This window comes from Notolepis coatsorum, assembly GCF_963971535.1.
Source record: "Notolepis coatsorum genome assembly, chromosome: 4".
NCBI lineage: Eukaryota > Metazoa > Chordata > Actinopteri > Aulopiformes > Paralepididae > Notolepis > Notolepis coatsorum.
The window spans coordinates 120,143,349-120,287,527 of record NC_140168.1 but is presented as its reverse complement, the minus strand read 5'-3'; the positions used below and the strand labels follow the sequence as shown (position 1 = coordinate 120,287,527).

The 144,179-nt window shown below is 45.3% G+C and overlaps 1 protein-coding gene across 1 annotated transcript; it reads left to right on the top strand.

Moving 5' to 3' along the window:
- Window positions 1-37,143: 37,143 nt before the first annotated feature.
- aldh8a1 (aldehyde dehydrogenase 8 family, member A1) lies at window positions 37,144-106,125 on the top strand (the record flags this gene model as incomplete). The annotated part of the gene is made up of 7 exons (XM_084313529.1): window positions 37,144-37,290; window positions 47,394-47,541; window positions 55,296-55,451; window positions 63,889-64,038; window positions 64,325-64,581; window positions 93,202-93,363; window positions 105,673-106,125. 7 exons carry the CDS (start codon window positions 37,144-37,146, stop codon window positions 106,123-106,125), a joined length of 1,473 nt encoding a protein of 490 aa, XP_084169655.1.
- Window positions 106,126-144,179: the final 38,054 nt, after the last annotated feature.

Below are 144,179 nucleotides of genomic sequence, written 5' to 3'. Positions count from 1 at the left end.
CTTACATGCTAACGCGATAGGAATATGCCATTATAACAGTATAGCATTGTGGCTAGCAGCTAACGTTAGCTCACGTTAGCCAGCCAGCACCAAACTGATGATATCATGAGCTATCAGTAGCTAGATAACATTAGACAACGCCTCATGCATTAAACAAAGGTGAATAGATGAGTGGGCCATTTTGTTTAATGCTTGTTAAGATTGAAAGAGGAGCTCTGAGCTAACAGGGTCTGGTAGCTAACGTTAGCTCACGTTAGCCAGCTGCTCATGCAATCCTTAATGCTAGCAGAATGAATGGATGTAAACTTTATTTAACAGATTGCAGAATGGGTACAATACAATAGGGCTCAATACAAACAATTATTAAGGGAATGCAGACTGTTGTAGCTTGGACTGTGGTCCTTATAACAATAACTTGACAACACATGGTAGCTGCAGCTATTTGGGACAGCTGTCGTAACCGGACGTTGGTGAGGGCACGCAGATGTCGGTATCTACTGCGCATGGGCGTTGAGCAACAACGGCTCCGCGCAGATTACACGACACGTTGTCGGCGAGTTTTGACGAGTATCCAAAACGAAAACACCTTTTCAGCGTTCCCACTAGGGCAACGCGTTTTCCTGCCAAAACGGCATTTCTATTTAACTGGGACAGCAAACGTATTCATTCAGCAACAAAACGAAAACAAAAACGCCTAGTCTAACCATGGCCGAGAAGAAGAAGCTTGAAAAAAAGGAAACGCTTTAAAAATGTTGGCAATATCTGTCCTGCTGCGTCCACCTGGTAAGACACTGTGTGGTCTAGAAATGTTGTTGTTCGTTTGTTGTTTTTTTAACTGGAAGTAAGAAAAAGGTTTCTTGGTTGTGGTACATTGAGCTCCATAAGTATTCAGTCAGCTGTTTGATGTTTTGGCTCCATATGCATATAACTTTCTATAATGATGTGCATACTGTCAGCTTAAATTTGTATTTAATCACAGTCATATTGAATGGACAACTAAAGAAAAAAAAGTTGTTTGTGCATAGCCCACTATTTCAGGGTGCCAAAATTATTTGAAAAAATTCGAATTGATTGTAGTCAAACATATTAGCTGAGATTGCGTCTAAAAGTATGAAAGCCATAAACATCTCCAGACTCTTTATTATACTATACGTTTTTCTTCACAGCCTCTTTGCAGATTTCAGATTGCAGAATGGGTACAATACAGTACAGCTCAATACACACAATTGTTAAGGGGATGCAGACCAGAGAAAGACTTTCGTCTTGTTTACATCAGGGTCCCCCATTTTCAATTCATCATAACATATAATGACATACATGACATACAGGTAGACAGTACTGTTACATCTAGACATTTATGACATACCAGATCTACAAATATACAGTACTGTTTGTGATACAAAAAGAGTAAAAAAAGAAAAAAGAAAAAAGAAGAGAGTATATACATTTGACGAAGAAACTATACATTGTAGGAGGTGGGGTGGTGAGGGGGTGGATAGGTGGGGTGGGGTGGGGGGGGACTGTACATTGGAGGTGGTTGGGTGGGTGGGTAGGAGGGGGGGGGGTAACTGTACATTGGATTATCGACGTAACCTTACTTGGTCCAAGAAGAGGGTCTCGTGTATTACTGGGTTAGGACATTTACTGTACATTGGAGGGGGTTGGGTTAGGATATTTACAGGGGCCAGTTTCGAATTGCAGTCTCCCGTAGGTGCTCCTTGAGAGTGGTTTTAAAAGTGGGTAGTGATTCACATTCCTTTACAGCTGTGGGTAGGGCGTTCCACATTGATGTGGCATAATTGCGAAACGTGTTTAGTCCCTTGTTTGAGCCGAATCTGGGTTTAACATGATTTGTGGAGCTCCCTCTGGTGTTGTGGTCGTGGTATTCACTGACCTTTGGGAAGTATTTTGACATGTACATGGGTACCTTAGTCGTGTAGTGTATCTTGTAGACCAGGCCCATTGCAAGTTGCTGTACTCTGTTGTCTACTCTAAGCCATCCTAGGTTGTCAAAGTGGGCAGGGGTGAGGTGGGTTCTAGGAGTAAGGTCAAGCAGTAGTTTGACCAGTTTGTTTTGTGATGTTTGTAATTTAGTTTTTAGCGCCTTTGAGGTGCTTTGGTACCATGAGGTGCAAGCATAGTCGTAGTACCCTTGAATGAGTGCTCCTGCCAGAGTCTTCAGGGTATTCTTGTTTACCAGAGAGGAGATCCGGTACAAGAATCTAGTTCGTTAGTTGACTTTTTCTATTACATTGGATGCCATTTTGTCACAGGAAAGATTTGCCTCTATGATGGAACCTAGGTATGTAATTTCATCTTTCCTTGTGACAATATTGTCACCCACTGTAACTGAGAAGCCATCGGCCTTGCTGAGTTTGTTATTTGAACCGAAGAGAATGGACTCTGTTTTGCCCATGTGTAATGATAGTTTGTTATCAGCGAGCCATATGCAGATTTTGCCTAGTTCCGAGCTGAGGGTTTTTTCAACCTGTAACTTGTTCTTGTCAGCAGGGCTGAGTCGTCGCAAACAGGAACAAGTTGCAGTCACAAGCTGACGACATGTCATTTGCATAATTTAGGAACAGTAGCGGTCCTAGTATGCTTCCTTGTGGAACACCACAGCTCACTGTGAGGGGGGGGGGGGATAGGGTACCGTTTACCTTCACCATCTGTTCTCTCCCCTCCAGGTAGGATTGCATTGTTAGACTTGATATACTGTAAAATAAGACTATATAGCTGTAGATTTAAATGGTCGGAAGAAGCAAGATCATCTGTACTGGTCGGTCGACAGTTTAAGGTTTTCCAGTACATGGTCCATCGTTTCCCATCTTCTGGTCTCCAATTCGAATCCTCACTCTTCTAACGAGCCCATCCTTGTCCATCACAGTCTCGACAACCTTAGACAATTTCCACTCATTACGAGGCAGATCACAAGACTTCTCCATGACAATGTCACTGACTTTGAGATTTCTTCTTGGGGTGTGCCAGCGCTGTCTAAGAGCGATGTTGGCGAGGTACTCTTTTTTCCATCTACTCCAGAACTGTTCTGCTAAATACTGAACATGACGCCATCTTTTCTTGCCATAAATATCCTCTCTGCTGAAATCCCCTGGAGGAGGTAGAGCTTTGGCAGACTTCATGGTCAGCAGATGATTGGGCGTGAGAGGCTCAGGACTCAGAGGATCGTTGAGGTTGGTAACAGTCAGTGGGCGACTGTTGACGATTGCCATAGCTTCGTAGAGAAAGGCCCGTAGAGAGGCATCATTGAGTCTTCCAGAGGACAGAGCCAGAGTGGACCGTAGCACGCTTCTCACTGTTCTAATCTGTCTCTCCCACACGCCTCCCACATGACTAGAGTGGGGAGTGTTCATGCTGAAGTCGCATTGCCTTTCGGCGAGGAATGTGGCCAGCCGGTCTGTGTTTACTTGCCTCCTTGAGTTCATTCTTGGCTCCAACAAAGTTAGTTCCACAATTTGACTTGATTTCATGAACAGATCCACGTATTGCAATGAAAGATCGAAGGCCATTGATGAGTGCATCTGTAGAACTGTCGTCTAACATCTCAATATGAATTGCACGGGAGCTGAAGCAAGTAAAGAGAAGGCCGTATCTTTTATTTTCCTTTCTTCCTTGTTTTGTAAGAAATGGGCCAAAGCAGTCCATACCGCAGAAGGAAAAGGGGGGAGATGGCTCTAAACGTTCCGGGGGGTAGATGGGCCATCCGTTGTTCTTCTGTAGGTTTCCGGAGCCTTCTACAGCTCACACATTTCTGAATGTAAGATGCTACTGCTCTGTTGATTCCTGGAATCCAGTAGTCGTTGGACCGGACTTCATTGATGGTGAGACCCTTGCCTTGATGCTTCGTTCTTTCGTGATGATGAACGATTATCATTTCAGTAATGTGATGATCTTTAGGAATGATGACCGGGTGCTTGACGAAGTGAGGAAGAGTGGAGTTGCGCAGTCTTCCTCCCACCCTGAGTATACCATCTTCATCGAGGTAAGCATCAAGAGAGTGCAGGGGATTGTTAGATGGCAGAGGAGTGCCTTTGCTCAGCAGCGTCAGCTCTTCGTTATAAACTGATCTCTGCAGGCCTTTGATTATGTGGCATTCAGCTCCTTCTCTTTCTGTCACAGTGCTGAGATTTATTCTTGTGGACGTGTCTCTGAATGCGTGCGATAGCTCGAGTAGTGAGTGACCAAGAAGAAAACTTAGACAAGTGATCAACTATAGTGCTTTGCTCCTTGGTCGTTGTGCTAAGTGCGAAAGCACTTCTGACTTCTGGATCTAGTTAGCTCTGGAGCATCATCTGCAGGCAGCTCCATTTCTTTGTTCCACAAGAACTTGGGTCCAGTGAACCAGTTGGATATCAGCAGCTCGCTGGGCGTCAAGCCCCTGGACGCATGGTCAGCAGGGTTGTCACTTGTTGGGACGCATCTCCATTGTTGAGGGTCTGAGCTGAGATGAATCCGTTGGACACGGTTAGAGACAAAGGTGTGGAATCATCTTGCTTCATTCCTTATGTATCCCAAGACTACTTTCGAATCAGTCCAGAAGAACTCCTCAGCACCAGGAGAGCCAAATTCCTCTTTGAGCAGGCTGCTCATTTTCACAGAGATAACCGTGGCTGTCAGTTCCAATCTTGGAATAGTTGTGACCTTGGTCGGCGAGACACGCATTTTTCCGATAACCAGGGCGCAGTGGACACCTCCTTTCTCATTTTTAAGTCTCAAGTACGAACATTGACAATACCCTTTAGTACTGGCATCTGAGAAATGATGCAGCTCCACCTTTGAGACTTTTCCAAATCCAGCAGGTGAGTAGGTATGAGATATGGTGACATTTTCCAACTGTGCTAGTTCAGCTTTCCATTTCTCCCATTTTGGACGAAGCTCTTCTGGGAGAGGGTCGTCCCAGCCTGTTCCACGCCTGCACATCTCCTGGAGAATCATCTTCCCTTTGAGCAGGACCGGTGCCACAAACTCGAGGGGGTCGTACAGGGAGGCTACTGTTGACACGATGCCACGGCGTGTAGGAGGCTGTTCTTTAAGGTTGACGTTGAGACAGAAGTTGTCAGACTCCGTGTCCCATTGAATCCCGAGAGCTCTTTCAAGTGGCAGCTCATCAAAGGTGAGGCGCATGCACTTTACGTTGGTTGCTCGTTCAGAGAGTGGGATACTCTCGAGGACATCTGTTGTTTGACACAAACTTATGTAGACAGAGGCCACCTGTGGCACAGAGTTTGCGTGCTTTTTTGGCTAACTGAATTGCACTCTCAGTGTTTTAAACACTTGTGACCCCGTCGTCCACGTAAAAGTCTCTCATGACGAATCGTGATCCATGCAGGTAGGTGTGTGCTAAGCTAAGTGCTTTAGTCCGTAGTTGGCACACCCTGGCGAGGAGGCCGCAACGAACAGATGCACCTTCATGCGGAACTCCCTGGGCGGTGAGTTCAGGTCTCCTTGCTTCCACCAGAGAAAGCGCAAGTAGTCTCGATCAGCTTCCTGGACGTGAAATTGATGGAAAAGATTTTCAACGTCGCACATCAGAGCAACTGGGTGCTGGCGAAAGCGGATGAGCACTCCACTCAAGTTGTTCAACATGTCGGGCCCAGAAAGGAGGTGGTCATTGAGGCTTGTTCCTTTGTATCTTGCTGAGCAGTCAAACACAATGCGAAGTTTGTCAGGTTTCTTTGCGTGAAAGACGCCGTAATGGGGAATGTACCACATTTCGCCTTCTCTCCCACCATCTTCGACTGGTTCTGCGTCTCCCTTTCCGATAACCTCTTCCATGAACTTGACGTATTTCTTCTTGTACCCTTCGTCGCGCTGCAGTTTCCTTTGAAGGTGATTAAGGCGTATCAGAGTTCTTATTGTTGGGGAGGCTGGGTCTGTTTTTGAAGGGCAGGGGCATTTCGTAATGGCCTTGTTTGGTTTTCCGTATTCCTTCATCCATCATTTTCAGAAACGTGATGTCATCTTGAGACACTGTTTTTCCGTCTTCACTGCCGTCCTTAAAGTCTGACTCTAGAATGCGGATAACATCGGCCGATGTGGCCGGGGGTAGCTCTTTAGCTGTGGTTCTGTGGCACATGCGACTGGTGCTCAACGAATCCTGGCTTTGAGCTGAGGGCCCCACGATACTCCACCCTAGATCTGTCCGTACAGCGTATGGTTCCTCATCAGCTCCGAGGATGACTTGCCTTTGAGCCATGGCTCTCGAGCAGTTATAACCTATGAGAAGACCCACTTCGCAGTCTTTTAGTGTTTGGATTTCGTCTGCTATTCCTGCTAGATGACTCCATTTCTTAGCCGTCTTACAAGTGGGGATGTGTGCACGGTTTACGGGTATGCAGTCCTTAGTGTAGGCCACTGGAAGATCGACTTGAGTGGCAGAGCTATATTCTCTTACACGAAGGCCGCAGACTCTCTCACTTGTGAGAATTGTGTCCTTTCCGCTCATGGTTGTCAGCTTCAGTTTAACTGGATGCTTGTCTGCATTAAGACCGTCACTCACCTCTTGGTCGATAAATGTAGTATTGCTTTGAGTGTCGAGAAGAGCGTAGACAAGTCTCTCCATTGTTGGGTTACTTTTGGAGGAAACCCATACTGGTAGAATCATTGATGTGCTGGATGAGCCTCCAACTGCTACACTGAGGGATCTTGCCCCAGGGTCTTGATCTGATTCTGTATCAGGTGCAGGCCTTTCTTCTCTTTGATAGTTGTTATCGTGGAGGGCTGTAGGATGTTTTCTCTTGCAGGTGTCACAGGAGTGACGATGGCGACAGTCTTTCGCATTGTGTCCTGGCTTTAGACATCCATAGCATAGTCTCTTCTCCTTTATGAAGTTGCGTTGCTCATCCAGTGACATGGAGCTGGTGTCCATCATCTTCACACTGAATGCATGGAGCCTTAGTCCTAAACTTCCGGTTCTCATTGTCAGTGTTTGCTTGAGTGGCAAGAACGCTGGCTTTGTTTCTCTTAGAGTCTCTGACATTTCCTTTATCGGCGCTAGTGGCTGATGAGTGTAGAGCTTGGAAAGACGTGATTGGATTGCAGGCAATCTCCGCTTCAGTTGACATGAATTTTGTGAAGTCCTTGAAAGTTGGAAATTCTTGACCTTCATTCAAGCGTTTTGTGACTTGACGGTTCCACTGGGCGGCTGCCCAGTCTGGCAGTTTGTAAATGAGCTTTCGGTTCTCCTCACAGTCGTTGAGTATGTCAAGACCCTTGACATGAGGAATGGCATACCGACAGGCGTTGAGAAAATCAGAGAAACTCCTGAGTCCCTCTGCATCCTTAGGCTGAATCCTCGGCCAGTTGGATAGCTTCTCTCTGAATGATCTCTGAATGGCAAATGGCTGGCCAAAGCGATGATTCAGCTTATCCCAGGCATCTTTGTAGGCTTCCTTGTCGTTACGATAGAACGTGCCATCTAGAGCCTGGCGTGCCGGGCCACCAACGTACTTCTTCAGGTAGTAGAGTTTTTCAGCTGGGGTTGTTGCTCTTTGGTCGATGAGTGAGGTAAACGTTGTTTTCCATTCGATGAACTGTATAGGATCACCATTGAAAATGAATGGCTCTGGTGCAGGAAGCCTACTCAAGGCTATGCTGTCATGGAAGACCTGTGCGAGAGAAGTGATGTCAGAATGAGAGGTTGGTGCAGCATGAGATGGAAAGAGTGTGGCAGCAGGTGGGTTCCTCGTCTCTGCATTGCTTTCATTGATGTGTTCGGCAGCTTCATGTCTGATCTGATCGTCGTAGACCTTTAGTTTGGCTTGGGCTGCGAACACTTCCTTCTTGGCCTGCAGTCGCTCCAACTCACGCCTTTGTACCTCCAGAGCCTTTCGTTGTTGTTCCTCTAGTTCGCGTATAGCTTCCCTTTGTTTTTCCTCTACTTGCATCATCTGATAGGTGGCTTCCTTTTCGGCTAGTTCAGCCGCTGCCTCCACACGCTTCGTTATTATAGACGAGCCTTGTGCAGACCTGCTGCTCTGCGTTAATGAGGAGACGTCAGAGGCAGATCCATAGACCGACTTTGCGTTGTCATGGCGACGCAGTTCATGAAGTCGGCTCCTTTCCCATTGGACATTGAAATCATCTTCTGTACCTATGGTTCTATCATGAGCGATGTTGACTAATTTCCTGGTTACTGTCTCGCACGTATCCACTCGTCGTCTTATGTCATTGGGAGGCGCGGCGGAACCTCTGATTTCGACATACATCATACAAACGTCCGTCTTAGGCCTATTTAGTTTGTCGATGAGAGTCCAGAGCTCCTCCTCTGACATGTATGTTTTCATCTCATCTCTTGCCTTGCAAATGTCGAGCTTCCATTTTTCATACAGGTACAGCAGTCTTTTCTCCCCTTTGCATGCTTCTTCCTCTTGGTGCGCACGCATCCTTTCTGTTGGGCGCGGTGTACGGTGGGAACGTCGGAGACCTCAGTTACTGTTAGGTCATCCTCTTCCTCAGGGATATCAGTGGGACCTTTTTCCTCTTCACTAGCTTCCTTCTGTGGGTTTTCAGACTCTTCCAACCCTAGGCCTACCTCTGTATGATGCTCTTCTCCTAAGCATTTGACCTCATCTGGGGAGCTAGTTTCCTTACTATATAACTATCCTTTCCCTTCTAAGGATGCCATGATGAGCTAATTATTGCACCTTTCAACGTTAGAATAAAGTGAATGTGGTTGCGCCTTCATACAGAGCAGCATAGACATGGACAGAGAAATAGCACAGCATACACTTTGAATGGTAAATTAGGGCAAATAACCAGCATTGAATGTGTTATCTATGGGCATTTACATCAGTGTTCATGCCAAAGCAATGACTAGAATACACACAATAACAAAGGAAGCTCTACATGAAGTGTGCATTTTTTTAAACAAAAAAGGTAATTAATTATCAGGTCTATAGTAAGGTAATGAAACGGTTCCTTCTCTTAACAACTCAAGTGAGTGTGAAGTTCAGTACAGGGTCCGGGAGACGAATATCCGATGTTCCACTTCACCATAGAGCTCTTACTGTAGCATCCCTGGGAGAGTGATGGATGGACTCCTTTACTGGTGTTTCATGAATGTTTATTTTCAGTTCACAACGTAAGAGCTGAAGTGAAAAGATAAAGAAAGACAAAGAAAAGATACTCAGATATATACATTATATACAGATATACATTAGATATACATAAATGCCACATTCACATTGTTCAATAAAGCTAACATAACACTTGACACAAATGGCTTCCAATAACAGTGACATAGCCAAATACATATATGAATACAAATATAAAATAAACAGCCCATATCACTAAATAGGACAATTTGACATCCCGTACCTTGTCCTCTCTCTCCAACAGGGGGCTTAACCATAAACCATTATGAAAGTCTTCTTTCCGGATCTATAAGCAAACAAAACTCTTAAAATGCTGGTACTCTGGACCTTATTAAATGTGTAGGCAAGCTAGCAATTAGCAATGACCAAGCTAGCAAGAAAATAACGTATTCCTCACAGTAACAGGAATAACTTTAAGTTGTCAAAAACACAAACAAAAGTGAGTTCAAACCAAATATTAAAGCCATAGAAAGTGCACAGCATGTTACCTTGTAAACAATTCCCAAATAGCAAAAGAATAACGAAGATATTCACGGAGATCTCTCTTTCCTTTTAGCCGTAACCTAAACCTTCTTCTTCTTCTTCTTCTTCTTCTTCTTCTTCTTCTTCTTCTTCTTCTTCTTCTTCTTCTTCTTCTTCTTCTTCTTCTTCTTCTGCTTCTGCTTCTGCTTCTGCTTCTTCTTCTTCTTCTTCTTCTTCTTCTTCTTCTTCTTCTTCTTCTTCTTCTTCTTCTTCTTCTTCTTCTTCTTCTTCTTCTTCTTCTTCTTCTTCTTCTTCTTCTTCTTCTTCTTCTTCTTCTTCTTCTTCTTCTTCTTCTTCAATGGGTTTAATGGCAAATCGCGACCACAAAAGGTGCATACCACCTACTGTACAATCCATTTTACAATGTCTTCTTCTTCTTCTTTGGAATTAATGTCGGGTCGCAATCACAAAAAAGGTGCCTACCGCCCAGTGGCGTCGCGTGGGTAAAATAACAGGGGGTGCCAAAAAAAGAATTGTATAAAAAAAAGAAGAAAAAAAATATGTTATTAATATTTTTTTTATTTCTTTTTTATTTTATATTTAAGCCAAGTAGTCACCATGTACAGTATGGCACGGCGACCAGTCAAACCAAGCAGTCAACATGTACAGTATGGCTCGGCGGCCAGTCAAACCAAGCAGTCAACATGTACAGTATGGCTCGGCGGCCAGTCAAACCAAGCAGTCAACATGTACAGTATGGCTCGGCGGCCAGTCAAACCAAGCAGTCAACATGTACAGTATGGCTCGGCGGCCACTGCCAGTCAAACCAAGCAGTCAACATGTACAGTATGGCTCAGCGGCGTTACTACTATGAACAAAACAAAGCCAAGAGAACAGTTTTGACTCTTCAAATAAAGTGACTATATTTATTTTTCCAAATAAATATAATTTGAGTCAATCACAAAATTCACAATCCGTCAATGTCATTAACAATGTGTTTCCCTGAACAATGAGTGAACTAAAAACCAACAGGTATTGTGCTTTGTCAGCAGATAAAACATTTGACGCGAGAGGAGACTGTTGTGGTCTTGGTCCATGAAACAACTATTACTTGGCATTTATAGGACAGCACGCCTCAAAAAGAATGAAATAAACCAAACAAACATCACAGGTACATTATGTCTAAATTAAGCTGGCTACTATGGAGGAATAAGTGACTGCGTATTCGAGCCCCTGGCCCCAAATGTACAGTCTCCTCACCACTGGATGTATATTTCTCTCCCACCCACCCACCCCCTCCTAATGTACAGTCTCCTCCCCATCATATGTATATACTCTGTCAGGATCTATGAGTAACAGTACTGTATATTTGGATACCGCATATGTCACAAATGTATCAGTACTAAATACCCATTCTGCAATCTGTTAAATAAAGTTTTCATTCATTAATTAATTTGCTGTCTCGTTATAACACAAACAGCTCACGTTAGTCACCATGAACCATGACCAGCTTACGTTAGTTAGCATCCAAGCTAGCCTGATAACGTTAGTAGTTAGTTAGCATCCAAGCTAGAAACTGCTAGGCTGCTTACCTGGCCAATAATGTGGTCCTACTCCTGGACAGATAGATTTGTTAAATCATAATATCCACAGTGGTGTGCTGTGCTGGTCCTCAGTAAATGTCCCGCCGGCGAAAAATAAGTTGCTAATAAAGTGCTAAATGTTTGATACACTAATAGAGGATTCGAACGTGCCCCCTCTGTTAATAAACTTTTCTTTTTTTATCCATTTTTTCTCCCATTTTCTATTTTTCTCCCATCCCAATTTCGTATCATCCAATTCAACCCTCCCCTGTCTCGAACGCTGTTTCTTGCCTCCCACAATCCGGCTGCAATGTGGACTAAGTCATACATAGCACGAGTCCCCTCCGATACTCGAGGTAACAGCAGTCGCATCTTTCCACCTGCGCGGCGCGATCTTTCAGCGTCAGGGGTCTGCGCTTTGGAGGGGCGCCGCCCCCATCGCTTCCTGATTCTACTGCGCAGGCGCACCAACCGACCTGTAGGAGTCGCTGTCCACAACGCCCGATCCCCACCCATCAGTTTCCCACCCCCTAATACTGCCAATGTGTATTAGTACGGACGACCAGCTAAACTGAAAGCAATGTGGAGCGCTGGGCTCGAACAAGGGGACCCAGCGTCTCCAGTATTCGTGGTGAGCGCCTTGCCCACTGCACCACGTAGCCGCCCTGTTAATAAACTTTCCAATCAATCAATCAATCAATCAATCCCGCGAGGGGATGACGTTCAGACGTTGTCACATTAGGTGGACGTCAGGTGGAAACCCCGCCTCCAGGGCGGCAAATTTGAAGATGCTAGAGTACTTTGCTGTCAGACGGACCCGTGTTAAGGTGTGGGAACCGCTTTATTAAGCTCAAATCTTATTGGCTAATAATTGGTTTTGGACTCCACAACCATGAATCACATGGTGGAAGCTAGAGAAAGACACCTCGCTTCTGCTCTCTATTCTGGCTGAGCTGCAGTGAGCACAGAATGACTGCATCAGTGAGTCTGACAGTGTTAGAGAGAGTGAACAGGAGAAGAGGGAGAACCCTAACCTAAACCTTCATCTCATCCGTCGAGCTAAGCTCATGCTTGAGGTAGCTGCTTCCGGTTTGGCGGTGCTTCAAAATAAAAGTTCCCTATCACACACAAACCGAATGACGCTACCTAGAGGGTCGTTTACAGAAAGTGTTACAAAGGGTCAGATTAAACCGAATATATATATTTATTGCCTGAGATCCCATGTATAATATTTGTATATCGTTTGATATCCCTTGTATATCCTTTGTACATATACACGGAATATCCCTTTACCTGGTACAGGACAGACCATAATATTCGTTCTCCTATTGGAAGCGATCCCCTAGGCGCCAGTGACTTACCCCCTAGAGCTGACTTGAAAGCTACCGACATGACTTGTCTTAACATGCCCGCTTCTGCCCATGAATACGGCTACCGAAAGCAGAGCGGCACTATTTGTCCACCGTACGTATAAATATGACCAGCGAATACAGAACTCCCTTTTCAGTTCGCCTTCAGTTCAGTCTGGTTCAGCTACCAAGTAAAGCCTCACCCACTACGCAACGTGTGGTGCAGAGTAGGGCTCGTATTGCCTCAAATAGAGTCGTGTTATCCTAGTACGTTTGTTTAACGTATCGTTCGCTCCTTACTAGTAAAAGCCTTCATTACGAGTCAAAGACCACGTGAAGTGGGTAATTGTGTGTCTACATAAGAGCACTTATTGCCGCGTGCTAATAAGGATAGTAACGTCAAGTTCAACCGTGGACCACCGCGCACCACGGAGGATACCTACACCGGACCAGCAGAGCCACTTTCCGGCAAGGATTATTATTCTTCATTGCTTTGACCAAGCTGCTGGAGCGGAGAACCGTCTACCCCACTGCTGTGGGATCTACACCTGCCCGTGATGACATCACTCGAGCCCGTCTCTGTCGTACCAGAGGCTCCACGGCTTTCACCTGCGCGGCGCGCACATTGAGAGTACAGAGGCTGCCTTTCCCCGCTGCTCCAGGGAGTAAGATCGCCTCCGTGGACCCATTGACTTTCATAGAGCATTGCCTCCCCCTGCTGGCTTACAACCGGTAGTACACCCCCCTTCCCAGAATATCCCTAGATCTAATTCCTAATATTCAGTATTGACTTGCCTACGTACATTCTTTGCCTTATAAGCGCAACTAAGTAATGTAAGGTAATACTATTTGATGTAATAAATATTCTAAATTAGTATTTGTGTGGAAACCGTTTCATTGTGGAAGTGTTGTCATCTAATATACTTGTGTACAGTAAGGCCAGTAATGTACATACACGGTAGTAGTTTAATGATACTAATACTTCATTAATACAGTCAGGGAATTGTACCCCTCAGTTACAGAAAGGGTTAACCTTCTGTATTGTCACAGTGCAAGGGTTAACCATTAGGTAGTGTGGTAGTGAAAGGGTTAACGTTCTGTAGTGTGGTTGTGAAAGGGTTAAACATTTGTCGTGTGGGAGTGAAAGGGTTAACCCTTTGTCGTGTGGGAGTGAAAGGGTTAATGAAATACACGCTGTGTGTGTTGTGTAGGTGCTGCTCCACTACCAGACGGTCAGTGAGCCGGCCACCATCAGGAAGCTGGTCAGTGTTCTGCACAAGAGCAGTGGAGAGGTGCTCAAGAAGAGGCCCAAGTGAGTTCCCTCTCAGTCTGACTCTGAGGTCGTCACGCAGCAAAACACACCACATGGTCTTAAAATCCTCCCCAAATGTATTTGTTTTGTTTTGTTTAACCTCTTAAGCCCTACAGCCATATTTTCAGAAAATTCGCCCTAAAAGTACATACCCAAGTAAATGGAAGATTTCTCCACTTCTACAAGGTCCATTTTTGTTATTATTATTATTATTATTATTATTATTATTATTATTATTATTATTATTATTATTATTATTATTATTATTATTATTATTATTATTATTATTATTATTATTATTATTATTATTATTATTATTATTATTATTATTATTATTATTATTATTATTATTATTATTATTATTATATCTTTTACATTTTTTTTTAATCTTTGACAGTGAATAACACCATGCTAACCTTGACCAGGTGTGTAAAATTGCCACTGAGCTCATTCAGCACCTTCTTGAGATCAAGTGTACAAAATATTTAAGCAAATGAATAAAGGGCAGATGATTTACAGGATGATTTGTAGATGCAGTACTGAATTTTGCCATCCGAACACATGCTATTTGAAATATGAATATAGAATATAGAATATCAGGCCTATAAATTACCTTATTATGGCCAAGTCATACATCTATGGATCGGGTCAAATCTCCCCTTTCCAATGACAGAGTTAATTGGAAATGCGGTGTCCATGAGAGGTAGAGGATAGCGGTTCTTGATGGAAACGTCGTTTAATCCCCTATAATCAATGCACGGCCGCTGGCTACCATCCTTTTTATCCACAAAAAAAAAACAGCGCCCGCAGGGGATGTAGACGGATGTATGTGCCCCGCAGCCAGTGCTTCCTGAATATAGGTGTTCATAGACAGTGTCTCAGGGCGAGAGAGAGAAAACATGCGACCGCGGGGCGGAGTGGTACCAGGTAGAAGATCTATGGTACATGAATGACGGCACAATTTCTTCGCGTCTATATCCGGCGGTTTCCAATGGAATGCATGGATAATTCTATAAACTCATATTTCGCTAATAACAGGGTAATAGTAGAAAGACATAAATATAGGCAATAAAAATAGATCTGAATATAAAAATATGAGAAGAATAAACAGTGTAAACAAAGGTTCAGATGAGGGACTATATGCTGTTATATTATGTTACAATAAATATAGGCAATAAAGAATTTGAATCAGAATATATACTATGAGTAAGAGTACAAGTATAGATGGTATACACAAGGTGCCCTAACTGGCATGATGTATGTCATATGTTGTAGTAGATGCAGGTTTTGAGTCAGACACACCTAAGGCCCTCCCATAGTCGAGCGGAACGTACGCTGCGTGGACTCTTTGAGCTTTCATAGTCGAGCGTACCTCCGCGTACCAATTTCCTACATGTCTCGTGCCAGTTTACACAATTCTTCCCACGCTGTTTAGACTTCTGTCATGTTGTCGTCATCCGAAATAAAGAGTCTAGGTTATCTCCGTTTCCAATATTTCGAGTGTTCAGAGTAAAATGCAGATCGGTGTCACATTAAATGCAGGTCGATGTCAACGCCGAGCAGCGTTTTGTGTGACACCAAGTGAGCGGACGTCCACAGGGTTCGAAAATTGGAGCTTCGCACTTGGAGTCAGCTGTGAGTGCGCTTTGAGTCCGCGCGGACCTCCGTGGAGTCCGGTCCGCATATGTTCCGCTCGACTATGGGAGGGCCTTTAGTGGTCGGTCAGACATTCCTAATAGTTCTGGAGTTCTGCAGCCGTTAGTTCTCCAGCTGTTGCCAGCAGTCCATGCCCACGGTTGTGGAGCCTGATGGCCGCTGGCAGGAAGGAGTGCCGGGGTGGTTAGTGGAGCGTTGTGCTGTATGATAACAATAACAATACATTTGAATCTAATGTAAATTCCCTGTGTGGTCCAGGTGTTTGGGGAAAGGCATGAACGCCATGGTGGAGATCCAGACGCAGAGGCCGGTGTCTCTGGAGCTCTACAAGGACTTCAAGGAGCTGGGCCGCTTCATGCTCCGCTACGTGGGCTCCACCATCGCCGCAGGGGTGGTCATAGAGGTAAGATGGACCCCCGGGTAGTTGGTTAGTCTGGTGCTTCCTAAAAGTTGTCAGTCCCGGTGCACTGGGAAATATTTCAATTAAAATTGGACTGGTAAGAAATGTTTTCAGAGCGGCCAGGGACCACTCGTTAGCATGAAGCTAAAGGTTAGGGACCACTCGTTACTTAGCATGAAGCTAAAGCTTAGGGACCACTCGTTAGCATGAAGCTAAAGGTTAGAGACCACTCGTTACTTAGCATGAAGCTAAAGCTTAGGGACCACTCGTTAACATGAAGCTAAAGGTTAGGGACCACTCGTTAGCAGGAAGCTAAAGGTTAAGCCCCGAATATACTCGAGAAGTCGGCGCGCATATCTGCGCGGTCACAAAATTTAACAGGCGCGCGTATACGGTGTGGACCAGAGCGTTGCAGAAAATTACGCAAATTACGTCACACGTACCAATGCGCATCTGCAGACGCGGGAAGTATATTCAGGCCTTTAGGGACCACTTGTTAGCATGAAGCTAAAGGTTAGGGACCACTCGTTAGCATGAAGCTAAAGGTTAGGGACCACTCGTTAGCATGAAGCTAAAGGCTGTTTTTTTGCCGCAACAGATCAAAGAATGAAGACCGTTGACCTGCAGTCGGAGCCGGTCACGACGGAGACTGCATGTGGCTGCTGAAAGAAAGAAAAAGTGCAATTCTTCAAGAGACTTTTTTGTCATCCATGGACTGACAGCTTCTCATCCATCCATTTCTCCATCCAGTGCAGTAGCTGTATCTTAAATAGCCTGACTAACACTAACTGCAACACATCGACGATGCAATGAAATAAGCCCACAACATGTCTGCCAACTAGTCCTGCCACCATCCAGACCAACGTTCCGATGTGACACATAGCACCCCCCCGGCTGTCTCCTGTCGTCACACCATCCAACCAACCCCACACAGAATCTGCCTGTTCCTTCCGTCAGTGGAACCCCATTACTCTTGAATTCTCCTGCGTTGAACCATACCCAGACGAATCCTGCTGAGTGTTAAATTAAATTAATTAGTGGCTCAAACGATCAAAGCTGAGATGCATTCTGAAACATGAACGCAAATAGACGGGTATTTCTCCACTAATAACATCATGTACAAATACCAATCTGGTTTCAGGAGGTCCCACTCCACAGACACCTGCCTGCTGTTCCTCACAGATTACATCAGGAAAGAGGTAGACAAGGGAAAGTTCTGTGGAATGGTAATGTTAGACCTCCAGAAGGCATTTGATTCAGTGGATCACAACATCCTGTTAATGAAGCTTAGGGCTCTAGGCTTTAATGAGGCAGCTCAGAAATTGATTGGTTCCTACCTAACAGGGAGACAACAGGTGGTAGATATAAACGGAGTACTCTCCAGTCCTCGGACAGTAGAGTGCGGGGTCCCACAAGGGAGTGTTTTGGGTCCGCTCCTCTTTCTACTGTATATAAATGACCTGAAAGCAGTTTGCTCATGTGACCTTTTTTTATATGCAGATGACTCCGCCCTACTAGTGTCTCACAAAGACAAAAAAGTGGTTGAGCAGACATTGAGTGCAGAACTAGAGAAGGTTAGCGACTGGCTAGGCCACAACAAGCTGTCCCTCCACGTGGGGAAGACTGAGTCAATTTTATTCGGGTCAAAGGTCAGGCTCAGAAAATCGCCAGGTTTTAACATTAGAATAGGAGATACTGTTCTCACAGACAAAACATCTGTGAAATATCTCGGTTGCGTCCTGGAAAACAGCTTATCAGGGGAAAGCATGGCTCACCAAGCACTTACAAAGATAAATAACAGGACTAGATACCTAGCCAGAATCTCGAATTTTTTAGATCAGTCAGCGATGAAGATTCTTGCTGGAGCTCTCATACAGTGTCACTATGACTATGCGTGTGGCTCCTGGTACAACAGTGCCCCCAAAAGTCAGAAAATAAAACTACAGACATCACAAAACAAGCTAATCAGGGTAATACTAAGGCTACCTGCTCGAACCAACCTTGACCCATCTCACTTTGAGGTCATGAGATGGCTTAAGGTGGAAGACAGAGTAAACCAGATAGGGATGTGCCTAGTTCACAGAATAGTGCATGGGGTAGTGCCAGTGTACTTTAACAATTACTTCAACAGAATCAGAGACACCCATGCTTACCAAACAAGGCGCAGCTCAACTGACTTTGTGCCAGTCAGATTCAGGAGCTGTATGGGGAAGGAGTCATTTTTATATTCAGCAGCTGTCTATTGGAACAGTCTGCCCAGTGAACTGAAAACCATAGACAGTGCCGTTAGATTCAAGTCCAGCCTGAAGACATGGCTCAAAAGGGACTATACCTAGACACTTAGCTTAAGGCACCCTTGCATGTTGTATGAGTCTGTATGTATATAAATGTTAAATGGTATATGTGATGTGTTGTGATGTCACGTTTTGTATGATGCATGTGTTAAGCATCACATTCCCCCACCCCCCTACAAGGACCACAATGGAAATAAGCTCTGAGCTTTTTTGTGTTACATCCTTGGCAGTATATCCCGACTGTGCTCTTCTGTCACATGTTTATTTTTTATATTGTCAAATAAAGTCATTCATTCATTCATCCCTGTTCAGGTCATTTGCATACAAAACAACGCCTCCAGAGCTCCTCATAAGGCAACTAATGATGCAGCCGTGCAATAGCCCAATGCGGAAACGCTTTGCGACCGATCAAAATGAGATTAGATTAATGTATTGTCATCATATATAGTACAGCTCGTGGTGCACCTGCTGCTGTGTGCGCGCACACACACACACGCGCGTGCGCACAGCAGCAGGTGCACCAAGAGCTGTACGAGAGGGAGGCTTTGTCACAGGTACTCTTCCGCCCTTCTTCCGGTGTCGAATCACTATGCAATACACAAGAAAGAGCCTGGGTGACGAACCTATGCAACTGGGGGCTCTGCGCCTGTCAGACGCAGAGAGACAGAGGCGGATCGAGCAGAAGCGTTGTTTCCGCTGCGGTCGTACTGGACATTGCTTCAGTAGCTGTGCTGGATTGTCGGGAAACAGGGGGGCTCGCTAGACTTGGGGGGAGTTATAGCAGGTGGGCATTTGACCTCTGTCACTGATGATGTCACTGTTGGGTGGTGGAATTCTCTCAAGAAGACCAGGGCATTAATTGATTCGGGGGCAGCGGGTAATTTGATTCACGTGGGATTAGTACACGAGTGGGGGGTCCCTCTAGAAATGCTGGAGGTACCTATCTCGGTACAGTCATTGGACGGTCAACCACTGGGTAGTGGGCTCATTACCCAGCGCACGGCGCAGCTGCGTCTCCAGGTGGCCGGGAGTGAATGGGAATGGTTACAATTTTATGTTGTCATGTCTCCCCATTCTGCCATTGTTTTAGGTAATCCGTGGCTAGCAGAGCATAACCCTTGTATTAATTGGGCTACGGGTGAACTTTCTATGGGGAGCGGCGTTAAGTCGGTTTCCGGCGAGGGTTCACCCGCCCCTTTTTCTTCTTCTCTTTTGTCTCCCTTGTCTCTCTCCAGGATGGTGGTAAGCATTGCAGACTCTGTCACATCTCCTAATCCCGATTTAGCAGGCGTTCCTGAGATTTATTGGGACCTGGCGGAGGTTTTTAGTAAAACTTGTGCGAAAGCACTACCGCCTCATAGATCTTACGACTTAATTAATTAATCTTCTTCCTGGTACCTCTCCATCCCGTGGGCGTATGTTTTCTCTCTCTCGCCCTGAGACAGTGTCCATGAATACTTATATTCAGGAGGCACTGGCCACGGGGCATATTCGTCCGTCCACATCCCCTGCAGGCCCTGTTTTATTTTTGTAGCAAAAAAGGATGGTAGACAGCGGCCGTGCATCGATTATAGGGGGTTGAACAACGTTTCCATCAATAACCGTTACCCCTTACCTCTCATGGACACCGCCTTTGAGTGTCTACATGGGGTGCAGGTCTTCTCTAAACTTGATTTACGTAATGCCTACAACCTGGTCAGGATTAGAGAGGGAAACGAGTGGAAAACTGCTTTTAATACACCCAACGGGCATTATGAGTACTTAGTTATGCCCTTCGGTTTAGCTAATGCTCCGGCAGTTTTCCAAGCCCTAGTTAATGACGTGCTGCAGGATTTAATCGGGGTGTCAGTTTTTGTGTACTTAGACGACATCCTAATTTGTTCCCGCAATATGGTGCAACACCAACAGCACGTTCGTCAGGTGCTCCAGCGTCTCCTCCACCATCAGCTGTTTGTGAAGGCAGAGAAGTGTGTGTTTCACACCAACACCGTTTCTTTCCTGGGGTTTGTATTGACGAAGGGCGATCTTCGCATAGATCCGGCCAAGGTGAGTGCTGTACTGGACTGGCCACGCCCTTCGTCGCTCAAGGAGTTACAACGTTTTTTGGGCTTTGCAAATTTTTACAGGCGTTTTATTCGCAATTTTAGCGCCTTAGCCACTCCTCTGACAGCTCTCACTAAGGCCTCTCTCCCTGGCTTTGAATGGTCGCCTCGGGCAGAGTCAGCCTTTCGCGACCTCAAACGTCGGTTTACCTCCGCCCCTGTACTGATCCGCCACGATTCGGAGGCTCCGTTTATTGTGGAGGTGGATGCTTCCGATATCGCTGTGGGGGCGGGGGTGATCTCTCAGAGATGCTTAAAGGACGGGAAAGTGCATCTTGCGCTTTATTTTCGCGCCGGCTGTCTTCGGCCGAGTGCAACTACGACGTGGGTAATCGGGAGTTGTTGGCAATCAAATTGGCACTGGAGGAATGGAGACATTGGTTGGAGGGGGTGGCACACCCTTTCATTGTTTGGACTGATCATAAGAACTTGGCTTACATCCAGGGGGCTAAACGCCTTAACGCTCGCCAGGCCAGGTGGGCGTTATTCTTCACTCAATTTCGATTTTCCATCTCATACCGGCCCGGTTCCAAGAACGTCAAGCCAGACGCTCTGTCACGCCAGTTTGACCCCCCGGACCGGGAGGAGAAGCCCCATCCTATTATTCCACAGGCCCTTATTTTGGCTCCTGTGTCATGGGGCATAGATAGGGTGGTAAGATCGGCTCTGGCACGGGAGCCCGATCCCGGTGGGGGTCCTCCGGGGGGATGTATGTGCCCAAGGCTGCGCGTTCGCGACTGCTGCAGTGGGCACATACCTCCTCCCTCACCGGCCACCCTGGGGCCACCAGAACCCTGGAGTTTATCCGTAGGAGGTTCTGATGGCCTACAGAGGAGGGGGATACGCGTTCCTTTGTGGCAGCCTGTCCGGTGTGAGCGCGTAGTAAGACCTCTCGCCGTGCACCGGCGGGTCTCCTCCGCCCGCTTCCTATTCCCAAACGTCCCTGGTTGCACATATCCCTGGATTTTATTTCTGGCCTTCCCCGGTCAGATGGGTTCACTACCATTTTGGTGGTAGTGGATCGCTTCTCTAAGGCGGCCCACTTCATTCCCCTTCCCAAACTTCCCTTGGCTCGAGACACGGCTGAGCTGGTGGTGCAGCACGTTTTTCGGGTCCACAGGCTTCCAGTGGATATTGTGTCTGACCGGGGCCCTCAGTTCGCCTCCAGGTTTTGGAAGGCATTTGCCTCCAGCCTCGGCGCCTCCATCAGCCTGTCGTCTGGGTTCCACCCGCAGTCCAACGGGCAGACGGAGGATTGACTAAGGCGCTGAAATTGCGAATAAAACGCCTGTAAAAATGTGCAAAGCCCAAAAAACGTTGTAATTCCTTGAGCAACAAAGGGTGTGGCCAGTCCAAGACTGCACTCACCTTGGCTGGATCCATGCGAAGATCACCCTTCGTCAACACAAAGCTAGGAAGGATACGGTGTCAGTGTGAAACACACACTTTTCTGCCTTAACAAATAGCTGATGCTTGAGGAGACGTTGTAGCACCTCACGAACATGCATTTGGTGCTGCACCATATCGCGAGAAAAAATTAGGATGTCATCTAAGTACACAAACAATTAAATCCTGCAGCACGTCGTTGACCAGGGCTTGGAAAACTGCCGGAGCATTAGCTAAACCAAATGGCATGACAATACTCATAATGCCAGTTGGGCGTGTTAAATGCAGTCTTCCACTTGTCCCCCTCCCTAATCCTGACCAAATTGTATGCATTACGTAAGTCAAGTTTAGAGAAGACCTGTGCCCCCTGTAAACACTCAAATGCGGTGTCCATGAGAGGTAGAGGATAGCGGTTCTTGATGGAAACGTCGTTTAATCCCCTATAATCAATGCACGGCCGCTGGCTACCATCCTTTTTATCCACAAAAAAAAAACAGCGCCCGCAGGGGATGTAGACGGATGTATGTGCCCCGCAGCCAGTGCTTCCTGAATATAGGTGTTCATAGACAGTGTCTCAGGGCGAGAGAGAGAAAACATGCGACCGCGGGGCGGAGTGGTACCAGGTAGAAGATCTATGGTACAGTCGTAGGGCCTATGAGGTGGCAGTGCTTTGGCACGCGACTTACTAAAAACCTCTGCCAGATCCCAGTAAATTTTGCGGACCCCCGTTAAATCGGAATTAGGAAGTACTGTAGGCTCAGCAACGCCAACCGCCATCCTGGAGAAAGACAAGGGGAGAGAAGAAAACAGAGTGGGTGAACTTTCATTGGAACTCGGCACAACACTCCTATCCAAAGAAAGTACACCCGTAGACCAGTTAATGGCAGGGTTGTTAGCTGCCAGCCAGGGATGGCCTAAAACAATGGGTGAATGGGGAGAAATAACAACAACAAAGAAATACAATAATTCCCACTCACCCCCAGCCACCTGCAGACGCAGCAGCGCTGTGCGCTGGGTGATGAGCCCATCACCCAGAGGTTGACTGTCCAGGGATTGCACAGGAATGGGGTTCTCTAAGGTCTCTAAAGGCACCCCCCACTCCTGTTCTAACCCCACATGCATTAGGTTGCCTGCAGCCCCCGAGTCCACTAACGCCCGAGCCTGCTGTAGATAATCCCCCCACCCAAACGTGACATCAAAAAAGGTGCATGACTCATCAGTGACAGAGGAGAATAACTCACCCGCTAGAACCCCTCCCCAGACTAGCGAGCCCTCCTGTTTCTCGATACCGCAGGACAATTATTGAGACGATGACCAGTGCGCCCACAGTGAAAACAACGTTTTTGTTCGATGCGCCTCTGCCTCTCTGTGTCTGAGAGACGCATAGCCCCCAGTTGCATAGGCTCATCCCCCAAAGTATCCTGTGAAAAATGAAATGAATTGTCGTCACCGTGAGGAGGGTGCGAGAGTACCTGAAATGAAGCCTCCCTCTCGATTGTCCAGACGAATCGCCAGGTTGATAATTCCCTCCAGCTGCTCGGGGAGCTCACGTGACGCCATCTCGTCCTGCATACGCTCGGAGAGCCCCTGTAGAAACAACACGCAACACGATACTTCTTCCCAGGCCGCCTCTCGGGCTACAATGCGGAAGTCGATGGCGTAGTCCGCCACAGAACGACCGCCCTGTCGGCAGGCGGTGAGGCGTCCACCTGCCTCATAGATGGAAATTACCCGGGAGGTATCGAACACACGTCGCAACCCCCGGGTAAAGGCAGCCGCGCTGTGGTAGACCGCCGACCGAACTTCCCACTCCGCAGTAGCCCAAGAAAGAGCACGCCCTGTAAGCAGAGTGATTATATATGCTACCTTGGATAGTTCGGTAGTGAACATGAGCGGTTGTAATTCAAAGATTAATGAGCATTGTGTAACAAACTCTCGACAACCTACAGGGGCTCCCCCGTAGCGTTCTGGTGGTGGCAGGCGTGGTTCACGAACCTCTTGATGGATAGCAGGATGTAGCGTCCCCTCCTCCCTGACGTGACGTGCTGTTCCAGCCACCGCGTCAGCTGCTGTTACGGTGGCGCCCTGGATATCCCGTCCTGGGTATCAATGGACAGCGCTCCTAAGCGAGTTCATTCGGATCCTACTTCTCCTTGACGAGTGGTGACGACGCCCAGCTGCCTTCTCTGCACCTCCAGCTCCTGAAATTCGTCCATGGAACTCATGTTTGTTGGTCGGTTCTTCTGTTAGGAATCCAGGTAAGAATGTTGAGTTCAAGTATGGCATGGAAGAATGGAGACGGAGAGGGTGCTGCTCTTCTCGAATATGTGTTCATTTATTATCAGAAACACTTTGAGCGATAACAATACTTTACAAGGTAAAGCAAGTAGTAGTAATAAGGAAGGATACTTAGATAAACAACTTAAAGAACAAGAGAGAAAAGGGCGGTGAGAGATCCGATTTCTTGACCTTAAGCAAATGTAGCAGGGTGGATTATCCCTGCTTCGTGGGAACTGTGGTGTGCGGTCAATAGGTAGCGAGACACAGTAGCACTCTGGCCAGCTGCACCTCCGTCTTTGGGGTCCGGAGCGTCAACTGGAGGCTGGCAGTGGGGATGTATGAGGCCCAGGATTTACAAACCTGGTCCGGTACTCTGGTCTTCCTCCCTCTCTCTGGAGCAGTCAGCAGTACTCCCCAACACACCCTCACCCTCCACGATTGTCTCGTTTGCCCTCCCACACCTAATGACCGGATGGTAGAGAAATAACTTGGTTCCTCCCGCAAGCAGTACCCTCCCTTAGTGACACCAGAAACCTTACAATAGAAATGGAAGGTAGAATAGGAAGGGGTTAAGGTTAAATATATTACCCGCATCAAAGGGTTAAGGTTAGGGTTAGGAATAATAAAAGACACGCACACAGTGCTCCCGTTCTGGATGAATGTATTGTAACTCAGCCTAGTTACAACAATGCTACGTCTGGTGATTACTGCACCATGGGTATCCATACAATAATTACACTGGCATGAATCAATGGCATGAATCAATGGCATGAATCAATTATCGTATTACACCCAGGCACCAAGTGCTCTCAGGTACCCAGACTAAACGCTGCCCACGTCTGGGCGGAACACAGTATTTACCTTCTCTAAGGAATTACACTCATACTGTCCCCGGTTGAGAATATGGGGAAGGAAGGGGGAGCATAGGGAAGAGAATAAAGGGATTCACTGAACGGGAATTATTTATGAAATACACGCCTTATCACGCTCAAAGAAAAGGAATGAAATAAAAGAGTGAGCCCACAAAATACCTATAAAGTCCTATCTTAATGCCGGCATATATTGTTCGGGGTACCCCTATGAACTGGTAGTAGCAACGTTACTTTCGCCCGCGGGCTGCACCACACTGTGTACTGTATATGGAATCGGGAGCATCAATGCTCATTTGTACTCATCCGAAATGGCCGCCTCGCCACTCCACTGTTGTCCGGGAGGCAAGATGGTGTCGAACGCTCTCGCGAGGATGTCAGCAGGCGGAGCTAGGCAGAGAGGCAGCGCCGGCTGAGAGCATGTACTGAGTGATGGCGACCCCTGTTGGATGGGCGGAACTCCCGTCGGCCGCAGGCAGCCTGGTGCAGATCTGAGTGAAGTCCTCCGGGGCAGGCTGAACGCAGGCAGCCGGTCGCAGGTTTGGTCGAAGTCAGCCGGAGCAGACTGGTTGTTGGCCCACGTTCGTCCTGGGGCGCGTGCTCTATACCGCACACTGTAGCTACTATAACTCGGTACTTAAAGACTTGGATAATTGTTTAACCGCACGTTACCTATACCGCACACTGTAACTGCTATAACTCGATTGCTAGTGCCTGGCTCTGCACTCATTGTTCATATAATACCGCTGGTACTGCTAGGATATCGTGTCCACTAGCCAGTACTCGTTATCACCCGTTGTCCTCTTACGGGGCCCCCTGGCATAACGTCAGCAACAGGGCTATCCAGAGCCCTGTTAGCTGCAACTACTTGTTGTCAAGTTCACTGCCGAAGAGAGCGACTTCCGCTGGACTCCTCCCTTTATCATCTCCCAGCTCTCTCCGCCACTCTCTGCCTGCTACTGCCCCCTGCAGGTCCCGCCTGCCAGTCACAAGGGGAGACGCATTGTAGAATATGAATCAGTACTGTCATTTATAATCCGTATTCCAATGCTCTTCGGAAGGGGACGTTTGTGTCATTGCTCGTGTGAATCAATGACACTAGTTAGAATGTCTTTGTGTACAAAAAGGGATATAAACACAGTCAGCAGTTCTGAATAATATACCATATTTTCCAGACTGCTACATTTCCCCCCACTTTGAACTTGCTAAGTCCTCTGCAAGTTAACAACAAAACACACGCATGCATGACAACGGTCCTGAGACCAACAGTTTCACACATCGGTTGACAAAAACAGTTTTACACACTCCTTCAGGAGTTGGACACACTGTTCCGCGAACACGCTCTTGAGCACATAGTCCTGACGATACCGAGCGGGTAGCCGACCTCTGGTGCTCCTCTGGGGCCGAGCGGGCTACACTCTGGGGGGTTCCACCTCCCCCGCCTCCGACTCCGTGTCGGATTCTTCAGTGTCCGTCGGCGGGTCATGGACCACGGCCTCGCCCTCCGCGGCCATCGGTGGACCGCCCGCGGCCTCCTCTGCAACTCCGTCTCCGCCTTCCTCCCCGTCTCCTCCCGACGGGGTCGACTCCAGCGTTCGCTGCCTCTTCCGGGGCGTCCCGCACGGGCCTGGGGTGGTTACACGCCCTAGGATGCGGTTCTCGGCGGCACCCGAAAGCATCTCCACTGTCTGACTCGGACGAGCTCCGCAGCGCCACAAGAGTCTGTCGAGGGGCCCTCACCCTTGCTTCTGGGTCGGAGGCTGGAAACGGACAGGTCTTGAGCTGGTCTCGATGCACGGTCCTCTCAGGGCCCCCTGCTTCGGGCCTGACCGTGAACAGGGGCGTCCCTTCGTGGCTCTGCTTAACCACCACATATGACGTAGGCTCCCACTTGTCTTGTATCTTATTACGGCCCCGGATTCGGTGGTCGCGTATCAGGACCCGGTCTCCGGCCCGCAGGAGTGCACCTCTGCTCTTCCTGTCGTAAATCCTCTTGCGTCGATGGGACGCCTGCTTCGCCGTGGCCTCAGCGGCCTTTAGTCGCTCATGGTGACTCTGCACCCACTCGTCTAGGTCCGCCGCCCCCTCCTCAATGACGTCTCTGCCCCCCAGGACATCCCGGGGCATCCGAGTGTCCCTCCCGAAGAGCAGGTAGAAGGGGGAGTACCCCGTGGAGGAGTGCACATGGCAATTGTACGTGAGTACCAACTCGGGTAGGTGCTCTTTCCAGTCTCGCTTCTTCTCTGCGGGCAGACTCCGCAGCATGTCGTGCATCGTCCGATTGAACCTCTCGCATTGCCCATTCCCCTGGGGATGGTACGGCGTGGTGCGGCTCTTGGAGATTCCGTACAGTCGGCAGAGTTCCTTGATGACGCTCGACTCGAAATTACGCCCTTGGTCGGCATGGAGTCGGGCAGGGCAACCATAGTACACGAACCAATGCTTGATGATGGCGGCGGCGGTGGTCTTCGCCGTCTGATCTTTGGTCGGTACGGCAATAGTGAATCTGGTGAACATGTCGGTCAGCACCAGTACGTTCTCATAGCCACCCACTGATCTCTCCAACACGGTAAAGTCCATAGCAAGGACCTCCATGGGGGCTGTCACGTTGGTGCAGGTCATCAGGGCCTGAGCTTTAGGAAACACGTCCCGGGCTAATGCGCATCGCTTGCATTGCTGCACCCATTTCTTCACCTCTTCTGCCATCCCGATCCAGTAATAACTTCGCCTCATCAGGTCCACTGTCCCTTGCCCTCCGTAGTGTCCTCCATCTTCGTGTTGGGTCTCGTAGATCCTCCGTCGCAGGGCCGTGGGCACCACCAGCTGCAGAACCTCCTCCCCGTCCTGGGGGTCACTGACTCGTCGAAACAGTACTTGTTGGTGCAGACGGAACCGCTCCCACTGCCTGTATAACTTGCGGAGTCTCGGGTCTCCCTCCTTTAACTGTACATTGGTGGGGGGAACTCCCCGGGTCACTGCCCGCCACACCGGGCCCAACTCGGGATCGTCCGCCTGTAGCTGCCGCATTTCCGCCCAGTCATACCCGCTGTTCTTTTTCTGTGTTGCTATCCGACAAGCACTGGCGCTCGGGACTTCCCATGTCTCGGTCGGTCTCTCGGGGCCTAGCAGGGCCCGTACCTCTTCCGCTGGGACCAGGACGTAGCCATCGCGGGCGACTGAGGCGGGGGCGTACAAGGAGGCGGTCCGTTCCGGTAGACCCTGACGGGTGTGAGTGCCGGTCGCGGGTATGGTTAGGAAGTCTTTTTCGGTATCTTCTACCTCAGGTTCGGTCCGCATCGGCATGCGAGACAGGGCGTCTGCGTTCTGGTTGAGTCGGCCAGGCTTGTACTGGACCATGAAGTCGTACTCTGCGAGCTGAGCGTTCCAACGCTGCTCCACTGCTCCCAGGTTGGCCGTACCTAGGTGTTTCAGTGGGTTATGGTCGGTGATCACGGTGAACTGGGCGTACATCAAGAGGTCTCGGAACTTCTCAGTGACTGCCCACTTCAGGGCGAGGAGTTCCAGCTTGAACGCGCTATAGTTCTGGTCATTCCTTTCGGACCCCCGTAGACCTCGGCTCGCAAAGGCGATGACTCGCTCCACGCCCTCTTGCTTCTGGCTTAGTACTGCTCCCAGTCCCAAATAGCTCCCGTCAGTGGTCACTATGAAGGGGAGTTGGAGATCGGGGTAGGCCAGCACCGGAGGCGTCAAGAGGCACTCTCGCAGATGATCGAAGGCCGTTTGACACTGCAGAGTCCACTTGAAGGCCTCGGGCCGGCCTTTAGCGAACCCTTCTTTTCTTTTCCCATCAGGGCATGCAGGGGCTGGGCCACTTGGGCGAAGCGGGGCACGAACCGCCGATAATAGGACAGGAACCCGATAACCTGCCTCACCTCCTTCGCAGAGCGTGGCGCTGGCCAGTCCTCCAACGCCTTCACCTTGTCGGTGTCGACCTGTACGCCGGTCGCGGAGACAATGTGCCCCAGGAATTTGACCTCGGTCTTCAGAAGGAAGCACTTTCGGGGCTTGAGTTTGAGCCCATGTTCCCGCAGTCGTCCAAACACCAGGTCTAACTTCTGGCAATGGCTCTCGAAGTCCCGGGCAAACACCAAGATGTCGTCCAAGTAGACGAGTAGGACGTCGAAGGCCAGGTCTCCCAGCACGGCGGTCATCAACCGCTGGAAGGTTGCGGGTGCGTTACACAAGCCGAAGGGCATGCGGGTCCACTGATAGAGGCCGAAGGGCGTCGTGACGGCTGTTTTCTCTTGATCCTCTTCTTTCACCGCCACTTGGAAGTAGCCAGCGGTGAGGTCGAGTGAGGAGAAGATCTTGGCCTGCCCCAAGGCGTCTAGGGACTCCTCAATGCGAGGTAGGGGGTAGGCATCTCGGTGCGTCACGTTATTGAGGCGGCGGTAGTCACAGCAGAACCGCACGGAGCCGTCTTTCTTTATGACGATCACGGCCGGTGACGCCCACGGGCTGCAGCTCTCTACTAGCACCCCCTGGTCCACCAGGTCTTGTACGTGCCGCTTCACCTCCTGAAACACGTGAGGCGGTATTCGGCGATGCCGTTGCTTGACCGGGGACGCGTTGCCGGTGGGGACGTAGTGAGTGACCGTGGTAGTGTAACCGTAGTCTCCGTCGTCCACGGAGAACACCGCCTTGTGTTTCTCCAGCACTTGATTTAGTCGGCTCACTTGGGCCGGCGTGAGATCTTGCAGATTCGCGGGAAGTGTCTTCTGAAGTGACTCTCGTTCATGGTAGTGACTTCGGCGCCTGTATCGAAGAGGCAGCGGGTCTCGACCCCGTCGATCTGGACGTCTAGGGTGAGGCACTCCCCGTGCATGTCCTGCATCCCCCTGCCTTCTGTAGCCGAGTCGGTGACTCCGGCTGTGACGGCGTCCACTGTTTTTCGTGACCCGGGTCGGTATCCTGTCGGGCCCGGAGCTTCGGGGGCGGGGTTAGTGGCTATGCCTGGCCCGCGGACTGAGCGGGGACACTCCCTGCTGATGTGGCCCGGCTGATTGCAGGCGTAGCAGATCAGCCTGCCTTCATCTCGGCGGGGTGGTTCCCGTGTGGCGGCGGTCGCGTCGTCCCGGCGGCGCCGCCCAGTGGCACCTCTCCGGGGCGCGTCACGTTCCTGTTGGAAGGCCCGGAATAGTTGCTCTTGGCGCGCACCTAGCTGTTCCTGTCCGGCCTTGAGCTGCTGAATAGCTTCTTGCAGTGCGTCGACGTTCGGTGAGGCCTCTCGTCTCTCCGCGGCTGCGGCGTGTACTAAGCCCCGGGAGGAGCTCTTGTCGGAGGGGAGGACCAGCTCGTCCTCCGACCAATCGATCGCCGCCTTCAGGACTTGAGGGAACGGCCGCGTCCCGTCCTCTCTCATGTACTTCCGCATTTCTCTCCTCAGGGCCTCGTCTCTGAGGCCGACTACAAACCGTTCTTGTAGCAGGGCAGCGGCGTCAGCAACCTGCGTAGGCGCCCGACGTCGCAGGCGACGGATCCTCTCTTGCAGGTCATAGGCGAATTGGCGTACGGTCTCGCCGGCGGCCTGTCTTCGGTCGAAGAACTCCCCCAGTCGAACGCTGACCAGGACCTTGTCCCCATAGGTTTCTTCGAGGAGTGCGAACAAGCCTTCCGTGTCTGGGATGGTTCCCTCTGTCCGGAAGCGTACCATCTGCTTCGCTTCGCCTTTAAGGTGAAGCTGTACGACCTCCGCTTGTTCTTCCGCGGGCACTCGACTGGCACGGAGATGGGTCTTCATGGCCTGGATCCAGTCTTCCACAGGCAGTTCCTCTCTCTCCTTTTCACCCCCGAATTCGCTGCACTTCCGCTCTCGTTGGACGTACACCACCGGGAGGGGCGCTGGAGGGAGCTGGAGGATCATGGCTTGCGCTGCTGCAAGCGACTCCTGGCGCCGGGCCCTTTCCAATTGTTCGTGTTGGTGATCCAGGACGCCCGCCTGGTCTTGGAGTTGACCCTTTAGGGACTCCACTTCGGCGGTCAAGGTCCGCACCGTCTCGGCTTCCCTCTCTTCCTCTTTGAGCGGGACCGGCGAGTCATCTCTTTGCTGCACCCGGGACGGCCCGGCTTTGACCTCCGGCTTCGGGGCGTCATTGTCCGACATCTCAGGCCTCTGGGTCGTCACTTACAAGGGAGTGGAGTAGGATGTTGATCCTGTTCGTGACGCCAAATGTAGCAGGGTGGATTATCCCTGCTTCGTGGGAACTGTGGTGTGCGGTCAATAGGTAGCGAGACACAGTAGCACTCTGGCCAGCTGCACCTCCGTCTTTGGGGTCCGGAGCGTCAACTGGAGGCTGGCAGTGGGGATGTATGAGGCCCAGGATTTACAAACCTGGTCCGGTACTCTGGTCTTCCTCCCTCTCTCTGGAGCAGTCAGCAGTACTCCCCAACACACCCTCACCCTCCACGATTGTCTCTTTTGCCCTCCCACACCTAATGACCGGATGGTAGAGAAATAACTTGGTTCCCCCCGCAAGCAGTACCCTCCCTTAGTGACACCAGAAACGGAAGGTAGAATAGGAAGGGGTTAAGGTTAAATATATTACCCGCATCAAAGGGTTAAGGTTAGGGTTAGGAATAATAAAAGACACGCACACAGTGCTCCCGTTCTGGATGAATGTATTGTAACTCAGCCTAGTTACAACAATGCTACGTCTGGTGATTACTGCACCATGGGTATCCATACAATAATTACACTGGCATGAATCAATGGCATGAATCAATGGCATGAATCAATTATCGTATTACACCCAGGCACCAAGTGCTCTCAGGTACCCAGACTAAACGCTGCCCACGTCTGGGCGGAACACAGTATTTACCTTCTCTAAGGAATTACACTCATACTGTCCCCGGTTGAGAATATGGGGAAGGAAGGGGGAGCATAGGGAAGAGAATAAAGGGATTCACTGAACGGGAATTATTTATGAAATACACGCCTTATCATGCTCAAAGAAAAGGAATGAAATAAAAGAGTGAGCCCACAAAATACCTATAAAGTCCTATCTTAATGCCGGCATATATTGTTCGGGGTACCCCTATGAACTGGTAGTAGCAACGTTACTTTCGCCCGCGGGCTGCACCACACTGTGTACTGTATATGGAATCGGGAGCATCAATGCTCATTTGTACTCATCCGAAATGGCCGCCTCGCCACTCCACTGTTGTCCGGGAGGCAAGATGGCGTCGAACGCTCTTGCGAGGATGTCAGCAGGCGGAGCTAGGCAGAGAGGCAGCGCCGGCTGAGAGCATGTACTGAGTGATGGCGACCCCTGTTGGATGGGCGGAACTCCCGTCGGCCGCAGGCAGCCTGGTGCAGATCTGAGTGAAGTCCTCCGGGGCAGGCTGAACGCAGGCAGCCGGTCGCAGGTCTGGTCGAAGTCAGCCGGAGCAGACTGGTTGTTGGCCCACGTTCGTCCTGGGGCGCGCGCTCTATACCGCACACTGTAGCTACTATAACTCGGTACTTAAAGACTTGGATAATTGTTTAACCGCACGTTACCTATACCGCACACTGTAACTGCTATAACTCGATTGCTAGTGCCTGGCTCTGCACTCATTGTTCATATAATACCGCTGGTACTGCTAGGATATCGTGTCCACTAGCCAGTACTCGCTATCACCCGTTGTCCTCTTACGGGGCCCCCTGGCATAACGTCAGCAACAGGGCTATCCAGAGCCCCGTTAGCTGCGACTACTCGTTGTCAAGTTCACTGCCGAAGAGAGCGACTTCCGCTGGACTCCTCCCTTTATCATCTCCCAGCTCTCTCCGCCACTCTCTGCCTGCTACTGCCCCCTGCAGGTCCCGCCTGCCAGTCACAAGGGGAGACGCATTGTAGAATATGAATCAGTACTGTCATTTATAATCCGTATTCCAATGCTCTTCGGAAGGGGACGTTTGTGTCATTGCTCGTGTGAATCAATGACACTAGTTAGAATGTCTTTGTGTACAAAAAGGGATATAAACACAGTCAGCAGTTCTGAATAATATACCATATTTTCCAGACTGCTACACAAAGATAACTTAAATCATGATAACGGGCGAGATATCCGACTTCTGCCCGTGGACGGCTGTTCCCAGTAACACTGCTGAAGAACCGACAGAAAGAGAGGGGCAAAGTATTACTATAAAGGCCTCAATACAGCCAGCAGACCCAATCAGCACCAGTGACACAGATACAGGCAGGTGACAACAATCAAGGTAATTACAGAGACAGCACCAGTGGCGGCTCGCCACTAGGGGCGCTCGGGCGCCGCCCCCCCTGGTTAAATGAGAGAAGAACAAGAAAAATCTTTTTTTGTTTTTTGTTTTATAGCCCTATAAATAATATAAACATGTTTAAAATGAATAATATTTACTCATTTTAAGTATGTTTGTGTTTCCAATGCACAATATAACGTTAATATATCAAATAAAAAATACTTGTTTTCCTGAACAGGAAGTGACTCACTCCTGCCGCATTTCTCCTGCCGTATTTCTCAGCCCGGGCTAGACGCAATAGCGCTCTGAGTGCGCGTCACTGTTTCATTGCTGTATCCGTCGCAGCCAATCAGTGCGTAGCGCGCTGTGCGTTGAAATATGATGTTTATGATGGAAGCCGGGCGCGATTTGAAGCGGTCTAAGCAGCAGCGTCTATACTTTTTTTCCGTAGCCGCATTTTTTTCCGTAGCCGCATTTCGCGGAGACGCTCTCTCTGATTGGCCAACGCCAGTTTCTAGGTTTCTAGGTTGGTTTCTAGGTTGGTAGACTGTGTTGTTGTGATGCAGCTATTTGTCTTAGAGCGTGACGGCAAGTTCTTTCGACGGTTAAGCTTAGGCACTCTTTCAAAGTTGGTTAAGGTTAGAGTTTGTCTTAGAGCAGGGGTCAGCAACCTTTTTGACATGGAGTGCCTATTTGAAATATAGTTGTAACTAGTGTGCCTCAACAATATTCCATGCATCGTATTTTTTTTCTCTCTCATAATCAGGTCTTTTTAATGATAATTCTTACATTATTACATCATTATTGTTATTGTTATTATTAACAATATTATTATGATGGTTGTATCAACCCTAAATCTGAGTTGGGGGGGGGGAATGCAATGCAGACAAACAGCTGCATACAGTGCGACCATTTCACTCACATTTGCCCATTCATTTTTGGACACATCACACACCATCGGTGTGTGTACTGTACGTATGCTGTCATAGCTCCACCTACAGGCCTAATGGAGAACTGTAAAAAAATAAATAATAATAAGTTACCCAAACTTAAAAATATTGAGTTCAGTTACTGTGCTCCGTTTTCAATCCATAATAAGTTAACAGAAAAATAAGTACACAACCACATTATTTCAACCTAATAAAACTATGTTTATTGTCATTGTTTTAAGAACACAAGTTGACTTGGTAATACTCACATTTTGAGTAAGAAAAATGGCTTTTAACATGTGCAATGTTCAATGAAATAATAGAAAAATAAATAATAAAATGTGTTGATTAAGCACTGGTCACAATGGTGACCGTAATAATGTTTTTGTTATAAGGCTCTGCAAATGTTACTGAATGATGTAGCAATGTATTTCCAGCTAAATTGAAATAATAAACAAATAAAGGGTCTCAATTAAATATGTGTACTATTGTCACATGACACAGCTCAGAACACAGCTTCATCTAACGAGAGAGAGAGAGAGAGAGAGAGAGAGAGAGAGAGAGAGAGAGAGAGAGAGAGAGAGAGAGAGAGAGAGAGAGAGAGAGAGAGAGAGAGAGAGAGAGAGAGAGAGAGAGGTTCAGCACCACATGCACAGTGGACAGCTCCCCTAGCCCTACACATACTGCGTAATAATAATAATAATATATGCGCGATTGTGCGTATGCTCTATTATGCGTAGAGCCCTGCATATGCACGTTCAAGTTCAAGTTAACATGCAAACCGATGTATAGGAAAATAAACAGCAGCCTACCTGTCGTGTCAGTGAGATCGCTGGCCCTGTTTTGCCTGGCTGAGCTCCGTTATTTGGGGGGTGTAATTAGTCACTTTAAGCTGGACACATGCTTCGGAGTGGTCGGTTGTCAATCGACTCCGGGAGGGGTTGAGCACGTACTTCATGTACTTCTCTTTATTTGGCAAGCCTTCAAACAAAACATCTGAGGTACAGATAAAAGCCTCCTTAATATAAGTCGCCATCCGTGAATGGCTTTCCACGTTTTGCAATGCAATGAGCAATGCGATAGCTTGCTTCAGTTGCGTGTTTTTTAGCGCTTGTGAACACTTTGAGGGTGCCGGCACGTTTAATGGATTCTGCCTTATCCGCCTGATCCTTGAAACTTGTTTTATGCTTAGTCTCGAAATGGCGTTTCACAGATGATGTTTGGCAAACTACATTTTCCAAACAGAAAGAACACATAGCACGGTCCTTCTGACGGTCCACAAACCCGTAATCGTCTGTCCACGAGGGCTGAATGTGCAAATTTGCTTTGATTTCTTAGCGGGGGTTGCCATCATGACACTGCACAGAATGCAACCTCAGCACTGTGTGTTACCTGGCGCGAGTGAAGCGGGAGGCCGGCCTACAGCGGAGCACCATGGGAACAGCTGATTGCTGTCATATAGGGTGTGCAGAACAGTCGACTTACAAAAAAGAACCTGTGGGAGGATTTCAACAAGAGATATGCGACAACAGTGCAAAATATGTCACTATAATATTTCAAAGCGAAGTTAAAAAAAATTATAATAATAATATATATATATTTTTTTATGCTGCCCCCCCCCCCCCCCCCCCCGCCTATGAAAATGGTCCCGCGTGCCTAAGTAGGCACGCGTGCCTAGGGTTGCCGACGCCTGTCTTAGAGCATGGCGATAGAACGCCAGGTAGTTTGCAGGCTGTTTGACGAGGAAATGGGCAAAGACACAGCTCTTCACAGTACTTGTTGGTTAACAACAAGCTATATATGGATGCAGTGTGGACAACTGGACATGCATGGACAATGGACATCAACACAGTCTGGACAGTGGAGTGGATATACTTTATCAAGCCCTCTGCCTGCTGGACCACTGTGCGTTTCAACTTAACAAGGTATAGTTGCAATCTCTCTCTCTCTCGCTCTCTCGCTCTCTCTCTCTCTCTCTCTCTCTCTCTCTCTCTCTCTCTTCTCTCTCTCTCTCTCTCTCTCTCTCTCTCTCTCTCTCTCTCTCTCTCTCTCCTCTCTCTCTCTCTCTCTCTCTCTCTCCTCTCTCTCTCTTCTCTCTCTCTCTCTCTCTCTCTCTCTCTCTCTCTCTCTCTCTCTCTCTCTCGCTCTCTCTCTCTCTCTCTCTCTCTCTCTTAGGGCATATTGGAAGCGTGGCAGCATTAGACTGACTGTGATCATATTGATTGATGGCAATGGTGATAGTTAAATATTAAATAATGCGTGGTACATGTTTGCAAAATGTTTGGTATAGCGCCCCCCATGGCGAAGAATGTACGGGCCGCCACTGGACAGCACGTGACGACAATCAAGATAATACAGAGACAGAGTGAGAATTCCAAGATGGCAGCAGGGCATCCAATCCTGAATAGGGAGAGAAGCCCAGACGTTACACTGGACAATCAATCATTTAAACTAAAGTCTTACACTCTTACCATTAGGGGACAAAATGATCCTCTTCCAAACGCCATAAAAATATATTATATATATTTTATAAATCTTTTATTCAACTTCAGCCCTGATCATAACCATTTAAAAAAATGTGTAATGTCAGATTCAAAATTAAATACTCCCACTTTTCTGTTGTTAAATCTGACATTACAAAAAACAAAAAATACATCAAAATCCGTGTTGTTGCTAATCATTGACATTATGCTAGCCTGTAATAATCCCCACAGAAAAATCCACTTTGCATTTGATATATTGAAAATATTTAAATGTTTGTGTTTTTGTAACAATCATTTGTGATGCCATCACAAACACTGGCATCTAAAGGGTACAAATAAAAAATAAATCCTGCACCAGAATGCAGGGAATTAAGTCTTTGTAACAAAAAATTTCCTGCGGGGGGACCCCCAGACGCCCGCTTAAAAAGTGGCCTGACTGGGGCTATATTTCCTGGCCTGAATTATTTCCCCAGTCCGGCCCTGCCTGGCAGAAATAAAACAAACATATCTGCTCACATTCAAGCACTTGCTCAACCGGCATCCACGAGGGCAGGTGGGAGGGACGGGGTCGTTGACCTGCTGTACAGAGTCTACAGACCGTCCCATTCCAGTGGCAGTTCTGCAGGCTACTATACACAGCGTGTCATTTGTTCCAGTTATTAAGACTATATAGCATTATCCTGTTCTGTTAATAGCAGCGGACGGCCATGTCGAAAGCCTCGGAACAACGCACGCATCTGGTTTTGGAGAACTTTATCGGAGGGGAGTTCGTCCCTTGTTCCAGCCACATCGACTCCTACGACCCGTCCACTGGGGAGGTCTACTGCAAAGTACCGGACAGCGGCAAGGATGAGGTGGGATGATTTCACCTCTACAGTTTATTCGCCATTAAATATAGTTTTTTTTTTATCCGGACATATAATAAAGTGGTATCAGGCTTAGCTGCAATATTTGTAAATAGTTTGTGCTTGATTCTGTAAATTGGTTGGATTTCTTGGTAGGATTTGCGGCAAGTCACTGGAAAAAGTATTTTGCTCTAAGTTGCAGATTCACACTGAACCGTGGGTAATCATTAAACACAGTAAACACAAGTCGATGGCCCCTCTGTCTACTGACGGTTGTGAAATCACAGCTGAACGGAATATTACAGATGAATCACATGCTACGCTACATACAGGGCGAAAATCTTATATCAACTTTGGGGGGGGGGGGGGGGGGGCAATTACATAATTTTTTTTATGTTAAATGTATATTGAGGAAGAATCGTGCAGCCCTAACTACTACTACTACTACTACTACTACTACTACTACTATTAATAGTTATATAGCAGTGTTCCTTATCAGTTCAGTATGTATTCATTCATACTACCCCCTACCCAACCCCACCCCCCCAACCTCCTCCAATGTACAGTTTCTTCGTCAAATGTATATACTCTCTTTTTTAGACTATTTTTGTATCACAAACAGTACTGTATTTGTAAATCTGGTATGTCATAAATGTATAGATGTAGCAGTACTGTCTATCTGTATGTCATGTATGTCATATATGTTATGATGAATTGAAAATGGGGGACCCTGATGTAAACAAGACTAAAGTCTTTCTCTGGTCTGCATCCCCTTAACAATTGTGTGTATTGAGCCGTACTGTATTGTACCCATTCTGCAATCTGTTAATAAACTTTTCAATCAATCAATCAATCAATCAATCAATCAATCAATCAATCAATCAATCAATCAATCATTCATTCATTCATTCATGCAGGTATTTGTATTTACAACCAGCAATACCAAGAAAGGCCAGTAGGTGGCGATGGTACTGTACACTCTATGATACAGCCCGTAACGGACGTAGCTGTGCCCACCGGCCACAAGCGGGCGCGCGACTCGTGGGCTGGAAGCGATCGTTTACACTTTGGTTGGATTCAGAGGCGTGCACCACGCGCATTTTCACAGAAATACACTCAATATCTGCATTATTACCACACATATAGATGTTGTTCAACCAGCTAATGTGTCCCAATACAAATAAACCATATTACTATACTTTTTCAGGAGTACAGTCACACTGATCATCATTCTAAAATGAATTCTAGCATTCTAATTAATTAGATAATAAGTGGTTATACATGCAAAATGGACAATAGAACACTGGAACTGTAAATCTTTAAAAAAATCTTCAAACGGGGACTGACTTCGCATATACAGTAGACTAGGCATTTACAGCTGTTCCAATGTAAAAGTTTCCTCCGTGCGCTTTCGCCCGCTCTGATGTCGGGACTCGGTGTGCCCGGCCACGCGCCCTGTTCTCGCACGGAACCTGCGAGTGCCTGCATGCGCGACTGGTGTGTTTGCGCTGTAACAGGGAACCCATCACATCTCTGGGAAGTGGATATTGCTAAATCTAATGTACATGATAGTAGCCACTGGAGAGCAGGGCCGGGCCTAGCACATTTGGCGCCCTAGGCAAGCTTCACCACTGCCCCCCCCCCCCCCCCAAATCAAAACATCTTAACAATTATACAGTAAAGTACTGCAACTTTATTTATTACAAACAAGAACAAGAGCTAAGAATAAATGTAAAGTGCACACTAAAGAATTGAAAGAAATAAACAACTTAGCTAACAAACAATAATAATAATAATAATAAACTAACTGTTCAGTTTTTATTTTTTTTGCTGGGCACAGTTTTTGGCGCCCCCCCTCTGGGTGGTGCTCTAGGCAACCGCCTATGTTGCCTATAGGAAGCTCAGCCCCTGCTGGAGAGTGATACAGTCTGTCTCTTGTCATGCTGTCTCTGTTCACTGTATACTAGTTGTCTTGTCTTGATGTCTCTGTTCACTGTATACTAGTTGTCTTGATGTCCCCTGTTCACTGTATACTAGTTGTCTTGATGTCTCTGTTCACTGTATACTAGTTGTCTTGATGTCTCTGTTCACTGTATACTAGTTGTCTTGTCATACTGTCCCCTGTTCACTGTATACTAGTTGTCTTGTCATGATGTCCCCTGTTCACTGTATACTAGTTGTCTTGTCTTGATGTCTCTGTTCACTGTATACTAGTTGTCTTGTCTTGATGTCTCTGTTCACTGTATACTAGTTGTCTTGTCATGATGTCTCTGTTCACTGTATACTAGTTGTCTTGTCATGATGTCTCTGTTCACTGTATACTAGTTGTCTTGTCATGATGTCTCTGTTCACTGTATACTAGTTGTCTTGATGTCTCTGTTCACTGTATACTAGTTGTCTTGTCATGATGTCTCTGTTCACTGTATACTAGTTGTCTTGTCATGATGTCTCTGTTCACTGTATACTAGTTGTCTTGTCATGATGTCCCCTGTTCACTGTATACTAGTTGTCTTGTCTTGATGTCCCCTGTTCACTGTATACTAGTTGTCTTGATGTCTCTGTTCACTGTATACTAGTTGTCTTGTCTTGATGTCCCCTGTTCACTGTATACTAGTTGTCTTGATGTCTCTGTTCACTGTATACTAGTTGTCTTGTCATGATGTCCCCTGTTCACTGTATACTAGTTGCCTTGTCTTGATGTCCCCTGTTCACTGTATACTAGTTGTCTTGTCATGATGTCTCTGTTCACTGTATACTAGTTGTCATGATGTCTCTGTTCACTGTATACTAGTTGTCTTGTCATGATGTCTCTGTTCACTGTATACTAGTTGTCTTGTCATGATGTCTCTGTTCACTGTATACTAGTTGTCTTGTCATGATGTCTCTGTTCACTGTATACTAGTTGTCTTGTCTTGATGTCCCCTGTTCACTGTATACTAGTTGTCTTGTCATGATGTCCCCTGTTCACTGTATACTAGTTGTCTTGTCATGATGTCCCCTGTTCACTGTATACTAGTTGTCTTGATGTCTCTGTTCACTGTATACTAGTTGTCTTGTCATGATGTCCCCTGTTCACTGTATACTAGTTGTCTTGATGTCTCTGTTCACTGTATACTAGTTGTCTTGTCATGATGTCTCTGTTCACTGTATACTAGTTGTCTTGTCATGATGTCTCTGTTCACTGTATACAAGTTGTCTTGTCTTGATGTCCCCTGTTCACTGTATACTAGTTGTCTTGTCATGATGTCTCTGTTCACTGTATACTAGTTGTCTTGTCTTGATGTCCCCTGTTCACTGTATACTAGTTGTCTTGTCATGATGTCCTCTGTTCACTGTATACTAGTTGTCTTGATGTCCCTGTTCACTGTATACTAGTTGTCTTGTCATGATGTCCCCTCTTCACTGTATACTAGTTGTCTTGTCATGATGTCCCCTGTTCACTGTATACTAGTTGTCTTGATGTCCCCTGTTCACTGTATACTAGTTGTCTTGTCTTGATGTCCCCTGTTCACTGTATACTAGTTGTCTTGTCATGATGTCCCCTGTTCACTGTATACTAGTTGTCTTGTCTTGATGTCCCCTGTTCACTGTATACTAGTTGTCTTGTCTTGATGTCCCTGTTCACTGTATACTAGTTGTCTTGTCATGATGTCCCCTCTTCACTGTATACTAGTTGTCTTGTCATGATGTCCCCTGTTCACTGTATACTAGTTGTCTTGTCATGATGTCCCCTGTTCACTGTATACTAGTTGTCTTGATGTCTCTGTTCACTGTATACTAGTTGTCTTGATGTCTCTGTTCACTGTATACTAGTTGTCTTGTCATGATGTCCCCTGTTCACTGTATACTAGTTGTCTTGATGTCTCTGTTCACTGTATACTAGTTGTCTTGATGTCTCTGTTCACTGTATACTAGTTGTCTTGATGTCCCCTGTTCACTGTATACTAGTTGTCTTGATGTCCCCTGTTCACTGTATACTAGTTGTCTTGTCATGATGTCTCTGTTCACTGTATACTAGTTGTCTTGATGTCTCTGTTCACTGTATACTAGTTGTCTTGATGTCTCTGTTCACTGTATACTAGTTGTCATGTCATGATGTCTCTGTTCACTGTATACTAGTTGTCTTGTCTTGATGTCTCTGTTCACTGTATACTAGTTGTCTTGTCTTGATGTCTCTGTTCACTGTATACTAGTTGTCTTGTCTTGATGTCCCCTGTTCACTGTATACTAGTTGTCTTGATGTCCCCTGTTCACTGTATACTAGTTGTCTTGATGTCTCTGTTCACTGTATACTAGTTGTCTTGTCTTGATGTCCCCTGTTCACTGTATACTAGTTGTCTTGATGTCCCCTGTTCACTGTATACTAGTTGTCTTGATGTCTCTGTTCACTGTATACTAGTTGTCTTGATGTCTCTGTTCACTGTATACTAGTTGTCTTGTCTTGATGTCCCCTGTTCACTGTATACTAGTTGTCTTGATGTCTCTGTTCACTGTATACTAGTTGTCTTGTCTTGATGTCTCTGTTCACTGTATACTAGTTGTCTTGATGTCCCCTGTTCACTGTATACTAGTTGTCTTGATGTCCCCTGTTCACTGTATACTAGTTGTCTTGATGTCCCCTGTTCACTGTATACTAGTTGTCTTGTCATGATGTCCCCTGTTCACTGTATACTAGTTGTCTTGATGTCCCCTGTTCACTGTATACTAGTTGTCTTGTCATGATGTCCCCTGTTCACTGTATACTAGTTGTCTTGTCATGATGTCTCTGTTCACTGTATACTAGTTGTCTTGATGTCCCCTGTTCACTGTATATTAGTTGTCTTGTCATGATGTCTCTGTTCACTGTATACTAGTTGTCTTGTCATGATGTCCCCTGTTCACTGTATACTAGTTGTCTTGTCATGATGTCCCCTGTTCACTGTATACTAGTTGTCTTGTCATGATGTCCCCTGTTCACTGTATACTAGTTGTCTTGTCATGATGTCCCCTGTTCACTGTATACTAGTTGTCTTGTCATACTTGTCATGCGCCGCCCCTGTGCCTCAAATAGATTCGCTATCAGCTCTATCTTCAATCTTTCAAAATGTTCAGTTGCTATCGCTATCAGCTCTATCTTTAATCTTTCAAAATGTTCAGTTGCTATTGCATGCACTCATCTGTGTTTCACTACACACATGAGTGCATGCTTACCAACTGTCAGTCTACACCACTACTATCACCGACATCTAAGAAGGGAGATCCCCCCTTGAATGGCCCTTCTAAGGTTTCTCTCCTCCACACTGCCTGTGGAGCATTTTTACCTATTGTTAGGTTTTAGTGAGTTTTTCCTTACCTTCGCGTGGGGTATGTCTGGGAGTGCTTGCATTCTTTCATTTATTTGCATTTATTTTAAATTTGTTGGACCTTATGGTGTCCTTGTTCTGTTCTTGACTTATTGTTGTTTTCTTCTTGACTTGTTTAAAGAAGACATGTACGGCCCATGGGGACATTAACGTGTGTTGTTGGGCCTTATAAATAAATTTGATTTGATTTGATTTGATACTGTCCTCTGTTCACTGTATACTAGTTGTCATGATGTCCCCTGTTCACTGTATACTAGTTGTCTTGATGTCCCCTGTTCACTGTATACTAGTTGCCTTGTCATACTGTCCCCTGTTCACTGTATACTAGTTGTCTTGTCATGATGTCCTCTGTTCACTGTATACTAGTTGTCTTGTCATGATGTCCCCTGTTCACTGTATACTAGTTGTCTTGTCATGATGTCTCTGTTCACTGTATACTAGTTGTCTTGTCATTATGTCCCCTGTTCACTGTGTATACTAGTTGTCTTGTCATGATGTCCCCTGTTCACTGTATACTAGTTGTCTTGTCATGATGTCCCCTGTTCACTGTATACTAGTTGTCTTGTCATGATGTCCCCTGTTCACTGTATACTAGTTGTCTTGTCATGATGTCTCTGTTCACTGTATACTAGTTGTCTTGTCATACTGTCCCCTGTTCACTGTATACTAGTTGTCTTGTCATGATGTCTCTGTTCACTGTATACTAGTTGTCTTGTCATGATGTCCCCTGTTCACTGTATACTAGTTGCCTTGTCATGATGTCTCTGTTCACTGTATACTAGTTGTCTTGTCATGATGTCCCCTGTTCACTGTATACTAGTTGTCTTGTCATGATGTCTCTGTTCACTGTATACTAGTTGTCTTGTCATACTGTCCCCTGTTCACTGTATACTAGTTGTCTTGTCATGATGTCTCTGTTCACTGTATACTAGTTGTCTTGTCATGATGTCCCCTGTTCACTGTATACTAGTTGTCATGATGTCTCTGTTCACTGTATACTAGTTGTCTTGTCTTGATGTCCCTTGTTCACTGTATACTAGTTGTCTTGTCATGATGTCCCCTGTTCACTGTATACTAGTTGTCTTGTCATACTTGTCATGCGCCGCCCCTGTGCCTCAAATAGATTCGCTATCAGCTCTATCTTTAATTTTTCAAAATGTTCAGTTGCTATTGCATGCACTCATCTGTGTTTCACTACACACATGAGTGCATGCTTACCAACTGTCAGTCTACACCACTACTATCACCGACATCTAAGAAGTGAGATCCCCCCTTGAATGGCCCTTCTAAGGTTTCTCTCCTCCACACTGCCTGTGGAGCATTTTTACCTATTGTTAGGTTTTAGTGAGTTTTTCCTTACCTTCGCGTGGGGTATGTCTGGGAGTGCTTGCATTCTTTCATTTATTTGCATTTATTTTAAATTTGTTGGACCTTATGGTGTCCTTGTTCTGTTCTTGACTTATTGTTGTTTTCTTCTTGACTTGTTTAAAGAAGACCTGTACGGCCCATGGGGACATTAACGTGTGTTGTCGGGCCTTATAAATAAATTTGATTTGATTTGATTTGATACTGTCCCCTGTTCACTGTATACTAGTTGTCTTGATGTCCCCTGTTCACTGTATACTAGTTGTCTTGTCATGATGTCCCCTGTTCACTGTATACTAGTTGTCTTGATGTCCCCTGTTCACTGTATACTAGTTGTCTTGATGTCTCTGTTCACTGTATACTAGTTGTCTTGATGTCTCTGTTCACTGTATACTAGTTGTCATGATGTCCCCTGTTCACTGTATACTAGTTGTCATGATGTCCTCTGTTCACTGTATACTAGTTGTCTTGATGTCCCCTGTTCACTGTATACTAGTTGTCATACTGTCCCCTGTTCACTGTATACTAGTTGTCTTGTCTTGATGTCCCCTGTTCACTGTATACTAGTTGTCTTGTCATGATGTCCCCTGTTCACTGTATACTAGTTGTCATGCTGTCTCTGTTCACTGTATACTAGTTGTCTTGTCTTGATGTCTCTGTTCACTGTATACTAGTTGTCATGCTGTCTCTGTTCACTGTATACTAGTTGTCTTGTCTTGATGTCCCCTGTTCACTGTATACTAGTTGTCTTGTCATGATGTCCCCTGTTCACTGTATACTAGTTGTCTTGATGTCCCCTGTTCACTGTATACTAGTTGTCTTGTCTTGATGTCCCTGTTCACTGTATACTAGTTGTCATGATGTCCCCTGTTCACTGTATACTAGTTGTCTTGATGTCTCTGTTCACTGTATACTAGTTGTCTTGATGTCTCTGTTCACTGTATACTAGTTGTCATGATGTCTCTGTTCACTGTATACTGGTTGCCTCGTCATACTGTCCCCTCTTCACTGTATACTAGTTGTCATGATGTCCCCTGTTCACTGTATACTAGTTGTCTTGATGTCCCCTGTTCACTGTATACTAGTTGTCATGATGTCTCTGTTCACTGTATACTAGTTGTCATGATGTCCCCTGTTCACTGTATACTAGTTGTCTTGTCATGATGTCCCCTGTTCACTGTATACTAGTTGTCTTGTCATGATGTCCCCTGTTCACTGTATACTAGTTGTCTTGTCATGATGTCCTCTGTTCACTGTATACTAGTTGTCTTGTCATGATGTCCCCTGTTCACTGTATACTAGTTGTCTTGTCATGATGTCCCCTGTTCACTGTATACTAGTTGTCATGATGTCTCTGTTCACTGTATACTAGTTGTTTTGTCTTGATGTCCCCTGTTCACTGTATACTAGTTGCCTCGTCATGATGTCTCTGTTCACTGTATACTAGTTGTCTTGTCATGATGTCTCTGTTCACTGTATACTAGTTGCCTCGTCATGATGTCCCCTGTTCACTGTATACTAGTTGTCTTGATGTCTCTGTTCACTGTATACTAGTTGTCATGATGTCCCCTGTTCACTGTATACTAGTTGTCATGATGTCCTCTGTTCACTGTATACTAGTTGTCTTGATGTCCCCTGTTCACTGTATACTAGTTGTCTTGTCATGATGTCTCTGTTCACTGTATACTAGTTGTCATGATGTCCTCTGTTCACTGTATACTAGTTGTCATGATTGATTGATTGATTGAATTGATTGATTGATTGATTGATTGATTGATTGAAAAGTTTGAATTGATTGAAAAGTTTATTAACAGATTGCAGAATGGGTACAGTACAGTACATCTCAATACATACAATTGTTAAGGGGATGCAGACCAGAGAAAGACTTTCGTCTTGTTTCCACCAGGGTCCCCCATTTTCAATTCATCATAACATATATGACATACATGACATACAGATAGACAGTACTGCTACATCTATACATTTATGACATATCAGATTTGCAAATACAGTACTGTTTGTGATACAAAAGTGTCCAGAAAAGGAGTGTATATACATTTGGCGTAGAAACTATACATTGGAGGAGGTTGGTGGGGTGGGGTTGGGTGGGTTGGGTGAGGGCTGTACATTGGAGGTGGGGGGGGGGGGGGGGGGGGGGGGGGGGGGGTTTGGGTAGGGGACACACACACATTTTACACTGTACATTGGAATGTTGACAAAGCCTTACTTGGTCATTTACTGTACAACTAGGTTAGGACATTTGTAGGGGCCAGTTTCGAATTGCAGTCTCACGTAGGTGTTTTTTGAGAGTGTTTTTGAAGGTGGGTAGTGATTCACATTCCTTTACAGCTTTAGGCAGGGCGTTCCACATTGATGTGGCATAATTGCGAAACGTGTTTAGTCCCTTGTTTGAGCCGAATCTGGGTTTTACATGATTTGTGGAGCTCCTTCTGGTGTTGTGATCGTGGTATTCACTGACCTTTGGGAAGTATTTTGACATGTACATGGGTACCTTGGTCGCGTAGTGTATCTTGTAGACCAGGCCCATTGCAAGTTGCTGTACTCTGTCGTCTACTCTAAGCCATCCTAGGTTGTCAAAGTGGGCAGGGGTGAGGTGGGTTCTAGGAGTCAGGTCAAGTAGTAGTCTGTTCACTGTATACTAGTTGTCTTGATGTCCCCTGTTCACTGTATACTAGTTGTCTTGATGTCCCCTGTTCACTGTATACTAGTTGTCTTGATGTCTCTGTGCACTGTATATTAGTTGTCTTGACATTTTACCATGTGTGCTTATACTGGGGAAACGTGTAGATTGTTCTGTCTCTGCACTGCTGTGCACCAAGACAAATTCCTGTACAGTCTGTGAATAAAGTGTCTCATAAATGTATTATTATTAGGGATGTTCGATATTGGCTTTTTTACCGATATCCGATATACAAGTCAAGTCAAGTCAAGAGTTTTATTTGTCACGGCATACGAGTATACAATGAAATGCGGGTGGTCTTGCCCGCGACGATGTGCATAATACAATAGTAATATAACATATAATAGAATACCGATATTGTCCAACTCTTAATTTCCGATACCGATATCAACCGATACCGATATATGCTGGGTTTCCCCCCCCAAAAAACGGAATAATGTCAGGTAATTAACATTACATACAGTATCTCTTGTTGTGGAATTAACACAACATTATGCATACTTTTGACAATAAATAAAATAATAATTTGTTCTTACTTGCTTGCCTGGGTAAATAAAGGTTAAATAAATGTAAAAAAAATAATAATAGATTTTGAAAACCGATACCGATCATTTCCGATATTACATTTTGAATGCCAATATCGGACATCCCTAATTATTATGATTATTATGAGTCATGAAGGACTAAGCGCAGACTGGTTGCAGGTGGAAGCAGCGGTGGCAGCGGCCCAGCAGGCGTTCCCGGGCTGGGCGGCCCGCAGCCCCGAGCAGAGAGCTCAGGTCCTCCACAAACTGGCCGACCTGATGGAAGCGCACCTGGAGGAGTTTGTCCAGGCGGAGTCCAGAGACCAAGGTGCCCTCCTGTGCTGTTTGTTTGAAGTCTGCCATACCGTCAACTAGGGCTGGGCGATTAATAAAATCGCGATCTCGATTCATAGACCTATGTAATCGATTTTCTATTTCTTTTTAAACTTTTTACTTAACTTGTTTAAATGATGACGATTCTGACTTGAGTTCTTTTGTATGTTACAACAGAGACTTTTAAGTTTAAGTCAAGCACTTTCATATATGTTATGTTTAAGTTTAAGTCAAGCACTTTGATGTTGTCTGTTTAAGAAAGAGTGCAATAAATGATTTTATTGAAAAAATAAGAATTGTGTGAGAGAATCGTGATCTCAATTCTTAGAGAGAAAAATCGTGATTCACATTTGAGCAAGAATCGCCCAGCCCTACTGTCAACCATTCAATCAGTCTGGTAATCAATGAATTAGCAAGCTGGGTGTATGCAAGGTCCCCGTCCCCTGTCCTCAAGTACCCCTCGGGGTCCCCAGCATAGACATGATATAAAGGCTAGATGACTCACCCGCGCTGCGGGCCAATGGAGACCCACCTTGCCACTTAGCGGCCATCTTGCCACAGGCAGCACGCCCACTCATAACATGAATGTCTATGTTTCAAGTTTCTTTAATAGTTGTCATACAGAAGTACAGAATACTTTTATACAAAATGCTTCTTTCTGTTACGCTCCAGAGACTGTGCTAGACAAAAAAGATAAGTATAAAATAAAATAAGTATAGCAAGTAAAAAATAGAAGTCACGTACGTAGACACAAGTGTTCAGTATGTACATATGTACAATGTTCAATGCAGAGTAGAAGTAACTGAGTTACCATACACTATACTATGCAATATACTAATATACAATATACTATATAGTGCAAAGCAGAAATGGGATGAGGTACAATTTAGGTACAATTTACAGTAAGGTGTACTGAGGTATGGGTGGTAGTGCAAATTCTTTGCCAATAAATATAAAGTGTGTTTAGGTGTCCTAAAGTGTGTACATTTACATTTACATTTAGTCATTTAGCTGACGCTTTTATCCAAAGCGACTTACAAGTTCTGTACGACAAGCCATCAGGAAGGGCACAACTCTATCAGCTGAGCAACAATGTTCATCAAAGTGTTGAGTGCTACAGTGTAGGTTAGTTTATTAGGACAAGTGCATGACAGTACGGTTAGTTAGAGTTAGATTATTATTTTATTTTATTTTTTTTAATTCAGATAATGGTTGAAGAAGTGCGTCTTTAGTCGACGGCGAAAGATTGGACGTGATTCGGCTGTCCTAACTGGGGTGGGTAGTTCATTCCACCATTGTGGGGCAAGGACTGAGAATAGGCGACTTCTCTTTGATGACCCTCCCGGAGCTTGGATAGGAGTAGGTCTGAGGCGGCCAGAAGATGCAGAGCGTAGGGGTCTTGAGGGTGTGTAGTTAGAGACCATTGACCGGAGGTAGGCGGGAGCGGTTCCCTTTGCCGCACGGTATGCTAGGTCGAGGGCCTTGAAGCGGATTCGTGCAGCAATGGGGAGCCAGTGCAGGTCCCTAAGAAGTGGGGTGACATGGGCCGACTTCGGTAGGTTTGAGATCAGGCGGGCCGCTGCGTTCTGAATGAGTTGAAGAGGCTTAGTGGCAGTGGCCGGGAGGCCAGCGAGCAGTGCATTGCAGTAGTCGAGGCGGGAGATGACTGTTGATTGGACGAGGAGTTGGGTGGCTTCTTTTGTCAGGAAGGGGCGTATCCTTCTGACGTTGCTCAGGAGGAATCGGCAGGTTCTGGTCGTCGCTGCGATGTGAGCAGAGAAGTTCAGCTGGTCGTCGAGGACAACACCAAGGTTCTTGGCGGTTGGGGACGCAGTCACAGCTGCATTCTCGACTGTGATTGAAAGGTCGGTTAGGGGGGAGGATTTGGCCGGCAGGTGGAGCAATTCTGTTTTGCTTAGGTTCAGTTTGAGGTGGTTGGACGTCATCCAGGCTGAGATGTCGGACAGACAGGCCGAGATCCGCTCAGAGACGTGGATATCTGAGGGAGGGAAGGAGAGGAAGAGTTGAGTATCGTCGGCATAACAATGGTAGGAGAAGCCATGAGACGTGATAATGTTACCCAGTGATTTAGTGTAGAGGGAGAAGAGAAGGGGTCCTAAAACCGAGCCCTGGGGGACACCCGTCCGCAGGGGGCGGGTGGCCGACAGGGTCCCTCTCCATGACACTTGGTAGGAGCGGTCATTGAGGTATGATGACAGCCATGTCAGCGCAGAGCCAGCCACTCCCATTCCTGCGAGGGCCGCAAGGAGGATCTGGTGGTTGACTGTGTCGAAGGCTGCAGATAGATCTAGGAGAATCAGGACAGAGGAGAGGCCTTTCGCTTTTGCTAAGTGAAGTGCCTCTGTGACCGCAATGAGGGCTGTCTCTGTGGAGTGACCAGTCCTGAAGCCTGACTGATTAGGGTCTAGGAGGTCATTCTGTAAGAGATAAGCAGTAAGTTGGTTGGATACAGCACGTTCAAGTGTTTTAGAAAGGAAGGAGAGAAGAGAGACAGGACGGTAGTTGCCTATGACGGTAGGGTTCAGGGTTGGTTTTTTTATGAGCGGCGTGACTCTGGCTTGTTTTAGGGAGGTGGGGACCACCCCCGAGTTGAGTGAGGAGTTGATGGTTGCAGTTAGGAATGGGAGGATGTCTGGTGCTATGGTCTGGAGGAGTGGGGAGGGTAGCTGGTCCAGCTGGCAAGTAGTCGGACGGTTTGACGTTACCAGTGTCAGGGTCTCTGCTTCTGTAATGGGAGAGAAAGATGACAGAGTGAAGGATGAGGTTCTCGATTCAGCATTTGGAATGGGTGGGGGTTGGGAGAAGGAGCTGCGGATGTTCTCCACTTTTTCCTCAAAGAAGATCGCAAAGTCTTCGGCAGAGAAAGATGAGGGAGGGGGGGGTGGGGGGGGAGTGAGGAGGGAGGACATGGTAGCATGCAGTTTGCGAAGATTGTGTAGAGTGGGTGCTGCAGTGAGTGGTTGCATGTACTATTGAAATAACCATAGCTTGTTACATTTGATGTAGTTAACCGTAGCTTGTTACATTTGATGTAGTTAACCGTAGCTTGTTACATTTGATGTAGTTAACCGTAGCTTGTTACATTTGATGTAGTTAACCGTAGCTTGTTACATTTGATGTAGTTAACCGTAGCTTGTTACATTTGATGTAGTTAACCGTAGCTTGTTACATTTGATGTAGTTAACCGTAGCTTGTTACATTTGATGTAGTTATCATACTGCATATGTGACAGATTGTATGTGACTCCTCTGCGATGTGTATTAAATGTCGATGCCCCGAGGTAGATTCGAACACAGGTCTCCCACGTCGTGGGCAACAACACAGACCGCTGCACTAAGAGGTGAATTCACTCCTGGGTACCATATCTATGTATCTTTTAACCCTGTTGTGGGGAAGTGAGTTTAACTCCTGGGTACCGTATCTATGTGTCTTTTAACCCTGTTGTGGGGAAGTGAGTTTAACTCCTGGGTACCGTATCTATGTATCTTTTAACCCTGTTGTGGGGAAGTGAGTTTAACTCCTGGGTACTGTATCTATGTGTCTTTTAACCCTGTTGTGGGGAAGTGAGTTTAACTCCTGGGTACCGTATCTATGTATCTTTTAACCCTGTTGTGGGGAAGTGAGTTTAACTCCTGGGTACCGTATCTATGTATCTTTTAACCCTGTTGTGGGGAAGTGAGTTTAACTCCTGGGTACTGTATCTATGTGTCTTTTAACCCTGTTATGGGGGAAGTGAGTTTAACTCCTGGGTACCGTATCTATGTATCTTTTAACCCTGTTGTGGGGAAGTGAGTTTAACTCCTGGGTACCGTATCTATGTATCTTTTAACCCTGTTGTGGGGAAGTGAGTTTAACTCCTGGGTACCGTATCTATGTGTCTTTTAACCCTGTTGTGGGGAAGTGAGTTTAACTCCTGGGTACTGTATCTATGTGTCTTTTAACCCTGTTATGGGGGAAGTGAGTTTAACTCCTGGGTACCGTATCTATGTGTCTATTAACCCTGTTATGGGGAAGTGAGTTTAACTCCTGGGTACCGTATCTATGTGTCTTTTAACCCTGTTATGGGGAAGTGAGTTTAACTCCTGGGTACCGTATCTATGTGTCTTTTAACCCTGTTATGGGGAAGTGAGTTTAACTCGCAGCTCGCTTACTGCCACAGTCACTTCACAACACAACACACACGTACATCGTGACTGTGGATATTACTCACGCACCTCCGTTACACATACTTATAATAGACTTTCATGTGAAAATTATTTCAACAGGTCCAAGCATCCTGAATCATAGCCACGTTAATAACGTTTGTAATAAACCAACCCGTTTGTAAATCGGTTGAAAATGGATCGAGCTATGGTTATTTCAATAGTACATGATGCACCATAGATATTCATGTTATGAGTGGGCGTGCTGCCTGTGACAAGATGGCCACCGGTGATGAACTACGCTGGAGACTCCGCCCCCTTGCACCATCTAGTTATATATCTATGGTCCCCAGATCCCACTTCGAAAAACCACTGTGTTTAGACACCATCCAATAACTGTTTCAGTCAATACTAGGTATGTCCTTGTCCATGTGTTCCCGATCAATAATCCACTGTCACACACACACACACACACACACACACACACACACACACACACACACACACACACACACACACGCACACACACACACACACACACACACACACACACACACACACATACACATCACAGATAGACATTTTGCCCCAGATATTGCATTCCACTCCACTGAGTGCTCGTGGATGTATACACACACACACACACACACACACACACACACACACACACACACACACACACACACACACACACACACACACACACACACACACACACACACACACACACACACACACACACACACACACACACACACGCACGCACACACACACACACACACACACACACACACACACACACACACACACACACACACACACACACACACACACACATCCAGGTGATACACCCAGGGGGATACAGAGTCCTATATTAATATGGTCATGTTAAAGTAAAGCTTTACTGTAACTAAAAGACATTGTTGAGGTAAAACTGTTGCATGGGTCATGAAAAGGAAATGCCCTCACCTCAGACCCTATCGTTCTGAAGCTTGTGGCATAAACACAATGAATGTAAATCATCCTCTTAGAAAGACTATTAACTGTATGTTAACACATTAATATCTAATGAATGTAAACCATCCTCTTAGAAAGACTATTAACTGTATGTTGTTAATACATTAATATGTAATGAATGTAAATCATCCTCTTAGAAAAACTATGAACTAACACATTAATATGTAATGAATGTAAATCATCCTCTTAGAAAGACTATGAACTGTATGTTAACACATTGACAGTAAAAAGGCTCGTCTTCCACTAAATGAATTATTAGTCGACTAATCGATTAGTTGATTTCATCGACAAACCTGAGCACTTTTGTTCCCCAAATGCTTACCAGAGTCATCCTTATCATCCTTCAGGAAATAACTCATTCAGCATGAAAAAAAGCATTAAAATTGATTAACTAATTGCATAATAGTCTTGGTTGACGAAGACCAGACTGACTGATTAAATAAACTAAAATGTATTTCTGGGCGGCTGGGTTGCGCTCGTCACCAACGCAAGATACATTGGTATCGAACCCAGCTGTCAGCGTTGCTTCCGGCTTGGCCGGCCGTCATACTAACACAATTGGCAGTGTTAGAGGGTGGGAAGCCGGTGGGTGGGTCTGGGTCGTTGTGGACAGCGACTCCTACAGTTCGGTCGGGGTGCCTGCACAGCGAGGGAAGGATCTAAGAGAGGTAGTGTGACCTTCCACACGTTACACTCTCTCAGTGAGAGTCCGCACTGCCAGGTGAAAAGAAGCGGTGGGCTGGCTGGACATGTGTCGGAGGAAGCATGTGATAGTCTCCGCCCTCCCAGACCGACAGTAGCGGGTAGAGTGCGCAACGACCAGGAAGGGGATTGGGAATTGGCACAACGACTAACAGTGGGAGGGGAGAAAAACGGAAAAAAGAAGGAGGTAAATTTAAAAAAAAATATAAAGATTTATTTGTAAGGCCCGACAACACACGTTAAAGGGGAGATGAAGCATAGCGATATAAACATAGTCATAGCATCAAATTAGTATTTAGATAAGCCACAGAAAAAATCACGTTATAAAAATAAGCAGTTTCTAAGAAAAAACGATTTGTTATGTCCTTTTTTGAAGCATTTATCAACCTGGGCGCCGCCATTTTGTTTGGTGACGTCACGGTGTTGGTTTGGTCTGGCTCCTGTCTAGTAAACATGGAGTGTCAGTAAATGCAACGTTGCCTACCAAACAACGGCACTGCGGTGGTTCTTTTTGTATTGCTCCTGGCTGTTCAAACTAATTTTACCGTGTGAAAGAGAGGAAAGTTGGTTCATTTCCACAAACTACCAGTGAAAAAAACAGTGTTATTCAACCACCGTCGCGGGGCATTTAGCTACCTGGCTACCTAGCTCCAGTTCAACCACCGTCGCGGGGCATTTAGCTACCTGGCAACCTAGCTCCAGTTCAACCACCGTCGCGGGGCATTTAGCTACCTGGCTACCTAGCTCTAGTTCAACCACCGTCGCGGGGCATTTAGCTACCTGGCTACCTAGCTCCAATTCAACAACCGTCGCGGGGCATTTAGCTACCTGGCTACCTAGCTCCAGTTCAACCACCGTCGCGGGGCATTTAGCTACCTGGCTACCTAGCTCCAGTTCAGCTAACTAGCTACATGCAGCATTTAGCAAGCTGGGTTAGCCGGCTAGTTGGCTTTGAATCCCGGCTGCGGCTAGGTAGCCAGGTAGCTAAATGCCCCGCGACGGTGGTTGAACTGGAGCTAGGTAACCAGGTAGCTAAATGCCCCGCGACGGTGGTTGAACTGGAGCTAGGTAGCCAGGTAGCTAAATGCCCCGCGACGGTGGTTGAACAACACTGTTTTTTTCACTGGTAGTTTGTGGAAATGAACCAACTTTCCTCTCTTTCACACGGTAAAATTAGTTTGACCAGCCAGGAGCACGCGGTCCCGTTGTTTGGTAGGCAACGTTGCATTTACTGACACTCCATGTTTACTAGGCAGGAGCCAGACCAAACCAACACTGTGACGTCAGCAACAAAATGGCGGCGCCCATGGGGAAAACAGGGAAATTATATTAGGTTTTTCAGACAAATAAGCAGGATTTCACATTTGATTATAGGACCCTGTCTTACACAAGGTACACAACAAACAAACTAGGATCACATTGTTCAATGCTTCATCTCCCCTTTAATGTCCCCATGGGCCAGACACGTCTTCTTTAAACATGTCAAGAAGAAACATCACAATAAATCAAGAACAAAACAAAAACACCATGAAATCCAAAATAAAATGTAAAATAAATAAATGAATGCAGACATACCCCACTCGTAGGTAAGGGAAAACTCACTAAAAACCTAGCAATAGGAAAAAAGCACCACAGGCAATGTGGAGGGGAGAAACCTTCAAGCCGTTCAAGGGGGGATCTCCCTTCTTAGATGTCAGTGATAGTAGTGTTGCTATAAAACAGGCGAAACAGTTAGTAAGCGTGTACATATATGTGTAATGAAACACAAATAAGTACAGACAAAAAGAATTTTTTTATTGATTAATCCACTAAGCAGCCCTAATTATTAACAATATATTTTTTTGCTGATATTGATCATTTTCTCCAGGTAAAACGGAGACGTTTGCGCGGACAGTGGACATCCCCAGATCGGTGCACAACTTCCGTTTCTTTGCGTCGTCCGTGCTCCACCACACCACCGACTGCAGCCAGATGGACCACCTGGGCTGTATCAACTACACCGTCCGGTGCCCTGTGGGAGTGGGTGAGGGAGCTCTGTGTGTTTCTGACTTAACCCTCGAATCACCCTTGTCGCAGTTCTGGTCAAAATGCCCTTTTTTACGTGTGTTTGTGGATAGTGTTGGCTAGATTTCATGTATATGCCAAAAAAGTAGCTCAGTATCACATCTTGGACTCACATTACAATAATCCATGTTTGTTTTTTAAAAACAATCACTATTAAGCACGTGAACAACAAGTGTCACACCTTTCACCCTAGTCGCAGAACTGGACAGGTTAGGGTTAGGGTTAGGGCAGGGGTCAGCAACCTTTTTGACATGGAGTGCCTGTTTGAAATATAGTTGTAACTAGTGTGCCTCAACAATATTCCATGCATCGTACATTTTTTTTCTCATAATCAGGTATTTTTTATGAAAATGTTTACATTATTACATCATTATTATTATTATTATTATTATTATTATTATTATTATTATTATTATTATTATTATTATTATTATTATTATTATTATTATTATTATTATTATTATTATTATTATTATTATTATTATTATTATTATTATTATTATTATTATTATTATTATTATTATTATTATTATTATTATTATTATTATTATTATTATTATTATTATTATTATTATTATTATTATTTTCTTTTTTTTTGCTTTTTTCCCGGCCCTTTTTTGAGGGCACTCCATCCACCCCCCCCTCTTCGGGGGACAACTTTATTATTGTTATTGTTATTATTAACAATATTATTATGATGGTTGTATCAACCCTAAATCTGAGTTGGGGGGGGGGGGGGGGATGCAATGCAGACAAACAGCTGCATACAGTGCAACCATTTCACTCACATTTGCCCATTCATTTTTGGACACATCACACAGCATCGGTGTGTGTACTGTACGTGTGCTGTCATAGCTCCACCTACAGGCCTAATGGAGAACACCAGGAGAACACCAGGATGTGAATAGAGGGTGAATGTGAGGTATATCGTCTAAATAAGTTTTGATCGATCGCAAGACTACACTGTAAAAAAATAAATAATAATAAGTTACCAGAACTTAAAAATATTGAGTTCAGTTACACACACCCACACGCACACACTCACTTAAACAAACAACACACTGCAGCACCCACTCTCCACACTTTAGATCACACAAACACACTTTATATTTATTGATAAAGGATTGCACTACAACTCGTACACCTACTGTAAATTGTACCTAAATTGCACCTCATCCCATTTCTGCCTTGCACTATATAGTATTGTATATTAGTACACTGCATAGTATATTGTATATTATATGGTAACCCAGTTACGTCTATTCTGCATCGAACATTGTACATATGTCTATACTGAACACTGTGACCTCATTTTTTTTTTACTTCTAATTTACATGCTATACTATGTTATTTTATTTCATACTTATCTTGTCTTGCACAGTCTCTGGAGCGTAACAGTAAGAAGCATTTTGTATAAAAGTATTCTGTACTTCTGTATGACAACTGTAACTGAGGGGTACAATTCCCTGACTGTATTGAGAGTATGATATATTAAACCACAACTTAGTTATGTACTTTAATTACTGGCCATACAGAACATGAATATATATGGTGAACACCCACACAAGAATACGGCAATGACACATAAAGTTCTATTTGGAGGGTATTTATTATTATCAGAGCAAGCAACGTTAGGTTACAGATTGAGAATTATACTCGCGCTTGTAAGGCGAAGAACACACGTAAAGTAGGTCAAGAGCGTAAGTCAATGAGAATAGTAAGATGGGTCTAAACTGACGCCACCTGTAGCATAGCAATTACATAAGGCACACTAGTACCAGCTGGAGACACTGGGGGGTTCCCTCCGGGTGTAAGGCCGGCAGGGTAGAGGAATGTGCAAAGTCTGGGTCAACGAGGAATAACGAGGTTCCAGATACAGGAACCAGTGCAGTACTCCCTTGATCGGTAGACAAAGCAACAGCTATAATCCAGTATGCTCGACAGCATGGATGAAAGCTAGCCAGCCTCTTCCTAGAGGCGGGCTCGAGTGATGCTCCTCACGGGGGGTAGATCCCACACGATAGTGGGGTAGACGGTTCTCTGCTCCAGCAGTCACGGTACCAAAGCAATATAATCCAACCAGAAAAGGTTCTGCAGTCGCCGGTGTAGGTTCTCCGGTGTACATATCCAACGGTTCTCGTCTAGGACTCCTCGGGTGGGGGCACGAGTTTAGGCCGCCCAGCCTGGATAAGTGCACTAGCTATATACACGACGAACCGGTGGTAATGCTGGTCACTGAAGAACGGTAGCCGCACGATACACTATAAATGATAGACTATTACTTCACATTAGAATAAGTCGAACTCAACGGTACTGCGTTAAACTCTGACACTTTAGCAATCTATTCGCACGCGGTTCTCAAGGCTCTATTCAGAGGCAAAGTTGCCCACTTCACTACACGTTGTCTCGTGGTGAAGGCATCAACGTTTAGTGCTAAGTGCTGCTGTATCCACCTGCGCCGTATTTATACGTAAGGTGAATTATCTAGTGCCAACCTCAGTTCTGTCTCGTATTACTGCGCAAACCTGGACATGTTGAGACATGCCTTGGCGTTGCCTTTGAACTTGCCATTGGGGGTATGGTCGTTGGCGCCTAGGGATCGCTGTCCAATAGGAGAGCGAATATTATGGTCTGGTTTGTACCCAGGTAAAGGGATATTCCGTGTATATATACAAAGAATATACAAGGGATATCAAACGATATACAAATATTATACAAGGGATCTCAAGCAATAAATATATATATTCGGTTTAATCTGACCCTTTGTAACAAAAGAAAGAAGAAACTTGAAACTTGTGCATTAAGGTTTTCAGTTTTCAATCCATAATAACAGAAAAATAAGTACACAACCACATTATTTCAACCTAATAAAACTATGTTTATTGTCATTGTTTTAAGAACACAAGTTGACTTGGTAATACTCAATTATTTTTTTTACTTTCTTTTATTTTGTGTCATAATGAACATCACATTTCATTGATCATACAGTATAATATACTTGATTCACATAGTCAATGACATTTGTTACTCAGGCTCTTCCATCTTATTCAATTTGTTTTCAAAGTATTCATATCAAAATAAGCTGTATAATCCGAGTACGCCTCATAAACAACCCAGGGGGGGGGGATTTTTATATTTTTTTAAGGACATACAGTAGGATAAGAAACGAAAAAATAAATAGAAAAATAAATTTAGCAAAAGGAAAAAAAATAATTTAACTAAATTAAAAAAAGAGGGAGTCAGGAGGGTCAGACTCATGCTAGTGTATCTCCAGGTACAAGGTTACAAGTGACCTCTGCATAAACATATATTTTTTCAGTTGCAATTGTGCAGTAATTTCTTCCATTGTATACATCTGTCTCAGTCTCTTGGTCCATTGTTTGATTGTCGGGGGTTGATTTTGTAACCATGCCATAGTTATCATTTTCCTTGCTATTAACAGTATCACTCTCAAGATGTATAACGTATCTCCATGGTATGTGCCTTTCGGTATACATCCCAAGATATAGTACGATGGATTCAGAGGTCAGTCAAGATCTAGAATGGTTTTAATCTCATTTTTGATATTCACCCAAAATGTCTGCACCCTTGGACAGTCCCAGAAAATATGTGTATGATCTCCGATCATTCCACATCCTCTCCAACATAGTGGTGAGGACCCACCAGCAAATCCGGAGAGAACTTGAGGAGTCCTAAAGTACCTCACCTTGACCATCCAGTCAAACTCCTTCCACATTGGGCTATTTGTGATTTTATGATTGCTTGAATGGCTGTCCTCCCATTCTTCATTTTCTATGATCACATTAGCTTCCAACTCCCATTTTTCTTTAATATAGGTGGTGTCTCCTGGATCGTCTAGTTGTAACATGTTGTAAATATTGGATATCTGCTTTCTTTCCATCACGTTTTTTTCTATTGTGTTAATAAAGTACCGCTCCACGTTTGTTGGCGGTCTCTTAATTGCTTCCCACTCACTGTGAGTCATTACATAGTGTCTTATTTGAAAGTATCTAAACATGTCTTTCGAAGGTAGATCAAAACATTGCTGTAGCTGTGCAAACGATTTAAAACAGTCTCCTTCCATTAATTGATTGATAGTAACCAGGCCCAAATCCGCCCATTTTTTAAAACCCCCATCCTCCATAGCTGGCCGGAATTCTGTATTGTCTGCTATTGGCATGGCCCTAGATATTGATCGTGGACCTCCCCCCTTTTTCCTTACACTTTCCCACACCTTTAATGTATTTGTAATCCATTTGTTACAGTACCAATCTTAATTTTTTTCCAGTATGCTTTCCCCAGGAATATTATGGATCTGAGAGGAGTCTTTGGAATTGAGTTTTGCTCAATCTGTACCCATCCGGAGTCTAGGTCCTTTTGTATCCAATGCACAAGTATGCGTAATTGAGCTGCCCAGTAGTCGTTTCTTAGGTTTGGCAGACCAAGACCACCCTTGTTCTTTGGCAAACATAAAACATCGTTATTTACAAAACATTTAGAAGGGAAAGCCAGAAGAAGTGTACAAGGTCTGGTCAGGCCTTGCCTACCCGGAGCGTAGATCAAGCGAAGTGCAGTCTCAAGGCACCGTAGTAAACACAGCCGTTCTGTGTTGTCGATCTGGGCAGCGTCGCCGCTCCATCCCGTCGCTACGGTCCCCCTTGTTGACGCAGTCATTGCCGTCCTGGCCCAGGGCAGGTTCGACGAACATCCTCTGTCAAAGATGACGTCGTAGTCAAGAGTGTTTAAAACATGTTATAATCAAAGCACGTTCAACAGAGTAGCATTAAGCTAACGGCCGCTCTAACCGTCGGGCGCTACCGCCCCTGCCCGCGAGACGCCGAGCGAACGGCGCACGCTACCAGAGGGGAGACTTCGAATCGGGAAGTCTCGATGGGAACCGCGGCGGCGTGCGAGGGGCCGGAGCCACCCCGCGCTGGGCCTCGGCCGATAGCAGCAAGCTAACGTTTCCTAGCCTAGCCAGGTAGGCCACCTAGTGATCACAGCAGGCTAGCGCAGCACCACTAGCACGTAAGCTAAGCAGCTATCACCTGAACTTGTACACAATGATATAACACTCACTCAGACAGGCCGCCGTTCTGAAACCCTCCTCACTTTTTAAGAGAAAAGATAAACAAGATGTTAACACAGTTTTACAACGGTGATTTTACCAACACCCGACGGAGCCAGCACAATACCAAACTGGCCTGTAGCTGACTTGAACACAGATCTTCCACTAACGAACATCTATGCCCATATTTCCTCGTGAGGGAATACTCTCATTTGGATATGAAAGATGGGGCCTACACGGTGACAGAGAAAACATCCACTCGTCCAGAAAACACAGGGATCACCAGTGTTAATGGTCGTGGCCCACTAGTTAAACTATAATGGGCTTCAGATCAAGGTCTTCCGCTGTTGCCTAAGAGGCTGAACAAAAGACCTTAATCTGGGGCCGGTGTTCGTAAACATTGTCAGCCAGCCCCCATAGCACTAACAGACAAGTGGAGCCGCAAGCAAACATCACTCACCAACCTGGAACTCACCGCTTCTCACAACAGCGGCGCGTTCTACAGTTCAGCTGTGTCCTGAAAGGTTTTACCGCAACCAGCACAGCAAGGAACTGCAGTTGAGAGGCATGCAGCGGCGTGCTCCCAATACGAAAACCGGTGGAGGATTTTAGAATGATCACCATCTTCCAGACGCTCCAGTGACGAAGACAATATCGCCGTATTTTCTCGAAAATAGTGAGAGAGAAAATAAAGATATGATGTCAACGTATCTCTTGTTCTTCCTTTCCTCGTAAACATCGTCAGCCAATATTTTTCTCCACGTCAAGTGGGCATATGAGCAACACGTTGCTTGTGATGAAATTTGAGAAGGAGATGAGTGTCTGGCACCACCCCTGCTTATGTAGGTAAGCGGATGGGGGTGTGGCCAGATGAATGCTGGCATTTAAAGGTACATTTTGAAATTTATTCAGTATATATATGCTGAAGCGAGATATATGCAATGAGACGCTGAGCGGGAGCTAGTGTGATACAGAACCCCTAGCTGCTCCCGATGAGCAGGTGGCACCTTGCATGGTTGCCTCCACCATTGGTGTGTGAATGTGTGAGTGCATGGGTAAAATGTGAGAAACAAATTGTAAAGCGCTTTGGATAAAAGCGCTATATAAATGCCCCATTTACTTTTTTGTTGTTGTTAGGGTTATACAGAGCTAGAGGAGTTACATACAGTACAGAATATATACAGAGTTAGAGGAGTTATATAAAGAATATATACAGAGGTAGAGGAGTTATATATATATAATATATATAGAGGTAGGGAGTAGCAGTCGTAGAGTGTAAGGGCTGACGGCCAGAGGATTCCAGATCGGTTGGTAAGGAGGGCCACACAAGGATTTGTAAAATATTTGCTTACTTATTACAAAGCTTGTGTGTTCACTTTTTGGGTCGTGAGAGGGTGGAACGGTCAACCTCTACTTGAGTGGTTGAGAGCTTGATTCTGACTTCTCAAAATCTTTACAAGCTTGTAGATACTTTATGGGTAGAACGGCCTTCACTTTTGTTGAGTAACACCTTTAGGGTGAAGGTCTCTCACTTTTTGGACTCTTTCTCACTCCTCTTCTCATGCTCTCGGTTTCTCTCTCTCTCTTGCTCAGCAAGGCCAACGGCTTCTCTGTTACAGTCGGTGACAATATTGTCATAAGGAAAGATGAAATTACATACCTGGGTTCCATCCTAGAGGCAAATCTTTCCTGTGACAAAATGGCAACCAATGTAATAAAAAAAGTCAACCAACGAACAAGATTCTTGTACCGGATCTCCTCTCTGGTAAACAAGAATACCCTGAAGACTCTAACAGGAGCACTCATTCAAGGGTACTACGACTATGCTTGCACCTCATGGTACCAAAGCACCTCAAAGGCACTAAAACAAGATTACAAACATCACAAAACAAACTGGTCAGACTACTGCTTGACCTTACTCCTAAAAACCCACCTCACCCCTGCCCATTTTGACAACCTAGGATGGCTTATGTCCAACCCCCCCCCCCCCACCCATATATATATATTGTATATATTCTCTTTTAGAAACTCTTTTAGAAACTGTCTGTATATTTGTATATCTTGTATGTCATAAATGTCTGGATGTAACAGTACTGTATGTCGTGTATGTCATGAATGTTATGAATTGAAAATGGGGGACCCTGATGTAAACAAGAGAAAAGTCTTTCTCTGGTCTGCATCCTCTTACTCATTCAGCGCTGCATGCCTAGAGCATATTTATTTCTACGCCACCGCTCTAAGAGATAGGAATGCGTGGCGGTGTGTGCAGGGCTATATCTATATTCTATATTATAGCTATGGATACAATACTATGGCTCATTTGACATCAACTATCCATCGTTCAATATGTGAAAAAGATTTCTTTTTCATGTATATGTTCGCTTGTTATACCATGGTGAATATAAGTATAGTTTCAGAGTGATCCTGGCTAATTCCATAAAACGGCGCTATGGAGGAATACGTGAATTTTACTAAAAGCGTTGGCGTTGCTCGCCTGGACACGCTACTATTTCCAAATCAAATGTATATAATAGGTATTTGATGCTTTGATCGTCACCAACGGCATACGTTCTGAAGGTACGTTACACATGGTTGTTGCGATGGATGTGAAATCATGGTTGGATCAAAGCAGGATTGATGTCATATAGTCCTTACCTTCACTAGGAGGTACCCCAAAAAGAATATTCCAATTGTCTGAACGTGATTTCCAGTATTGGTGTCCATCGCGTGGCCAACATAATCCACCACAACACATGCATCAGGGGCATTGGACGCATTCCAATGCCATCGAGTGAACCGCTAGACTCGCCTGACCAAGAAAACTGCGCCCGGAGACATTTAAATGTAACACCATGTGTGAAAAAAGGTTTCGAAGGGTGGGCGATACTGCCTGGATGCAGCCGGTATTGCACTCTAGCGATCTCAGAGTGGTTCCCTATGGTAACCCTGAGGTCCGTGTGAGAGAAATGAATAAAAATATAGAATAAAATAAATAATGATGAAAACCCGACTATACTCTGGTCTGGCGCTGAACGGTTGGCGAGTTAACCCGACTTTCCTCGGGTCTGGCGCTGATTGAGTTAACAATTGTGTGTATTGAGCCGTACTGTATTGTACCCATTCTGCAATCTGTTAATAACATTTTCAATCAATCAATCAATCAATCAAACTATCTTCCTGGGTGATTTTCATGGTGTGTATGTGAGTTCTTTTAGTTTTTGTCTTCATGTGTGTGTTTTTGTATGTGTGTGTGTGGGTTTGTGTGTGTGCGAACATGTTTTTATGCATGTGTGTGTGTTTGTGTTCATCTGTGCCTGTGTGTGTCTAGCTGGACTAATCAGCCCATGGAATCTCCCCCTCTACCTGCTCACCTGGAAGATCGCCCCGGCGGTTGCTACGGGCAACACGGTGGTTGCCAAACCTAGCGAGTTGACGTCTGTGACAGCCTGGATGATGTGCAAACTGATGCATGAGGCGGGTAGGACTACAGTACCCACAGTTCTCTTCGTAAGACTACAATAACCACAATGCAACAAGTCAATATTATGTAGTTCTCTTAACATACGCTGATGATGTGTCCCCTTATTTGGCTTCTATGCACACTCTCTCTTCTAGTTATCCTATTGGAATTGTAGATAAGATAGTATAGATAGATACATAGATAAGTAGAAGGATGGATGGATGGATGGATGAATGGATAGACAGACAGACTATTGATGAATCTCTCAGATACATAAATCTCTCATTCTCTCTCTCTCTCTCAGGTGTTCCTCCAGGAGTCATAAACATCGTTTTTGGCACTGGACCACGTGCCGGTGATGCTCTCGTTGGCCATCCCGACGTCCCATTGGTCTCCTTCACAGGCTCCACCGCAACAGCCCAGCGAATCACAGAGCGGAGTGCCCCCTACTGTAAGAAGCTGTCGTTGGAGTTGGGGGGTAAAAATCCCGCCCTGGTCTTCGCTGACGCAGACCTGGACGAATGTATTGCCACCACGGTCCGCTCCAGTTTCTCCAATCAGGTGAGTTAACCATAGACCACTGCAACACTTCCGGTATTTTGAAATCATGGGAGAGAGAGCGGATTGAAATCATGGGAGAGAGAGCGGATTGAAATCATGGGAGAGAGAGCGGGGGGAGAACATTTATTAATGTGGATGAGAGCCTTAACATTAAGTGGTTGTAGCTACGGCTGTGGGAGTGCTGGAGACATGATCCAATAGACTTTTATATGCCTGAGCAGTGATGCCAGTAACTAGTTACTAAGTAACTAGTTACTCTAATCTGATAACTTTTTCAGTAAATAGTAATCTAATTTACTTACTTTTTACAAGCCAGTAATCTGATTACAGTTACTTGTCCAAGTGGCTGTGCATTACTATTTAGTTACTATCTCATAATGCTGATGATAAGAGAGCCAGGGGTACTGTCAGCTAGACCGGAGATGGGACGTGCGCTCGCGCACGCATGCACGCGCACAGCCACACACACACATGTTTACGTTTATAGCTGATTTTATAATGGCTTCAGCATGAAGTTAAATCAACTATCCAGTTTGTTTTATAGTGTAATTTGGCTACTTGAGAGAGAGTGAGAGAGTGAGAGTGAGAGTGAGAGAGAGAGATTCATGTTACGCACAACCTGCGGATTACGCACTGAGTTTGTTGTCTCAGAATGGATTTGGTAGAGAGAGAGAGAGAGAAAAAAAACTGTTGTCATTCTTATGTTGTGGCAGCAGCAGGGACGACGACGACGACTTCGTAACCTAGTTACTTTCAAAGTAACTAAGTTACTTTGATAATCAAGTAATCAGTAAAGTAACTAGATTACTTTTTAAAGGAGTAATCAGTAATCAGATTATTTTTACAAGTAATCTGTGGCATCACTGCGCCTGAGTCTCCTGAACATGGCGCCTACCATCTGAACGTAATATTAGTGGTTTTGACACCGCAATGTTTTCAAACTGCGGTAAACTGTGGAACCGGTAACCGGCCCATGCCCATTTGATACCCACTTTGACCCTTCGAACATCCCAGTCAGGGCAGACCTCCCTCTCAGGGTGCAGTTCTAGGCCTGGTTCCTACACAGTTTAATACCTTTGTATTAACCTTCAAACCTGTAATAAAAGGTTATAGACAGAGTAAAATAGTGCAGTGGAATAAAATAGTAGAATAGATTAGACAGTACAATTATTAATAATAAAATTAAATAGACTTTGTCTGTAAAGCCTTTCACATTTCCTGCTCATGGTACCAAAACGTCCCGCCTATCTGTGGGAAAACAGTAATTGATTAGTACGGATATCCAGCCTCGGATATATAAAATAAAAGAGAATAAAAACATAAAAAGGGAATAAAAACATGGGGAATAAAACATAGAGAAATAGTGCAATATAAAATAGTGCAATGTCAATCACAGAGAAATAGTGCAGTATAATAGTGTAAAGTCAGTCAAATGCTTTGGTAAAGAGATAGGTTTTAAGCTGCCTTTAAAAGATTTCTAAAATATTGGCTTCCCTAATATTGTTGGGTAACATGTTCCACAGTTTTGGGGCGTAGTTTACAAAGGCTGCATCACCGATCTTCTTATGACTCTTTCTGGTGACCTCTAATATACCTGCATCTGATGATCGCAGTGTTCTGGCGGGTGTGTAGTTTATTAGAGAGTCAGCAATGTAGCTTGTCCATTTAGACTAGAGCTTTGTATGTGAGGAGAAGCACCTTAAAATCAATTCTAGGACTAATGTGTTCCCTCCTTTTGGTTTTGATTTGTAGTCTAAGAGTTTTGAATGAGCTGGAGTCTTTCAGTAGTTTTCTTGGGGAGACCAGTGAATAGTGCATTGCAGTAGTCTATAGTCGGCTAGATATAAAAGCATGAATTAGCTTCTCTGCATAATTTTGATTTATGAATGGTCGTACCTTCGCTATGTTTCTGAGATGAAAGAAAGCTATTTTGGTCACTTTGTTTATATGGGCGTTGAAGTTCAAATCCGAGTCCAGGATGACACAGAGACTTGTCACCTCCGGTTTAATCCAAGTTGTTAAGATTCCTAGATTATTTGTGAGCATCTCTCTTTCTGATTTGGGGCCAACAAGTAGGACTTCCATTTTGTCCTCATTCAATTTGAGAAAGTTATCGTTCAAGATCATGCCGTCTGGCAGACGGTACCGGAGTCTCAGATCCACCTCCAAAAGAACTCTACTTTGGAGCTGTACCAGCTACTTCCACCGGGCCAATAGGCTACTGACTGAGAGACTCTGAACCATCATGGTCACGTACAAAATGTCTTGTTAAAGTTATATATATATATATTATTTTTGATCAAATCTTTTTTATTTTCCTTTTTTACATGAAACAAAACACAGCACATTACAGTCACCACAATAACAAACAAAACATCACCGGACAGACACAGCAACAATAATAATAATAATAATAATAATAATAATAATAATAATAATAATAATAATAATAATAATAATAATAATAATAATAATAATAATAATATAATAATAATAATAATAATAATAATAATAATAATAATAATACAATAACGAAAGAAAAACATACTGACAAGACACCTAATAATTAAATGAAATAAAAAATAGATATAATACAAATTAATATACCAAGTAAGGAACAGGAAAAATAAAAAACAATTACTATATAGTGAACACCTTGAGCCCCCTCCATCTCCAGACATGGAAGCCACGATCCCCAACCCCCGAGGACCCCAAGTCCGCCGCCCCAGCAAACCAAAGCATCATGCCTCTTTAACACCTTGACTCGCCGAGACCCCGAACCACGGCCCCCCCCAGTTCGAGCCCACGACCATCAGACCCACAGCCAAAGGGGCCCAAAAACTCACCCGCACAGCAACAAGGCAGATTAGAGATTATAAAACTACAAAACTGTAAAATCAGGAGGTCTTGATGGTCCGGCTCACATGCAGTGAGCCGTGCAGTGATCCCACAACATATACATAATCAAATATACAAAAAACACATAACAAAAAGAAAAAACAAGTGGACATGGGCACCCCCACTCACCCCAGGACCTCAATGTGAGTACATACATAATATAATATTCAGTAATCAAGAGTTATATGCAATCTTTTAGCTTTGCAACAGCAGCCACCCAGATCGCAATATTAGACTCATTAACCCCTATAACACGTGCAGTGGATATCTCCAGATAGATCACATCAAGATAAGTGAGAATCCATACCTTCGGGCATAGTTTGTCTGGGTGTATCCATCGTGAGGCAATAAAAAAATGTGCGGCTGTGAGGCCGGCTAGAATCAGTCTTTTCACATGTGTAGAGGTCGGTAATTGAGAAATGTCATTCAATAGCAATACAGAAGGAGAAACAGGTATGGTCAGAGAGAAAATATCTGAGAGCTGAGAGGCAACATTTAATTTCTATAAATTTTATTATTATTTTATTCTAGTTTATTTTTATGTTCTTCCATTTCATTGGTTGTTTTATTCATTTTAATTGTTTTATTCATTTAACTTTTTATCTTTATCTCCTGTAGCACTTTGAGATTTTCACAAATATAAAGTGCGGTACAAATTTAATTTATTATTATTATTATTATTATTATTATTATTATTATTATTATTATTATTATTATTATTATTATTATTATTATTATTATTATTATTATTATTATTATTATTATTATTATTATTATTATTATTATTATTATTATTATTATTATTATTATTATTATTATTATTATTATTATTATTATTATTATTATTATTATTTTCCCAGAATAGCTCAACAGGAGGACATTCCCAGTACATATGCATAAATGTTCCGGTGGCACCGTTTGGACATAAGGTACATCGAGAGTCAGGTCTGAGACCCATTAGATTCAATCGTCTAGGGGTCAGATTGTTACGGTTGCGCTTTGGTGGCATGATGAAATGGAACCCAATTACAGATATAAACTCACGGAGAACTTGGAGAGAGCAGGCAGGAAACAGCGGTGGGATAACAAAAAGCTTTACTTGCAAGAATTGGCAACAAAGGATAACGTGAAACACAAAACACGAACCAACACAAGGGTAACATCAAATAATTACCCAGCAAGTGTATGCTGGGCCCACAACACCTAAATACAAACACTAATTAGAGACAGAGGGTGATTGCTAACAAGACACAGGTGTGGTAGACAGAACTAACAGAAGACAGAACACACAGGGGAATAACTATATTGAATGTACAAACTGAGACATACAAGACTAAAAACACATTTACAAAACACAGACAGTAGGGACACAAGTCTAACACAGTGGAAATAATACAGACAACAAAGACAACGAATAAACAAAGCATAAGTGGAGGCAAATAATGTTCAACAGGTGAGTGAGCTGATCCCAGATCTGCCACATCTGGATCAGCCCACCGGGTGGCAGTGGTGTAGTGTGCAGTGGTGTATTGTTATTGAAAGGGGTTCTGAAGGGGAGTTGTGAAGATCCAGCAGGACCGGGGGAAGCGTTACACAGATAAGTTCTGTGAACTAAATTAAGATGAATCTGTTGGTGATCTGGGTTGCGTGAGGATAGCCGGACATTCTCCCAGACTGTATCCCAATCAAAATCTACATCCAACTCCGGGACATCCTATCTCCAAATCATATCTAGGGGGAGGTCCTTATACGAGGACATAAGTAAATGGCGATAAAAGTCAGAAACGAAGCCTCTCGATGTCTCCTTGTCATAAAAGAATTTGTGAAATCTGTGACGTTCTAGTGGAGCATCCCATGGAACGCCATGAGCCTTCAGAGCTGCCCTTATTTGTAAATAAAAGAAAAAAGAAGTTCCGGGGAGATCATATCCGTTGGATAGATCCTGTAAAGAGCGGAGACCAGAGTTATTGAAGATATCCCCCAACGCGTGAATGTCTTTCTTTTCCCATCTAGGGTATCTAATAAGCTGTTGTCCAATAAGGAGTAGATTGTTATTAAATAGAGGGGAGCGCGTGTGCCACCGATGGCGGTTAGTACACAATTTCTGGGTGTCCCGCCAAGTCTGGATCACATGTGTGATAAGAGGGCCAAATCATAAATTGCATTGCTTAATTGATATGTTGGTATACACTATATCCTGAAGTCTATGTGGGGATACTATCTTCTCCTCCAATGGTCGCCAGGATACGGCTGCTTGAGAATCAAACCAGGTGATCAATGGTCTCAAAGAAAAAGCTTGAAAGTAATATTTGAAGTCTGGAAATGCTAAACCCCGTCGAGTTTACTCCTCTGGGCAGTGGATTTCTTTAAGCGTGGGAGTTTGTTGTTCCAGACGAATTTATATGAGGCAGAGTGCAATTTCTGCCAGTAACCAACAGGAGGAGGTAACTGGGAGCATGGAGCTGATAAAGTTAATTCTGGGTAAAATATTCATTTTAATTATTGACGCATGGGCCTGTAATGAGTTTTTTTATTTGGACCATCTGTTGAAGTCATTTGTAATCCTGTCACCCAAGCTGGAGTAATTATACCTTACCATCTGGCTAATAGTGGGGAATATTTCAATCCCAAGACATTTAAAGTGCTCCACCATAAGTATGTTTGCAGGGATGATGGTAGCCTTCGCAGTCTCATTAAGTGGAAGAAAGGCTGATTTTGGCCAGTTGATCTTAAATCCAGATAGACTGCCAAAATCATCTATTACGCCGAGAAGATGAGGTAGAGAGATGGCAGGATTCTGCATAAATAAGAGTACATCATCTGCGTATAAGCTGATATGGTGATGTGTGCCCTGAATTGAAAAAGGAGATATAATCTGGGATTGCCTTATGTATTGAGCCAGAGGTTCGAGGGATAAGGCGAAAAGTCCAGGACTAAGAGGACAACCCTGTCTAGAAGAGCGCGAGACAGAGAAGAGTGGCAAGCAGAACTTCCCTGTTCATATCAGCAATCGCCTCCCTAAGCTCATCTAGTGTGATAGGTGCAGCTAACCGTTTAGTGTCATCTTCTGAGACCTGTGGTAAGTTGATTTGATTAAGAAAGTCCTCCAGCTTAGTATGATCAAAGACCACTTCTGGCTTGTACAGGTTGGAATAAAAAGAGCGAAATGTATCGCTAATCTTTTTGGGGTTGGTGGTTACCTCCCCCTGTTGGTTCTTAATGGAAGGGATATCAGCTAATTGTTCACTGGCTTGTATCTTCATAGCTAGTAGGTGGCTAGGCCTGGAGCCGTGAAATTAGTCGTGCTGTCTTGTTCTGTGCATTTGAAATTCAGACTGTTGTCTTAAAATGGAGTTCATCTCTTTTTTCACCACCTTAATTTGAAGCTCCAGTCAGCTAGAGTTGTGCTGCATAGAGGACATCAACGTGGCATGAAGCTTTTCCAATTCCACCAGCTTGGAGAGACGTCCCTTGCGGAGATTAGATGCAAAGAGAGTAGTGTTACTTCTAATAAAACCCTTAATTGAATCCCATAGAATTCTGGGATCCTGTACCGAGCCAGCATTAAACTGCAGGAATTCAGTGAGCTTCTCTTTAAATTGCAAGATAAACTCTCCATTTTTCAGCAGTGTTGACTTAAAGCGCCATCTAGGGGCGCAGGACGTTATTTTACTGAGAACCCTTGAGAAGGATACCCTTGTGGTCTGAAAGTGCAATGGACATTAAGTCAACGTCAAAGCTATCAAAGAGATGCAGGGAAGAGAAAACATAATCAATTCTGGAAAAGGTCTTATGTCTCGAGGAGAAAAACAAGTAATCTCTTGCGGATGGGTTGAGCGAACGCCACATATAAATTACCCATGTGTCCCTGGACCAGGCCTGTAGGGCAGTGGAAGCTTGTTTCTGATCAAAGGTTTCAGTGTGATTCGATTTATCAATCAATGGATCCCAAACTGCATTAAAATCAGCTCCCACTATAAACGAGTACTCAGGTAGTTTCAACATAGCTGCAGTGAGTACAGCATAAAAGTTAGCGTCTACAAATTAGGGGCGTATGCAGAGACCAGAGTAATTTTTCGGTTAGAGTATTCCATTTTAGCAATAGTAAACTGACCATCTGCATCAGACCACACATCTAACAGTTTAATATTCAAATTTCGCTTCGCTATTATGGCTACCCCACAGGACTTAGTGCCAAAAGAAGAAGAACTTATGTTGTGGTAAAATCTATTTGCCAGTCTTGCATTATCAGCCATTAAAAGGTGCATTTCACTCAGTAAAGCAAGGTCCACCTCCTTCCTTCTTAGCAACGCTAGTACACTTGTGCGTTTATGCAGAAAATTAAGACCCCCTGTATTCCAGATCAAGATATTTAAATTAGCCATAGTCTAAAAGGGCTGCAGTATGACTGAATGTAATTCGTTTGGAGTAGAGCACTATAACAGATACATATCCACTCGTTAAGGTCCTATTAAGTTCCGAGCATGAGCGTGAAAACAAAAATAAAATAGAGAGAGTCGAATGAAAAGAAAAACAAAAAGCAACGCACCCCCCCATTCCCACCCCCCCCCCCCCATCAGATAACTTGTCCGATATCGATCAAACATCAGTTGGCCACTATGACTGAGCATAACAACCACAACAACATTGTGTAACTTAACCATACCAACAATTTGTACGGTATATTATAACAATTTAGAAAAGGGAACCCACTTCGCTCAACAGAGAGAAGAAATCTATGCAGAGTTCAATGCGAAGTTCAATGTTCAATGCAAACCCATCGATGAGATAATACAGCTGAGATAAACCTTGAGCATTACCGCTCTATTGGACCAAAAAGTTATGGTAGGCGCGTGGTAACGGTAGTGTTAGCTAGGAGAGTTGGATAACCAGCACGCCTTGAACTTAGCTTAATCAGGCTCAGGGCCTGTTATAACTTGATTTGCGTAGACAGCTCTGCTGAGAGGGGTCCATCCCCCCCGGCAGATACATTAACACTATGGTCGCCGATGACGTGTTTAGACGTCATTCCTAGCCATGCTCATTCTGCCAAAGACGCCGTAACTCGTCTTTGATATCAATATTTCAAAAATCTGTGATAGAAATCATATTTCCCCTCCGGAGCCCTGAGATACACTGCAAAGCTCCACTCAACTCTCTAGCGGTTCAAGAGCGCCATCTGGTGGCCGATCGGCAGATCGCCAACAGGAAATGACCCCGTGAACCGGAAGTGCTCATCCATATGTCGTCCGGGCACTCGCTATCGTTAGAGAGACTCCGTCTTGACACAGTGAACATCGATCTGTGCAAATAACTCGAAAAAACAACATGATTTGGACATATATACTATTATACAACCTGGAAATGGATCGGGCATTTCTCCATCCCATAATAGAAAAAATTCTATTCCACGCTCATCTGCCAGTGGCGCGAGGAAGCCACGGTGAGTTGCAGCGTTATATTCTAACGTGTTCCATATAAACTGCTATGATGACCATATGACCCACACTGGATGAATCATCTAACGCTGCCCACGGAATTATAAACGCCCCCTCGCCCATCCGGTCATCATCAGATGATACGTAGTAACTTCTAGAAGTACATCCAGTTGAAATTTTTTATCTCGCACAGATTCCTAACAAACTGTATTTGATCATCAATATAATGCATTTAGGGCTATAAATCACGTTCTGAAGAAAGCTGCAGAAAACGATAAAAACATACTTATACTTTAGACCATATTTTAGTATGAATATGTGAATGAAAAAGTATATCGTTGCTACACCCTGAACAATACATATAGGACATTGAATGGGCCATAATAATGGCAATTTAGCAATAGAATTAAAAAAGTTATAGCCCTGCAAAGAAGGGGAACTTCTCCATAGACAAATAGAGCTGGCTAGGGATGGTAAATTATGAATTTGAACCATGGCGATCAAAGTGTTAAGACACAGTTAGTCTGAGTGAAACTTGAAAAAAGTCAATACGCATAAGAAATCTATGCGAAGAAATCTATGCAGAGTTCAATGCAAAGTTCAATGTGCAGACAATAAAAAGCAGATACATTAAAACACAGCTTGTCTGAGTTAAACTTGAAAAAAGGCAATATGCATACCCATCGATGAGATAATACAGTCGAGATAAACCTTGAGCATTACCGCTCTATTGGACCAAAATGTTATGGTAGGCGCGTGGTAACGGTTGTGTTAGCTAGGAGAATTGGATAACCAGCACGCCTTGAACTTAGCTTAATCAGGCTCAGGGCCTGTTATACCTTGATTCACGTAGACAGCTCCGCCGAGGAGGGTCCATCCCCCTCGGGCGGGAAGGCCATCCAGGACCAGGCCTGTTACACCCCGATTCCCGCAGCCAGCTCCGCCGAGGGGGGTCCGTCCCCCTCGGCCAGGGAGGATACCATGCCGCTCCGTATGAAGTGTAGTGCCTCAGTTGGCGAGGTGAAGAGGCGGAAAATTCTGTGGGCACGCTCAATCTCCAGAGGGCGATGGACGGGAACCACTTGGGAATCATCCGTTCCAGATATTGAATCGGCGCATCACCTTCGACGCTTTCGGGCAAGCCGTAGACTCGGATATTGCACCTCCTATTTCGGTCCTCTAGGTCGGCCACCTTTTGTTCATAAATAAGCATCTTGTCTGTAATAGTTGAGATATCGGTGGAGTTGGACTCAAAATTTGTCTTGACCGTGGTCATCTCCTCTTCCATTCCCGAGAGCCGCTTGGTCACGTTTGCTAGCTCTGCTTGGAATGAGTCCAATTTGTTAGCCAGCTTCAGCGTGCTAGCTTTAAGTTCCTTGCTTTCATAATATTATTTCTCTGATGTATGGCCTCCTAGATTAACATCTACAATATTTTCCATACAGAAGTTTTAAAAAAAGAGACAGATCGAAATGAGTTTCTCCATTATAGCAGTTATCACCCACCAGAGCTCAAGAGGAGTCTTCCATTCAGTCAGATTTTGAGATATAAACGTATTTGTAATACAGATGACATTTTTGATACACAAGCCAAGGAGCTTTGTCAAAACTTTAGAATCTGATCTAGAGGATATAAGATAAGATAAGATAAGATGATCCTTTATTAATACCCTTGGGAAATTCAGGTGTCAAAGCAGCATGGGGGGGGGGGGGGGTACAGAGCTTTACAGTCCTATACAGTCCAATATATATGCTATAGATTAGGGCTGTCACGATTCGTCGCCCCTAGTCGAAGTCGTCAACGATAAAATGTCGTGGATTTGCATATTCATGATCGACGCATCGTATTGTTAATTGTCTGTGCCTGCTATAAGCTATTCTCCCTTTCGTGTGTGTGTGCATACATTTACTATATGCTACTCTTTTTTACATGGATTAGGATAATTAGCTTTAACAATCCTGATTCCTGAGCCTATTTTATTCAAAAGGAAGACATTGATTTAAATATGTATATAGCCTATATATATACAATAAATATTTTTTTATATATATATATATATATATATATATATATATATATATATATATAAAAAAATGTATTGTATCTTCTGTGCTGGCACAAGCACTACCATAGTGTGGAGTGGAGAGATAACACACGATACATATAAATTCATGGAAATATACTAAAAAGCTATTTATGGCCGGTAAAAATATCTCTGGCTGGTAGTTTTTTTTTAATCTAAAGCTAGAAAGGATGGGGATACTCATTAAACATTTTGAAATATTCAATTGCAAATATAATCAATTGTTGTTGATTCTTCTGGTAAATTAATGGTTTAGATTAATCAACTAATCTATCAAATAATCAACTGATTAATCGATAACAAAATAGTCGTTACCGACGCTACTTAGTGAAGGAACTTGTAGGACTCCACCATCTCTACCTCCTCCCCTCCGAGGATTATGGGAGAAGGGGGACCCTTCCTGCCTCTCCGGTAGTCCACCACCAGCTCCTTTGTCTTGCTGACGTTGAGTTGGAGGTGGTTACTGTCGGACCACCCTACGAAGCTCTCCACCAGAGGCCTGTACTCAGCCTCATCGTCATCCACAATGTAGCTGACGATGGAGGAGTCATCGGAGAACTTCTGCAGGTGGCACGCTCTTGTGTTGTATCAGAAGTCGGAGGTATAGAGGGTAAACACGAAGGGTGACAGCATAGTGAGGCCCTTACAGAGAATTCTCTTAATAAAACTAAACGGATAAACAGACAATCCCTTTTTACACATAAAGACAAAGGAAAAAGCTACCTTCAGCTCTATTTCTAGAGATATGCATGATATTGTGAACAAATACTGGTACATTTTAAAGTCAGATCCTAAGATCAGAGGTGTGTTCCAGGAGCCACCTAAATACTTTTACAAACGGCAACCTAACTTAACACATAACACCGACCACGGTTTGCAGTGTAATATGGTTCTGGACGACCAGGGTTTGTCAACAAACCGATGTACTTTCTAACAGCTATATATATACTTTATATTGCTATCTGTCCATTCTCATTGTCACTTGAGTGCATAAACCGTGCCTTCATAATGGCTTAAAGAAAAAGAAATCCATCGGTTGGTTCATTGGTTGTCATTTTATAGCGTCGTGAATATAAGCTTTATCGCAGTTTTCATCTCGTCTTTTTTCTGGGAAGCTAGATATGAGGCCATTTCTGTTGTATATATACGAATGAAATAAAACAAACTGCTTAGCATCTGGACTATTACAGAGCATCTATGGATGAAATGGGGGCGGCGGGGGACGCCGATTAATATTATTGATTAGCAATACAGTGTGCGTTCAAGTAGCCACATTCAACTGATCGATCGCTTGCGTGTTACAACAATGTCCAATCTGGCTGTAATTTGGGTGAATAGTATCCTACCGTCAGCCCATGTGATCGCCGGCAGCATTTCGTCATTATTCATCGGAATCTGGTAGATCGATATGTCCATTGGCTGATCATAAATCCCATTATTCCAGGCTGAAATCTGCGTTCGGTAACGTGATCAAAGATGGAGGATGTTCGGCTGGGATCCAGGCTCATATGAAACGCCCCTAGAAACGCCAGTATTGCATGTTTCGGAAATCAAATATGCGGGTAGATCCTGCAAGTCGATCGGGGACGTTAATACCGTTATTAATATGGAATAATACAACAACAACTTGCCACGAGTTAACTCGTGGATTTAAAGGATTTAAGAGCCTTTAAATCAAGAATCAGTGAACACAAATGTGGTGTTCCACAAGGAAGCATACTAGGTCCGCTACTGTTCCTAATTTATGCAAATGACATGTCGTCAGCTTGTGACTGCAACTTGTTCCTGTTTGCGGACGACTCAGCCCTGCTGGTCTCTGACAAGAACAAGTTACAGGTTGAAAAAACCCTCAGCTCAGAACTAGGCAAAATCTGCATATGGCTCGCTGATAACAAACTATCATTACACATGGGCAAAACAGAGTCCATTCTCTTCGGTTCAAATAACAAACTCAGCAAGACCGACGGCTTCTCAGTTACAGTGGGTGACAATATTGTCACAAGGAAAGAAGATATTACCTACCTGGGTTCCATCCTAGAGGCAAATCTTTCCTGTGACAAAATGGCAACCAATGTAATAAAAAAAGTCAACCAACGAACTCAATTCTTGTACCGGATCTCCTCACTGGTAAACAAGAATACCCTGAAGACTCTAGCAGGAGCACTCATTCAAGGGTACTACGACTATGCTTGCACCTCATGGTACCAAAGCACCTCAAAGGCGCTAAAAACAAAATTACAAACATCTCAAAACAAACTGGTCAGACTACTGCTTGACCTTACTCCTAGAACCCACCTCACCCCTGCCCACTTTGACAACCTAGGATGGCTTAGAGTAGACGACAGAGTACAGCAACTTGCAATGGGCCTGGTCTACAAGATACACTACACGACCAAGGTACCCATGTACATGACAAAATACTTCCCAAAGGTCAGTGAATACCACGATCACAACACCAGAGGGAGCTCCACAAATCATGTTAAACCCAGATTCGGCTCAAACAAGGGACTAAACACGTTTCGCAATTATGCCACATCAATGTGGAACGCCCTACCCAAAGCTGTAAAGGAATGTGAATCACTACCCACTTTCAAAAACACTCTAAAAAAACACCTAAGGGAGACTGCAACTCGAAACTGGCCCCTGTAAATGTCCGAACACAACCCCCTCCAATGTACAGTAAATTACCAAGTATGGTCTTGTCAATAAGAGGTAAGAGGACGCGACCCTGGTCAGACGCCTCTGGTTTTAGCTCCGCAACGATGTACTCACTTTTAGCTATTATGTTTGTTTTTGCTACTTTTTTATTTAAAGCAACACTGGCGGGTACGTCATACGACCGTCAGACACTTATGGACCTGAACCCCGGGCTCAAAGAGGAGTTTGGAGACACTTTTGACCTAGAATGGCCAGCAGAAATCAGACGGGAGAATGGCGGCAAAGAAAAGAACAAAGGCGACGGCAGGAGAAGACACAGAGGAAGACGAGGAGGTATCAGATTGAGACTAAAAAGAGCTGCTTACCGCCCAGCAATTCCATCCATCTTTCTGGCGAATGCCCGTTCGTTGGAGGGTAGGATGGATGATCTGAGAGCGAGGGTCCGGTTCCAACGGGAGATGAGAGACATCAACATTATATGTCTCACAGAGACATGGCTCACGTCGACGACCCCAGACAAAAGCGTCTCTCCCTCGGATGCCTTCACAGTGTTACGTGCAGATCGCAACGCTGGCTCAGGAAAGACCATCGGCGGCGGAGTCTGCCTCATCACGAACAATTCCTGGGTTAATCCCGAGGGGGTGCAGGTCCTCTCAAACTCGTGTTCGCCGGACTTGGAACATCTTTCTATCCTATGTCGTCCGTTTCACCTCCCGAGGGAGTTCACAGCAGTCGTCATGACTGCCGTGTATATTCCCCCACACGCGAACACGGGCAAAGCGCTGGGCGAATTACACGATCATCTCAACAGACACCAGATCAAACACCCAGACGCAGCGATGGTAGTGGCCGGCGATTTCAACCAGGCCAACCTGAAGAAAGTGATGCCGTCCTTTTTCCAACACATCGCTTGCTCCACCAGAGGGAAGAACACACTCGACCACTGCTATTCCCCGTTCAAAGCGGGTTACAAGGCAGTAGCCGCTCCGCCATTAACGGGGTCCACAAGCTCGAGCGATCATGACTCCATCTTGTTATTTCCGGCATATCAACAGAGATCACGTGACGCCGTCGTGTCACGTGAGACTAAGAAGTGGACCGACGAATCAGAGGCCACGCTCAAGGACGTGCTTGCAGACACGGACTGGGATATGTTCATAGGAAGTGCCAGTGACGTCAGTGAATTAGCAGACATAGTGGTGTGCTACATAACAACAATAGCTGATGGTATTGTCCTCAGGAAAACGGTGCGGATTTTCCCAAACCAGAAACCGTGGGTGGATAGCACTATTAGAGCAGCTCTGAACTCTCGTACCACCGCCTACAACCTGGGTAGAGAGTCAGGAAACATGGAGGAGTATAAGGCTTCAGTCTATACTCTACGCAAAGCAGTCAAACTTGCTAAGAGGACATATGCTGACAAACTGGAGACACAAATGGCACAAAACGACACAAGAGGATTATGGCAGGGACTGAAGTCAATAACTGACTATAAAGTCAGCGCCCCGTCAATGGGGAGCGACGACGCCTCCCTTGCGGACAAGCTCAACACCTTCTACGCTCGGTTTGGTGTAGACAGTGGCGCTGCTGGCTCTCCGGCTAGTGACGTCACTGGCGCGCCGGCTGTTGTGGAGGGGGGGGGGCAACCGCGAGGGGGGGGGGACGCTCTCTCGTTGTCGGAACACAGTGTGAGAAGAGCATTTATGCAGGTGAACACCAGGAAGGCTGCTGGCCCAGATGGCATAACAGGACGTATACTCAAGACCTGTGCCAACCAGCTGGCCCCTGTGTTCACCGTCATATTTAATCAATCACTGGCGGAGTCAGTGGTCCCTGCCTGCTTCAAGAGGTCTACCATCATCCCTGTGCCGAAGAAACCCTCCCCAGCATGTCCAAATGACTACAGACCGGTGGCACTCACCTCTGTGGTCATGAAATGTTTCGAGAGGCTGGTCAAGGACCACATTTGTGCCTCCCTCCCCAGTGATATGGACCCTATGCAATTTGCATACAGGACAAACAGGTCCACCGACGACGCGGTCTCCCAGGTACTGCACAGCACCCTCTCGCACCTTGACCGTCAGAAGGGGGGCTATGTGAGACTGTTGTTCATTGACTACAGCTCAGCGTTCAACACCATAGTCCCCACCAGACTGGTGGACAAGCTGATCGAGCTAGGTCTGAGCTCCGCCCTGAGCGCCTGGGTACTGGACTTTCTGAGCGAAAGACCCCAGGCGGTCAGGGTGGGGGGTCAGACCTCCAACACCATCACCCTGAGCATCGGGTCCCCCCAGGGCTGTGTTCTGAGCCCCCTGCTGTACTCACTCTACACACACGACTGTGTGGCCAAGTTCAGCTCCAACTCCATAGTGAAGTTCGCAGATGACACGGTGGTGGTGGGGCTGATCTCGGACAACGACGAGAAGGCCTACCGGGAGGAGGTGGAGGTACTGGAACGCTGGTGCCAGGACAACAGCCTGCTCCTGAACATTGGCAAAACCAAGGAACTGATCGTGGATTATAGGAGAGGACAGCAGGAGACACACACACCACTGATGATAAACGGGGCTACCGTGGACAGGGTGAGCAGCTTCAAGTACCTGGGGGTCCACATCTCAGAGGACCTGACATGGTCAACACACATAGGCACAGTAGTAAAGAAGGCGAAACAGCGTCTCTACCACCTGAGACAGTTAAGGAAGTTCAGAGTATCGGGGAAGATACTCCAGTCCTTCTACTCAGGAGCTGTAGAGAGCATCCTGACCGGAAACATCACTGCCTGGTATGGAAACAGCACGGCACAGGACAAGAAGGCCCTACAGAAAGTGGTGCGCTCAGCCGAGCGTACCACGGGTATTGCACTACCCCCCCTGCAGGTTCTATACAACAAGAGGTGCAAATCCAGAGCCTGCAGGATAATGAAAGACCCTCACCACCCCAATAACAGCCTGTTTCAGCTGCTGAGGTCAGGCAGACGCCTGCAAATCTCAGCTACTAGGACAGAGCGGTTTAGGCTCAGCTTCTTCCCCCAGGCCATCAGAGCCATGAACAATGTACATTGAGTGCTCAGAACATTGAACTGTCCACACACAAGCACACATGAACACACACACGACACGCACACTGTGCACGCTCACACACGAGCAGCCACTTAACACTTTAACATGAGCGGGCACACACTCATGTCGCACACACGCACACTTATGGCCAAAGGAAAGGTCACTTTAAATTAGAATAACAGGAACAGTGTATTGCACTACCAAAGCTAACTAGCATGTCACACATGCGCTGTAAATAACTATGTACAGATACCGAGATGTCACTCCATGTTACCTGCTATCTGTTACTGCACAATGTTGTTTCTTCTTTTGATTCTATTATATGTACCACTGTATTGCACATCGTTGCGGGCAAGACCACCCGCATTTCATTGTATACCTGTATGCCGTGACAATTAAAACTCTTGACTTGACTTGACTTGACTTGATAATCCAATGTACAGTTTTGTTTGTACAGTTGTACAGTGTCCCCCACCCACCCCTCCTACCCAACCCCCCCCCCCCACTCCTACCCAACCCCCCCCCCCCCCCCCCCACCCAACCACCTCCAATGTACAGTCCCCCCCCACCCCCACCTACCCAATCCAATGTACAGTTTCTACGTCAAATGTATATACTCTTTTTTTTTCTGGACTCTTTTTGTATCACAAACAGTACTGTAATTGCAAATCTGGTATGTCATAAATGTATAGATGTAGCAGTACTGTCTATCTGTATGTCATGTATGTCATATACTGTATGTTACGATGAATTGAAAATGGGGGACCCTGATGTAAACAAGACGAAAGTCTTTCTCTGGTCTGCATCCCCTTAACAATTGTATGTATTGAGCTGTACTGTACTGTACCCATTCTGCAATCTGTTAATAAAGTTTTCAATCAATCAATCAATCAATGCTGTGAGAAATTCAGATGTCAAGTCGTCGGTAGCTCGACATTTCTCCAAGTGTAAACATACCGTCAACGATCTCAAATATATGGGTCTAGAGTTAGTACTCAGGCCTGCGCGAGGTGGAGACAGACACAAGTTGCTGTTGCAACGTGAATGCTATTATATCCACCTGTTCAATTGCATCGAACCTAGAGGAATGAATGAAGAGAACGTTTTAACCTGTTTCTCTAACCTCCTTACACCCACAGTGTTATTTCTGGTTTTATTAAAGTTGTTGTTTGTTGCTAAACAAGAGGTATGTTTATCAAGGATGCCCAATGTATAATTTGAAACTATTTAATTAAATATGTAAAGGGCCTCAATTAGCCCTAGAAATTAATGGGCATGTTATATGTTATAATATCAAGTTTCTGGTAATTTTGTTTTGTTTTGTATTGTTTATAATATAGATTGGTGTTAGATATAGATATATCTATATATATGTATTGTAACTGAGGGGTTACAAAACCCTGACTGTATTAAAGATTGTGATAGATTAAACCACTGCTAGGTATGTACTTTAATTACTGGCCAGACAGTACATCTAATATATGGCAGACACTCATAATAACACGGCACTGACAAAGAAATATCATTTGAGGGTATTTATTATTATGCAGTAAATGTTACAGATATGAGAATTAGGGTCGCGCTTGTATGGCGAAGAATAGGCATAAAGTCAGTCAGTAGCATAAATCAATGGGAATAGAATAATTCCTACGATGGGGTACTAGGCTAACGCCGCCTGGCGTAGAATGGCAATTATAGAGGGCAACGCTGGTACCGCTGGAGACAATGGGGCTCCTCCCAGAGTTGTAAGTTCTGGAGGAGAGAGGAATGTTCGGATACTCAGTCTGATCAATTGAAGAAGAAGGGGATTCACGTACAGAAGCCAGTCCTTGTAATCCAAAGCTCAGCATCAAAAGCAATAACTGTAATCCAATTGCACGATAGCAACGATGATAGCCAGCTAGCCTCGGTCCATGAGGCCAGCCCGAATGTAGATCCTCACAGTGTTTAAATCCAAACGACAGTGGAGATTAACGATGCTCTTCTCCAGGTAGTACGTTCCACAATCAATATAATCCAACCAATACTGGTTCTGCAATCGCCGCCGTCGGTTCTCCTGTGCACATGTCCAGTAGGTTCTCCGACTAGGCCTCCTCGTGTGCTGGTACCAATGTATTTAGTCCACGCGCACTGGCTAAGGTCCACTAGCTAAACGAACGAACTGCTGGGTAATGCTACACACGAACGAACTGGTTTTGGCACGATACACAATAAATTAATGACTCTTTACTTCACATTAAGCTAAGTCGAACTTGACGTTACTGCATTAAATCTGACTATTATTCTACTATTCACTTCGCACGTGGTTCTCAACGCTCTGTTAAACGCACTGCTTCTCACTACATTAGTGGATGAACGAATGAACAGCTACTGTTCGCACCTGCCGCCGTATATATACTTAAGTGGCTATCTAGTGCCGAACCTCAGTTCTCGTCTCGAATCAATACGCTGTCTCCGGGCATGTTGCGACATGCCCGGACTCGCCTTTGAACCTGACTTTGGGGGCTTGCGGTCTGGCGCCGATAGCATTGTCCAATAGGGAAAGCGAATATTACTATGATTCAAACGCAGGCTTAAAGGGATATACCGTGTATATATAAATAATATACAAAGTATATAAAACAATAAATGTAGATTCTCAGCTTTAATCTGGCCCTTCACAACAGCCGCCTCCTAATTAGTCCGCACCTAATTAGTTAAGGGAGACAGATTAATAGTCCAGTCAACTGCTCAATATTTGTTGTGAGGAGTAGGGCAATCTACAAAGTCAGTGGGTCATGGTCGTCATCAGGGGAGTCAGGGATCTCCGGCAACTCTATCAGCCTCGCCACGGGTCGGGTGTAGGTCCGCCCTTGGACTATGACTTCTGCCGCTCTGACCTTCCCATCGGCACCAGTGATCACTTTGCTTACGCGGCCGGCCGGCCACATAGCTCGGGGTAGTGACTGGTCTATGATCATAACGACTGTGTCCACTTTTAGGTTGTCCCTGTCCTTTACCCACTTCTGACGGGCTTGGAGGGACGGTAGGTAGTGGAGGAGGAAACTGTTCCAAAACTGGTCAGCCAATACCTGACTGTATCTCCACATTCTTCGGCCGTTCACTTCTTCAGGTCTGTACACCGCCTGTGGAAGGGCAGGGTCCAGCCGCCCCATCAAGAGAGAGTTTGGGGTGACTGGGTCGAAGTCTGCTACATCACTTGAGACGTAACCGAGGGGCTTCGAGTTCAATACGCCCTCGATCTCCGTGAGGACTGTTGTGAGGACTTCTTCCGCCACGGTCTGGGCCCCAAGCACGGCGTACAGAGCTGTCTTTATAGAACGGACTTCTCTTTCCCAGGTTCCCCCGAAATGAGGGGCGTTCGGGGGGTTGAACTGGAATTCGACCTGATAGGGAGCGAGGTGGGTCTTAAGTTCTGGGCCCATGGCCTGGAAACTCTCTCTCAGTTCTCTTTCTCCGCCTTTGAAGTTTGTCCCTTGATCAGACAACAACGCAGACGGTTTTCCTTTTCTTGATATAAATCTCCGGAAGGACATGAGGAATGAATCCGTACTCATGGTCTGGAGGATTTCTATATGAACAGCTCGTGTGGTCATACACTTGTATACAATGCCCCACCTCTTCTCTGTCCCTCTTCCTTTCTTGACGTAGAGCGGGCCGAAGCAGTCCACGCCCGTGGAGTGAAAGGGCTTCTCGCCGAGTCGGAGGCGGCAGGGAGGCAGGTCGGCCATCATAGGTATACTGGGCTGTGCTCGCCACTTGCGACAGTCTAGACAAGTCCGTTGGAAGCGACGTACTGCTTCTCTCCCTTGCAGTATCCAGTAACGGCGTCGGATCTCAGCGAAGACTCTCTCTGCCCCAGCGTGGTGCACATCCTCGTCGTACTTCTTTATGATAAGCTCGGTGACCTTGTGTCGGCTGTTGAGGACGATAGGATACTTGACGTCATCCGTTAAGTCCGGGGCCCGTCGCAGACGACCACCCACCCTGATGAGTTCATGGGTGTCGAGCTCGGGGGCCAAGGTGAGCAGTCGGCTGTCTGAAGGGATTGGCTTTTTTCCCTGCAGGCAGTCTAGCTCATCTGGAAATGAGTCTCTTTGGGCTCGCTGTAGCAGAAGGAGTTCTGCCTCTGCGTAGTTCGATGCGTCAATGTCTGTGGTGGGGGGAACCTCAGGGTGGTGCCACAAGAATGTCTTTATCTGAGCACTCTCAAAAGTTAAGCAGTCGTCTATGTTAGGGTCCGTGGGGGCTGGGACGTGCGTCAGCCCGCAGAACATAGATTTCTTGATCTCTGCCTCCTCTTGACTAGCCTCCCGTGGTGTGGGGGTAGGCCACTCCTCCTCCGGGAGCTTGAGGAACTCAGGACTGACACTGTAAATGTTGGGACGTGTGAGGTCGTCTAGAGACATCCCCCGTGTGATGACATCTGCTGGGTTCTGCTTGGTGTCAACGTACCTCCAGCACGCTGATCCTACCAAGTCTTGAATCTCTGTGACTCTGACTCCCACGAAGACTTTGTATCTACAAGAATCGGACTGGATCCATGTGAGTACAGTCATGTAGTCTGACCACAAGATTGTCTTTTGCACCGGTATGGTGAGTTCACGTTGTATCAGCGTGGCGAGTTGCACGCCTACCAGAGCTGCGCAGAGCTCTAGACGCGGGATAGATTGTTGCTTGCGGGGGGCTATTCTTGAGCGAGCCAGGACGAAAGCTGTGTGTACTTCTCCTCCCTCCTCTCGGGCTCGCAAGTAAGCCACCGAACCGTAGGCTACTTCCGAGGCGTCACTGAAGACGTGCAGGTCCATCTGACACGTCTCCAGCCGCACTGTGGGTGGGAAGTAGCTCCGGCGAATGTTCACATTTTGGAGCGAGCTGAGTTCTCTCTCCCACTCTCTCCAGGTGGAAGCTAGGTGGTCGGGTATGGGGTCGTCCCAGCCCTGCTCCTTGTCCCACAGTTCTCGCACGATCATCTTCGCCCGAGTGGTGTAAGGTAGGATACACCCCAGCGGGTCGTATTGGCTTGCGAGTGTTCTGTATACGCTCCGTCTAGTGGTCGGTAGAGGGGTCGACCTTCCCTGCTCCTGGGTCAGGGGTGTGTGCTTATAATGGAGCGAGTCTGTTTTGAAACGCCAGACGAGGCCCAATGTCATTTCCTGTGCTTCACCTGGGGTGGTCGCCATCCAGGTCTCGCTGCTTGCTGCCTTTGTCTCTGGGGAGAGGCTGCGAAGTACTTGAGGGTCACTGCTGGCCCACTGCCTAAGGTCGAAGCCGCCTTTGATCAGGGAGGCTCGGAGCTTAAGTAGGATGGCTTCGGCTTCTTCTGGCGTTGATACGCTCTGTAGACAGTTGTCCACGTAGAAACTCCTCTCTACGCTTTGTCTGACCTCCTCGTCAGCTCCAGGGTCTTCGGTCACGTGCTTTTGTAGTGCGAACGTGGCACAGCATGGGCTGCATGTGGTGCCGAAGGGGAGGACCTCCCATTGATAGATGGAGGGTTGTTCATCGTCGATCCTCTCTCTCCACAGGAACCGCAGCAGGGGCTTGTCCTCCTCCATCAGTCACACCTGCAGGAACATCCCTTTGATGTCGCCGCTGATGGCCACCTTGTCTTGGCGGAAACGTAGTAGTACGCCGAGGAGGGAGGGGCCGAGTGTCTGGCCGGGCAAGAGCAATTTATTCAGGTTCTGTAGTCCGATCTGGTAGCTGCAGTTGAATACAATGCGGTTCTTGCCGTTGTGGTGGACCTTGTGGTGGGGCACGTACCAGGATTCAGTCGTCTGGTCTGCCTCTTGATTGTCAATTTTCTTGATATGTCCCGCTGTGATCAGTTTGTCGATCTCAGCGCGGTATATAGTGGCTTGAGTGGGGTCTTTTGCTAGACGCCGCTCGGTGTTCAGTAGATAGCGTTCTGTCGCTTCATTTGAGGCGTGGAGGGTGGGCATCCCCTCTCGCCTCAAGAGTGGAGTTGCGTATCTCATCACTCCGTCGACCTCGACCCTCTTTGTCTTCTGCTCGAGGAGAGCTATGGCATACGTGTCTTCCTTTGAACGAACTAGTTTCTTTTCGTTCTTAAAGGGCATCGAGTCTAATGTCCATAGTCTCTCGACGTGCTGCAAGAGGGTGGTGTCGTCTTCGCTTATCCTCGTGTAGAGGCAGCGGGTGGCTGTCGGTCGGTTGGAAGACCCGGAGAGGGGGCCTTGTAGCGTCCAACCCAGGCGGGTCTTGACCGCTGCTGGGCAGCCTCTGGGCCCGATGTGGACCTGGTCCGTTGGGACGATGAGGTTTGCGTGGTCAGATCCTATGAGCAGGGTCGGGGTGGCGCCGTCGATGAGCGGTATAGGTAGTTGACATAGGTGCACGTATTTCTCCGTCAGCTGTGTGATGGGGTAGGTATAACGTGACAGACCTATGTCATGGCTTGTGAAGGCGTTAGTGATGCTGTACCGCTTCTCGGGCTGCTCGACCGCTGCTATTGTGAATGAGACGTTTTCACCCTTTATGGTCTTTAGGTCTCGCCGAATAGTACGGATTGTCATTGTTTCTTCGGTACCCCGCAGGCCCAACTGGGCTGCGGCGGAAGCGAGGAGGAGAGTCTTTTCCGACCCATCGTCGAGGACGCCGTAAGTGTCCAAGACCTTGTCCTCGTAGCTTAGGAGCACTCGGACCACCTTCAAGAGCACTCGGGAGCTCCCGCTCTTCGCAGGGTCTATATACATGACATTTACTCTCGAGCTGCTTTGTGGTACGGGTCTCCTCTTGTTGCTGTCGTGCAGGACCTCCAGGTGGGCGCCGTCGCACTTGCTGCATCTTTTCTTCAGGCGGCACTCAGCTGCCATATGGCTGCGCGCGCAGCGGAAGCAGCGGCGGTTCGCTTTGATCCACTGACTCACTTCGTCAGCAGTCAACTTCTTGAAGGTGTCACATTGAGACAGCCAATGTTCATTTTCACAGTACTGGCAGGCAATCTTCCACTTTCCCTTTGCGTGGGGGGTGTTGTGGTTCTTGTGCTGCGGCACTGACTCGGCCTGGTGCATAACTGTCACTGACCGGCGGTTGTCATTGAACCTTCGCGGTCCATCTCTAGGGCTAGAGCCACTCCACACGAATGTGTCCAATCGTAGAATGCTGACCTCCCTGGCGAGGAAATCAGCCAGGTCTAGGAGGGATGGTTCTGGGCCGTTGTGGTCACGGCGGTCTTTCTGCCGCCGAAAACGCTCTTGACGGGCTGGAGGGAGCTTCTCCAGTATCCGCTCCACGTTGGAATTTGCATACAGTTCATATCTCCCCTTCTCCTTTTGTGACCCCAGCATCCCCACGAGGGATTGTACCTTGATAGAGAGGTCATCTAGTGCTCTATTGTCTTTGGCTGGGGGGAGGCGGTCGATATCTCGTATTTCTTGGATCACGTAATCCCATATGCGTCCATAGCGCGCGTCGAGGGCCACCAGAGCATCTGAGTAGGGGGTTCTTGAGTTCGAATATGCCAGCGCTATGTTATGCGCTCTGGGCACTTTGAGATGCTTGAGGAGGATGGCATATTTATAAGACTCGTCGTGGACATCGGACATTATAGTCTCTAAACACATGCGTAGTTCTGTGTACTGTGCTCTGTCCTCGCGCGTAAAGTCTGGGAATGTCGGTGTTCCAAGGTAAGATGCCATGGATGGCTGGGACACCGATGAGCGTAGGGGGAGAGGCCTCCTGGGCGAGTCTCCCCGTACGGGTGGTTGTGGGTTAGTGCTGGGTGGGTACCAGAGGCCGGGCCCCCAGGTGCTGCTCCTCGGTGCTGACTGTGCATCAAACTCACCCATGTGTTGGGTCGGGGGTTTGTAACGCAGTGACTCTGGGCTGAGGTCGGGGCTGTACTGGGCCTCCTGGTCCAAAGTAGGTTCGTGCTGGTGGGCTTGATGTCCCTCCGCTAGGTCTTGGAGTCTTCTAGTTAGTTTCTCGGCGACGTAGGCCGGTTCTTCCCATTGGCTGGGTCCCGTATAGACCGGTCGGGGAGGGGGCTCGGCGACGTAGGCAGGTTCTTCCTGTTGGCCGGGTCCCGTGTAGATTTGTCGGGTAGGGGAAGGTGCCCTAGACCCGTGTCGTGATGATCTCCGGGAGCTCCGTGTGGAGGAGGGGGGGGTCGCCCTCTGGATCAATTGTTCTATCATCTGCGCCTGCAGACGGTCTCGCGCCGCTTCGCGCTGTGCATTGGCGGCGTCGCGCTGGGCATCGCGTTGCGCGTTGGTGCGGTCTCGCTGAATGTTTTCTTCAGCCTGGAGGCGCCTCTCTTCCAGTCTGATGGTCATCGCCGCGTCAGCCTGGAGGCGACTCTCTTCCAGTCGGATGCGTTCTCTTTCGTTCTGTTGTTGCGCTTGGAGGCGCTCTCTTTCCGCTGCAGAGTGTTCGCGCTCACTAAGTGCCTGTGCTTGGAGACGTTCGCGCTCCACTGCAGACTGTTCGCGCGCACTCTGTTGTTGCGCTTGGAGGCGCTCTCGTTCCGCTGCAGAGTGTTCGCGCTCACTAAGTGTCTGTGCTTGGAGACGGTCGCGCTCACCCTGAATACGGTCTCTTTCGGTTGAAGCTGTCAGCGTGGCGATTAAGGCTTGCGCTAGTCTCTGGTCAGCCTCGCTGGGGGATGACACTGATGGAGGTGATCGGGCTCTGACAGGGCTTGGTGGAGACCTGTTCTCTTGGCGCGCTCCGAGGTCCATCTATTGAGCGCGGTACTCTTCTCTTGGTTGCGCGCCGAGGTCTGTCTCGGGTGCGCGCTCTTGGGTCTCTTGCGTCCCGGGGTCTATCCCGGGGGCGCTTTCTTTATCCTGGGGCGCTCCGGGGTCTATCCCGGTGGCGCTGTCTTGGGGTATAGTCACGTCATGTCCTGCTTGTTCCCCCCTGTGAGCTAAGTCAGTTTCGTTTGAACCCACTGGGGTCTCTACTGGTGGGGCCGACAAGTCGATAGGATTGGGCATGCTTAAACTATCAGTTTTATCCGTGCTTAACGTCTTTTTAGATAAGCTAGGAGGTAAAACGAAAGCGTAGTCCTCCAGGTGTGGAGGTGGCTGAAGTTTGCGCCTAGGGCGTTCTAGTTTGGGAGAGCCGTCTGGAGAGTGTCCGCCGCTGGCCATATCAATATTAATATGATATTAAAGATTACTGATACCCTCCGGCTCGAAGGACCAATTGTAACTGAGGGGTTACAAAACCCTGACTGTATTAAAGATTGTGATAGATTAAACCACTGCTAGGTATGTACTTTAATTACTGGCCAGACAGTACATCTAATATATGGCAGACACTCATAATAACACGGCACTGACAAAGAAATATCATTTGAGGGTATTTATTATTATGCAGTAAATGTTACAGATATGAGAATTAGGGTCGCGCTTGTATGGCGAAGAATAGGCATAAAGTCAGTCAGTAGCATAAGTCAATGGGAATAGAATAATTCCTACGATGGGGTACTAGGCTAACGCCGCCTGGCGTAGAATGGCAATTATAGAGGGCAACGCTGGTACCGCTGGAGACAATGGGGTTCCTCCCAGAGTTGTAAGTTCTGGAGGAGAGAGGAATGTTCGGATACTCAGTCTGATCAATTGAAGAAGAAGGGGATTCACATACAGAAGCCAGTCCTTGTAATCCAAAGCTCAGCATCAAAAGCAATAACTGTAATCCAATTGCACGATAGCAACGATGATAGCCAGCTAGCCTCGGTCCATGAGGCCAGCCCGAATGTAGATCCTCATGGTGTTTAAATCCAAACGACAGTGGAGATTAACGATGCTCTTCTCCAGGTAGTACGTTCCACAATCAATATAATCCAACCAATACTGGTTCTGCAATCGCCGCCGTCGGTTCTCCTGTGCACATGTCCAGTAGGTTCTCCGACTAGGCCTCCTCGTCGTGTGCTGGTACCAATGTATTTAGTCCACGCGCACTGGCTAAGGTCCACTAGCTAAACGAACGAACTGCTGGGTAATGCTACACACGAACAAACTGGTTTTGGCACGATACACAATAAATTAACGACTCTTTACTTCACATTAAGCTAAGTCGAACTTGACGTTACTGCATTAAATCTGACTATTATTCTACTATTCACTTCGCACGTGGTTCTCAACGCTCTGTTAAACGCACTGCTTCTCACTACATTAGTGGATGAACGAATGAACAGCTACTGTTCGCACCTGCCGCCGTATATATACTTAAGTGGCTATCTAGTGCCGAACCTCAGTTCTCGTCTCGAATCAATACGCTGTCTCCGGGCATGTTGCGACATGCCCGGACTCGCCTTTGAACCTGACTTTGGGGGCTTGCGGTCTGGCGCCGATAGCATTGTCCAATAGGGAAAGCGAATATTACTATGATTCAAACGCAGGCTTAAAGGGATATACCGTGTATATATAAATAATATATATAAATAATATACAAAGTATATAAAACAATAAATGTAGATTCTCAGCTTTAATCTGGCCCTTCACAACATGTATAATTTATGGATTTATGATTGGACTCTACTTTGATAGGTCATTCCTTTGGTCACATTGCACCGGCACACCGGCGTTGTGATGTCATTTCCTGCCATGTCATGTAATTACCTGCCAGGTGTATTTAACTACCATCTTGAATGTATTTCCATTGCTAGCCATATCACTGAAGAAGGACATTGTCCGAAACATGTCTGCTATCTATTCAGGCTGCCATTAAAAACATTGAACCTGAGAGTGCTGGTCCGGCTACCCTGCTTTTTGATATACTGAACTTTATGGGATTACAGCACCCAGTATTAGAACTTGTGAGCGTGGTCTAACTTGACTATATAGTCTTTAAATAATCAATGGTTACCTCATTTTGATTAAGGAATGCTTAGATAACCAGGAAGAACAGAGTGTGTGTGTTTACAGACGGTTTGAGAATGTGGTCACACTAAGTCAATTTACATATAGTGGTGGTCAACAGCTGAAGACAATAGAGGGAGTAGTCACATATCTTTGTTAGCTGCTAAATTGCCCCTGTGAGAAACTGCATGTAGGAACAGATGCAGAGGAGGAACTTAGGTTCAAAAGTACAGTAACTCAAGTATACTTTCAAATGTCTGTTTCTATACTCAGATTAGCTAAAAATTAATTGCAAATATTCCTGTCATGTTGTGGTAATAATCCTGGATCCAATGATATGAAATATGCAATGTATATGAGAAGAATCACAGGCGTTTGAAATAAAGCATATTCTGAACCAAATTGTTAGTATTTAGAACCATATGAAAAACAACTGTTTATAACAGATATTGATTCAAGCTAAAACATTATTATTCTGAAGTACAAAGGAGAACAGCCGTTGGGCTCCAAAGGACAGCCCCTATTTCAAATCTAAACTTAGAAGAGCCGTGATTGGAGGAAAATGTCTCCTTGACGTCACTCCTGTGACATCACGCAGACACTCCAGGCTCATTGATGAAAGGGGACAGACTGAGCGGGAAGGAGAGAGAGAGACACGGAATCACACAGAAGACAGCAACGAGAACAAAACGGAAGAACCAATCACCATGGAAACCTGAAAACAACAACAAAATCCATCAAGGAGAGCTTTCTGGCTCTAGACAAAGATCTTGACTGACTTAGCTAGAAATATTCAACGATGCTTGGATCATTCTTTTATATGGAATCTCTCAGCCGACTCTCATGTCTAAAGAGTTGGCTGGAAGCCAAACTATTAGACTAGTAATGTGTTGTTTTTATGCAATAAATGCGCTGCATCCTGCCTGATGATTCTTCCACCGCCGCACTCTTCTCTTTTAACTGATGATTCAGTCAGTATCAGAAGTATAGAACAACGGCAGAGTACTCTACTATTAATATAGTATACAATCACGGACCAGCTGAATCTCGTTACCATATCCTCTTCTTGGGACCAAGTAGGGTTTCATAGATATTCCAATGTACAGTTTTGCTTGTACAGTTGTACAGTTTCCCCCACCTGCCTACCCAACCCCCCCCCACCCCACCCACCCAACCACCTCCAATGTACAGTTCCCCCCCCACCCCACCTACCCAACGCCCCCCCCCCCCCCACCTCCTCCAATGTACAGTTTCTTCATCAAATGTACTCTCTTTTTTAGACTCTTTTTGTATCACAAACAGTACTGTATTTGTAAATCTGGGAAATGTATAGATTTATAGTATAGTAGCAGTACTGTCTATCTGTATGTCGTGTATGTCATATATGTTATGATGAATTGAAAATGGGGGACCCTGATGTAAACAAGACGAAAGTCTTTCTCTGGTCTGCATCCCCTTAACAATTGTCTGTATTGAGCTGTACTGTATTGTACCCATTCTGCAATCTGTTAATAAAGTTTTCAATCAATCAATCAATCAATCAACCTGTTTCTCTCTCTCTCTCCTCTGTCTCTCTCTTTCTCTCTCTCTCTCTCTCTCTCTCTCTCTCTCTCTCTCTCTCTCTCTCTCTCTCTCTCTCTCTCTCTCTCTAGGGGGAGATTTGTCTGTGTACCAGTAGGATCTATGTTGAGAGAAGTATCTACTCAGAGTTCCTGGAGAGGTTTGTGTCTGCGGCCAGGAAGTGGAAGACAGGCGTGCCCTCTGACCCCAGTAACAACAACGGAGCCCTGATCAGCAAGGAGCATCTAGAGAAGGTAGTATCTACACCCCATTGCCCTTTTCTAAACACTTTGTGGATGTTGTTGAGTTTATGTGTTATATATGATTGCATGTAACTGCTTAACTGTTTCCACAAGAGGGCGCTATAGGCGCAAGGAGACGTAGCTATTGCAGCTGACGTCAGGTAAGGGGTATTTAAGGGAATGTTCCCTCCCCCTCTGTCTCTTCCTCCGTCGCCTCTCACAGAGAGAAGGTCTCATGGTGCATAATGATATGTGAAATAATAAACCACGCCAAAGGCTAAAGAGAGGAACCTTGTCATCATGACCAAATTATTGTTGCTCCCCAGGTGACTCTGTCAACTGATGTATTATTATTATTATTACTAGATAATAATGTATTATTATTATTATCATCTATTAAAGAGGTAAAGGGGAAGCTATTTTCGGACGGTTTTATCATGACACTTGACTCATCCCAGTCGTATTCTAGAATAAAAAGTGCAATAAGCTCTGATGATCTACTCACTAGGTAACAGTCATCCCTTAAAAAGGACCTAAAACACTTAATAATGCCTTAATCTATGCACACACTACTAAATAAAAACCAAGGTGTACTTTGCAGACCCCTTAAACATACCTTAATTTCAGTCAGGGGTTAAACACCTTAATCAGTAATATCAGGGTAAATTAAGGAGCTTAATTTAAATGAAGGCATTGTAAATGGTTTTTAAGAGTAACATTCAGGGTTTTTATCCTTTAATTCTACAATTTACAGTTTTTGTAAAGGATTTACAATCGCCCTTTGTCTGCTATTGTAGCCCAGTGAGAGACTGCAGGGAAATTGTAGCTCAATACTCGACCGATCAAGTCAAGTCAAGTCAGCTTTATTTTTATAGCACGTTTACAAATGACTAAAAGCCAAACCAAAGTGCTTCACAGGTAGGACATGATAAAACACATACAATGCAGTAACAAGTAAAAATACACAAAAATTACATAAAAGGGTATTGTACATTTAAGAAAACAAGAGCAAGGTGCAATATAAAAGAGACAAGAAATTAGATAAAAAGTCCAGAGTAACAGCGGGCGTCATAAAGTGGCAGGCTAACTCTGGTCAAAGGCCAGGGAAAAGAGGTGCGTTTTAAGCGGCGATTTAAAAGCCTCTAGGCTCTGGGCATCTTTAGGATCTTATGTGGGGGGGAGGCTGTTCCAGAGCCGAGGGCCAGCAGCAGCAGCAGCAGCGAAGGCTCTGCCCCCCCCTGGTTTTGAGCCTGGTCCTGGGCACCTCCAGCAGCAGCTGGTCAGCAGACCTTAGGGCTCTGGATGGGGTGTAAAAAGTACCCAGAAAGTGAAAGTATGGGTACCATCTCAAAATCTGACTCAAGTAAAAGTCAAAGTATCTGGCTAAAAACACACTTGAGTAAAAGTAAAAAAGTCCTACTTTTAAATGTACTTAAGTACTAAAAAGTAAAAGTACATATTTCTTTTTAAAGGGATAGACCTTTAAAACCACTCATTCCATCGTGGGCCAAGTTTTCATTTTAACTATTGCACCAGGTGAGTTAGTTGAAGAGGTGAGCCAATTAGTGAAATCATCAGCGGTGTTTAAAGGCTGGAATGAAACCAAGCATACACTCTGCCCACAATGGAATGTGTTCTGCGATAGACAATGCTGAAATGAAAGAACAGAGGACACTTTTTTTGCATAAAAATTATTTAATGCACTTCTCCATTGAAGGTAAACTAATATGGACGGCATTCACATCACAGCATGAATAATATCACAATATTAAAAACAGAATGGTGTATCCTGAATAATATCACAATATTAACCACAGCATACTGGATTATCCTGAATAATATCACAATATTAAAGGCAGAATACTGGAGTACCCTGAATAATATCACAATATTAAAGACAGAATACTGGAGTACCCTGAATAATATCACAATATTAAAGACAGAATACTGGAGTACCCTGAATAATATCACAATATTAACCACAGCATAATGCGGATCTGACTGTCTATTCTTCTGATAGCAGGTGTTTAATCAAAGATCCCCGCTTTCTAGTGTTGCACAAGGACCAATCAGCATGGGTATGGGCGGGTTCATTTTCCATTGATGGGGATTTGATTGGCTGTTTACCTGCGGTCACAGGATTAATAACGTTAACGTTAGTTCGGCCAGATAAACAATTAAAATATACTAATTAAAATGGTTGGACCTGTGAGATTTGTACTTTGTACTTTGTAGGTCTGCATTTTAAATGTAAGTTTCAAGTTTCAAGTTTCAAGTTTCAAGTTTCTTTAATAGTTGTCATACAGAAGTACAGAATACTTTTGTACAAAATGCTTCTTACTGTTGCGCTCCAGAGACTGTGCAAGACAAGATAAGTATGAAATAAAAACATAGTAAAATTAGAAGTAAAAAAATAGGTCACAGTGTTCAGTTTAGACATATGTACAATGTTCGATGCAGAATAGACGTAGTTACCATACAATATACAATACTGTGCAGTGTACTAATATACAATACTATATAGTGCAAGGCAGAAATGGAGAAATGGGACGAGGTGCAATTTAGGTACAATTCACAGTAGGTGTACGAGTTGTAGTGCAAATCCTTTATCAATAAATATAAAGTGTAAGTGTGTTTGTGTGATCTAAAGTGTGGAGAGTGGGTGCTGCAGTGTGTTGTTTGTTTGAGTGAGTGTGTGCGTGTGGGTGTGTGTGCTGTGTGCATTTGATGGTTGTTGCATAGTGATTATTGTTCGTTTAGCGATTATTGTTCGTTTAGCAGCCTGATGGCCTGGGGATAGAAGCTTCTTCTGAGTCTTTCTGTGCTCGCCTTAAGACTCCGGTATCGCTTGCCTGACCGCAGCAGTTCAAAGAGGCAGTTGTTCGGGTGGCTCGAGTCCTTAATAATTCTCTTAGCCTTCCCCTTGCACCGCTTGATGTAAATGTTCTGGAGGGTGGGAAGCCCCCCTCCAATTGTGCGTTCGGCTGAACGTGTCACTCTTTGTAGTCTGCTACGGTCTTGTGCAGTGCTATTCCCAAACCAGGAGGTGATGTTGCCGGTCAGGATGCTCTCTATTGTACATGAGTAGAAGTTCCTAAGGATCTTCTGACTGACTTGGAACTTCCTTAGGCGCCTGAGGAAGTAGAGGCATTGTCGTGCCTTCTTCACAACACTGTCAATGTGTGTGGTCCATGTCAAGTCCTCGGATATGTGGGCTCCGAGGTACTTGAAACTGTTCACTCTCTCAACCGGTGCCCCGTCGATGCTGAGGGGGCTGTAGTCCTTGACCCCCGACCTCCTGAAGTCCACAATCATCTCTTTTGTTTTGCTGACGTTCAGGGAGAGGCAGTTCTCCTGACACCAGTTCTCCAGGTAGGCCCTTTCGTCGTTGGCAGAGATCAGGCCCACCACTACTGTGTCATCAGCAAATTTGATGATGGTGTTGTTGTTCCGCTGTGCTACGCAGTCATGTGTGTACAGGGAGTAGAGGAGGGGGCTCAGAACACAGCCCTGGGGGGCCCCTATGTTGAGCGTGATGGATGAGGAGGTGCAGTTGCCGGCTCTTACCACCTGGGGTCTGCCCGTCAGGAAGTCCAAGACCCACTGGCACAGGTCATAGTTCAAGCCCAGGTCCCTGAGCTTGGCTATGAGTTTGGAGGGGACTATGGTATTGAATGCTGAGCTGTAGTCGATGAACAGCATTCTCACATAGTTCCCTTGCCTCTTGTCCAGATGTGATGCTGCTGTGTGCAGCACATGGGCTATGGCCTCCTCCGTGGACCTGTTGGGGCGATATGCAAATTGCAGAGGGTCCAGGTTGATGGGGAGGGAGGAACAGATGTAGCCCTTCACTAGCTTCTCAAAGCACTTCATGGCTATGGAGGTGAGGGCTACAGGGCGGTAGTCGTTGAGGCAAGCGGGCGTAGATTTTTTGGGTACAGGGATGATGGTGGACTTCTTCAGACAGGTGGGGATGACAGCCTGTTCCAAGGACAGGTTGAAGATGTCAGTGAATACCGGGGCCAGTTGGTCGGCACAGACTTTTAGGACGCGGCCGGGGATGCCGTCCGGTCCTGCTGCCTTCCTGATATTCACTTTTTTAAAGATTCGTCTCACCTCATGCTCTGTTACCCTGAACACTGAGTCTCCATCAGCAGACCCCCCCCCCCCCCATTGCCGTGGTTTGTAGGCTGGTGTTGTTATTCACAGCCTCAAACCTCGCATAGAAGGAATTGAGATCATTTGCTAAGGAGATGTCACTGTTCAGTTTGAGGGGGGTTCCTTTGTAGTCTGTCATTGTTCTGAGGCCCTGCCACATGCCTCTAGAGTCAGCCTGTTCAAACTGAAGTTCAACTTTATCCCTGTAACGCCGTTTTGCCTCTATTACTGCTCTCCTGACGTTGTATCTTGCCATCTTGTGTTCTTCCATGTTGCCTGTCACCAGCCCGGTGTTGTATGCTGATGTGCGCACTTTCAGAGCCTCACGGACGGATTTGTCTACCCAGGGCTTTTGATTTGGGTAGATTTTAATTTTGGTGGAGGGGATTGTTTCTTCTACCTGAGTACAGACATAGTCAATCACCGTTTCGGTGTATTCGTTAATATTGGCTGTGTTATCACGGAATACACTCCAGTCTGTACTTCCCAGTACAGCTTGGAGTGACTCCTCTGACGTCACGGCCCAACGCTTAACCTCTCGCGAGACCACCGGCGTTCGCTTGAGACTTTGTTTGTGGCAAAAGAAATATTGCAGCGTGATCGCTTTTACCGAATGGACTAAGAGCCTGTGACTTGTACCCATTCTTAAATTGCGAGTATACATGGTCTAATATGTTCTCGCCTCTGGTGGGACAGGTCACATGCTGATAGAAATTCGGCAGCACCTTTTTAAGACGCGCGCTGTTAAAATCACCCAGAACCAAAATGGCGGCGTCAACATTAGCTGCCTGGAGTTTGTTTACCTCGTCGTGAAGTTTTGAAAGTGCGACCCCAGTGTTCGCGTGTGGTGGAATGTACACTCCGATGAGGATGATGGACGTTAACTCTCTTGGGAGGAAGAAGGGTAGAAGAAGAAGAAGGGAAGAAGAGTAAAAAGTATGTTTTTTTTCTCTGAAATGTAATGGAGTAAAAGTACAAAGTATACAAACCTAATAATACTCGAGTAAAGTACAAATCCCCCAAAACAGTACTTAAGTATTGTAACGAAGTACAATTACTCAAGTACTTTACACCCCTGGCGTGTGGTAGTGCATGAGCTCAGCCAGGTACAATGGAGCCAGCCCGTGTAGTGCTTTAAAAACAGTCAGCAATCATTTAAAATCAATGCAGAAACAGACGGGGAGCCAGTGGAGTGAAGCCAGGACTGGTGTAATGTGGTTTTTAAAAGTTTTTTGGTACCAGTGAGATCAGTGAAATTATGTGTCAGGTACATGATAGACGGACCGCGAATAGGGTCGAAGGTCAAAAATAGCGAAGTTATCTTTAAGGTATAAAACGAACTGGTTTGAACGCAATTTGAAGCAACACGCGTTTGGTTACAGCTCCGCTCCCGTCAACGTTAATTTAGTTTAAAAACCTTATTTGAACAATACCAAAAGAGATTAAACCACATCGTATGTATTGATAAGACCTTCTACTAACTATATCAAAGGACAGAAAGACTCAACATGGATATTAAGGATAAGAAAAAGACTGGAAAGAGATTCGGCACAGATGCTCCAACGGCGCCTATTTTGACACGATCAAGAAATACAACAGGCGAGGCAACGGCGGAACCGTTGTTGACTAGCCCCGATGGGGGGACTATAGTGGAGAATATACCGGGACCAATGATGACTGGCCCCGAGAGGGAGACAGCAGTTGATAACACAACGGTAACGACGTGTAAAAATACCGTAAAAGATAAAGCAGGGGAACTTGAGAAGATAATCTCCAACAAAACCATCGGGTCCATCATTGCACCCACAACATCAACTGACACAAGCAGTGCAATTTCACAACCCGACTTCAACTCTCTGACTATCCTGATAAAAGATCAGATACAAGTAGGGAAGGAACAGATGGTAGCTTTCAAATTACACATAGATGAATTCAAAGCACACGTCGATGCTAAATTCGAAGAGGTTATGAAAGCAGCCGCTGCACAGGCCGGGCGAATCACGGCAGTGGAGAATACGGTGATAGAAATTACACAGATGGTCCAAGTGAACGAGAAGAACGCCAACGATGGATTAACAGAGTTATCGAAGGAGATAAAACAGGTGGAAGAAGAGTGTCGGAAGAAAATACAAGAATTCGAAGAGAAAGCAATGGAGAGACAGCTCGAGACCCAACGTTACTACAGGCGAAATAATATCCGCATTGTGGGACTGGATGAATCAGTCAATTGCACAGACGTCAGCTTTCCAACAGTGTTAGTAGATATTTTAGGTAATAACATCCTTCCCACAGCGCCGACAGTGGACCAATGTTACAGAGTCGGTACACGAGGCCAAAGAGTTAACGGTCCGAGAGTTATCATTGTTACCCTGCGCAAGACGGTAACAAGAGACGCCATCATTAGAGGAGCGCGCGATCAAAGGGGGAAACTGAAATATGGTGAAAATTCAATATCCATCTACGAAGATCTATGCAAGGAGGCCATAGCTCAGCGTTTCCCCTACAAGGATGTGATGCAGAGAATGTTTAAGAGTGGTCTCAGGCCAATCCTTACCTACCCGGCACTTTTATCGATCTTGGGAAAAGACGGTATTAGGCAGGGAATACGCACGCCTAAAGCCGCCGAAGATTACATGAAAGATTACATGAAGCAACATGGATCCGGTCCCCCCGGGCAGGACGAAACACTGGCTCAGAACAGATAAGACTATTCATCTCTCTCTTTCTCTTTGTATTTTAGTCATTTTATTAGAATGACTTTACCACGGCTCAACAAAAGTAACAGATGATATGCACGCTGACAACAATAAGGCAGGGTAGGACGATCATTCTGGAACATAACAGCAGTGTTTACATATTTACCAGGGTATTCCACAACCTTCTAGAATATAATGCACCCCTTCAACGAAGGCCTGTAAATTTAACATTAACATCCGGTGTGAATAAGCATAGGATTCAAGGACTGAAGTTTAATTAGGCTTTAATAAGACTTAAAAAAAAAAAAAAAAAAAAAAAGACATTAGCCACATCTAAATGTATAAGCACGACAAGGTTATTCTAATATTTTAAATAATTACTCCACTGATTTAGAGATTTGCACAATGTAGCTCTAAAAGTCTCTGTTTTTCTCTTTTTTCTCTTTACTCAATTTTATTTTATCTGTTTTTCTCTGAGTTTTATTTTGTTCTCACTCCTTTTTTTATTTTTTATCTTTCATTGTTATTTTTATTTATTTTTATTTTAAGGTATTAGTGTTTATCTCCACTCTTTTCCTTTTTTCTGATGTTTCCTACATAAGTTAGTAGAAGGTTCAAATGAATATATTAATGAAGGTATATTTTTCATTTTTCACACTATTGTTAGTACATTAATGGGAAGGCGCAAGACCAAAAGCGACATTCTATTGAATTAGAATGAAAGTTTCAGATCCTATGGCTATTAGCATAGGAAGAGTAGGATTACAAAGCTCAATTTGGGTAATCCGGTGGCCTAAGGGAGGGAGTCATGCGTGTAGGATGTGTCTATGGGACACAATCCTGTACGACTCTCGGTGGGAGGGGGGGAAAGGGGATTTTTATTTGTATATATGTATGTTTTTAAGCTCGGCTCTCAATGGGACCTCACTAGTTGGATGTATATCTATTGTTGCCTCGCACTCCAGAAGCATTACCATCAACTACACAACAACATGTATAGATTATGGCTAGTTTGAATATAATGATCTGGAACACTGGGGGAATAAATAACCAACTCAAACGCAAAAGCATGCTCACACTGATGAAAAAAGAACAGGTGGACGTTGCTCTGCTAAGCGAAACGCACATTCTAGAGAAAGACATAGATACGTTAGCGGACAACACATATCATAATATTAGTCACTCTTCTTTTGGTACGAGAACTCGGGGTGTAGCCATAGTCGTTAGACGTAAGTTGAATATTGAATTAAAGGGAGTATGGTCTGATGTAGATGGTCGGATAACTATAGCTAAGATTGTACACAAGAACAGGAAAATAGCGTTGGTAGCGGTATACGCCCCAAATTTGTACGAAGTGGGTTTCTTCACTACACTAACCAAAGCAATGTTAGACCTTCCCGATTACTCATTTATAATAGGTGCTGATTTTAATGCCATTTGGAATCCAAGGATGGACAAATCTTACCTCGCCTTTTCCAGCGAACAAAAGAATTCATCTAAAGCATTAAAGGATTGGTCGAAGATTGCAGGTGTAAATGACTTATGGCGATCACTTAATCCCACGACCCGGAAGTACTCTTGTCGATCTGCGAGACATAACACATTATCCAGAATAGATTATGTCTTTGCATCCCCGAGACTATTTGATAACTATGAAGTGGAAATGATACCCAATGCACTATCAGATCACTATTATTTACTCCTAAAAGGAACATTTGGTAGACTATCTTCCCGAGCCCCAAGATGGCGATTTAACTCGATGCTGCTTAATAACAAGGAATTCATTACACAACTCAAAGAAGCTCTTACAGTATTCCTACGGGAGAATGCAAACTCGGTGCAAGACCCCAGAATAATATGGATGTCAGTAAAGGGAATGATCAAGGATTTCACTGATAGCTTTTCCTCCAAAATGCGCAAGAATCGATGCACAAAACTGGCTGAACTGGAAACGCTTTACTCAACGTTATTTAATTCTTTACAATACAACAACTCAACTCGACTAGAAAATCAAGTTAAGGTACTAAAAAAAGAGATCAATGCCATATACAGACAACAATCGGAAATACAAATACGTAGCACAAGACAACAGCAGTACTCCCAAGGTTCTAAACCCAGTCACCTATTAGCCATGCGATTAAGAATTAATGCAAAATTTGCAGATATAACTACCATTAGAGCACAACAAGTACTTGAAACAGAACCTGAAAAAATAAACGATACATTCAAAGAATTCTACTCCAACTTATATAAATCAGAAACGACCTTCGATCAAAACAAAATGGACACATATCTTAATCAAATTATTCTCCCTAAACTTTCAGAGGATGACGCTAAACAGTTAGAAACGCCGATCACACTAGAGGAACTCAAGAAGGCCATATCCGAAAGGCAAAGTGGTAAGGCTCCTGGAAGAGACGGTATCCCACCAGAAATGTACCTCTCTTGTTGGGACATAATTGGACCCTTATTACTAAATATGATCTTATACTCAGTCAAGGAGGGGAACTTCCATAAGAACGACAATATTGCACTCATAACAGTCCTTATCAAAAAAGACAAAGACCCCACCGAGTGCGGTAGTTACAGACCCTTAAGCCTCCTCGGAACCGATATCAAACTGTACTCTAAGGTATTAGCCATCAGATTACAAAAGCATATGACGTCTTTAGTTCATCCGGACCAAACTGGCTTCATAAGAGGCCGCCTGATCACTGATAACATAAGACGAATACTGCACGTACTAGATGCCGACAAGGATGACACCATACCTAAGGCGATGCTGTCCCTGGATGCAATGAAAGCTTTTGACAGGCTGGAATGGTCGTATTTATGGGCAGTATTAGAGAAGATGGGGTTAGGTAAATGTTTCATTGATATGATTAAAGTAGTATACAAAAACCCATCGGCCATGATTACAACAGGTATAATCACCTCCGGAATCTTTCCGGTATCACGCTCAGCTAGACAGGGTTGCCCTCTTAGTCCCGGACTATTCGATCTATCATTAGAACCTTTAGCACAATATATAAGACAATCCCAATCCATAGAACCAATTGTAATCAAGGGCACACAACATAAAATTAGTTTATATGCGGACAACGTAATACTGTTCATGCAAAACCCCAACACCACACTGCCTCATCTGCTCAAGTTGATTGGGAACTTTGGAGATTTATCGGGATTCAAGATAAATTGGCCGAAGTCGGCTTTCCTTCCACTTAACGCTCCTGCAAAAAAAGATATAACCCTCCCAGGAGAGATACATATGGTAAAACATTTTAGATGTTTGGGAGTGGAAATATTCCCCACCATAAGACAAACGGTGAAGCACAATTACACAAAAATCCAAAACAAAATCAAAGACGACCTTGATAGGTGGGCAAAACTTAAAAACTCAGTACAGGATATCAATAGTTAAGATGGACGTACTACCTAGAATCAACTTCTTCAGCTCAATGCTACCGTTACCCCCTCCAGAGGGTTACTGGAAAAAATTACACTCCTCCACATACAAATTTATTTGGAATAACAAACCACCACGTATAAAAAGATCCACCGCACAGAGAAATAAAGCAGACGGTGGCATGGCATTTCCAGATTTTTTCCACTATTTTAAGGCGAACACATTAAGACCATTGACAACATGGTTTGATCCCCAAGCATTAGTATCCTGGAGAAAATTTGAAGAAAACATAGTAGCCCCACATAGACTGAAGGACATAGCATACACTAAACTATCAATCAAGCATTGCGAACGGAAATTTGGCCCCATAATTACTCATGCGATCCGGATATGGCGTGAAACACACAAAAAATATCCTAACCCACATAAATGGCACAATCATACTCCCTTATTCAATAACAATGCACTCTTGATTGGAAAACAACCTATAAGATTCCCTATATGGGAAAAGCAAGGCATACACTCATTAGGGGATGTTTTTAACAAACAGGGTTTCTGTAGTTACGAAGAAATACAAAAAAAATGTAATCTCACCAAGTCCACACATCTTTTTTACTTACAGTTATTGTTATGTTTGAAGACTCAAGGTGTTCCATTAACGAAACCAATTGAACACCACAGATACCACAAATTCTTCTATGAAAGAGGGACATCAAGAGGTTTTGTTTCAGATTTTTATCATCAATTACTAACGTCCTCATATGAAACCCTCCACCTAGACTCCGTCTGGAGGAGGGATATACCAGACCTGGAAAGTGATTTTGATTGGCAAGAAGCCTGGGCAAATGTTCGACTCACATCAAGGAACCCGGATCATCAACAAATCAATCTTAACTATATTCACAGGACATACTTGACTCCTGAAAAAAAGACTGAAAAAAATGGGTCTTATACAAGACTCCAAATGCTCTTTATGTACAAATGGGGACGAGGGGACATTTATGCACATGTACTGGGACTGCCCACCAGTTAAGATATTCTGGAAAGAGGTGACCCAGCAATTATCAAATCTCTTAACTTGGAATATACCTGTACGCCCCTCTGTATTACTGCTGAATGATGTTTTTGAGTGTGCAGTACATCCACAGCTAAATAGATTGGTTTTATCGGGTATCACAGTGGCTAAAAAGCTGATAGCATCACGATGGTTCCAACCGGAAAAAATGTGCCGAAAGGTCTGGATTATTACATATCTCGATGTGATCTATCAAGAAATATCTACAGCAAGAATTTTGGGTCTCAATGAATCCAAAATGACATTGTGGTTAGAAGTGGTGGAGAAAATAAAAGCTAGCATATAATGGTAATGTCTGGTTAGGAGCGAGGGAAAGTGGATGGATTATCCAATGGGGGGTCCGGGAGGGGGGGGGGTACGAGCTGGAGCATATGTGTGTAGGTTTTTAGATAACAGGTATTAAGGGTATATCCTATATAAGACAATTAACTAAAATGTGATTTCATTGGATGTGCACTGTCAACTAATGCTTGTATATCTTATCGTGTGTTGTCATGTTTGTTTATGTGTTTGTTTAAAAAATAATAAAAAAATAAAATACAAAAGGTATAAAACGAATGGACTCTGTTAGTGACTGTACTACAATTCATCCTCAACTCTTCCTCTCTAACTACTAGGAACCTAAAAGAACAATATACTACCTTAGGCATACCGCACCTTATGTGAATACTGTATACTTCATCAGATCATATATTTAGCATTTAGCATTTTTAGATTATATATTAGATTATATTTAGATTATTGGATTATTGTAACTATTTATTGTAGGGCAAATATAACTGAGAGGGCATACATACCCTCATCTCGCACATATGCTCATGTTCAGAGTTAATTATATTGATTTGTTATATTGTTTACACTGCTTTTTTACTACTTGTGCCTCCCCTCCCCCCTCCCACATGCTGCTATGATGCCTGAATTTCCCCAACAAGGGGATCAATAAAGGAATATTTTATCTTATCTTATCTTATCTTAACCCCCTCCAGGTGCGTGGCTTTGTGGCGCTAGCTAAATCGGAAGGCGCCACCATCCACTGCGGCGAGGGGGTCGACCGGCTGGACCTCCCCGAGGACAACCGCTCTGGCTACTTCATGCCGGTCACCGTGATCTCCGGCGTGGCCGACGGCTCCCCCGTCATGCAGGAGGAGATCTTCGGGCCCGTCGCCTGCGTCAGCCCCTTCGACACAGAGGACGAGGCCGTCGCCAGGGCCAACGGCGTGCGCTACGGCCTGGCTGCCACGCTGTGGTCGCGGGACGTGGGCAGGGTCCACAGGGTGGCCGGGAGGCTCCAGGCGGGCCTGGTCTGGACCAACTGTTGGCTGGTCAGGGACCTCAACCTGCCGTTCGGAGGAACGAAGAGCTCCGGGGTGGGGAGGGAGGGAGGGAAGGATTCCTATCACTTCTTCACCGAGGTGAAGACCATCACCATCAAACACTGAGAGAAGAGGAGGAGAGAGAAGAGAAGAGGAGGAAAGAAGAGGAGAGGAGGGGGGTCCTATCACTTCTTCACCGAGGTGGAGACCATCACCGTCAAACACTGAGAGAAGAGGAGGAGAGAGAAGAGAAGAGGAGGAAAGAAGAGGAGAGGAGGGGGGTCCTATCACTTCTTCACCGAGGTGGAGACCATCACCGTCAAACACTGAGAGAAGAGGAGAGAGGAGGAGAAGAGGGGGGTGCTATCACTTCTTCGCTGAGGTGAAGACCATCACCATCAAACACAGAGAGGAGGAGAGAGGAAAGGAGAAGAGAGAGAAGGGGGGGGGAAAGGGGTTGGAGAAGGGAAGGTCTCAGAAGGAGGTAGCGAATAGGTTAACAGTGTTCTTTTTACACCATGTAAAGAAAATTCCACATGAAAACAGTTTTCAGTTTTGCTCAATTACACAATCTTCTGAGGGCAAAATTATTGTTTAATTTCTTCGGCGAACAAAGATTAAACCTGTAGTAGTATGTAACGTTTTCATGGGAAAATAACTAACGTCACGGTGACCAAATTCGTCCATTCAAACCATATAACTTACCCTGCGCCGTTTTCATTGAGGTTTCTTACAAATTAACGATGTTTTATTTGTCCTTTATATGCGGATAACATTAAAATCTTAAATTGTACCATTATGTTCCCCTTTAGACAACAAACATAATGCTAATGATGCACTTTTGTTAAGATAATTAGGTGACCATTCTCGGTCACTATATTCAGCTCGCATTAATAGTTTAATGTGTTCAGATCACGTTTTCCTAATCCGGTGCTGACCTGTGAACTAGGTGCTAAAGGTCTTGGGATTTGTAGTCATTTTGTAGTCATAACATTTTCACCTTTTAAACCAATGCTGCCATCTACTGACAACAGAAAGTGTTGTGTATAACGTTAATGTGAGGATTCGCCTGTTCCCTGAACAACTTTTCCCTGTCTACTCTCCCTCACCAGCCCCCACCCTTGCGATGATTTACTCTCCTCTACTCTTCACCAGCCCCCACCCTTGGACTACGTTCACGCAGCTGTCATAGTTTATGATTAGCGCCCCAGAGGGCTTTATATACCTGGACCTCCCTTCCAGTCCTGGTCGGGTCGTTCTGTATCTGTGTCTGTGTTCATGGAGTTCTGTACGTTACCATTCTGTACGTCACCATCACCTGACGGCCCAGCCATCACCACCTGTCGCCGTTTGCCTGGAGTGGGACACCGTCTTCGCTCTCTAATTCTCTACGGGAGGTTTTCCAGTGTTCCCACTCCAGATGTCAAGGCGGCACGCCATCGCTCCCGATTCCACGGGAGGAAGGCGTCTCTTCGTGATCCTCGTTCCTGGGGTGAGGCTCGTCGTCGCTCCCTAGTATTCCACGGGAGGACGGCGTGTTCCCATCCCGGTCCCCTGGGACCCCCTTTGTTCTGCGCTGCCCGTCTGAAGCATCCGAGGAGGAGGAGGAGGATCTCCGTGCCCGGCCCCCGCTGTCTGGCCCCTGTCTCCGTGCCCGGCCCCCGCTGTCGGGCCCCTGTCCCCGTGCCAGGCCTCCGCTGTCGGGCCCCTGTCCCCGTGCCAGGCCTCCGCCGTCGGAACCCTGTCCTCATCCCTGTAAGCAGCTCTGGCCCTCGCCCTGTCCAAGGCCTTAACCCTGTTCTCTGTCCCTGTCTCCAGCCCGCCTCTCCGGGCCTCTGTCCCTGTCCCCCTCTCCAGTGCCCCTGGTCCTGGCCCTGACACTTAGCCCTGGCCCTTAGCCCTGGCCCTTAGCCTTAGTCCCTTAGCCTGTTCGCCTCTTAAAGGCACAGTGCCGCATTTTCCATATTTCCTTGACTCTAGTGTTTTTGTGTTCTCCCTTAAAGGGACTGTGCCGCTTTTTGTTCTATAATAAATATTTGCCCTGTTTTGGCTTACTCTCATACCTGTCTTGTGTTGTGCGATTGGGGTCGGTTACAAACCATAACAGTTAAATTGATTAGAGAGGCTACCCGCACTTGTAAACACCGTCGCCCAAAACACATTCTAGAGATTTCCACTTTTTACTGGTACATACATTCATATCTAATAGTCTTTAGTCTTTAGATGACTAAATATAGATGAATACTCATGAAATTTGATATATATATTCTAAAATAAGTATAATTTCACTTCACCTACGCTGACAGTAAAAAAAGCCTGGATGTCGCGCAAAATGGGGCGTGACCGAATTTGGTTTTGGGCGTTCCCAGACAAAGAGAGTGACCGAGATTGGTCTACGTTCCGTTAAATCACAGAGTTGGGCTGAGCAAGAGAAAACCCTCCCATCAGCAACCTATGAAACCCTGTGGAATTGCCCATGCCATCCCTTCTGGTCGGACACTACCAAATGGCGCATACATCTTCTCTGCAAACAGGAAATTCATGAATTACATAATATGTAATATGTTATATAATATTATTACATACTACGTAAAATGCTACAGACTTTATTTTCTTTCTGTTTTCTCGTATCCTTCTTGTTTTTGGTGAAAGTTACAGTGCAGCTTTCAGCTGTTGAGAACTGGTCATGGTCAGTGATGACTATGCGTAGCTGCGTGGCTTTCACACTGACATCAGTACACTTAAGAAGCTGTTGTGAGTAGTATTTCATTTTCAAATGAAAATGCGTCATTACATTATCTCATGTCATTATAGTCATTCTAGTCTTTTGGTTTTAATATTAGGGGATTCCAACGGGGGTCCTGTCCTTCCAGTTGGGAAAGCCTGAGTTATAAGAAGCCTGAGAGGGAGAGAAGAGGAATGAGGAATTAGCTTTTATAATTTTACAGATGAACAAAGCTGGACACTTCACCCAAATGGAGTCTTTGATTTGTAACCAACCAAAAACAAATGTTTCATTTTGTTCCTTTTGAGACACGGTGCACTAAATCGGATTAATTGTTGTTGTAATTTTCAATAAAATCTTTAATATATTTCTTCTTTTTAATTTTTTTTACTCAAGCACTTGGTTTGAACTCTGTAATATCATTGGTCAACAGAATGCACTGACCCAGGTGGCCAAAAAGTTCCGGCCCATTAATGGCCTGTATCCGGCAGGCCGGAAGAAATTAATCTGCCCAAGTCCGGTTGCCAGAGTCGGCCAAGTAGGCGGCAATGACTGACTGGCCGATTCCAGCCCGAGTACACTGGGCCAGGTCCGGGGTTGCCGGAAGCGGTGAACGTCCGGAATTGGCGGAATCGGCCCAGTAGGCGGCAATGACTGACTGGCCGATTGCGGCCCGAGTACACTGGGCCATGTCCGGGGTTGCCGGAAGCGGTGAACGTCCGGTTGCCTAAAGCAGCCCAGATGCGGCCCAAACACACTGGGCCAGGTCTGGTTGCCCGAAGCCTAGCCGACACTGCCAATGCAATGGTACTACACAGTAAATTCCGCAGAGTACATTTGACTCAAACTGAGTACATTTGATTCAAACTGAGTAAAGAAATTTTACTCAGTTTGAGTGAAATGTACTCAGTTTGAGTCAAATTTACTTTGCGGAATTTACTGTGTACCCAGTATTCTGCCAGAGCTACTCCACTATCTGCCTATGACCATACATTACCGGAGATACAGTAGGAAATGGTTGATTAGTAATACAATGCCACATATTTAAGATGAACTCAATGGTACACTGGTTGAAGAAACCTGGCTTGGCTTCAAAACCAAATTCTCAACAATACTAAACAACATGGCCCCCCTAAGAACCACCAGGGTAAAAAATCGCGCTGAGCCGTGGATGCACACTGAAATACTGACCGCTATGAAAGCCAGAGACAAAAAATGCTCTGAATTTCATAAAAGTCAGTCAAAGCTTACCAAAAGCACGAGCAGTGAACTCCAAGCCCACGTGACTGAACTCAAACTAGAAAGAAACAGACTAAGAAATGACGTAAACTCCATGATAAAAACTGCAAAAAAAAAATTCATCAATGACAAAACTGAGGAAAACAAAAATAAACCACGTGAACTTTGGAAATGACTCAATAATCAACTAGGCTGCAGTAAAAAACTTAAAACCAGGTTCTCAAACATAAACATAAAGACGGACAACACGCTCATCACAGACAAACTGGATGTAGCCAATTACTTAAACACTTTCTTCACAAACATAGCCACAACACTGGTAAACAAACTACCCTCCCACTCAGGGCAGTATGGGGTAGAACACATAGTAGCATACTACAAGAACCTAGGCGTCCACAAAGACGATTTCAAACTGGAAATGGTAACTACAGATGAGGTACTCAATAAACTGAGCGCCCTCCAACCGAACAAGGCCACTGGCCATGACAACATCCCCTCCAAATTCCTCAGAGACTCAGCAGCCGCCATCACCCCAGTCATCACACACATAATAAACCTCTCCATAAAACAGGGACACGTCCCCAAGGACTTCAAAATAGCGAGAGTAACACCCCTGCACAAAAAGGGCAGCAAATTAGACCCAGGCAACTACCGCCCTGTTTCTATCCTTACATCCATCTCGAAAGTCATGGAAAAAATAGTATACGAACAGGTCGAAAAGTACCATACGGATAAAAATCTAATCTACGAATTCCAATCTGGCTTCAGAACATCCCACTCCACTGACACATGCCTTCTCTATTTGAACGACCACATCAAGCAAGAGGTGGACGCGGGCAAATACTGCGGCATGGTCATGCTAGACCTACAAAAGGCCTTCGACACTGTCAATCACACCATTCTGATTGACAAGCTAAAATCAATTGGTTTTGATAGTTTATCAGTGAGCTGGATACAATCCTACCTGGAGGGGAGAGAACAGATGGTGGAGGTAAACGGTACCCTATCCCCCCCCCCCTCACAGTGAACTGTGGTGTTCCACAAGGAAGCATACTAGGACCACTACTGTTCCTAATTTATGCAAATGACATGTCGTCAGCTTGTGACTGCAACTTGTTCCTGTTTGCGGACGACTCAGCCCTGCTGGTCTCTGACAAGAACAAGTTACAGGTTGAAAAAACCCTCAGCTCGGAACTAGGCAAAATCTGCATATGGCTCGCCGACAACAAACTATCATTACACATGGGCAAAACAGAGTCCATTCTCTTCGGTTCAAATAACAAACTCAGCAAAACAGACGGCTTCTCAGTTACAGTGGGTGACAATATTGTCACAAGGAAAGATGAAATTACCTACCTGGGTTCCATCCTAGAGGCTAATCTTTCCTGTGACAAAATGGCATCCAATGTAATAAAAAAAGTCAATCAACGAACTCGATTCTTGTACCGGATCTCCTCCCTGGTAAACAAGAATACCCTGAAGACTCTGGCAGGAGCACTCATTCAAGGGTACTACGACTATGCTTGCACCTCATGGTACCAAAGCACCTCAAAGGCACTAAAAACCAAATTACAAACATCTCAAAACAAACTAGTCAGACTACTGCTTGACCTGACTCCTAGAACCCACCTCACCCCTGCACACTTTGCCAACCTAGGATGGCTTAGAGTAGACGACAGAGTACAGCAACTTGCAATGGGCCTGGTCTACAAGATACACTACACGACCAAGGTACCCATGTACATGTCAAAATACTTCCCAAAGGTCAGTGAATACCACGATCACAACACCAGAGGGAGCTCCACAAATCATGTAAAACCCAGATTCGGCTCAAACAAGGGACTAAACACGTTTTCGCAATTATGCCACAACAATGTGGAACGCCCTACCCAAAGCTGTAAAGGAATGTAAATCACTACCCACCTTCAAAAACACTCTCAAAGAACACCTACGGGAGACTGCAATTCAAAACTGGCCCCTACAAATGTCCTAACCCAGTTGTACAATAAAGACCAAGCATGGCTATACCAATGTACAGCCCCACCCAACCCCACCCCACCTACCCAACCTCCTCCAATGTACAGTTTCCATGTCAAATGTATGTCAGTATTCCAATGTACAGTGTCCCCCCCCCCTACCCAACCCCCCCCCCACCTCCAATGTACAGCCCCACCCCACCTACCCAACCTCCCCAATGCACAGTTTCTATGTCAAATGTATATACTCTTCTTCTGGATTTTTTTTAGTATCACAAACAGTACTGTATTTGAAAATCTGGTATGTCATAAATGTATAGATGTAGCAGTACTGTCTATCTGTATGTCATGTGTGTCATATGATGAATTGAAAATGGGGGACCCTGATGGAAACAAGACGAAAGTCTTTCTCAGGTCTGCATCCTCTTAACAATTGTATGTATTGAGCTGTACTGTACTGTACCCATTCTGCAATCTGTTAATAAACTTATCAATCAATCAATCAATCAATCAATCAATCAATCAATCAATCAATCAATCAATCAATCAATCAATCAATCAATCAATCAATCAATCAACCCTTCCCTTTACCAATGGAGTATTGGCATGTCCCTCATTGAACAATTCAGAAGTTTACATGCTGTCTCCTACCTCACTGAAATATATTCTCAGTGTATGTGCACATTGTACACAATATACACCATTCTGCAGTGAAGCTCAAATATCAAGTAAAGTAACAATTACCCCCATACATGCTACTTTTTCCAGTTAAAAATGACAACTTGAATAGATATTTAAACATTTATTAACAAAAAAATATCACATCCTCCTCTCTGAACCCAACGACAAAGCCTCCAATGAAATGAACCCATTGTTCCCCTGCAACAGCTTCTCCCACAGGGGATCTTTGATTAAACACCTGCTATCAGAAGAATATAGACAGTCAGAAAAAAAGTTCACTGTTTACTACTTAAGTACATTTAAAAGTAGAAACTTTGACTTTTACTCAAGTGTGTACTTTCACTTAAACTTTCATGTTAGTCTAGCTTAGCAACATTTTTTAGGAGAATTAATACAAAAACCGAGTGATATGGCCGTTCAGTTGTAAATGAAAGCCTGCATTTAGTAAGACGTTGTTTATAAATGTCTTTTGGTTTGGTTATGAATGAATGACAGCATCTCTATAGCACAGCTCTATTACTAGGACATAAAGTGCTTTGGAATGACTGTATATATCATTCACAACGGGTGGCCCCAGCAGGAATCAAACCCCTAACCGTGACAGTGTTAGTGCCATGCTCGGAGTGCCAAGCACAAGACCCCAATGTTATGCGGGGCTCTGCTCATAGGCGGGCGGCTCGTGGCGTGGCTTGTAGTCCTGGTTGTAGAAGCAACCGTCGCCCTCCATGGAGACCCCCCTCCTGCCGCGTCACCCCAGCGAGGTGGCGGGTGGCGACCCTGACGAGGTGAGCCATGGTGGGGTGGCGGGGGGCCGGCAGGGGGAGGCCCCTGGCCCTGGGGGGGGCTCCGGAGAAAAGCGTCAGGGGGCCGGGCCGGGAGGCGCCCCTGGGGCACCCCGGGAGGCGTGGGCATAGCCTTACGGACCACGGGGGAATAGGTGACGTGGGGGCGTAGCGTGGCGGGGGTCTGGGGGAGCTGTCCCCGACATGGAGGGGATGGGACTTCCACTCACTGAACTACTGCCCTACACGAAAAGTGAAAAAGGCAAATAAAAAGAACGAACCACAAATTCAACGACAGAAGAGAAGAGGATGAGATAGAGAGAGAGAGAGAAGAGAGAGAGAGAGAGAAGAGAGAGAGAGAGAAGAGAGAGAGAAGAGAGAGAAGGAAAGCAAGATAACAAAATACAACAAGAGCCACAGTATGGAAGCAAATGAGTGACAGAAGTATTTGAATTTGATCAGACACCGAATTTATAGCATTGAAAATAATTACTTTGAAAACATGTATCTGAATTGAATTTATAGCATTGAAAATAATTACTTTGAAAACATGCATCTGAATTTTTTCAGACACCAAATTTATAGCATTGAAAATAATTACTTTGAAAACATGTATCTGAATTTTTTCAGACACCGAATTTATAGCATTGAAAATAATTACTTTGAAAACATGTATCTGAATTTTTTCAGACACCGAATTTATAGCATTGAAAATAATTACTTTGAAAAATGTATCTGAATTTTTTCAGACACCGAATTTATAGCATTGAAAATAATTACTTTGAAAATCATGTATCTGATTTTTTTTGCTCCGAATTTACCTATGTGAAATAAAAATTCAATGTAAAAAATTCGAATGTATAATAAAATTCAATGTAAAAAATTCGATGCATAATTGCGGTGTATAAAATTCGATGTAAAAAACCATCATCCGGGCTACCCAGACAGGATAAGCAATCGAGCCTGGATGCAATCGAATTGACTTCTGGCCTATCACTGCACGGCTTTGTCAGTCATGTGATCACACAAACCCGGGAGAAAGATGGCGGTATATATACATACGTTGGGGAGAGAATATACATACGGTGGGGAGGAGACTGTACATTAGGAGGGGGTGGGTGGGAGAGAAATATACATACGGTGGGGAGAGAATATATACATACGGTGGGGAGGAGACTGTACATTAGGAGGGGGTGGGAGAAAATATATACATACGGTGGGGAGGAGACTGTACATTAGGAGGGGGTGGGTGGGAGAGAAATATACATACGGTGGGGAGAGAATATATACATACGGTGGGGAGGAGACTGTATATTAGGAGGGGGTGGGAGAGAAATATACATATGGTGGGGAGAGAATATATACATACGGTGGGGAGGAGACTGTACATTAGGAGGGGGTGGGAGAGAATATATACATACGGTGGGGAGGAGACTGTACATTACGAGGGGGTGGGAGAGAAATATACATATGGTGGGGAGAGAATATATACATATGGTGGGGAGAGAATATATACATACGGTGGGGAGGAGACTGTACATTAGGAAGGGGTGGGTGGGTGGGAGAGAAATATACATATGGTGGGGAGAGAATATATACATACGGTGGGGAGAAGACTACATTAGGAGGGGGTGGGAGAGAAATATACATATGGTGGGGAGAGAATATATACATATGGTGGGGAGAGAATATATACATACAGTGGGGAGGAGACTGTACATTAGGAGGGGGTGGGTGGGTGGGAGAGAAATATACATATGGTGGGGAGAGAATATATACATACGGTGGGGAGGAGACTGTCTATTATATGTATATTTCTCTCCCACCCACCCCCTCCTAATGTACAGTCTCCTCCCCACTGTATGTATATATTCTCTCCCCATCATATGTATATATTCTCTCCCCACCGTTCTCTTGGTGTAAAAAGTTTAAGACCAGGGTGAGGCCAGGCTATGGATGGCTTTGAAGGTGAGGAGTAGTGTTTTGAAGTTAATGCGTTCCTTGATCGGGAGCCAGTGGAGGGAGTGGAGGACAGGAGTGATGTGTTCGCGGGACCGGGTGTTAGTGAGGAGGCGGGCAACTGAGTTTTGGACCATCTGCAGTTTATGGAGGGAGCGGGAGGTGATGCCAGTGAGGAGGGAGTTACAGTAGTCCAGGAGGGAAAAGATGAAGGCGTGTATGAGGGATTCAGCAGCAGGGGGTAGAGGCAGTGACGGATTTTGGCAATGTTGCGGAGGTGAAAATATGAAGTTTTGACAATGGAGCGGACATGGGGTCAAATGAGAGGGTGGGGTCGAGGATGACACCGAGGTTGCGGACTAGGGGGGAGGGGGTGATGGTGGAGTCATTGATGGTGAGTGTGATGTAATACAATAATTTATACTGTAGCATTACAAACCATTTGACAGCCAGGTCCTGCACCTCCGTTCTTGTCCTCTAGGAGCCATCGCAGCATGGCCAAGACCTTCCTCATCCAGCATACTGTCCGCGTGTAACTTATTGCCAGCGGAAGAGTGCAAGAATGCTTCCGCATTCGTCACCGCACGCCAGTACGGTAATGCGCCTTTCCTTTCGCCCCGCTCAGACAAATGCATGTAGTACATTACAACGCAGCATTTCCGCGGCTGTCTTTAACTAGCAGGACGCTAGTGGGCTAGTCGCTAAAATATATAATTGTACCAACACAGATATTAGGCAGTACACACATTGTCCTGCAATACATGTACAGTGAATGCACAGCTACATTCGCCATATATTTCTATCGCTGCTGCGGTCTACAGTGAAATGCAATATTATTATTATTGTAAAGATCATTACAATTATTATTTTGTGCACGTTGTGCAAATTGAGAGGCTGTGCTCTTTGCACACAACCCTCGTACACTTGTAACATTGCCTCTCCAGGCTGCGATTGTAATGATAATCCTTACAATAATAATAATAATATTGCATTATATATATATATATATATAACAATGAAATTATATATTTTATTACAACTCTATCAGCTGAGTAACAATATTCATCAAAGTGTTGCGTGTTACAGCGTAGGTTAGTTTATTAGTGCATGACAGTAGGGTTAGCATACTTTCCACACTATAAGCCCCACCTGAATGATAGCCAGTTAGCAGCTCCGGGTACAGTATGTACCCCAACGTTAGCTCTCATAACGTTAGCCAGTTAGCAGCTCCGGGTACAGTAGGTACCAAAATTAGCTCTCATAGTCATAACGTTAGCCAGTTAGCAGCTCCGGGTACAGTAGGTACCAAAAGTTAGCTCTCATAGTCATAACGTTAGCCAGTTAGCAGCTCCGGGTACAGTATAGGTACCAAAAGTTAGCTCTCATAGTCATAACGTTAGCAGCTCCGGGTACAGTATGTACCCCAACGTTAGCTCTCATAACGTTAGCCAGTTAGCAGCTCCGGGTACAGTAGGTACCAAAAGTTAGCTCTCATAGTCATAACGTTAGCAGCTCCGGGTACAGTATAGGTACCAACGTTAGCTAGTCATACCGTTAGCCAGTTAGCAGCTCCGGTAGTTTACAGATCCCGCCAGTTTCATAATATCGAGCTAATAACGTTACAGTAGTCACTGAAAACACAGACTAAATAGCACTCATTTATATCAGCGGCACGCATTACTTATAAATAATTAAATATATGTGTTGCACAATTACCTGAGGAGAAGATGCAATTCTGTTGCTCACGACGTGGTGCAGGCTCTGTCTGTAGCGCGCTTCAATTCAAATTTCAAACCGGTATCCCCCACAATGCAACGCATCAGTGTTGCCAGATTTGAGAGTCTGCCTTCATCTGACAAACCTTTGATAATAATGGGCGGTTCGAATATTGTTAATCCGATCTGGCAACCATGCTATCCTTGTTTCTCCGCACAGACTGACCACGGTTTTGATTGATTGATTGAAAACTTTGTTAACAGATTGCAGAATGGGTACAATACAGTACAGCTCAATACATACAATTGTTAAGGGCATGCAGACCAGAGAAAGACATTCGTCTTGTTTACATCAGGGACCCCCATTTTCAATTCATCATAACATGACATGTGACATACAGATAGACACTTCTATACATGTATGACATACCAGATTTGCAAATACAGTAGGCCTACTGTTTGTGATACAAAAAGAGTCTAGAAAAGAGAGTATATATTTGACGTAGAACCGGGGACACTGTACAACTGCACAAGCACAACTGTACATTGGAATATTGACAAAACCATGTTTGGTACTTTACTGTACATTGGAGGGGGTTGGGTTAGGACATTTACAGGGGCCAGTTTCGAATTGCAGTCTCCCGTAGGTGTTCTTTGAGAGTGTTTTGAAAGTGGGTAGTGATTCACATTCCTTTACATCTTTGGGTAGGGCGTTCCACATTGATGTGGCATAATTGCGAAACGTGTTTAGTCCCTGTTTGAGCCGAATCTGGGTTTAACATGATTTGTGGAGCTCCCATGGTGTTGTGGTCGTGGTATTCACTGACCTTTGGGAAGTATTTTGACATGTACACATATACCTTGGTCGTGTATGTATCTTGTAGACAGGCCCATTGCAAGTTGCTGTACTCTGTCGTCTACTCTAAGCCATCCTAGGTTGTCACGTGGGCAGGGGCGAGGTGGGTTCTAGGAGTAAGTGTAGCAGAGTGAAGTTGTTATGCTAGAATCATGGACAGAAACTGGTATCTTTTATCTTAAATAAGTAGGTCAAAATGGAAACACTCTTACTTTGAAGGAACAAAGTGGACCGAGCCCACTCTAGAGTTTTGGAGGGGTGCCTTGGTTACTAGTTTATATTAATTTCCTCACATTGAGTTACCAATTCTCCAAACGAAATCCCTTTTGGGTCTTTTATAATGGGTTTAGAGAAGATAGGATATCTTTCCATTGAATAATTGTTGTATTGTAAATACGTTCAACTAAAGTACACAATGGTTTAGCCGGTTTGTCGACGAGAGACACGCCGGTGGGGGCGCTCGCTCTCTTTGTGCTTGCTGAGAACGAGAGCAGAGGTATGCGCTTTCGTTTACCTAATATTGGATTTAATTGCTTTGTATAACTTGTAAAATTGATTTGTATTTTGGTTTTGGTACTGAAATAACTTGTTGTGTAATGACATTAATTCGCCCTGTGTAAAACAGCCATAGTACGTTCGTGTACTAACTCAGTATTCTGTTTGGCAATACCAGGTGGACTGCACTTTGATGATGGTCGCTAACGCCGCCATGCTTTGTGTACGTGTTGTTTTGGTTCGCTAACAGGTATGAACCGTTGTTTTTGTATTTTGGTTTAATTAATGCTTACACACTGCCTTTCATTTCATATTGTTTCATATGTTTTTGCTGAAGCTGACTTGTACTGAGCTACATGTACTTATTGGTTGTAACTGTAGACGGCGCGCTGTTTTGAATGTGCGCGCGCGCTCTCTTTGTGCTTGTTGAGAACGAGAGCAGAGGTGGACTGCACTTTGATGATGGTCGCTAACGCCGCCATGCTTTGTGTACGTGTTGTTTTGGTTCGCTAACAGGAAATAAACACCATCAACTGAGTACCGTTGTCTGAGTCTACGTCCACCTCACACCAGACACAACGCAGATTCGATCACGCTACAACTGGTGCCGAGACATGCCGGATCAACTGGTCAGCAGAGGCCGACCACCGGAGTAGCTGGAGAGACGTGGAGGCTTCATGTGCGGCCTAGACGCGTGGATGCTGCTGGCGCGGCCTGGTCACGGGGACGCTGCATTCGCCGCCTGTGCCTGAGGTTTGTTCCTGAGGAGGCTGGAGAGCACTGAATCCTTTGAAAAAGATAGTCTCTAATCAAGTTTATTGATTTCGAGTGTGTTACCTAAAACACGCTGAAGAGTAAAACGGTGAAAGTACCATTTGATATTGAAAATGACTTTGAATGTAGGAAACACTCCTACAGGGAACTTGACTGTGGGGAGCATGAGTAGTGATCAACATCATAGAATTACACTTGAGTCACATAATGGTGAGGAGCAGGAGTGTAAACTGAAGAAACCACGCCACTTTTGGATGGAGGGATCAGATGCAGATGTTGAATCAGAGGAGTCGTACTCTGTAATTGTTTATCAGGATAGTGATCAGTCGTCAGACACGACAACTGTGGAGTCATTTGCTGGAGACATGATGGCTTTGGAGGAGGCCCCCTGTAGTGCATCCTTATTTGTACCAGTGAGTGAACCTGAATCGGCCATTGTCGATGTCACACCGAGTGTAGTTGAGGTACCTCAAGGGGTTTATACTAGGCTGGGGAGGCTCATCAGGCCAGTTAACAGGCTCATTCAGACGATGGCTGTACAAAGGGTCAGGGCTCTGCTGTCATCCTAAGAGGTGACACAATTTTTTTTGTTTTCTTTTGGGTAATTCTTTATATTACTAAAAAAAAAATCTTTTCTTTCATTGATTTTGCTGTTTGATTTTCTTTGAGTCGTACTGGTAGTTACGGTTGTCTATTGCATTAGACATGATTTGGTAGTTTTGGTGTATTCCATGATACGAATATGTACATGGCATGTTTGTTTGCCTATGGTTAGATGAGGGATTAGCTACCCTTTATTTTTCCTGATCCTTCATCGGATAGCTTTTGAGCTGGTCAACCTATTTTCTAGGTTTGGAATTAAGGGAATACACTGAGCTACACGTGACGCGTTGACTTATTGTGATTTTTTATTATTTTCTGTTTCTTTGGTTTATACTTACGCTGTTGAGTTGATTGAAGGGAACACTGTCCATGATCTGGCATAAGTCAGTAGGGGAGTATGTAGCAGAGTGAAGTTGTTATGCTAGAATCATGGACAGAAACTGGTATCTTTTATCTTAAATAAGTAGGTCAAAATGGAAACACTCTTACTTTGAAGGAACAAAGTGGACCGAGCCCACTCTAGAGTTTTGGAGGGGTGCCTTGGTTACTAGTTTATATTAATTTCCTCACATTGAGTTACCAATTCTCCAAACGAAATCCCTTTTGGGTCTTTTATAATGGGTTTAGAGAAGATAGGATATCTTTCCATTGAATAATTGTTGTATTGTAAATACGTTCAACTAAAGTACACAATGGTTTAGCCGGTTTGTTGACGAGAGACACGCCGGTGGGGGCGCTCGCTCTCTTTGTGCTTGCTGAGAACGAGAGCAGAGGTATGCGCTTTCGTTTACCTAATATTGGATTTAATTGCTTTGTATAACTTGTAAAATTGATTTGTATTTTGGTTTTGGTACTGAAATAACTTGTTGTGTAATGACATGACAAGTAAAACAGCCATAGTACGTTCGTGTACTAACTCAGTATTCTGTTTGGCAATACCAGGTGGACTGCACTTTGATGATGGTCGCTAACGCCGCCATGCTTTGTGTACGTGTTGTTTTGGTTCGCTAACAGGTATGAACCGTTGTTTTTGTATTTTGGTTTAATTAATGCTTACACACTGCCTTTCATTTCATATTGTTTCATATGTTTTTGCTGAAGCTGACTTGTACTGAGCTACATGTACTTGGTTGTAACTGTAGACGGCGCGCTGTTTTGAATGTGCGCGCGCGCTCTCTTTGTGCTTGCTGAGAACGAGAGCAGAGGTGGACTGCACTTTGATGATGGTCGCTAACGCCGCCATGCTTTGTGTACGTGTTGTTTTGGTTCGCTAACAGGAAATAAACACCATCAACTGAGTACCGTTGTCTGAGTCTACGTCCACCTCACACCAGACACAACGCAGATTCGATCACGCTACATAAGGTCAAGCAGTAGTATGACCAGTTTGTTTTGAGATGTTTGTGTAGCAGGGTGGATTATCCCTACTTTATGAGATGTACACTGTCACCAGGTAGGGGGGAACGCAGCAGATCTGAGTCCAACTGAATCCCCGACTTTAGTGCAGGAGTGGAGCTTTAGCAGAGGGTCACAGCCTCTTCACCCTGCTCCCCTCTGGGAGAAGGCTGAGGATCCCAAAGGCTGTGAAAGCTCGACACAGACTGAGCTTCTTCCCCTCAGCCGCCAGGCTGATCAATGCCTCAGGTCCCCCCTCGGTACCCCCCCCCCCCCCCCCTCTGCCCCCAAGTGACACTGGCACAATGACACTGACTGCACTGCACTAGTCCGTACTGGATCCCTGCACTCTTCACTTTATATATATATATGTATTTATTGATTAATCCCCCACTGCACTGTTTCGTTTCTTGTCTGTGTTGGTTTCTGTGAAAAAAGAAAGGAAATGCATACACTGTATTGCTGCAACAATTACCAATGTGTTTTACACAAATGGCTAAATAAAGGAATCTGAATCTGAATCTGAATCTGGGGCCTAGGATTTACTAACCTAGTGTGCTGGTCCAGCTTTAACAAATTATCTCTGTATCTTTTCAATGTAAATAATAAATCAGTAACCAGTATTGTTATGTTAGCGTACTGAGCTGCGGTTAAAGGCCTTAACCACAGGTTAAAGGCCTTAACCACAGTTGTTATGTTAGCTACTGAGCTGCTGGTTAAAGGCCTTAACTACAGTGTTGTTATGTTAGCTACTGAGCTGCTGCAGGCCTTAACCACAGTATTATGTTAGCTATGAGCTGCTAACTATAGAGGCCATAACCACAGTATTACATATACTCTTGTTAGCTTTATGAGGCTACATCAACACGCTCCTATGAGTGCAGCATATGCAGCTTTATGAGGCTACATCAACATCCTATGAGTGCAGCTATAATATTAGCTTTATGAGGCTACATCAACATGCAGGCTCCTATGAGTGCAGCTATTTAAAGGCCTTAACCACAGTTGTTATGTTAGTGTGGTAACATTGACTGCATAATTTCATAATTTCATAATCAAAAATGTTAGAGTAGGTATTACATAGACTCTCAGAGCACATTTTGGAGAAAACCTGCAGGCCAAGCCTATAGGGTTGTTTACACAGTTGTACAAGAGCCATTCCAACCCCCCAAGAACCAAACACCTTCTAGACATGTGACAATAATAGATTACCATTTTAGGAATGCCAAAGCTGGTTCCTTTCATAGAATAATACAAAGTGTCAGTTTGGTAGATGGGATTTTGGGATGGCTCTTGTGAATTGAATAGTATTAACCTAAGGAGCACTGACTATACTGGGTTAATGTTATATCAAACACAAGCACTATTAAGGCAGAAGTCACCAGACCTCATCAGTTGAACACCACCAGGCGACACCTCTCATGACGACATTGTTTACTCAGTCACACACCACAGAAAAACGGGGACTCAGTAAAGCAGTAAAGACAGCTGCGCTAACCAAGATTAGAGGTCACAGGAAACATAATTGCATTATATTAGTTTAGAAATGAAAAACAATGTTGGAATAATAAAACAAGAGTATAGTAACCTATTAGAAGAGTAACTTACAGAAGAACCAAATAGAAGGAATGTTAACATGAGTGATTCATTCAAAGGAGGCCACAGTCCCTCGGAAAGGAGGGGGCTACCCGGTTGTTACAGGCACACATACGGCCAAGAAGACACCAAATGAGGACTGCCTGTGTTTAGATACTGGTGATTGGTGGAACTAGGTTAAGAAAAGTGAGGTCATGAAATCTATAAGTATTGGAACAGTAAGAATAGAGAGGCAGGCCAGCTCAGGACACCGCCACACACCGTTACCCAGGGGGTCTGAGTCTGGTCTCCACCACCACCACGACCATGGTCTACTTTGTCCCTATGTGAGTAAAAACTGTATATGGAATAATGTGATAACTAGAGTAAGATGCCTATCTTAGGCCCAGGTTTTATCATGTGGTGACAGAGAGTACTATGGTCTTATTTCATTAACATAACATGACTAATATTTATGTACAATACTGTCTTTGATGTGAAAAGCCAACTTGTGAGGGCTATTGTGATTTACCTGCATCAAATCCTTTTGTACAATCATGTATTATGCTTGAAGTGTCCTGTATGTAACCAATGCATTATTCCACTCGGCCCACGCTGCAATTAAATGAATATTGGACCATAGCTGCTGGTTGTCTGGCTGTACACACTTATTCTCTACTGGCTAAATTTGGGAGCTCAGATGAGGACCATGTTTTCTATCACACTGTGATCTTTCCCTTCCTCTAGTTAGCAACCTCACTACTGTGCTGTAATTAATGGATATTCATATATGAATATACAACAGTTGGTGCTGTTTTTAAGACCCGTTCTGATTTGTTCACATAATGAGCATGCAGAAAAAGAACCGGGAAGTTGGAAATTTGCAGTACAGAGTGAGAGGCTGTCTGGAGGATGAGAGAGACGTAGGGTGAATAGGAATATTGATGGTCGTGTATAGCCACAGTAGGACCCAGGGTGGATATGTGTATTGTTTGCTTACAGGACTGGTGGTGATGTTCAGTTAGGATGCCTATAGTTGGTACAAGGCCAAGTGAGGAGAGGAAATAGATGTCTGTATTTAGTTATATCAGCTTAGGGGATAGGCTAGGGATTAGGTAAAATATTTGAGGGGACCGGCGTAGGAGCAGTAGAATGGAGATTAGTCACAGATAGCGGGAAGTGGGACTGTGCGTGACGTAGTGGTTCATTAGAGGGTAAAGCGGAGTAGTCAGATCTTAAAGAGTAGAAAAAGAGTACCGTGGTGAAGTACGGGGATAGCCTGGTTCCGCGAAGAGAAACAGAGAACAGGGAGATGTTAGGTTCGGGCTAGAATGCTGTAGAAACCACACTTAGAATCGGTGCGACGGAGTAATGGACTTTGGAAGACGTTCCATAAGCGAATTACCACTTCTAGTCCGACGTCATTTAGGCTCAGATTGGCTAAGGTCGATATCTGAAGAACATCAGCCGCGTGGAGGAATGCTGAAACTCTTCACGGGCTAAAATACATGAATGGAGTGGGTTTCTCAGGGGTATAGCAACGCGGACTCAGTAGATATATGAAGCACTTTGGAAGTAAATACTGCACAGGGGATTAGAACATAGGAGGATATTGTGTGAAAGAAGCGAGGGAATGCGTTTGGAAGGAATGTGTGCATAAGTGAATGGTATGCTTATGAATGGGACATTGTTTTGCTAAGTATATGTGTTTGAATGGATGAAGGTTAGGAGCTCTGAGTGAATGTCAAGGTATTTTTTGTATTATTATGAACCAGGTGGCCAAGGCTGCAGCGGGGAGAAACCACACCCCTGTCCTGCCAGCATTAGCTGAGCGCGACGGGACTAGCGTGTGGTCGCTGTGTTGCGTTGCCGAGTGAATTGAATGAATGGCATGTGTGATGGAACCTAGGAGATGTGTAATGTTCGTTGAAATTTTTCAAATCGGGGCTGTGGGGGTCTAAAAGTAATGTAGTAAAGATCAAAGAAAACGGGGATTTTTGAGCTGATGACGTCACTGAGGGCGTCGGAGCTTGGGGTGCGTTTGATATACTGTGTATTTCGGTCAGGCGGGGCCAAGCGGGAGAGCATACTAGAATAAGGATAATGATTAATGTTGATCTGTGTAACGGCGTTGGTATATGAGAATGTTTTTAAGTTCTTTTACAATAGTTTGTTCTTTTAAAGTGGGTATTTAGACATGTGTAAATTGTTTATTGTTAGATTGGTACTGGGCGGAGTGAATGAATGTACGGATCTTGAACGTGGCATAACTTGGGGCTTCCGGGATCGCATGGAGGTTGGCTAGGCTATTAGCTTGCATGCGGCTGTTTTGTGAGTTTGCGGGCGACATATGGGATGATTAGAGTATGAGAAATGGTGTTTTGGGAGTAGTATTGGACGCGGTAGGATGTCGTGCCATTTTTATGAATGTCGTGGCAGATTTTTGGTTGTCGTTGCAACGTTATGGTGACGCTACTGCGCATGTGCGGATCGCTGTTTCGTTTATTTTCGCTCAGGGGACGTGGTAAGAGTGGATATTTTTGCTTTATGTTGTATAAATAACCTGGGGGTGGTTCTGTTTATGGTTGTTATTGCTATGTGTACGCAGGGGTAGAGGTAGGATCGGTTTGTCACGTGTGTATGGTAGGAGGAAGAAGGAGAACTAACCACTATAATGTTTTATGAGATGAGTTGATGGACGTTGCCGGTAATAGGTTAAAATTTCACAAAACTAACCTTATCAGTGGCTATTTATTGAGAAGGGAAATACTGTGTGCACTGCACAAAACAAGTGTGTACATGTGTGATGTTGTAGATTATGGGAGATAGTCATTGGGGAGAAAATCAATTGGGGTTTATACTGCAAAACATTGCAGTGTGTCTATCAGTAGGGAATGATTTCGTTTGCCTGTGACCAAGTTAGACACACAATTTAACTACTCTGGGTAAATGTATCATTTAAAAGTGGGAACAAAATATATACATTAAGTCTGTGGGGGAAGCAAGGTTGTTTTACACAAGGGTATGCCCTTACCAAGGGGGGTAGTTAGGTTGTAATTTTATTACTTAAATGATGTTGTGTTAAAAAAAGTAATTGTTTTAATCTGTGTGACATGTACAATTGTGAGCTTAGAATAATGATGTTGTGTTTGACTGGAGTTTAAAATATAGCTTGATAAAATGAAAATGCTTGTATAGGATATACATTGATGTTAAGATGTCAGATTTTGGTACACTGTTGGAATAATGTTGCTGCAAATCTTTAGATGTAGGCTTGTTGATATATGTATTTTGTTGCATTGCTATGTTGAAATACTGTTAGAATGTTATATCTTTATTGATTGCAGAATCCTTGGGTCACAGTGGGATAATAGTGACAGGGGGTTTGTTTAGTAGCTGTTTTGATGTAAGATTGTGTTTTAGCAGTTATTATAAATGATTTGTGTGTGTAATGACTAGCCTTTTGTTGAATTTCAGGAGGGTCGATGGGTGGTAAAGCAATTTAGGGAAGGTCACGGAAACTCATAAAGAGTGACCCAGGCTATCTTTACTAAGCAGTAAACGGCCAAGGGGGGCCAAGCAGGGAGTGAGACTGGACGCAACAGGAGAGAGGTCACAGAGGTGAAGATAGGAGTGTACAGTTGTACAGCTGCAAACAGGGAGACGGAATGGAGCTAGGCAGTTAGATGCAGGGGAAGTAGAGGTCAGAGGTGAAGATTGCAGAAGACAGTTGTAAGTGAGATAACGGTTGACAGTTATGTTTACAACAGGGGAGAGGTTGAGACAGAGAGCGGCTAATTTGAGAAGAGGGTAGGAGACTGTTGAATAGGAGCCAAATCGGATGAGGTTATTTACATTTGATTAGGGCGGCCTGTTTGATTGAAGGAATAACCTGGAGTATCACCAGTTCTAGCAGGCTGGGGTGTCTCCAGGTTGAAGAAGGGGTTCTGCTAGACCTTTTTGAGTGCAGAGATGAAGAAGAGATGGTATTAGCCTGATAATGAGTGTAGCCTGATGGGAGAGCAGAAGAGGGAGAAGCAAACTAACCTTTGTTTGTCAAGAATGTGAAATGATTAACGAGTGTGGTGGAAGTATATGTTTATAGTATGAAGGATGAGGTTGAAATGATCTGTGTGGCTGAGAATGAGAGAGGATGTTGGTTATTTTGTGTGGTTGAGAGATTATTTTGTATAAAAGGGATTTTGATGCAGGGGTGAAGGAGTGAGCGATGTCATTTTTTTATTTCAGTTCATATAATTTAAATGAGAGTTTGTTTTGGTTAAGGTAACAGCCTGTGCTCAGGATGTGTGGATGATGTTGAATTGTGAGGTTTGATTGGCTTTGGATTTTATTTCTTTTCTAAGAACTCTGATGTTCAGGATTGAATGGGTTGTGACAATGAGGAATTGGATGAAAGTGTTTATTTTATGTCATATTATTTTAGGTTTGATTTTTGTATGTATGAGTGAGCGTGAATGTACATTTTTAAATTTATTTTCTAAGTGTTTTGATCTATAGTTGTGTGGACTGAAAGGTGTTTGAATAGGAACCAGTAGGGGTGATTGTGCTGACTTAAGAGGTGTCGAGTCTCAGGGACAGGATGCTGTTCCAATTGAGGGTGTGTGTGAGAATTGATGATGGAGGTAGATAGATGGGTTTGGAAAACATGGTGTTTATTTTCATTCTGATAGCTTTTGATGAGACGTTTGGAGCGTGTTGATTTCATTGTTTTGCTATTTTGAGAATGAATGATAGTCTCACATGTAGAAATTGCAAGGCATGTGGTCGGAGGATGTGTTATATTTGAATATTTGGTTAATTGTTTGATTTTTTTTTCTCTTTTTCTTCCCAAATGTTTTTTTTGTTAATGATCTGGGGAGAGGACTGTTGGAAGAAGAGATGCATTGGATCCGATCGATGACAAGTTAAGTAGTGCCACCACGAGTTGCATATGGAATTAATGGCTTCCCTTATTGAGTATGTTGACATATTGTGTAAAAAGTTTGCTCTGTGCTTGTGTCTTCCACAGCTCAGAAAAAGGGAGGGGGAAGGCAGATCGACGATGGGGGACACATGAATACATTTCATTAGAAGCAGTGACGTAGGATTTCATTTTTCCCTGTTACTCTGCAGTCCAATGAAGGTGAGAGAATTCTTGTACACAGAGACCCCTGCCTGTACAAACCCCATGCGGGTGGGGCCAGGTTGTAAAAACTGAACAGATGTGGTTTGGAGGAACTTCCATGCTATAATCATCTGACGACGGGTTGTCATGAGATAAATCAATGACTGGACCTGGGATGACCTGGCCTGGGGGGGCGGGGCCAGTCTGAAGACTGAGCTGACAGTGTGTTAACAAGGTTCTCTGGGGAGTTGTGGTTGGATTGCAGGGGACAGGGACGAGACTGGATAGGTACTGATGGGCTTTGTCTTGTGCACATTGATTTGGTAAAATGCGCAGGCAAAGGGCGGATAGATTACACAACGCAGGGTCAGATATAGATGCATTCACATAAGTAAGGATATGGCCAGGGTGAGGAGAATGGGTAAGAGAAAATTTTCGTTGGAATTCTGCTTTCCTCTGCCAGAACTGAGCTGAGGGAACAAGAAGTGACAAGTTTATGACCGTTATGTGTCATAAAAGGGGGGAGGATAGGTGGGAAGCAATTAGTTAAATATGCAGACGTGATTGTACTATCTTAAAGAAAAAATTAGCAGGAAGAAGGGATTATTTCAGAGAATGAATGTAAAATGGAAAATTGTGATACTAATGGATCTTGTCTCCCCAGATCATGTAAACGGATACTGTAATTTAAAAAAAAATTGTGATTGATTAGACTTTAAATGTATAATGTTTAGATTAAATTGTTTTAATTGTTTTTAGCATATACAACGTGCCCAGAAGAACGAGACCTGATGAAACAGTGGTAAACACTGTTTCATTTAAGGCAGAATAGGTTAAATAGGGATCTGGATGAATGGGTCACCAGGACTCCCGGGAGGGGCCATAGTCAGGGGAAATGTGGGAAAGAAAAGAAGAAGACAAGAAGGCCAAAAATGTATGAGATGTACCAAAGAAGAATGGAACAAATTGAGAAGAAAAATTGTGAAAAATTCAAAAGTTATGATTTTTGTAATTATGTTAAATTTTATGGCTAGTATGTATAGAAATTAAGTCAAGATAATTGTAATATGACATTAGTAAAATGTCAAAGGGAGGAATGTGGTAACATTGACTGCATAATTTCATAATTTCATAATCAAAAATGTTAGAGTAGGTATTACATAGACTCTCAGAGCACATTTTGGAGAAAACCTGCAGGCCAAGCCTATAGGGTTGTTTACACAGTTGTACAAGAGCCATTCCAACCCCCCAAGAACCAAACACCTTCTAGACATGTGACAATAATAGATTACCATTTTAGGAATGCCAAAGCTGGTTCCTTTCATAGAATAATACAAAGTGTCAGTTTGGTAGATGGGATTTTGGGATGGCTCTTGTGAATTGAATAGTATTAACCTAAGGAGCACTGACTATACTGGGTTAATGTTATATCAAACACAAGCACTATTAAGGCAGAAGTCACCAGACCTCATCAGTTGAACACCACCAGGCGACACCTCTCATGACGACATTGTTTACTCAGTCACACACCACAGAAAAACGGGGACTCAGTAAAGCAGTAAAGACAGCTGCGCTAACCAAGATTAGAGGTCACAGGAAACATAATTGCATTATATTAGTTTAGAAATGAAAAACAATGTTGGAATAATAAAACAAGAGTATAGTAACCTATTAGAAGAGTAACTTACAGAAGAACCAAATAGAAGGAATGTTAACATGAGTGATTCATTCAAAGGAGGCCACAGTCCCTCGGAAAGGAGGGGGCTACCCGGTTGTTACAGGCACACATACGGCCAAGAAGACACCAAATGAGGACTGCCTGTGTTTAGATACTGGTGATTGGTGGAACTAGGTTAAGAAAAGTGAGGTCATGAAATCTATAAGTATTGGAACAGTAAGAATAGAGAGGCAGGCCAGCTCAGGACACCGCCACACACCGTTACCCAGGGGGTCTGAGTCTGGTCTCCACCACCACCACGACCATGGTCTACTTTGTCCCTATGTGAGTAGAAACTGTATATGGAATAATGTGATAACTAGAGTAAGATGCCTATCTTAGGCCCAGGTTTTATCATGTGGTGACGGAGAGTACTATGGTCTTATTTCATTAACATAACATGACTAAAATGTATGTACAATACTGTCTTTTGATGTAAAAAGCCAACGAGGGCTATTGTGATTTACCTGCATCAAATCCTTTTGTACAATCATGTATTATGCTTGAAGTGTCCTGTGTGTAACCAATGCATTATTCCAATCTCGGCCCACGCTGCAATTAAATGAATATTGGACCATAGCTGCTGGTTGTCTGGCTGTACACACTTATTCTCTACTGGCTAAATTTGGGAGCTCAGATGAGGACCATGTTTTCTATCACACTGTGATCTTTTCCTTCCTCTAGTTAACAACCTCACTGTGCTGTAATTAATAGATATTCATATAGGAATATACGACATTAGCTACTGAGCTGCTGGTTAAAGGCCTTAACTACAGTGTTGTTATGTTAGCTACTGAGCTGCTGCAGGCCTTAACCACAGTATTATGTTAGCTATGAGCTGCTAACTATAGAGGCCATAACCACAGTATTACATATACTCTTGTTAGCTTTATGAGGCTACATCAACACGCTCCTATGAGTGCAGCATATTGTGAAGGGTAATTTCACATCCCCTCCTCCTCCACCTTCCCTCCTCCTCCTCCTCCTCCTCCTCCTTCCCTCCTCTATTTGTGAGGTCAGGATTTCTGTTTAAATGTGAAGGGTAATTTCACATTCTTAATCCCCACAACAGGGTTGATCGTGAAGTCATGTTATCCTTCTCTCAAAAACTGTTAAAACACTATCTGTAACTGAGGGGTACAATTCCCTGACTGTATTGTTAGATATGATATTTAATACCACTACCTCATGTACTTTAACTTCTGGCCACCCAGTACAAGATATAAGTATGATGAACACTTTCCCACCTGATGAAACGAATCCACACAAATGTACCAAATCGAAGGTTTAATACAGCAAAGGGTGTATACAACGATCACTTAATTACATTTATGATTTGAAATATGAAATATGCACTTTTATGGCAAATGAGTATTCGTAGGTAAATCAACATTGAATGTCCAATCTCTGGTTACGCAGGGAGTAAGTATACAACCTGGAATATTTAGGAAACGATAGCGATGGTACTTAAATGATTATAGCTGGATACACTAAGGGGGGGGGGGGTCCCGCTGGTTGTAAGACAGTAGGAGGGGGGGGGGTTAGAGAAGCCGCTGGCGGTATCCCATCTGGCCGACGGTGTCTTGGGAGAATCCAAAGTCTTGGACACGGTGCCCACAGAACCTCGGACCGCAGACGAATACAGCTGGACCCTCTGTGGACGGTAGCTGCCGGTCCACAACGGAGAGACGTGAGGCGACCTCACTGGTGTCGAGCGCCGTCTCACCTGGAGTCTTCTCCGGGGGGTAGTTCCAACACTCCGCAGTGTTGGCCTTTATCCATGGAATAATCAAAGCACACAAAGCATAATCCAAGCCGTGGAAGGCTCGCCGTCGTCCGGGTAGAGTAATCCAATATACAGGTCCAGTCGCTCTTGGCCCGGAGCTCCTCGGATGCAATCACCACTAGGGGTCTGACCAGCCTGGTTAAGCGTCCAGATAACGTCAGGAACGATGGGGGTACTGATAACTTTAGAACTCTAACCGAACGATGCACCATACATAAATAGACTATTATTAGCTTAATAGAATACGTCCAACTCGACGGTATAGTGCCAAACTATGACCATTCAACTATTAATCTACACGATATCTCAATGCCTATTCTGGGGCCAAGTAGGCCTTACTACACCGCACGTGCGTCGTGGGGAGGCTTTGCGTCTGTCACTCTGTTGGAGGGTAAAGAACTGGACTAAAAGAAAGTTCTACTTTACTTGCGCCATATATATATGCGCTATGAACAAATAGTACCATTCGTATTTCGCCCGACATATTCCTGCGCGGAACCGGGGCTTGCCACGACATGTTAGGCGGCACGATTGAACTTGGACCTAGGGGTATGGCAACCTGGCGCCAGGTTCTCGTCCAATGGTAGAATGAAACTATTATGGGCTGTTTAGTAGACTAAAGGGATATTCAATGTATATTGTACAAGGAATATACAGGGGATATCAAACGATATACAAATACAATTAAATATATATATATAAATAAATATACATATTCGGTTTAATCTGATCCTTCACAACAGCCGCCCCCTAATTAGTCCCACCTAATTAGCTAAGCAGAGACAGATTAACCGCACTGTCTACCACTCAAGGTCCGCTGTAAGGGTCAGTCAACTCACAAAGTCATAGGGTCATGGTCATCATCGATAGTATCTGGGAGTCGGGGCAGTTCTATGAGCCTCGCCACGGGACGTGTGTAGGTGCGCCCTTGGACGAGTACTTCAGCTGCTCGGACCTTGCCATCGGCACCGGTGATCACTTTGCTTACGCGGCCAGCCGGCCACATAGCTCTGGGTAGTGACTGGTCAATAATCATGACGACTGTTCCTTCTGTCAAATTGTCTCTCTCTTTTACCCACTTCTGGCGGGTCTGTAGAGACGGTAGGTAGTGAAGTAGGAAGCTGCTCCAAAACTTGTCAGCTAGTACTTGGCTGTACCTCCACATTCTTCGGCCGTTCGCTTCTTCAGGCCTGTACATTGTCTGGGGTAGCGCGGGGTCCAGCCGCCCCATTAGGAGTGTGTTGGGGGTGACTGGGTCGACATCTGCTACATCACTGGAGACCTAACCGAGGGGCTTTGAGTTCAATACTCCCTCGATCTCCGTGAGGACTGTCATTAGGACTTCCTCCGCCACAGTCTGGGCTCCGAGTACGGCGTACAGGGCTGTCTTTATAGAACGTACTTCTCGTTCCCAGGTTCCACCGAAGTGGGGTGCGTTCGGGGGATTAAACTGGAAGTCAATCTGGGCTGGAGCGAGGTGGGTCTTAAGTTCTGGGCCCATAGCTTGGAAGCTCTCTCTCAGCTCTCTTTCTCCGCCTTTGAAGTTGGTCCCGTGATCAGACAACAATGTAGACGGTTTTCCTTTCCGTGATGTGAATCTCCGGAAGGCCATAAGGAATGAGTCTGTGCTCATGGTCGGAAGGAGCTCGATATGTATCGCTCTGGTGGTCATGCATTTGAATACAATACCCCACCGCTTCTCGGTGCCTCTTCCTCTCTTTATATACAACGGGCCAAAGCAGTCCATGCCTGTGGAGTGGAATGGCTTGTCGCCGATTCGGAGGCGACAGGGGGGTAAGTCAGCCATCCGTGGTATGCTGGGCTGCGCGCGCCACTTACGGCAGTCTAGACAGGTTCGCTGGAAGCGCCGTACTGCTTCTCTCCCTTGCAATATCCAATAACGACGTCTGATCTCCGCGAAGACTCTCTCTGCTCCTGCGTGGTGTACATCCTCGTCGTATTTCTTTATGATCAGCTCTGTGACCTTGTGTCGGCTGTTCAAGACGATCGGGTACTTAATGTCATCTGGTAGATCGGGGGCTCTCCGCAGGCGACCACCCACTCTGATGAGATTATGGGCGTCACTCTCTGGTGCCAGGTGAATCAGTCTGCTGTCTGATGGGACGGGGTTTCCTCCCTGTAGACAGTCTAGCTCATCGGGGAACGAGTCTCTCTGGGCTCGTTGTAGTAGAAGAAGTTCTGCTTCTTCGTAGTCAGCTGCTGACATGTCAGTGGTGGACTGAATCTCTGGGTGGTGCCGCAGGAATGTTCTTTGCTGCGCACTCTCTAGGGTAATGCAGTCATCTATGTTGGGGTCTGTGGAGGCGACAGTGCTCAGTCCACAGAACATAGGTTTCTTGTTCTCAGCCTCCTCGTTACTTGCTTCCCTCGGGGTGGGCGTAGGCCAATCTCCTTCCGGGAGCTTGAGGAATGCTGGTCCGTCACTGTAGATGTTGCGACGGGTTAGGTCATCCAGAGACATTCCCCGGGTGATGACGTCAGCTGGGTTGTGTTTGGTGTCCACATACCGCCAGCTTGCTTCTTCTGTTAATTCTTGAATCTCGGTGACTCTGACTCCCACGAAGACCTTGTATCTGCATGAATCAGACTTGATCCATGTGAGTACTGTCGTGGAATCTGACCACAAGATTGTTCTATGCACCGGAATGGTGAGTTCACGTTGGATTAACGTGGCTAGATGCGCTCCTGCGAGGGCTGCGCAGAGCTCTAGACGTGGGATAGATTGTTGCTTACGTGGGGCTATTCTTGAGCGGGCCAGGATGAAAGCAGTGTGTATCTTTCCTCCCATCTCTTGGGCACGCAAGTAGGCCACCGATCCGTAGGCTACTTCGGAGGCGTCGCTGAAGACGTGTAGCTCAATCTGGCATGTCTCTGGCCTCACTGTGGATGGGAAGTAGCTGCGGCGTATATTGACACCTGGGAGTAAGCGGAGTTCCGTCTCCCACTCTCTCCATGTTGAGGCAAGGTGTGCGGGTATTGGGTCGTCCCAGCCCTGGTCCTTGTCCCATAGTGCTCGTACAATCATCTTTGCCCTGGTGGTGTAAGGTAGAATACATCCCAACGGGTCATATTGTCTGGCGAGTGTTCTGTACACACTCCGTCTGGTGGTCGGTATCGCCGCCGACCTTCCTTGCTCTGGAGCCAAGGGTTTGTGTCTATAGTGGAGCGAGTCTGTTTTGAAGCGCCAGACTAGTCCTAGTGTCATTTCTTGGGCTTCTCCTGGGATTGTCGCCATCCAGGTCTCGCTGCTGGCAGCCTTGTCCGCGGAGGAGAGGCTGCGCAATACGTGCGGGTCGCTGCTGGCCCACTGCCTGAGATCAAAGCCGCCTTTGATTAGGGAGGCGCGTAACTTGATTAGGAGAGCCTCGGCTTCTTCTTGAGTCGAGACGCTTTGTAAACAGTTGTCCACGTAGAAACTGTTCTTCACACTGTGTTGGACCTCTTCATCTGCTGCTGGGTCCTCTGTGACGTGTTTCTGTAGTGCAAAGGTAGCACAGCACGGGCTGCATGTGGTTCCGAAGGGGAGTACTTCCCACTGGTAGATGGATGGGTTCTCATCTCCGATCTTCTCTCTCCATAGGAACCGTAGCAGAGGCTTGTCCTCCTCTACTAGTCTCACCTGCAAGAACATCCCTTTGATATCCCCGCTTATAGCCACCTTGTCCTGGCGGAAGCGCAGTAGCACGCCTAGTAGGGAGGGGCCGAGTGTGGGGCCGGGCAAGAGCTCTTTATTCAGATTTTGGGATCCGATCTGGTAGCTGCAGTTAAACACAATGCGATCCTTGCCGTTGTGATGGACCTTGTGATGCGGCACGTACCATGATTCGGTCATCTGATCGGCCTCTTTAATGTCAATCTTTGTTACGTGTCCCGCTGTGATTAGCTTCTCAATCTCAGCTCGGTACACACTCTCTTGAGCGGGGTCTTTGGCTAGGCGCCGCTCTGTGTTCAGTAGATAGCGCTCCGTGGCGTCTTTCTTTGCGTGAAAGGTGGGCATTCCCTCTCGCCTCAGGAGTGGAGTTGCGTATCTCATCACTCCGCCGACTGTGACTCTCTTTGTCCCCTGCTCGAGTAGGTTGATGGCGTAAATGTCTTCTTTAGAGCGAATATCTTTCTTTTCGTTCTTAAAGGGCATTGTCTCTAGGGTCCATAGCCTCTCGACATGCTGCAGGAGAGTGGTGTCTTCTTCTGTCGTTCTGGAGTGGAAGCAGCTAGTGGCTGCTGTTCGGTTGAGAGATTTAGCGAGGGGGCCTTGTAGGGTCCACCCTAGGCGGGTCTCGACTGCTGCAGGACAGCCTCGGGGGCCTGTATGGACCCGGTCAATCGGGACTATGAGTTCTGCATGGTCGGAGCCTATCAACAGGGTCGGGGTAGCGCCGTCTATGAGCGGGATAGGTAATTGGCGCAGGTGCACATATTTATCCATCAACTTGGTGACAGGGTAGGTGTACTGCGATAGTCCTATTTCTTGGCTGGTGAAAGCATTTGTGATCTTGTACCGTCGCTCTGGCTGCCCGTTGGCTGCGATGGTGAAGGAGACATTCTCGCCCTTTATCGTCTTTAAATCTCTTCTTATTGTCCGAATCGTCATTTCGTTCTTGCTCCCCCGCAGTCCCAACTGGGTCGCAGCGGAGGCGAGCAGAAGGGTCTTCTCTGACCCGTCATCAAGGACGGCGTAAGTGTCCATGACTTTATCTTGGTAGCTCAATGTCACACGGACTACCTTTAAGAGCACTTGGGCTCCGCTGCTGCTGGCGGGGTCAATGTACATGACACTTGCCTTGGTGCCGCTCCGTGGTGCAGGTATAGGCCGTCTTCCGTTACTTTCGTGTAGTATATCTAGATGGGCTCCATCGCACCGGCTGCACCTTTTCTTTAGGCGGCATTCGGCTGCCATGTGGGGCCGCGCACATCGATAACAGCGCCGGTTGGACTTTATCCATTGACTCACTTCTTCTGCATTCATCTTTGTGAATAGGTCACATTGTGACAGCCAGTGTTCTTTCTCACAGTAGGGACACGCTATCTTCCACTTCTCTTTTCTCGAGGGGGTGCTGTGACTCTTACTGCTCGGTACTGACTCTGATTGGTGCATGACAGTCACCGATCTTCTTCCATCATTTATTCTCCTGGGTCCCTCTCTGGAGCTTGGCGTGCTCCGCCCGAAGGTGTCCAGTCGTAAGCTGCTGACCTCTCTCGCCAGGAAGTCGGCCAGATCAAGGAGGGATGGCTCGGGGCCGTCGGGATCCCGGTAATCCCTCTGCCGCCTAAAGCGCTCCTGTCTTGCGGGTGGCAGCTTCTCCAAAATCCTCTCGACGTTAGAGTTGGCGTATAGCTCATGCATGCCCTTCTCCCGTTGCGCTCCCAGCATCCCTACCAGGGACTGCACTTTGATTGACAGGTCGTCTAGTGAGCGATTGTCTGTGGCTGGGGGTAGGCGGTCAATATGCCTTATCTCCTGGATTACGTAATCCCATATACGTCCATATCTCTGATCCAGCGCTGCAAGGGCCGCTGTGTATGGAGTCGAAGAGGTAGCATAGGCTAGCGCTATATTGTGCGCTCGCGGTACTTTCAGGTGCTTCAGTAATATTGCATACTTGTGGCGTTCATCAGCGACATCCACCATCATTGTCTCTAAGCACATCCGGAGCTCCGTGTACTGTGCTCGACTCTCATAGGCGAAGTCTGGGAATGACGGTGTGGCATTGTATGACGCCGTGGATGGCTGATACATCGGCGAGCGTTGGGGGAGAGGCCTCCTGGGCGAGTCCCCTCTTGCGCCTCGCTGTGGGCTGGTACTGGCAGGGTACCATGGCCCGCTGGTCCAGGTGCTGTTCCTCGGGGCTGGTCGTGCGTCGTGCTCACCCGTGAATAGAGTCGGGGGTCTGTAGCGCAGCGCCGCGGGGGTATAGCCTGGACTGTATGGGACCTCCTGGTCCGGTGGAGTACTGTGCTGTTGTCGGGCTTGGTTCTCCTCTTCTCCCTCTTCTTCCTCTATCAGATCTTCCAGATCCTGTAATCGTTTATTTAGCTTCTCCGCAGTGTATGCCGCTCCTTCCTTGTAGCTGGGTCTCGCTTGGACCGGTCTGTGAAGGGGGTCTGCGGGGGGTATAGGCTCTGTCTGTTGGTCAAGTTCAGGGTCGCTTGCTCGTTGTGGTGACGCTGCCCTTGACTGTTGTCTCGACGAGTTCCTTGAACCCCTAGCGGAGGGAGAGGGTGTTGTCCTTTTGATCAGCTGCTCTATTAGTTGCGCTTGTAGTCTGTCGCGCTCTGCGTCTCTTTGGGCACCGGCAGCGGCACGCTGGGCGTCGGCCCGGTCTCTTGCCATATTCTCTTCTGTCTGGAAGCGTCTCATCTCCAGACGTGTGCGCTGTTCTTCGCTCCGTTGCTGTGCTTGGAGGTGTTCGCGCTCGCTAAGCATCTGCGCTTGGAGTCGGTCGCGTTCGGTAGAGGCTGTCAGGCTGACGAGGAACGCCTGTTGTAGTATCCTCTCCGCTTCGCTGGGGGAAGGCGGTTGTGACTTGAACGCACGATTGAACTTGGACCTAGGGGTATGGCAACCTGGCGCCAGGTTCTCGTCCAATGGTAGAATGAAACTATTATGGGCTGTTTAGTAGACTAAAGGGATATTCAATGCATATTGTACAAGGAATATACAGGGGATATCAAACGATATACAAATACAATTAAATATATATATATAAATAAATATACATATTCGGTTTAATCTGATCCTTCACAACACTATCCATTCATTATATTCAGAGCAGGCCAGATAACGCTTGCATCCAAGGCCGCAGCGAGCCCTCCTCAAAAGCCCATTCCATTTGACTCCCTAAATGACCATATAAAGCCAACCCAATCAGAGACGAGCAAGGCGTCTCTATTCCACTGTGTTAAAACACATGACACTTTGCTTTTTGTCACTTTCACTCTGACAGACCTGTGAATATGCACTCTGACAGACTGAAAGTCCGTCCGTATGGGCGTACTGTATTATTTTCTTTTCCAATAAACCTGTATTGTATTCATTTAACGTGAGTAATCCGGCTGTCTCTTTCTGCTCCTGTTTGATTATTTCAGAATGCCTAATTCGCAGTGTGACACTGTTTTAGGCTGCTGGATGTCCGTGGAGAACCTGGTGGTTTGCACTCTGATTTAAGGCCAATCTCTTGTCTCTGTATTTCATTTAACCATCCCTGGAGACGTCAAAAATCCACCACAATATGCAGCTTTATGAGGCTACATCAACATCCTATGAGTGCAGCTATAATATTAGCTTTATGAGGCTACATCAACATGCAGGCTCCTATGAGTGCAGCTATTTAAAGGCCTTAACCACAGTTGTTATGTTAGCTACTGAGCTGCTGGTTAAAGGCCTTAACTACAGTGTTGTTATGTTAGCTACTGAGCTGCTGCAGGCCTTAACCACAGTATTATGTTAGCTATGAGCTGCTAACTATAGAGGCCATAACCACAGTATTACATATACTCTTGTTAGCTTTATGAGGCTACATCAACACGCTCCTATGAGTGCAGCATATGCAGCTTTATGAGGCTACATCAACATCCTATGAGTGCAGCTATAATATTAGCTTTATGAGGCTACATCAACATGCAGGCTCCTATGAGTGCAGCTAATGTTAGCTTTATGAGGCTCTGCCCCCCCCCCCTCCACTCCTCTAACACCCACCTCACTCTGCCCCCCCCCTCCACTCCTCTAACATTTTATTTATTAATTTTATTATTATTATTTTATTTGTTGCAAGCAGAGCCGGGCCAGAGCCGGTTTATCTTTGGCGAGCCCGAGTCGGCTCTGCCCCGGCAACCATTGCCGGGCCAGAGCCGGTTTATCTTTGGCGAGCCCGAGTCGGCTCTGGCACGGCAACCATTGCCGGGCCAGAGCCGGTTTAGCTTTGGCGAGCCCGAGTCGGCTCTGCCCCGGCAACCAGAGCCGGGCCAGAGCCGGTTTATCTTTGGCGAGCCCGAGTCGGCTCTGCCCCGGCAACCATTACCGAGCCAGATCCGGCTCATCGTTGGCGTGCCGTGCCGGACATATGCCGAGTGTGCCGACCGGTAGCCGGAATTGGGCCGAGTATGCTGGCCACCTGAATGATAACTCATGACTCAACATGAGTGAAACATTAACAAATCTCTTTCTCCCTTGTAGGATAGACTTTGAGCTACTGAGAGAAAAACAATAATTAATTTGGCAAACAAATTAATTAATCAATATTTTCATCAATAATCCCATATTTTGTGCTTTTCATATCCAATAGGATTACCCCAAGAAAATTGCAAAAGTGGCCTGTACTTGTATGTCCATTCTGTTATGTAATTGCTCCTTTCTGTTATCTTTGTGTACTTAACCCAGCAATGAACTCTAAACCACGTTGACAGACCACGGACAGAAGACGGTAAGAAGCTGATCCATGGCCTCGGTGGTGCACGTAGTCACAGTCACTGCAATTTTGGCCAAGACCCCGAGACATCCACCACCTTGGTCAGCACTACGAGACAACCCCTCAGAGAGATGGGCGGGGGGGGGTTAGAGAGTTCCCATGTTTGTAGTGGGCGGAGATGGAGCAATAACTACATGTAGTGAGCATATGCATACATGGTGACAGTAGAATCACAGTATATAAGAAAATTGTGAAATTGAGTAATAGATAGAACTACTGCAGGCGTATGTATACAGGATGAGATACAAGACAATAGCTCAGGGCCGTATGCCCCGGGGGGCAGGAGAAACCACTCAGAATTGGTCAGGGCAGAGCAGGTAGCCTAAGGTTCAGCACTGCAGGCCAGATAGAAGGTGGTATGAAGCTGTTCCATGGGACCAGTTGAGACAGAGACGGAGGTTAAAAAGGTTCTCCCATGTCTGCAGAAAAGCAGACATGGGAGCAAATAGACATCCTAACTAAACTAGACAGATTAATCTAAGGGTCAGTCCCCGACCAGGTGAGATCAGGGTAGGATGAAGGAGAGATAGAAAAGATGGGTCTTAAGCAGGGATTTAAAAGCTTCGACAGAGCAGGCACCCCTGACGACGGCAGGTAATTTGTTCCACAGGTAGGGAGCGCGGTAGACAAAGGCTCTGTGGCCGGCAGATTTCTTTTTAACCCTAGGAATCGATAGAAGCCCCGTATTTTGTGAGTGCAGAGCACGAGCGGGCGAGTATCGAGAGATGAGATTGGATAGATAGAGCGGTGCAAGCCCATTTAAAATGTTGTAGGTGAGGACTGGAGTAGCACTTTAAAGTCAGATCTGGCTTGAATAGGAAGCCAGTGTAAGGCGGACAAAACTGTTACTAAAGTTAAAGAAGCAGAACAGCCCCTAAGACAAACATGTAAATTACAAAGATCACCAGACTTCACAAACGACCAATGAATCTCACACCAATCAATACTGGCTGACCACGAAGGGACCTGATTTCATCAGCCAGGTCACACACCAGGTATAATGTCATTAACATTTGAGTGACAGAAACCACCATCCCAAAGACTCACTCACACACACACACACACACACACACACACACACACACACACACACACACACACACACACACACACACACTCACACTCACACTCACACTCACACTCACACTCACACACACACACACACACACACACACACACACACACACACACACACAGTCACACTCACACTCACACTCACACACACACACACACACACACACACACACACACACACACACACACACACACACACACATGTAACGGGTGTAAAACTCACTCCCCAGAGGCATCCAAACTGAGCGCTTAGAAGGGAATTCCTTTCTTGGCGCAGCGGTTTGTGATGTCGTCCGCAGTGCGGACGCCTGGGGTTCGACTCCCACTCAAGGCATGGTCGAATTCGTGGCAGGGGCGAGTTGCCTCTGTTACACACACACACACACACACACACACACACACACACACACACACACACACACACACACACACACACACACACACAGAGAGAGAGACAGACAGACATATCAGTTGACACCCACACGAACCACACAGAGACACACCAAACCAGTTTATATTAAAGCCAATGGCAGAAAAGGGCCAGACTCACTTGTATATTGGAGATTGTATTTAAACCACTTGTTGAGAACAGTAAGACACACAGTTTGACCGAGACTGTTGTCAAGGATGGACCTTTGCTGCTGTGAGACCTGCTGTGTGCTTTGTATGCTGAATAAATCACATTTTCATCAATTGAGCCATTGCCTCTGAAACCAATCTCCAGTTTGAATTTCTTCCTCGGAAACCAGCGTACTCACTCACAAGATTGTCGATGCAATATGTAAATATATTACTTACAGTATGGCTATAACATAATAATTATGTACCTTTTTTCCTATGGTAGGTACTTTATTCACGTTTTCTGATGCGACTGTATTGCACCAGAGGGAGGGGGGGGGGGGTGTAGGGATGAGAGGAATATACTGAGCTTCTCTATTTTCCAACGTTTAATACTGAAGGTAAAGAGGTAGAACACACAGATCATCAGGACAAGGTTGACTGATCTCAATTTACACTTACATTCAGTAATTTAGCTGACGCTTGTATCCAAAGCGACTTACAAGTTCTGTACAACAAGTCAGCAGGAAGGGTACACTCTGGCAGCTAAGGGTCAGTGACATGTTGTTCGTCAATCAGTGTCGAACTTGAGTGCATATGTAACGGGGAAGCCTGTGGGTATGTCCACAGTCACGGAAACAGGTGTGTTGAAGAGTGACTGTGGCAGTGCGGGCTGGTAAATTAAACTCACTTCCCCATAACAGGGTTAACAGACGCATATGTACGGTAGTTAGGAGTGAATTCACTTCTTAGTGCAGCGGCCTGTGTCGTCGCCCGCGGGAGCCCCCTGTTCGACTCCCCCTCGGCACATTAACATTTAACATCAAACACAACGCAGACCAGTATGATCCATCACACATAATGCATATTGCATAGCAGGTAATAATATATGCACAGTAGATAGTAAGGTACAGTAGATTCCTTAGTAGCAGAGTGCTATACTAGTAAAAGACAGTACAAAGGTTTATTTAATTTTGTAACCAATTTATTCTGGCCATATGCCAAATACACATGCTAACGTTTCGGCCTGATGGCCTTCGTCAGAGTATGAAAGAAAATGGAAGTCCTGTCATTTACATAGGTTACAGGAGTTAGCTGATTGGCCCAAAGGGTCACATGGTGATCATTTTCCTGAGGTCATAGATGACCTCCTCTGGTTGGAGGAGTTACGTGGGTTAGGGTCAAAGTGCAGATCAGGCTAGAGAGCATGTTAATGCTTCATGATAGTGCGTGGCTATGGCTTCATGATAGTGCTTGGCTATGGCTTCATGATAGTGCTTGGCTATGGCTTCATGATAGTGCTTGGCTATGGCTTCATGATAGTGCTTGGCTATGGCTTCATAATAGTGCTTGGCTATGGCTTCATGATAGTGCGTGGCTATGGCTTCATGATAGTGCTTGGCTATGGCTTCATGATAGTGCTTGGCTATGGCTTCATGATAGTGCTTGGCTATGGCTTCATGATAGTGCTTGGCTATGGCTTCATGATAGTGCTTGGCTATGGCTTCATGATAGTGCTTGGCTATGGCTTCATGATAGTGCTTGGCTATGGCTTCATGATAGTGCTTGGCTATGGCTTCATGATAGTGCTTGGCTATGGCTTCATGATAGTGCGTGGCTATGGCTTCATGATAGTGCTTGGCTATGGCTTCATGATAGTGCTTGGCTATGGCTTCATGATAGTGCGTGGCTATGGCTTCATGATAGTGTATGGCTATGGCTTCATGATAGTGTATGGCTATGGCTTCATGATAGTGTATGGCTATGGCTTCATGATAGTGCGTGGCTATGGCTTCATGATAGTGTATGGCTATGGCTTCATGATAGTGCGTGGCTATGGCTTCATGATAGTGTATGGCTATGGCTTCATGATAGTGTATGGCTATGGCTTCATGATAGTGCGTGGCTATGGCTTCATGATAGTGCGTGGCTATGGCAGAGCCCATGGTCCCTGTGTGAATGGCTGTTTTATGTTCTGAGATACGTTGTTTGAGGGCTCTCTTAGTTTGTCGAACATACGCTTGTCCACAGGGGCATGTAAGCAGGTACTTACTAATGTTGTATTGCAGTTCATGAATTGTTTGATAAGCTTCTTACCAGTATGTGGATGGGTGAAGAACCTGATATTAGTGGTGTTATTGCATTGACTGCATTTTCCACATCTGAAGTTTGAGTGGGTTTTGTGAAAAGTATGTTTAATGTTGTCTCTGATTGTTGGTGCTGGTCGGAATGATATGAGGTGAACTTTTGGTGAACTCACGCAATGATGGTTCTGCACTTGTGCCAGTGCTGTTGTTGTTGTTGTTGTTGTGATTTATTTTTCCTCAAGGTTAAGACTAGAGCTGGGATTTCTAAAGTGAATACCCCTAGCCTGGCTCTTTGTCATAACATTTGCATCAGTAAAGGCATATAGTTTACATCTGTTTTGCATCTTGTATTTCCTGTCAACTATTGCGTTAGCAAACATTGTAGCAGGACATAAGCTTCTTTAACATCCTTTTTATTAAGTCCTATCAGTCACATTGGATTATTGACACACTCCAGGTGCAACGGCTGTGGTGAATTCCTTTCACTTATGATTCACCGTATGTTATCTATTTATTCTTACACATTTGCACTCACTTTGACATTACATCCATAGTATTTGAATTACTTTATT